The 104,243-nt window shown below is 48.4% G+C and overlaps 3 protein-coding genes and 2 non-coding genes across 13 annotated transcripts; 1 reads left to right on the forward strand and 4 right to left on the reverse strand.

Moving 5' to 3' along the window:
* Positions 1–5,490: 5,490 nt before the first annotated feature.
* Positions 5,491–29,055, reverse strand: GLE1 (GLE1 RNA export mediator). Of its 2 annotated transcripts, XM_045563283.1 has the most exons (17): positions 28,843–29,055; positions 25,966–26,187; positions 24,698–24,808; positions 23,157–23,305; positions 22,841–22,901; positions 22,341–22,595; positions 16,398–16,629; positions 15,715–15,827; positions 15,514–15,583; positions 11,817–11,959; positions 11,521–11,711; positions 11,348–11,431; positions 10,500–10,629; positions 9,171–9,275; positions 7,505–7,587; positions 6,552–6,615; positions 5,491–5,816 (listed from the first exon to the last, which is right to left on the reverse strand). In XM_045563283.1, exons 1-17 carry the CDS (start codon positions 28,939–28,941, stop codon positions 5,748–5,750), a joined length of 2,181 nt encoding a protein of 726 aa, XP_045419239.1. In that variant the 5' UTR covers positions 28,942–29,055; the 3' UTR covers positions 5,491–5,747. The 2 variants fall into 2 exon arrangements, with proteins under 2 accessions (XP_045419239.1, XP_045419241.1); XM_045563285.1 differs by lacking the exon at positions 11,348–11,431 and having other exon boundaries at positions 28,843–29,042.
* Positions 29,056–32,363: 3,308 nt separating this feature from the next.
* Positions 32,364–69,829, reverse strand: ODF2 (outer dense fiber of sperm tails 2). 8 transcript variants are annotated; one of them, XM_045563289.1, is made up of 22 exons: positions 69,583–69,670; positions 68,350–68,584; positions 66,546–66,636; positions 65,525–65,641; positions 65,126–65,251; positions 59,186–59,356; positions 57,805–57,965; positions 56,794–56,923; positions 56,008–56,139; positions 48,649–48,720; positions 47,479–47,550; positions 47,255–47,371; positions 46,451–46,636; positions 45,896–46,005; positions 43,465–43,600; positions 39,574–39,684; positions 39,304–39,408; positions 38,066–38,224; positions 36,652–36,752; positions 34,776–34,938; positions 34,223–34,348; positions 32,364–33,236 (listed from the first exon to the last, which is right to left on the reverse strand). In XM_045563289.1, the coding sequence occupies exons 2-22, from the start codon at positions 68,379–68,381 to the stop codon at positions 33,048–33,050; spliced, it is 2,607 nt and encodes an 868-aa protein (XP_045419245.1). In that variant the 5' UTR covers positions 68,382–68,584; positions 69,583–69,670; the 3' UTR covers positions 32,364–33,047. The 8 variants fall into 8 exon arrangements, with proteins under 8 accessions (XP_045419245.1, XP_045419243.1, XP_045419242.1 ...); XM_045563287.1 differs by lacking the exon at positions 68,350–68,584 and having other exon boundaries at positions 65,183–65,251; positions 69,583–69,775; XM_045563286.1 differs by lacking the exon at positions 68,350–68,584 and having other exon boundaries at positions 69,583–69,775.
* On the reverse strand, positions 61,749–61,855 carry LOC123646735. The gene has a single exon (XR_006737996.1). It is a non-coding gene; the product is annotated as a U6 spliceosomal RNA (small nuclear RNA).
* On the forward strand, positions 63,462–63,566 carry LOC123646728. The gene has a single exon (XR_006737989.1). It is a non-coding gene; the product is annotated as a U6 spliceosomal RNA (small nuclear RNA).
* A 9,074-nt stretch (positions 69,830–78,903) lies between the features above and the next one.
* On the reverse strand, positions 78,904–88,787 carry CERCAM (cerebral endothelial cell adhesion molecule). Its single transcript, XM_045563295.1, has 13 exons — positions 88,560–88,787; positions 87,030–87,140; positions 86,745–86,862; positions 86,060–86,194; positions 85,716–85,920; positions 83,797–83,916; positions 83,383–83,459; positions 83,194–83,300; positions 82,138–82,270; positions 80,716–80,843; positions 80,357–80,560; positions 79,698–79,944; positions 78,904–79,409 (listed from the first exon to the last, which is right to left on the reverse strand). Exons 1-12 carry the CDS (start codon positions 88,754–88,756, stop codon positions 79,698–79,700), a joined length of 1,782 nt encoding a protein of 593 aa, XP_045419251.1. The 5' UTR covers positions 88,757–88,787; the 3' UTR covers positions 78,904–79,409.
* Between the last annotated feature and the right edge of the window lie 15,456 nt (positions 88,788–104,243).

Raw genomic sequence — 104,243 nt, forward strand, 5'->3', positions numbered from 1 at the left:
AGAGGGGCCGGGGATGCTGCGCGCCCTGGCCGGAAAAAAGCCCAGTCCCAAAGGGTGAGATCACCCTCGTGCTTCTCTTCCTGCCCACTTTCCCGAGGAGGAGGCTGGCGCTGGGGACCCAAGTCATCCTACTCTGGTGGGGGCTGGGGTGCGGCAAGTGAGGATGATCTGGGGCCCTGGGTTAGAGGACATGGGAAGAGGAAAGGCTAAATCCGGATCAGAAAAAATAAAGTCAACTAATTTGGGACATAAGTCTGGCATCCCAGTATTTGGAGAGTTAATAATTTCTTATATTCTTGAAGCAAAAGCTTTCTCACAGGTCGCTAGTAATGAGATACATTAGTCATATTTTGTAAACAAGACATTAAGGTTCTTTCTGCCACAATTAATTGAGCTTTCTTCGTGTACTAGGCAATATGCTAAGCATTTCATGTGTTACCTTTAGTTTTTTTAATCTTTGCAATAATTTTATGAGGTAGACATTATTTCCCCGTTTTACAAATAAGCACCCTGACATACCGGTTAAGGTCTCTTGTTCCAGCCCAGGCAGCTACCAGTGGAAGAGCTAGGATTTGAATCTAAGCAGTCAGAACCTTCTCTTTGAAACTGTATATATTGCCTTCAAGTAGGAAAGGGAGGCATTTTGATGCAGGTGGATGCTAGGTCCTGAGAAGATTAAAAATAAGATTCCCCAAATCTCTGTTCCCTACAGTCCTCACAGCTTAAGCGTCTGGCTCTACACGCTGCAGCCAGAGCCCTTGGTTAGGAAGGCCTTTTCCTGTCCCCATTCTGGTGACAGCTGGGCCGCAGCCATTGGGAGTAACACCCAGATCATTCCTGTGCAGTCAGGCAGACCGAGAGAGCTCTGCAGCTCCGGAAGGCCGCAGCCTCCTGGTTACCAAGCACCCTCCTCTTTAAATAATTATAAAAGCATTGGCCACTGCACCAGAACTTTGGCCCAGGCCCAGCCCTGAGCTTCCTGGTCCTCTGCAGTTTGGCTGCTTCTCCTATGCCTGGGACCTGCAATCTGATTTCTAAGCCGCCCTGGCTGTAGCTATGATACTGAGGAAAAATATCCCTATTCCCTCACTGCATTGGAGTAGAGAGAAAAGAAAAGAAGTGGCCACACCCCAGTAGCTGCTTTATAGAATCCGGAGGAAAAATGTAGGAGCCTGAGAGGCATTTCCTGCAATCTTCTATGTAGAGAAAACAGGGCTGGGTAACTCCTCCCTGGGGTGTGCATTTCTGAGAACAGCTAATGGCAGCCATGGCCTCTTCTCCAGCCAGTAGCAGCAAAATGTTTAGTCAGACATTCAGCTCTTGGTACAGGATGGCTAACACAATCACAGCTCTCCAGAATTTCCCAGACCTTCTGCTCCAGCAAAGACTGCATCTCAGGGCCATGATCAGGAGCTATTAAAAAGGGAGGGTTTTTCTTTGAAATGACCCTGGCCCCATAGTGAAATGGCGGTTTTGGTGCTTTTGCTAGATGCAAAAGAAACTGGACATCTAAGAGAGAGCCCTGTATTGATACAGAAACTAAAATCTTATTTGTTGATCCTTTGATCTGAGACATGGCCAAGAAACAGTATCCCCAGCCCTTTCCACCTCCTACTCACTCACCCACCCTGTTCTGTACTTGGCACTGGAAATGAGCCATTTAAAAAGCCATTCTTCACATTTTCTATTGTCTGCCTACCTCACCTCCCACCAATCTCACCATATGCCTAAAACTCTACTAAATGTGGGGAGCAGGGGAAAAACAACAGAAAAGCACAGGATGGTGTAGTGGCTTTGTAACCAATCAACTCCATCTTCTTAGTCACACCTCTCCCGGCCTTCTGAAAAACAGAGGGTAGGACTGAATTCCAAACTCCTTTTTCTAGTTCCAGCAGACCTCTGAAGGTTTGATACGCCTTCCAAGTTGTTCAAAAGGTCAACTGTTGGGTAGCCAGGTCTGGTGGCTCACTCCTCCCCAGCTACTTGGAAGGATCCCTTGAGCCCAGGACTTTGAGACCAGCCTGGGCAACATAGCGAGACTGCAACTAAAAAAAAAATTTTTTTCCTAAAAAAAAAGGGTGGGAGGATTGCTTTTTTCCTAAAAAAGGTCAACTTTTGGGAAACATGAATTACAGTGTTGTTTTCACATGTTCCGGCCATGGAAAGTCACTTGCCCACTCTCCCTGAGAGAGATCCCTCTATCCCCCCATCTCTACCCCTTCCAAAGTTAACAGGCAAGCACTTCCACTACTCTTCCTCCCTATAAAGGAGCTGATTGAGAAGAGTCATGCTGATTCTGCAGTGTCAGAGTTGGCAAGAAATAGTGTAGATCTTCAAAACACAATGACTGAATGAACCTAAATGAAATAAGCCAGACACAGAAGGACAAATATTGTATGATTCCACTTATATGAGAGCCCTAGAATTGTCAGATTCATAGAGACAGAAAGTAGGGCAGTTGTTACCAGGGGCTAGGGGGAGGGGGGGATGATGGGGAGTTATTGTTTAATGGGTACAGTTTCCATCTGGAATGATGAAAAAGTTCTGGAAATGACTGGTGGTGATGGTTGCACAACATTGTGAATGTACTTAATGTCACAGAACTGTACACTTAAAAATAGTTAAACTACTTGGTGGCTCGGGCCTGTAATCCTAGCACTCTGGGAGGCAGAGGCCAGTGGATCGTTTGAGCTCAGGAGTTCGAGACCCCCATCTCTACTAAAAATAGAAAGAAATTAGCTGGACAATTAAAAATATATAGAAAAAATTAGCTGGGCATGGTGGCACATGCCTGTAGTCCCAGCTACTTGGGAGGCTGAGGCAGGAGGATTGCTTGAGCCCAGGAGTTTGAGGTTGCTGTGAGCTAGGCTGACGCCACAGCACTCTAGCCTGGGCAACAGGGTGAGACTCTTGTCTCAAAAAAAAAAAAAGTCTTCAAGATACAGCTACCCTCTGCTGGAAAATTGTCCTTTTAACTATGAAAATCGATGATACTAGGAGGTAAATTGTGCCTACCAGGGTTGTGCAGCTCACGTTTTACACAGCCATTAAGTGGGGCCCTAATGGAGTTCTAGGATCCTCTCTGTCACAGCATTTTTGCTTTATGTGCTATATCTCTTGGGGTTCCATGTAAGATTATGTATGAGAACATTCCTCTGTCAAAAATGAAATGTGGGCCTGGCACGGTAGCTCACACCCCTAATCCCAGCACTCTGGGAGGCCAAGGTGGTAGGATTATTTGAGGCCAGGAGTTCGAGACCAGCCTGGGCAATATAATGAGACGCTGTCTCTACAAAAATAAAAAAATAAGAACAAAACTAAAAAAAGCAAAATGAAATCATTAGGCAACAAAAGTCACTAGGCAACATGATCTTTAAGGAAAGTCGCTTCCACTTTGAATTCATACCACTCCATAGAAAATACCTCTTACAATATTTGAACATTCTTCCTCTAGGCATGGGTGGCTGTCTTGCCTGTGTTCTTTGATGCTGGTATTCCTAATGGATTCTCGATGGTAAACCAAGAAAGGCGAGCACTGGAGAGGCCAGGTTTTTGATACTCACAGGTGGAGATAATGACTGCTTGCCGAGAGATGCGGCTCTTGATCTCACGTAGCGTTGGATTCCTCACCGCAGATACTAAGGACTTCGTTCGGTTTCCAATTCCAGTGCTCGTCTGCTTGCTTCCTTTCAAGCTTGACCTCACTGCTCAAGCTAACTGCCCATATTTTTGTTACATCATTGTCCTATAGCATCTTAAAGCAAATTTGATGCTGAATTGAAAATTCCAGTGGGACAGAAACTCTACACACCCCTCGTATAGAAGAATGGAGTTCTGAGAATTTCCCACTCAGGTGCTGGGAGCTTTCCCCTCCTTCTCAAGCTTCCCATGATGACAGCAGTGACATAATTGTGGACATCTAGTTCAGTGCCAGTGCCAGCCTTGAAGACTTTTTGAAATCTGCATGAAGCCTCCGTGTTGACTGCCTATAGGGCTGAGCCCCATCCACTCAATACCCCCATCCTCAAGTTGGTGCTTTCCAAACTGTTCCCTGTCACGGTACATAGCAAATCATGCCATTTGTAACGCACAGGTAAAGAGAGGAAGTGCAATGGCAACTGGGTCTGGGGAGGGTGTCTGGCAGCCCCACAGGCTAAGGAGGCGAGCATACCAAGACATGCCAGCTGGGAAGCAGTGCCCTAAGGAACTGCCAAGCGAGCATAATTGGAAAACTACAGTGACAAGTCCAATTCTTTTGTTTTGCAGGTGGGGCTACTGAGGTTCAGAGAGGGTGAATGACCTATTTAAGGCCACAAAACCTAAAAGTGAATTGAGCCCAGAACTCCTGACTCCATCCCCAATGTTCACTCCACTGCCTAATTTAAAAAAATTTTAACATGTCCATATCTCTTGCTAGATAAAATAGGGTCAGTTAATGGTACATAATTCTAAATAAGGAGTAACAGAAAGAGAAGCAATTTTTCCAAGGTGAAGGTCAAAAAGAAAAAAAAAGGAAGATACACATACCACTTTATACCTAGACTGTGTACTATCATGCCCCTAAGGACGTACATAGTCAAGGTACAGCACATTGATCATAATGAACCAACTAGACATCAGCTTTGGGTTTTTTAAAAATTAATCTTTATTACTTATTTTTTAGCACCATAGTCAACAATTCATAGACTGGGTCACTTCAAGCCACTTAAGAGTACCAGTAAACGCTCCCCCACAAGACATTTGGCACAGAGGAACAGATGGATGGCTGCTGCCTCGGCAGTGTAGACAAGAACGAGTCCACAAAGCAGATCTCAACTCTTAATAGGCAAGCTCTGGATTTTGGCAGTGGCCTTAGGCAAATTTATCATCATTCATTACTCAGAACATATATAAAAAATTATAAAGCAGTTCTCAATTTCTTCCTAACATCTTTATTTAACCCCAACTAATTGGTTACGGATGCTCAGCTCATGTGTAATGTTGTAAGCGCCATCTCAGCCCAACTGAATTCAAACTGAAAATCAAAAAAAAGGCACCTGCCCCAGTCCATGCATCTCTAGCCATGCAGGGAACAAATTCCAAATTAAGACGACAAAGAGTGTGCCTTAGGCCAATGTTACGTGTGTTTCCAGTCCTAATCCCAGACACTAAGCTATCCCTGATGCCACCTGGAGCTTCACCTATGTGTTCGTGGCACATTTCCTTTGGATTTAGAATTTTCACAAGCTGAGAAAGACAAAACAACCATAATCCAGACTAGCATAAGGGTTTGGCCTCAACTACTAAAAGATACTTTAGAGGGGACATTATGAGTCTTTACTTTTTCTGGGAATTCATCTGAACAGGGGTGGGGTGGACAGGTGGTGAAAATGGTGAGCTCACTGTAGTTCAGAGAAAAATAGTTAAGGTGTTACCAATTTGCTGAGATACTAGAGCCACAAGAAATAAAGGATGAGACTTGGTGCTTGGTGTTAAACACCTTTTCTCATTACTTTTGCAAAAACAAGAAAGGCCAATTCCATTTACTCTATTATGTAGACCCCTTAAGGAGCTACCCAGTCTACTAAGGGACCCCTAAGACTTTATGGCTCATGAAAATCTCCTCTCCCAGTCACAAGGTATAAACATATAAAAATAAAGATTGGCAGATTTCTTAATCTGACATGACTTCTCCCATACACAGCCATCTTCAGTTGCTTTATTACTGACTCTGCAACACGATGGCGATGGTGGGTGATGGAGTGACATCAGGAGCGCCAGAAGGAGGATGTCAGAAAGCCCTTGGGGACAGGAATCTCCTTGCGTTGCAAACATTTCTGTTAGGGAAAAATGAAGAAAACAACAAGAGTTTCTGATAACAGTGCTTCCATCACTTAGTGGTTAAAAGAAACTTTAAGTCCTATGGAATGGTGCCCAAAAAGGGAAAAGACAGAGCGATGGTTCTATAAAAGACGACCGCTTCTGCATAAATACTGCAGAGAACAAGTAAATGGCTGTGATTATGCCTGGCCCACCCTGTCTCCCTACAGCCGGGCCTCACCTTTCACCAATGCTATTTTCCCAACTGAGCTCATGGAAGCTGAACGTCAGTAGGCTACCTTGGCACACCTACCATGGAGTTCTAAATTATTTGTCAAAATTAACCTCTTAACATTTCTTGGCACTTGGAAATAAGGAAGAGTCCAACTGAAAGTGCGGTTTACTTTAATGGAGGAAAGCGACCACAATTACCAGTAGCCTGGACCTGAGACTGAGAAAAGAAATTTGGCCAAAATGCAAAAAATGTATTGGTGAGAGAAGATTCATTGAATATAGTTTATTTGTCTCTTAGGATTGCTTCCTCACAGGCAGTATGGAGAGTGATATGTAGGAAGAAGATGAAAGGGCAGCCCTTACGCCAAAGGTTAAAGGGGAATTAGGAACAAAAAGCAGGGTTTGGAAAAATTAAGAGGAAGAGACCCAATTAGACCATCTGGAGGTCCAAGACTTGTCAGACACAGACATGTTCCAGGCCAACAACTATGGGATGTGCTAGTCTAAGAGCATCTTACCTCCAAGAACTGCTTGAGGCGTATGAAGGAACCCCTCTGTCCTGCGCTTGTGATGGCTTCAATTCTACATGGAGAGAAAGAACACACATGAATCACACCTGTGACACACATGTATCTTCTGAAGATGAGTTAGGTACGTTGTTGATCTGGAGTAAGGGGGTATACATCAAATGACTCACAGAGATGTCTTCTAGACTAAGGATGCTGTTGCTCTTCCAAGTGGTCCCAACCTTCTTTTCAAACAAGAGGATCAAGGAGGGGAGAGCACTATTCTTTCCAGGGTCTTTGTGATCAGGTGGGAGGGTTTTGCTAAGGCCTTCCCCCAACTTGAAATGCCAATGTGTTGAGAGGAAGGAGAAGGGTTCTTAGAGGTGAATGCCACATCAGAGTCAAGCGAAATGACTGATAAATTGGCTTCTCCAGCTGAGTTAATGAGAGGATTTGACTTCTTAGTTTAATTTATGACTACCTATAATCACCACCCCAGATTATCTGGGAGAGTTTGGGAAAGAATTGTTAAAAAATGCCAGATATCTTAAAAGACCTCTCTAATTTGTGTTTTTGTTTCACCAACAATACATAAGAAAGACTGTCATTAGAGTTTAAAAGCATTTACTCAAATATCAAAGAGGTGAAGGACAGGAGTAGGAAGACGTCATACTTAATACAAGTGTTTATTTTTATTTGTTTAAATTTACTTTTGTCGTATGTTTTTTAAATTTTTTGTAGTGACAGGGGTCTCACTATGGTCTCAAACTCACAGGCTCAAGCGATCCTCCTGCCTTGGCCTCCCAAGGTGCTGGGATTACAGGCATGAGCCACCGTGCCTGGCCAATACAGGTGTTTTTAACCTGAGTCAAAAACAGCATGTAATAGCACCAAGGGGTATCTGACACCTGGTTCATGAGTTTTACCTACTAAATCCCCTGTGGTCTGCTCAACAAGCCTGATACCTGGGGAAGTAGTCCTCTTTGATGAGAATTATCATTTTCCAAAACTGGCCCTGATACTGCTTCATGAGGGCATTCCCACACACCTAGAGGGAGAGACAGGCACTGTCAGAGCAGAGAATGAAGATTCACACTCACAGGAGAGATCCGTAAGCACCCAGCCCTTTGCCTTTCACTCCTATCAAAAATCTCAGCCACACTGCATTCCTGCTGCTTCATTTGACTAGCCTTAAATTTTAAAAAATAATAAAATAAAAATACTTCAGCCATGATCTACTGAACTAGCTAACAAGGGAATAAATGGAAAAATCCAACTTTCTTCTAAAGCATTTCTCTATATATGGCAATATCTCTATTTAACTGGACTGTCAGGTCTTAATGAACTACTCTTCTTTCACTCTCCCAAATAGAACCCTTCCTAAAGGTACAGCTTACCTCCCAAACTCAGTAAGCAGAGCATACAGAATACCACTTGTGTTTTTTTTTTTTTTTTTTTTTGAGACAGAGTCTCACTTTGTTGCCCGGGCTAGAGTGAGTGCCGTGGCATCAGCCTAGCTCACAGCAACCTCAGACTCCTGGGCTTAAGCGATCCTACTGCCTCAGCCTCCCGAGTAGCTGGGACTACAGGCATGAGCCACCATGCCCGGCTAATTTTTTTTGTATATATATTTTTAGTTGGCCAGATAATTTCTTTCTATTTTTAGTAGAGACGGGGTCTCACTCTTACTCAGGCTGGTCTTGAACTCCTGACCTCGAGCGATCCACCCGCCTCGGCCTCCCAGAGTGCTAGGATTACAGGCGTGAGCCACCGCGCCCGGCCTAGAATACCACTTGTGTTTTCAAATGATGCCGGATGATTGTTCATGTATTGTCACTTTAGCAGCTATTAAGGTGACTAGGAACTATTGGCATTATGGGCCAAATGGTCCCAGATTTGTTATGGAATATATCCCAAGCCTTTCTTCTTTAAGAAGTGTCTCCTTTCCATAGAAACTCTTATCCTCCTAGTATAATGGTGGTCCCTTATAGGGAGACAGAACTGTATAGAGCCTTCTAGATGGGGGATATACCTGACAGAAGGTGGCTAATCATATCTTCTCTCCTGGGAATTGGGAATCATAACAGTGGGATGCCAGTGCCACCTCACTAGGTGACTACTCTAAGGCTGAGTGACATAGCCCAGGATAGTTACCTTCTTCGCTGTGCACAGAGAAATAGGGAAATTTGGCCTATAGGGTAACAATGAGACAACGTGCAGGAAGAGCAGTTATAAAACCATGTGGCCCCACAGAGAGACTATCTTGGTGCCTGGTGACATTCCAGGTCCTGGTTCCAGGCCCTCCTGAGATTCAACTGCATATGCTACCCTTGCTTCTGGGAGTCATTTCTATATCCTTACAACAAATTCCTCTTTTCACTTATGATAGCGTGTATAATTTCCATTATATTTTATAATGAAAAAACATCTACACAGAGAAGGCAAGTACAGTAGAAAGAAAAAGTGAATGTTAGGTTTGTCTTATGGCTCGAGAAAATATTTATGACATTGGAATCTAATGCTGTTCACCGTCGGGCTCAATTTCTATATTGCTTCTCTGTTCATGTCACCCAGGGGCCCAAGGCTGCCTCAACCACTGGCTTTCTCTTATCTGATAACTAAGTTATGTACCTCCAAGAAGTCAAAGAGGAGGGTGGCTGTAACATCTGACAGGGGCTCCATGTTTAAGATCTGTGCCAACCAGCGCCAGCCATGATTTAAGCCATGAGGATGAACCTGGGAGGAGAGAAACTTGGTCATCATTTGATCTAAACTCCCAGTGCACCATCCAGCCATCACCGAGTGGACACGAACCTCAGATCATCCAGACCAAGCACCTGCCGCAGGTCAGAAATAATACAAGCTAAACAAATTCTGCTTTTAAATGTTCCAATACATTGGTTCTTACATATTCTTTATAAGATCCCTTCAATACATGTGTGTCACCTTCAGTTTCAAGGATTCCATAGGCCAACAATTATTCTTATTGAGGTTTTATTTATTATTCCTTTTTTTTATTTTTTTGAGACAGAGTCTCGCTCTGTTGCCCGGGCTAGAGTGAGTGCTGTGGCATCAGCCTAGCTCACAGCAACCTCAAACTCCTGGGCTTAAGCGATCCTACTGCCTCAGCCTCCCAAGTAGCTGGGCCTACAGGCATGCGCCACCATGCCTGGCTAATTTTTTCTACATATATTTTTAGTTGGCCAGATAATTTCTTTCTATTTTTAGTAGAGACGAGGTCTCGCTCTTGCTCAGGCTGGTCTCGAACTCCTGAGCTCCAGCGATCCACCCGCCTCGGCCTCCCAGAGTGCTAGGATTACAGGAGTGAGCCACCGCGCCTGGCCTATTTATTATTCTTGATACCGTCCGCACAGAACCTGGGACAGAGCAGATGCACAATAAAAACTTCTCAGATTCAATCAACTTCTGTTTTTTCTCTTTAAGTCTCCAAGTCCATTAACTTTTCCATCCCTCTAATCTGTATTCCTTGAGAAAAGAAGTGGGCTGGTGGGTCAAAGCCCTGAACCCCAGCTATGGCTCTGTCACTGACAGGCGTCTGTCACTCTAGCTTTCTGAACTCCATCTGTCAAGTAAGGTATATAATCTGCACGGCTTCTAAGGCCCCAAGTAGGCCTAAAATAACAATTTCTTGCTGACTCCTTTTCTAACCTTAATGACTAATTTATAACAGACTCTCCTTTGGTAGACTCTATTATAAAACCAGTTTTTTAAAGCCCCAGCTGAGTCAGCCATTAAACAAATGGCTCTGACAATCTAAAAAAATTTCCTAATAAACATCCACTTCTGCAAAGAATTACCTATGCAACTGCCATATACTCTACCTTTAGATTTAACTAGACGGACTCTCTGAAGGAAGGCCAGTACTTCCTGTGGATGGAATACACCACTGTGAGCTCTGGTCCAGCCTCTCATTACTGATGGTAAGCCTCTCCCACCTACCTCTTGTCGGTTTCCATATGGCCACCGGAGCTGGATGATGGCAGCATAGAGGCGGATCATCCCAGACATGCGTTTTAGAAAGTTGTCCTGTTGCTCCACTTTGGAATCCTTCACTTGGTAGCCAAGCAGCCTATGTAGGAAGAAAAAGTTCACTATGACAAGGCTAAAATGAGGGTGACAAATTAGAGATTACTTTTTATGGCTAAAGGTAATGATATAATATTATTACATTTAGCATATTTTTTATTTTATTATATTTATTTTACTTTTTATTTTTTTATTGAGACAGGGTCTTGCTTTGTTGCCCAGGTTAGAATGCAGTGGTGTCACCACAGCTCACAGCAAATTCAAACTGCTGGGCTACAGCAATCCTCCTGCCTCAGCCTCTTAAGAAGCTGGGACTACAGGCTAATTTGGCTAATTTTTTTTTTTTTTTTTTGGTAGAGGTGGCGTTTTGCTGTTGCCCAGGCTGGTCTCAATCTCCTGGCCTCAAGTGATCCTCTCACCTCAGCCTCCCAAAGTGCTGGGATTACATGCACGAACCAACGTGCCTGGCCTAGCGTTACTATTAATACATTACTTCATATTATAAAATCTATAGAATACTTTGTTTACAAAGCACTCACATTGATTCTCAAACGTGTGCTTCTTATAAGCCCAGTGAGGCAAACTCGCAGGAGTTAATGGATATCATTACCCCCATTTACAAGTAAGGAAAATGATGCTCAAAGAGGTTAAATGATTTATACATTTTTGCAGAGCTATTTGACAAAGTAGGGATAAACTTCCAAGACCCTTGGATTCTACAGTCAATGTTCTTTCCACTAAACTATGTTGATTATTGGTACCTAAACCCACAAGTCCCAAAGGCTGTCCAGTTTGCACGAAAGACATTATATTTCTGATGGAACATCCAAGGTACATAAGAGGAGCTGTGAGAAGGAGGGAAAACAAATTTCAGTTGTATTTATATTTCATTCATCACCCTAGGGACAGTGAGTAAGGAGAAAAACAACTTAACCTCTGATAGTCTTCCAAAGCCATTCCCTCCTTGAAAGCTGGATAGAAAGGAACAGAGTAAGGACACTTCTTGTGCAGATGAGCAAGAATGAGGTCCCCAACTCTGGGGTGGAGCTCCCAGATCCCAGACGCCACAACCGCGATGGGGAACGCTGCTTCGTGATGAGAGGCTACCTCCTCCTCGCCTTGTTTCTGGGAACACAGAGAGGGGTACGATTTTAAATTAATTCCCGAGAAAGGCTGAAATCTTGTGTACCAGCCTCTTCTTCCCACACCTCTGGCAACAAGGTATCTCACCACAAATTTCTCTGCCAGTTTGTACTGGACAAAGTCCAGCCCCTGTGGGGTAAGTGTGACAGATACAGCGCGCCCACCAGAGTGAACAGGTTTTCCAGAGAGCAGGCTGTGGATCTTGTCAAATATCTCCTTCAGCTTTGAACCTAGGCATGATAGACAGAAAGTTAATTAAAAGATACAACCGCAGATCAATCTCTTTTTCACCATTATAATAACAAAGCACCTATAACAATCCAGCTCTATAGCCCTGAAGAAGTTCCGAGCCTAAAAACTAAAACACTGATGCAGAAGAATAAACAATAATCAAACACAAGCATGTTGTAGCGGATGCCAAAGTATGCAAGCCATGGTACTATTCCAAAGGAATTCCTTATTTGGAAATGAACTAATTCTGAAACTGACAATAAAACAGAGAGATAAATAGTATAGAAAGATCTGTTAAATTGTGTTACAGATCCCACGGGCTGCGGCTGATATCCCTAGAGAAGTCAGTTGTATCTCTAGGAAAAACCTTCTAAAGGATATTCCAACCTTATGATTTTCCTTCTTTCTCTGGGACCTGCCCTCCTCTGTCCCCAAGGACACAGAAGTGGGTTCCTAACAGTTATAGCTATATGAAAGATCCTGTGTGCCACACCCCACACCAGCTACTACTAGATTAGAGGTAGTCAAGCTGAGCCGGTCAGTCCACTAAGAGTCAATTCCTTGAAGAGACCAGCCCTGCAACATAGTCAAGAACAGTGGTCCCTTGCGACTGCCGTGTGGACCAAAGAACAGCAATCCACAAAATAAGGATGAAGATGTACAGAGGGAAGATGAGATAAGAGAGGAAAAGAGAACTAAAGTTTCTAGCTCCCAAGTCCTTGCCCCATTCCTGCCACTGGGCTCTGTAAAATTCTCCTTTATCTTTAGGATTAATGTCTTTGTGTGTGTGTGTGTTTTTGTGCTTTTTGTTTTTTGCTTAAGTAGATCTGAATTACTTTCCCTTACCTACAATCAAAGTTTTAATTAACACAGCATCTCCAGTTAATAAATAACCTGCCAAGTTCCTAATCATTTCAAGAAACATCACAAAAGTCTCAGAAATATCCTCCCCAACAGTGACTCTGTTCCAGGGAGGAAAAAAAAAGCCAACCATATTTCTCAGGAAGAAAAGCAGGAGGGAACCAAGAATCAAATACTGAGACACCATAGAAAGCATAGGCCTAATAACCCCCAAACTTACCGTACATTTCCATACAAATTTACTCAGCTCATATTCCTGCTAAGTCACACTCTACTGCTACTTTACTGACAGTTTCTAAGGAACCCACTGGCTGAGTCCCCCACTCAGCCCCTCTCCCAAGTACTAACGAGGCCCAACCCTGCTTAGCTTCCGAGATCAGACGAGATCAGGTACGTTCAGGGTGGTATGGCTGTAGACCACCCAGCCCCTCTCCACACCTCTCTAGTTAGCTCCTATCCCTGTGCCTGCTGTGGCCTCCTATAAGCCACATCAGCACCACATCCTTATTGAAATTGTCCTCTAAACCTTACTGTTCATGGACAGCCATCTTTCTTAAAGAGACAGGAGTTAGGTCATCTTTCTCTCTCATTCGTTCGGGATTTACTGAGCATGAACTCTAGAGCTGCTCTGTGTCTGGCTGGACTATAAGCTCTTAAAGGTTCACAGCCGTGATGGAGATGCAGGCACAAAGTCAAGGAAGATGTAGAAAATAGAAAAACAGCAAAACTGGACAGGAATCAGATGTGGAGAATGAAAAAGAGGAAACAGTGATGAAGAGGACTCCCAGGTTTCCAGCTAAGGTGACTGAGTAGATAACAGTGATACTAATTACTTACAGGAAAAACAGGAGAAAAAAGAGGCCGAAGGCAGACGATGAGTTCAGATTTGTACATACTGAACTTAAGGTAGCTGAGACACATCTAGGCAGAAATGTCCCTCAGGTAGCTGGAGCTACAGAATCTGAAGTTCAGAGGAAAGGAATGATCCAAAGAGAGATTCAGGAGTCACAGGCACACAGGCGATGTCTGAAGCCGTGGGGGACACAGAATGAGAACTGAGGGGAGGAGCAGATCCCTAGGAAACACCTCTGGAGGCCGGGTAGGAAATTGAGGAAGGCATAATGGAGAGACAGAAAGAGAGGCAGGAGGAGAACCCGGACAGTAACGCTGCCATGGAAGCCAAAGGAGTAGTTTTCCAGAGGAGGGGCTCGTCAACACTGCCAAATGGAAACGTGAGGAAGATCAGAAAACACTTAGAAGTGTTTAAAGGCCGAGGGAAAGGAGCCTGTAAAAGGGAAAGGGAGTAATCTCGGAAACAGGAAAGGAAGGGGACAATGAGACAAAGCTGGGCAGGAGCCAGAGTGGGCAGGGGCAGGGCAGAGGTGAAGGGTAAGCCCAGCAGGAAGGATGCCTCCTCCCAGGACACAGGAGGCGAGGTAAACGCAGCTGTGGCACAGTGGAAGGGGCAGCATCTAGGAGGCCATGCTGGATGTCCCCATTTTCTGACGAAGGAAGAAGCGAAGCTGTCTGCACTCACCTGGGGGAAAGGGCTGAGGGTAAGCTGGAGACCAACCACTGACGGGTAGGGTGGCTGTCCAGTCCACCTCTTCCCCTTGCTGTTGCTATCGATGGACACGGCACTTTCAATTCCACAAAGTGACACGTTTATTTATTTATACCTGGCCGTGTTCCAGCTAGAATTTCATGCAGCAAACTGCTATGTAAGTTTTGTCATATTGCCTCTTAAGGGCAGGAACTGCAACATTTAGGCAATGACAAGTGAACCAGGAGAATGGGACCAATGATGAGTCAGAGGAACTTTCCAGTTGTACACACTCCCCAGCCACTTGGCAGCTCAGTCTATAATCTGGAGGCTTCCACATCTGGAGCTCTATAGAAATGAACCTTTAGCTGGGCGTGGTGGCTCACACCTATAATCCTAGCACTCTGGGGGGCTGAGGTGGGAGGATTGCTTGAGGTCAGGAGTTCGAAACCAGCCTGAGCAAGAGTGAGACCCCGTCTCTACTAAAAATAGAAAGAAATTAGCCAGACAACTAAAAATAGAAAAAATTAGCCAGGCGTGCTGGCACACACCTGTAGTTCCAGCTACTTAGGAGGCTGAGTCAGAAGGAGTGCTTAAGCCCAGGAGTTTGAGGTTGCTGTGAGCTAGGCTAACGCCACAGCACTCTAGCCCAGGCAACAGAGCAAGACTCTGTCTCAAAAAAAAAAAAAAAAAAAGAAAGAAAGAAATGAACCTCTGGTTGTAAAGAAGGGTTTTTTCCCTGTCTAGGTCTCATTGTCCAAATTTCAGTCTCCGGTGAGAAAAGAACAAGTCCTTAAGTATTAACAAGGCAAGATTAGAGTTTGGAAAAGCTAATGCAGTAAGACAAAAGCAAAGTTTGCTAGTCACTGCCTAGATTCCCTTAGTGATACTCTCAGTTAAGAACCATCCTCAATAATTTGCCATTAATGAGTCAACAAACATATGATGATTACTTTCCATGTGTTGAAGAGGAAACAGGAGAGAATATATATATATATATATAACTTATATATACCTGATCCAGTGTCAACATCTCTTTGAGCATACTCTTTTTATAGGAATCTTACACAGGAACTGTACAGATAAATAGATTTGGAGTCAAATAATACAATGACGTGAAAGGCCACATTCTTAACTCCTCTGACCAACCTGCAATGGTGGAGATTTGGCTCACTGGGATAGTGGCAGCCTTCTGGAGGTCCATCTTTATCTTTTTGGCCTGCCAGAGAAGAACAGTGAGAAGGCAGACAGTGTTTTGAAGAGCTCAGTAGATGCTGCGTGGGCCATGAGGCTGTCATTCTCTGAGCACCATCAGGCCCAGAGAATCCCCACCATACACCCTGCCCATACCTGACTGTCTTTGCTGTTGGTGAGGCCCTCAAAGGCCAACACACACTGCGTGGCAGCATCCTGCAGCTGCTGGTACCACTGCATTGTACTGTCTTGTACCTTCACCTGGAGGTCTGAGGAATAAAAGAGAGGCTTTAATAATAACTAGTATTTACTTAACATGTAATATGAGCCAGGTACTCTTCTAATCACTTTATTTATATATTAACTGCTTTAATTGTCATAATAACTATGAAGTAGATACTATTATTATCTCCATTTTATACATAAGGAAAAAGGCACGGAAAATTAAGTGATTTGCTATGGTCACATTGCTATTAAGCAGAAAAACTAGATTCCCACTGATCTGCCTCCAGGGCTGGCATTCTCAAACACTTTGCTATGATTTTCATATGTACTAAAATATGTATGTAATATTAAACAAACATCTATCTGTATATATTTATTTAAAATGCTCAGCAGCAGCAATACTTGCAATATATTTACTATAATTCTGGAGGCTTTCCCGTCCTCATGCAAAGTGTTAGAACCTGAAATCAGGCTCCAACATCAGTCAAAAATGAATGTATAAGTTCGGGCTAACTGTCCTATAGCTTAACACAATAGTCAGAACACACTCTTGTTTCTTTACACATTCAGAAACTTACGCCCAGTTAAAGGACCATATCTACACCGAAACCTACCTTCATTCTGTTTCCCTCCTGGGCCCTGGCTGGGAGCTGGGGACTCTTTGCGAGCCTCTGGTCCCTGCTGCATCTGTGACTCTTGCAGCTTTACCTGGGCCTCCTCTTCATCCTGCCGCTTCTTGTCTTCACAGGCTCTGGCAATCTCCTGCCTCAAGTTTGTAAGAAGGTCCCGCATTTCTTGCAGAGCTCGCTCAGCCTCAGCTTGGTTCTCTGCTGTAGGATAGCCACTCTGTTGGAGTGACAGAGACGGTGCTTAGTGGTGATACCAAAGGTACCCTTGTAGGGCTAAATCATACCCCACACAAGTCCATAAATGTCTAGAATTGGAACTGTTGCAAAAAAGGAGTACCCACATTGAACATGTTGATACTGCTCTCCCGTTCTCTAAAAGGTAATACCAATTCACTACCATATTCCCAGTTCCTAAGTATAAATTTTTATGCCCTCACCAATGGCCAGAGTAATTTTTTAAAGTTTGTGACAATATGCGAGATGAAAATGATACTGTTTTAATTTGCACTGCATACACTTATGGTGATTTTGAACTTATTTTCATATTTATTGGATAATTGTATTTCTGCTTTTTTAAGCTGCTTGTCCTGTCCTCTGCTCATTTTTTCCATTAGTGGGATGGAGGGAGAAAGTGAGAGTGATTCATTTATCTTTTTTCTTTTCTTTTTGAGACAGGGTCTCATTCTGTTACCCGGGCTAGAGTACAGTGGCATTATCATAGCCCACAGCAACCTCAAAACTCCTGGGCTCAAGCGATCCTTCTGCTGAGACTACAGGTGTATGCCATGACGCCCGGCTAATTTTTCTGGTTTTTGTAGAGATGGGGTCTCGCTCTTGCTCAGGCTGGTCTTGAACTCCTGAGCTCAAGCAATCCTCCCACATTGCCCTTTATTTATCTGTTTTCCTGTAAATTACAAGAGCTCTTATTTGTATGAAAGACATTAAAATTTGGTCTGCTGTATATATTACAAACACGTTGTCTCATTTGTAATGTGCCTTTAACCTGTGTGTACTCATATCTACCCATCTTTTCCTTGATGACTTCTGCTATTACTGGTATGCCAACACAGGGCTGCCATACCTTCATATAATGCAAATGTTTACTTATTTTTTTCCACTGAACTTAATGATCTCTACTATCTTTTTACATTTACATATCCAAGAAATATAGAAATGACAGTATGGTAAAAATGTCATCTTTATTTTTGTTGTTAGTTCTCTTTCTAAATAATCCATCTATTCCCCACTGATTTGAAATGATACCTTTATAATACATGAATTACCTATAAAAAATTTCTCTCTTCTGGGTTTGCTATTCTGTGTCACTAATCTGTCTGTTTCTATGCAAAAACAAATTGCTTTAACTGTAGTGTTGAGAAATGTTTTTATATTTGATGATGCAAGTCCTCCATCACTAGTCCTTTTATAAATGGTCCAACATATTTTATTAAAATTTTACTAAATTTATTGATTTGAGCAAATTTGACAGCTTACTTTATTGAGGTTTCAGGAACATGGTAAATTCTTCCAATTATTTAGTTAGTTAGTTAGTTGGTTTCTTTGTTTTTAGCCTGAGAAGTTTGAGCAATTTCCAATTATTTAAGTCTCATTCATAAATCCAACAGAGCTTTGCACTTTTTGTTGTGTAAACCATATCCATTTTGTGCTACTTTATTTCTAGGCATTTTATATTTCATTATATTTGTAGCACTTTTTGCCAGAATATTTTGAATTTTAGCCACATTATTAAAAAAACTCATTAACAGTCTCATTAAAAAATATAACAATTTCCAGCTTTTTCTCTTAGCTTTTGAGGTAAATAATTGTATTGTCATTGAATAACAGTAATTACATTTGTTCATTTAAATATTTAGAGTTCATTTGCTTTTCTTGACTTATATTGGCTACAATTTCTAAGAAAACATTGAACAGCAGCAATGTGGTATATTTTTCTTTCTTTCCCAACTTTCATGCCATACCTGAAATGTAGTCTTAGGTAGATACATATTTTTTATCATGTTAATGAAGAATACATTTTTATTCTTAGTTTACTATAAGTTTTTTCTTTTTATATCAGGATTGTGGAATTCTAACATATGTTTTTATAACATCTGATGAGATAAACTTATGATTTTGATCCCTGAACCTATTAGTGAAATGAATTTCATGAATAGATTTCCTAACACTTGAGCCAGCTTTACACTATTCTTACAATAACACCTCTTTGGTTATAGTGCATTATTCTTTTAAGGTATTGATAAATTTGTTTTCCTAATCTTTTATTTAGAACTTCTGCTCATAAATGAGATTGCATATAAGACTGACATACAAACTTCTTTTAGCGTGCTATTTTGTCAGAGTTTGATTACCAGGATTATAAAATGAACAAAGAAGCTCTGCATCATTTTCTATGCTCTCTCCTATAAACATGTTTGATAGCTTTGTCTGTTAAATCACTGAGGTACTACATTTTAAACCAACTTGTCCAAGGTAATGAAAGAATAAAGAAAAAGAAATCTCACTGAGAGGCCAAGGCAGGAGGATCATTTGAGGCTAGGAGTTTGAGACCAGACTGAGCAACATAGTGAGATCTCTTTGCTACAAAAAATTATTAATAGGCCAGGCACGGTGGCTCACGCCTGTAATCCTAGCCCTCTAGGAGGCTGAGGCAGGCGGATCGTTTGAGCTCAGTAGTTCAAGACCAGCCTGAGCAAGAGTGAGACCCCATCTCTACTAACAATAGAAAGAAATTAGCCAAACAACTAAAGATATATAGAAAAAAATTAGCTGGGCATGGTGTCACATGCCTGTAGTCCCAGATACTTGGGAGGCTGAGGCAGGAGGATCGCTTGAGCCCAGGAGCTTGAGGTTGCTGTGAGCTAGGCTGACGCCACAGCACTGTAGCCCGGGCAACAGAGTCAGACTCTGTCTCAGGAAAAAAAAAAAAAAAGTATTAATAGAAAAATTAGCTGGGCATGGTGGCACACATTTGTAGTTCCAGCTACTTGGGAGGCTGAGGCAGGAGAATCACTTAAACCCCTAAGTTTGAGGCTGTAGTGAGCTATGATGACATCCTTGAACTCTAGCCCAGGCAACACAGCAAGACCCTGTCATAAAAAAAAAAAAATAATAATAATAATAATACTTTGGGGAACTACCTATTGTTAATAGTTCATGATTAGCTTTCTCCTTTAATATTAAAATTATAAAGCTACATTAGTTAAAATAGGAATCATCCTGGTATAAGAATAAAAACACATTTACCCTTCCAATAGTACAAATTAAAAAAAAAATAAATAAAAACACAATCAAAGAAATGAAAGTGTACAGAGAATGAGCTTCTAGGATAGTATTTAGTGTGATAAAAGGTACATACAAATCACGAAGGACAAGCGGTGGCAAAACAGTATAAACATTTTTTAAAATAAAGATCTTTATCTCCCACCAAACATCAAATAAATTTCTGATGGATTAAATCAGGGCAAAACCCCCATAACTTCTTTCTTTTTTTTTTTTTTTTGAGACAGAGTCTTGCTCTGTTGCCCAGGCTAGCGTGCCGTGGCGTCAGCCTAGCTCACAGCAACCTCAAACTCCTGGGCTCAAGCGATCCTACTGCCTCAGCCTCCCGAGTAGCTGGGACTACAGGCATGCGCCACCATGCCCGGCTAATTTTTTCTATATATATTTTTAGCTGTCCATATAATTTCTTTCTATTTTTAGTAGAGACGGGGTCTCGCTCTTGCTCAGGCTGGTCTCAAACTCCTGAGCTCAAAGGATCCACCCGCCTCAGCCTCCCAGAGTGTTAGGATTACAGGTGTGAGCCACCTCGCCCAGCCAACTTCTTTACATTAAAAATGTCAGAAACCATAGTTGTACTATGTACATCATGCAGTTATATAAAGACATAAGGAAAACCTACACGTTGCTAAGCAGTGATCTCCAGGTTATACTGCCAAGTACAACAAAGCGAGGCACAGAACAGTGCATATGCTAAGCTATCTTTTATCTCAGGAGATATATATGCAGCCCCCCACACACAAATATTTGCTTTTGTTTTTAAAGAATCGACACAAGACCCAAAAGCTAACAGAAATAGTCCCTTACAGAAAGGACAAGAATACAGTGGAGACAAAAGAGAAGGAAGCTAGACTTCTCTAAATATACCTTGTTTTGTAGTTCTGACTTTAGAACCATGTAAATGTTTTATATAATTATAAAACAAAATTAAATCCATTTGAAAAAAATTCTTAAAAATCAAAAGGAAAATAAAACAAATGAATCCCACCATTTATCAAACTGGTAGTTTAACAAGAGAATTAATTCAAGTGAAATGAAATAGTAATTTTTTTTTTAAGAGACAGGGTCTTGTTCTGTTGCCCAGGCTGGAGTACAGTGGCACAATCACAGCTCACTGCAACTTTGACCTCCTGGGCTAAAGTGATCCTCCCGCTTTAGCATCCTGAGTAGCTGAGACTACGGCCAAGTGCCACCGATTCCAGCTAAAATATTTAAAAACACATAATCTCTAATAGAAATAGAAACTAAGAACAAGAACATACAATCCATGAAATAAATATAAAAGACTAGAAAACATAAAATTCAAGAAGTGCAAATTATAACAAAAAATTTACTGAATGAGCAAAGACAATAGGAATTTACAATATCCAATACTGTCAAGTATTCAGTGTAAATGGCAACAGACACTGCCAATAAAGGGTGAATTGGTACAACTTTTGGATGTGAACCAAGAACCTAAAAATTCTTTGATCCTGTTCATCAAATATTTAATGAATGCCTACTATATGTCAAGGCCATACAGTACTTACAGCTATCTTTTTTTTTTTTTTTTTTGAGATAGTCTCGCTCTGTTACCAGGGCTAGAATGCCATGGTGTCAACCTAGCTCACAACCACCTCAAACTCCTGGGCTCAAGGGATCCTCCTGCCTCAGGCTCCTGAGTAGCTGGGACTACAGGCATGCACCACCACACCCGGCTGTTTATTTTCTATTTTTAGTTGGCCAGCATTAATTTATTTCTATTTTTAGTAGAGATGGGGTCCCGCTCTTGCTCAGGCTGGTCTTGAACTCCTGACCTCAAGCGATCCTCCCACGTCGGCCTCCCAGAGTGCTAGGATTATATGCATGAGCCACTGCACCCAGCCTAGTACTTAACAGCTACTAAAACTGTGTTAAAAACATGAAAACGTCTTTAATAATTATAGTAATTACATGTTCAAAATACAATGTTGGGGCTGGGTATAGTGGCTGATGTCTATAATCCTAGCACTCTAGGAAGCCAAGGTGAGAGGATTGCTTGAGCTCAAGAGTTTGAGACCTGCTTGAGAAAGAGCAAGACCCCATCTCTACTAAAAATAAGTCAGTCAGTCGGGCGTTGTAGCGCGCATCTGTAGTCCCAGCTATTCAGGAGGCTGAGGCAGGAAGATCGCTTGAGCCCAGAAGTTTGAGGCTGCAGTGAGCTACGATCGTGCCACTGCACCCTATCCTGGGTGACAAAGTGAGACCCCCTCACCTCTAAAAAAAATAAAATGAAAAGAATTTTGCAATCATAATAAGTACATATTTTTTTTAACCTAAGATATAAAATGCTGTATCTACACAAGTGCAATTTGGGATGGGAACAACACATACAGACAGACACCCCCCATCAATACCCTGTAAGAAAAGAAACATGCTAAAATGGTAACAGTGGTTACCTCTAGGTACGGAGATGACAAGTAATGTTTGGTATTTCCTCCAACAAGCAGGCATTACTTTTATTTTTCCTTTTTCTTCCTCCTCGGGCTTTATTGGGATTCCATTATTCATGGAAGAGGGGGCAGGCATTACTTATAAATCAGAAAACAATTTTGCTCTTAAGGTTCTCCACTTCAAAAACAGAAAACAGAGTCATTCAGAAGCCCCCCTCACCTCCGAAGTGGCCCGAATGATCCCCGAGATGAGGCTGCACAGCTGGTTGCCTCGGGTGCGAGAGGCCGCCAGGTCGATCTGCAGCAGGTCCCTGTGCTGCTCAGAGGCGTCCAGCTGCTGGCTGAGCTGCAGCACCTCCTCCTGCAGGGCGTAGAGGGTGCGCAGGCGGCCCTGGCCTTCTTCCCGCCGCAGCCGCTCCTGCTCTGCTTGCTTCAGGCGCTGCTGCTCGGCCTCCCGCAGCTTCAGGTTGAGAATCTACAGAAAGTGAGTTCGAGTCACCTCTCCCTAAGGGGTCCTGGGCTTTCTACAATCCTCAAGTCCTAGATGGGCTACTTATTTTCACAGATGGGCTTTGAGCAGGAAAAGGACTTCCCAAGGTCAGTTACACAGAGGCAGGGTGGGGGCCAGGTGCTCCATGGTGATGGTTTGCCAGAACCTGACCCTTCAGGCAGGTTACAGACAGACACCAAACCCCCACGCTGATTCTCCCACGCTCTGACCTTTGCTCGGTGACGATGCTCAGCTTTTAGCTTCTCTTGGTGCCCCAATGCTTCTCTGGAGCTGAATGAAAAATGGCAGGGAGGAACAGTGAGGGATGCTTCCTGTCTTACCTCTCCCAAAAGCCTCCCTCTTTGTGTTACTTTGGTCATCTTTCCAAGGTTGATCCTTTTTTCCAGGTTATAAGCCTATCTGCCTATTTTATTTTCATATTTACGGACTCAGAAGAAGTTCAACATTTTCCCCTTGGGATTCCTCTTGGGAAAGAGTGCCAGTTGACCACACTGACAGTCCCAATCATAATTCAGGGAGACTCACCTCTTCTCCATCACCTCCCGCAGGTCCTGGAATTCTTTATGCTGTTTCAGTTCCTTCCGTTCATCAAACCGCTTCAGCTGTTCAGATGCCATCTCGGAGAGGGACCGCACCTTCCTCTCCTGTTCCTCCTGCCATTGCCGCAGACCGTCCTGGAAACAATCAACACTGCTCTCAGCAGCACCATCACCATCGACATTTTGCTCCTTTACCCCCGGAGGATACCCTCCCGTTGGTCCTTTGTACCATCAGAGACACTCCAGGGCATGGAATCATCTGTTTACTTCTCAGAACCTTCGCAGAAGTGCCCTCTGTCCTTTGGGTTCATCTTTAAACTCAGCTCTTTTAGAAAGCTCTTCCAATTTGCCCCACATGGTTTATGTCACACCAGGGACGCAGGAACATATTATCCAACAGCCATGCCCTTTTAAGCTTCTATCCTGTGTATTCTTTTTTTTGTTTGTTTGTTTTTGAGACAGAGTCTCACTCTGTTGCCCAGGCTAGAGTGCCGTGGCGTCAGCCTAGCTCACAGCAACCTCAAACACCTGGGCTCGAGGGATCTTCTTGCCTCAGCCTCCCAAGTAGCAGGGACTACAGGTGTGTGCCACCATGCCTGGTTAATTTTCTCTGGTTTTAGTTGTTTGGCTAATTTCTTTTATATTTTTAGTAGAGACGGGGTCTTGCTCTTGCTCAGGCTGGTCTCGAACTCCTGACCTCGAGCAATCCTCCCGCCTCAGCCTCCCAGAGTGCTAGGATTACAGGCATGAGCCACCGCACCCGGCCCTGTTATTTTATTTTAAAACTTATTTTAAAGTTTCCAGTATAAGGCCACTGAGATATTCAGAATTTATCCATCTCTCACCATCTCCATTGCTACCACCCTCATCTAAGCAACCACCATCATCACCCAGATTACAACAGTCTAACTATATTTTACTTATTTCTCTTGTTTACTTATGTCTCTCCCCACCAGAATATAAGATATATGAGAGCATGGGTTCATGTCTGCTTTGTTCACTGTTTTATCTAGACCTAGACCAGCATCTGGCACATAGGTACTCAATAAATATTTGCTGACTCAATTATTAAATGAATGAATAAAGATACCAGAAGACTTTTGTTTTATAAATTCCTATATGCTAAAAAGAATTTTTATAAAATCATGCATTACTTTCTAATTAACAAAGAAATGAAGTCAAATAAATTAATTAAAATAGTGCTTTCTTTCCCCCAAGAGGCTGTTAAGGTCCCATCTTCTCAGTATAAGCTTATTTGACAACCCCAGACCACTTTCAAATTTTGGAGAAGTAAATGGAAGCCAGGAAAGCCTAAGTGATTTTCCTAAAATCACATGTAAAATAGAAGAGCCAGGATTTGAAAGCAGATTTGACTTCACCCTTGACCTCTACATTATACTTCCTCCCCAAATGAACAGTGAGTGGGAAGGAAGGGTGGTGTACAGAGGTCGTTGCTAAGCCCTGGGGAATTGCAGTTCAGTGTGGCTGCCTAGGGTAAAACCTGCCTCATTTCACAGTTTCACCTACCATTCCTTTCATTCTGTGTACCAGTTCATACATTCGGATGCAGCCTTCCACTTTGATCCCCCGGGAAGACTGAAGTACCATAGATTCTGTATGTGGGGACTCTTGTTTGTCCTACATGGACAGAAGATGAAAAAGGAATTAAGCTTTTAACATGGTAAAGTTGGTGTTAACTCTTCTAGACAAAGATTGCATTGCAACTTATGAACAACCACCAATGACAATAAAACATTAAAAAAAAAAAAAAAAAAAAGAAGAAGCTAAGCCAGAAACAGGGCATTTTGGGGTGGCCTCTGTCCCCTTTGATTCCCATTTGTTTGATAAGCCTGACATTTTGTGTTGAAAATTCTCTATATTGTCTGTGTTTGTTATTTGTGAGTTTTGTTACAACATTAAAAAAGTTCCATCTAAAAAGTCCCTTGGAAAAAATTCTGGCTGAATGGTCAACTTATAGCTGTGAACCTATGTCTAAGAAAAATGGTTTTATTGTAATTCAATATACGTGCTAGAGGGTGAGAAAAAGTGGCTGTTAAAAAAACTTTACATTATTAAAAAAAAAAGTAGAGCTAGGAATAAAAACTCATACAGAACCAATGATAAGATATGTAAACTTTAAGAGCAGGTATACATTTTACTCTAAGCCTTTTTCCAGCAGCCAGCACAAAAAGGGAGACCTTATCAGTTAAACAGAAGCAATATTCACCAGGAAAAACAATCCAATTGCTCATAAAATTAATTATGTTATTATTATTTTTTTTGAGACAGAATCTCGCTCTGTTGCCTGGGCTAGAGTGCCGTGGCGTCAGCCTAGCTCACAGCAACCTCAAACTCCTGGGCTCAAGCAGTCCTTCTGTCTCAGCTACCGAGTAGCTAGGACTACAGGCATGTGCCACAATACCCGGCTAATTTTTTCTATATATATTTTTAATTGTCCAGATAATTTCTTTCTATTTTTAGTAGAGACGGGGTCTCACTCTTGCTCAGGCTGGTCTTGAACTCCTGACCTCGAGCGATCCTCCCGTCTCGGCCTCCCAAAGTGCTAGGATTACAGGCGTGAGCCACCACGCCCGGCCTATATTATTCTTGGTATTAAGAATAGAAGGGAATTTCTCCTTCTGGGTCTTCGTCAAGAGAACACTGAACGATGCAGTAAACAACTGCAATAAGAAGCAATCATTATTTTCTCCAGCGTATGGTCACTGTCACACAATACTAAACACTTCAACTTTGCAGCAACCATAGCTTTTATCTTGAACTGATTAAAACCTTACCTTGGTTCCATCCGGTGTTGCAGGGGAGGCTGGTGGGAAGGCAGAGTTTCTGACAGGAGATTTGGGAACACATGAGGGTTCGTCTAGGGCTGAAGTGTACCTCGGGGATGGTGAGGTCTCAGAGGGTGCTGGGTTCTCCTGTGTATGGGGTAGGACGTGATCTACCACCCATCCAGAGTAAGAAGATAGCTTGGGAAGAGTCATACATTCTTCTAAAACATCCTAGAGAAAAGAAAAGGGTTAAACCCAACTTGCATATCAACTGATCTAAGCATAATCTACCACATGCCTTACTGAACATCTAATAAGGCCTAAATAATAAATACCAAAGACCCAATAGCAAAGTAATCATGTTAATATTAACAGTCAGAGATGAAAACAAAGTACAGTGCTTTCTTGATAATGACCCTGTTTTCCTTCTAAAGAAAATCAGACTAAATAACCCTAATTACAGAAAAAGGAACAATACACAAAGATTGTCATTAAAACATATTTGAAAGCAACCTAAAACACTGGAATAAATTAGAATACAAGAGGAATTTCAAAGGAAACGATCATATACACAATCAGTGGATTAGTCATTTAAAAATACAGTCATCCCTCATTTGACAACAGGCATAAGTTCTGAGAAATGCATTGTTAGGCAATTTCACCACTGTGCAAACATTATAGAATGTACTTTAATAACCCTAGATGACATATGTATTTTTATTTATATATTTTTTCCATATGGAAAACGGAATGTCCTAGCACCATTATTGAATATCAATCATTTCCCCGACTTGACCTGTAATGCCACTATCAAGTGCCACATATCAAGTTTCTACATATGCTCTATTATCTTACGGGACCACTGTGGTATATGTGGTCCTATATACATTGTTGACTGACCAAAATGTCATTTGGTGGCTTATGACTGCACTGATTGTGAATCCTATGTAATAACATAATTGACATTCAATTTTTAGTGAAAAACCTAGAGTATAAATACGATTACAAGTATGTAAAATAAAAACAAATGCCACTACACTAGAAAACATGAAGGAAATATATCAGAAGTTATGCTTGAGTAATAAGTGGCATATTTCTCCTTCTTCTAATTTTCTGCATTTCTTAGTTTAATGGACATATAATTTTTAAAATGAAAATATGACACATATATTTTTAAAAAGCATAGAAAGTGGTAACTGATGTAAAAGCCAATGGCTTGAATGAGATTTATAATACAAAGACTATAAAACAGGCCGGGCGCGGTGGCTCACGCCTGTAATCCTAGCACCCTGGGAGGCCGAGACGGGTGGATCGCTCAAGGTCAGGAGTTCGAGACCAGCCTGAGCAAGAGTGAGACCCCGTCTCTACCAAAAAAAAATAGAAAGAAATGATTTGGACAGCTAGAAATCTATACAGAAAAAATTAGCCGGGCATGGTGGCGCATGCCTGTAGTCCCAGCTACTCGGGAGGCTGAGGCAGTAGGATTGCTTAAGCCCAGGAGTTTGAGGTTGCTGTGAGCTAGGCTGATGCCACGGCACTCACTCTAGCCCGGGCAACAAAGTGAGACTCTGTCTCAAAAAAAAAAAAGACTATAAAACAAATTCAAGACACTCTCTAGTCTATGTGTGGACAACTTTATACCAGTTAACTATTATTTCTATATGGTTAGCATACACTGCTTTAAACCAGAGCTTATACCATTTAACTGTAAAGTACATGGCAAATTTTGGCTAGGAGCTTTACTCAATGTCAGGAAATATTACCAGGAAATATGGAGAAACAGTTTAATCATGATTAAGAGCACTGAGTTTAGAATCAGCCTTTCTAGGTTTTAATTCCATCTCTGAATTCCACTTATCTGTATTACTTTTGGCAAGTTACCTAACCTATCAGGCCTCAGCTTCATCAGTTTTTAATTTTTTTTTTTATTAGAGACAGGCTTTCATTCTGTCACTCAAGCATGACCATAGCTCACTGCAGCCTCAAACTCCTGGGCTCAAGTGATACTCCTGCCTCAGCCTCCCGAGTAGCTGGGACTACAGGCATGTGCCACCATGCCCAGCTAATTTTTTCTATATATATTTTTAGTTGGCCAGATAATTTCTTTCTATTTTTAGAAGAGATGAGGGGGTCTCGCTCTTGCTCAGGCTGGTCTCGAACTCCTGACCTCGAGCGATCCACCCGCCTCGGCCTCCCAGAGTGCTAGGATTACAGGCGTGAGCCATCGCGCCCGGCCAGGTCTGTATATTTTAAAACTGTCAACGATATAAAAGACGAGGAAATACTTTAGAATTGTTTCCCACGCCAAGTCTGAAGTGACAGGACAACGTCCTGCCTGAAGCTAACTACCAGCAACTCAGGGATAGGAGCTCTGCTTTAAACTGTCTCCACATCATCCCACCTCCAGTACAGGGCTTTGCAAATACTAGCTACAGTGACCACGTCTCCATTTACTTTCCAGGTCAGTCAAATGTCATCTAAAACTTGATCACTTCACTGGCAGCAATGGGTTAGGTCGTATTAATCGTGTCCTGCTAAATCTGGAGCTCCTAGCACATGAGACGCAGTAAATTAACTGACCCTGAAAGGCCAGGATTGCTTTGACAACATAAGAGGACGCGCAGAATTCTGGCCGGGGGTAGCAATGAAGCCTTCAGAAAGCAGAGCACCTCTGAAGTAAGGGGAGATCTCCGAACGGCTAGAACACGTTGGAGAGGCCAGAAACTCTAGGACAGGCAGACACACAAACAGGAGTCAACAAATAAATGCAAGGTGTTAGAAAGCACGGGATCCCGGGCGCAGGGCGTGCCAAGGGCTAAACTAAGCAAGAGCAAGGTCCCGTGCCGAGGGGCCAGAGGGCCTGGCCCCTCCAGGGCCACCGCTCACCTCGCCCCGCAGCAGCCAGTCGCGGTGGTAGCAAAGGCGACCTTTGTTGGAACTGCGCAGAGCCTGCAGGGTCTCCCAGCAGCGACCCTCGGACGGCATGGTCCGCCCTCTCGCACCTTCTCAGAGGCGCCGCCTGTGACAAAACAAACCATCGAATCGGCCGCCGGCAAAGGGGCGCTGCCTTCCGCTTCCGGGGCACGCGCGCAGCGCAGCGCAGCCCCTCCCCCAACGGCGCCACGCCCCACCGCCGGCGGCGAGGCTGCTGGTCGGCGACCCGGTGTGGAGGGCTGGGCTGGTGGGACTCGCTGTGCAGAGGGGAACGCCAGCCGGGAGCTCTCTCGGTTGCGGAAAATCAGCCGTGCGTTGAGGATTCGGGCAAACGGGAACCCTCAGACACTGTTCATGGGCTTGTAAAATGGGGCAGCTGCTGCCGAAGACCGTCTGGCAGTCCCCCACGGCTACGCAGACTTGTACACACATGGAGGTTCACAGCAGCGTTATTCATAATAGCCAAAAAGTGAAAGCAACCCGTGTGTCCATCAAGTGGGGAATGAATAAAATATGGCACTATATGTAGGGTTCCTTCACTTTCTGTGTCGTGACCGAGTATCACAGACTGCCTTGAGGGCTCTGTGACTCAGCCAGCTGCAGGTGTTTCCCAGCAGGCTTGCAGCCAAACCCGGGCCTTGAAACAATAAAGGTATCTAAGTTTTTGCCCAGACCACTGAAAGAAACTAGCCCTGGTCCTGAGACAAATTCCTCAAACTCTCATACAAACTCCATACCTTGATCCCCCATCACTCTGGACGTACCTGGGTAGAACACCCTGCTCTCCCTGTCAGCCTGGAGAATGGCTGCCGCACTCTGTATGTAGATTCCCCTGGTAAGCGCTTTGGACTGATCGCCCTGGCCCTTAGTGCTTTCCTTGGAATCCCAGTCACCCCATCTCCACAGGGTTTGGGGCATTCCCTTGTGGGGAATTCCTCTGCGGCAGGTTTTGGGGCAATTCCAGCCGTGGGTGGCCAGGAGAGAAAACATTCTATATCCATACACTGGAATATTATTCAGCAATAAAAATATAATGGACTGAAAACATGCTACAGTGGGAATCTGGAAACATTATGCTAAGTGAAGAAGCCACGTATTGGACAATTCCATTTACGTGAAGTGTCTAGAACAGGCAAATCCACAGAGCCAGAGAGACTATTTGTGGTTGGCAGCTGGAGGATGGGAATGGGGAATGACTGCTTATGGGTTAAGTTTCCTCTCAGGGGTGATGAAAATGGTCTAGAATTAGCTAATGGTGATAGTTGCACAACTTGCTGAATATGCTAAAAACCACTGAATTATATATAAACTTTAAAAGGGTGAATTTTATAGTATGTTAATAATATCTCAATAAAAATAAATAGAATGAATCACAATTGCTGAGAGACAGCTGTAACAGGGAACTTTTTTTTTTTGCTTTTCTCCCTTCATCCAATTTTTTAATTATTATGGGTACATAATAGTTATATATCTTTATAGGGTACATGTGGTGTTTTGATACAGGCATACAATGTGAATTAATCAAATTAAGGTAATTGGGGTATCCAACACCTCAGGAATTTATCATTTGTTAGTTAGAAATATTCCAATTCCACTCTTTATTTTAAAGCATACCCTAACTTATTAATTATAATCACTTTGTTGTGCTATCAAATATTGTTCATTGTATCTAACTATATTTTTGCACCCATTAACCATCGCCACTTTATTCCCCACTCCCTGCTACCCTTCCCAACCTCTGGTAACCACCATTCTACCCTTCTATCCTCATTGTTCTATGAGATCTCAGTGTGAGGTAGGAAGGATTCTCTTTGGAGTATGAACAATATGAACATTTTTCATTTTCTGAATTTTTACAAACTCCCTGGACTTTTTGTGATAGAATATTTTACAAAGAAAAATAGAACACTGTTGGAAGAGTCCCAGCATTGCACTCCAAGAGAGGTGTTTCTGACACCAGAGTTACATAGCAGTGCCCTGCACTGAGAGGGTTTTCTCTAGTTTGTAAAAATAATGAGTTGTACAGATATATATGCATGTTGGCGTAAATTTGCTAATTGTCCTTTCTTGGAAAGGTCCTTCCAGTATTATAAATTCAAGTCCATTTCCATTAAGGGTATGAAATTGGGCTTGGTTTTGTGGCAATGGTAGCTAGTAGGGTTTTAATGATCTTCCTTAGAAAGAGTGAAAGCTGGAAACTACAAATGTCCTCAAAATGGGGTGGGAGGAGATTTCTGGTCTTTGAAATCCAGACGACTGGGTGGGGCCCACTGCTTAAGGACACAGAGTAATTCTCCAAAGTTTTGGTCTTAGATTAGAGTGGCTGAGAAATGACAAGACTGGATTACCCAGAAGGCCAAGAATAGCTGGAATGGGAAGGGTAGCAGTCAGCACACTACTAATTTGTTCTCTTCTCTAAAGAATTTCTTCATTCTTTCTTTTTAGATACAGGAAAATGTGAATAAAAATGGCCTATGTTCTTATCATTCATGAACTGATTAACATTTTAAAAATATACTGTATACCATCCCATCCTCTTCCTAACTGCTAACATAGTCCACCCCCAAACGCTGAGCAATGCCTTATTAAAGTCTGTGGGCCGGGTACAGTGGCTCACGCCTGTAATCCTAGCACTCTGGGAGGCCGAGGCGGGAGGATCACTCGAGGTCAGGAGTTCGAGACTAGCCTGAGCAAGAGCAAGACCCCGGCTCTACTAAAATTATAAAAGAAATTAGCCAAACAACTAAAAACAGAAAAAATTAGCCAGGCATGGTGGCACATGCCTGTAGTCCCAGCTACTTGGGAAGCTGAGGCAGAAGGATCGCTTAAGCCCAGGAGTTTGAGGTTGCTGTGAACTAGGCTAACACCACGGCACTCTAGCCCAGGCAACAGAGTGAGACTCTGTCTCCAAAAAAAAAAAAAAAGTCTGTCCTGCACACATCTCACAGATTATAATGTGAAAATGTACAAAGGAGAAAGAACCAACCTTAGCTAAAATGAAATGAAAAACAAATCTTACATGTACTGAGTAATTAAAAAAAACAGGCCGGGCGCGGTGGCTCACGCCTGTAATCCTAGCTCTGGGAGGCCGAGGCGGGTGGATCGCTCGAGGTCAGGAGTTCGAGACCAGCCTGAGCAAGAGTGAGACCCCGTCTCTACTAAAAATAGAAAGAAATTATCTGGCCAACTAAAAAATATATATACAAAAAAATTAGCCGGGCATGGTGGCTCATGCCTGTAGTCCCAGCTACTAGGGAGGCTGAGGCAGTAGGATCGCTTAAGCCCAGGAGTCTGAGGTTGCTGTGAGCTAGGCTGATGCCACGGCACTCACTCTAGCCCGGGCAACAAAGTGACACTCTGTCTCAAAAAAAAAAAAAAAAAACATTTCCCGGCTCTCCTGCAGCATTTTAATCATTTTTAGAAGAGGGATGGGGGGTGGGTGGATAAAGAAAATCATCCAATGGAGACTTAAGTAACTGATTATAAAAGCTTTTTATAAAACCACACAAATATTTCAAGAATAAATGAATTCCACAGATACAAATCAGGCAAAGAGAAACAAAAATCAATGAGACTGGGATTACACTTGTAAAAGGCCAAATGGACACAAGCCCTCAAGGGTCTGCTGTGAAATGCTTGGGGGCCAGTGGCCTCAAGAGAACTCAGGCGTGAGAAGTTTGCACTGAGCTTGGGAAACACCACACCCGTGAAATCAAAAAAAAAGCAAGTGAAGGTGCTCACAGCCCGGGAGGAGCTCCTGCTGGTTCAGGTAAGAAAATCCAAGAGAGTTCCCTAAAAAGATGAGGGCTGTAAGGGGACTGGTGGAAAAAGTCCAGTCTATTCTCTTGGGAAAGGAAGGAGCAAAGTCATGGTAAGTTAAAATCTGGTACCCGAATGTAGTAGTTAATTTAAGGGCTGGCAAGGTAATTAAGAAATCTTCAATTAGGCAACTATATCAGGAAGGAGACACCCAAGTGCTTCCTACTTCATCCCTGCTGCTTTACGGACTGTCCTGGAGCTAGTAGCTAAGGACAAGACCCTGAACACATTTCATCACTACGAGTTAGAGGAAAACCCACAGGCTTTCCAGCTATGGCTTGGCAACTGCTTAGTTCCCACAGCATCAGTCAGGGCTCTTAGGCCCTAGACAGCTGGCCTCAGGCAGGAGGAGATCGGGAGCGGATGGGGGAGCTGGTCAGGTAGGTAGCATAGGGACTGTCCCCAAACACATTGGCGTATGATGACTTGAGGAACTGGACATAGTTCTGCATGCTGCGGTTGGTGCTCTCTGACTGCTCCAGGCGATCTTTCAGGTCTTGTAGCCGGCTCTGGTAGCGGCGGTCCACCTAAGAGGAGAAACAGAGCATGGGCAGAGTGTGCGACATGTCCAGAATAGGCAAATCCACAGAAACACAGGGACGTAGTTAGGGGTTGCCAGGGGCTGAGGGGGAGGGGATTGGGGAGTGACTGCTAATGAGTATGGGGTTTCTTTTTGAAAATATTCTAAACTTAGATTGTAGTGATGATTGCACAACTCTGAATATACTAAAAACCATTGAGTTGTACAATTTAAATGAGTGAATTTTATAGAATTTAAATGATATCTTAATAAAGCTGGGGATTTTTTTGAGACAGAGTCTCACTCTGTCACCCAGGCTAGAGTGCAATGGTGTCATCATAGTTCACTGCAACCTTAAACTCCTGTGCTGAAGGGATGCTCCTGCCTGAGCCTCCCGAGTAGCTGTGCACCACTGTGCCTGGCTAACCTGGCTAATTTTTTTTATTTTTAGTAGAGACAGGGTCTTGCTCTTGCTCAGGCTGGCTTCAAACACCTGAGCTCAAGTGATCCTCCCATCTCCCAGAGTGCAAGCATTACAGGCATGAGCCACTGTGCCTGGACAATAAAGCTGCTTTAGAAAGGGGATCTGGCTGGTCAAGGTGGCTAATGCTTATGATTCCAGCACTTTGGGAGGCCAAGGCAGGAGGATGGCTTCAGCTCAAGAGTTTGAGACCCCGCTGGCAACACAGTGAGACACTGTCTCTACAAAAAATTAAAAAAAAAAAAAATTAGCTGGGTGTGGTGGTGCGTGCCTGCAGTCCCAGCTACTTGAAACGCTGAGATGACAGGATCACCAAAAAAAAAAAAAAAAATGATCTATCTACCTAGGATATCTGCAAGGGATGGGAAAGTGATTGGAGAAAAAGAAAACAATGTCATATTCATACAAGCAACAACAAAACATCTTGCCCTACAAATGCCAGGGAAGCTACAATCTCCATCTGCCACCCTCCCCCCGCCCCACCCCCGTCCTAGGCCCTCAGCCCGACGCACATCATCACGGCTCCGCCGCAGCTGGCTGAGTTCAGTTTTGGTTCTACTCAGCTGGGTCTCAAGGTCCAGGATTTTGTTCTGGGCTGCTCGCTCCTTGGAGAGCGCATGTTCCTTGGTTTGTTCCACCTGCACAGAAGGCACAGAGGTGGGGCTGGTGCCCTTGACACGGGAAACACCTGGCAAAGAGAAGCCTGGGCCCCTCCCACTATCTGGTCTCACAGACGGCACTTACACAAGTGCTGGACAGAGTTCTCTGCAGCCTCTGGGCAGGAGCTGACTATGGAGACTGGTCCGCAACCCCGCTTTGCCTGCCCTCTCCCCGTGCTCCATGACTGCCACCTGAGTCCCAAGAGGGCAGCAATTAAATGAGCAGTCATCATCTGTAAAGTGCCGTGTCCTCTACAACAAAGAGTTACTCATTCGATCCTTACGACAAATTCATGAGGCAGGTACTACTATGTATGTCCATTTTTCAGAGGAGGAAATAGGCTAAGAGAGGTTAGGCGATTTTCCTAAAGTCACAGAGCTAGTGAATAATGGAATTAAGACTGACCTGCCTCCTGGCATCTTCAATGGCGCCCTCCAACTGCCTTGCCAGGCTCCCGCATTCCCGTGTTTTCTCCTCCAGCCGCAGCTGTGACTGGTGGATTGCCTCCTCCCTCTTGGCAATCACCTGTAGGAACTCGATATTCTGGGCACTGGTCGCCTCCAGTTTCCTAGGTGAAAGCAATCAGTCAGATCCTGCACATACCCCCACCTGTCTTGCTCCACCCCTGGACTGGTGGTCTCATCATGCCAAGTATCTCCAAGGAGCCACAGGAATAAAGCAAAGAGAACTGCAGATCAGCAAGGCGGCCAAGGAACGGTGCAACTGGAGCGGCTGGTTAGAGAACAGCGTGAAGAGTGGGAAAAAGCAAGCACAGACTGCCCGTGGCTGTGTTAAGTGTGCCTGTCACCACATGGGACACAGCAGCTTGCAGCTCAGGAAGGTGGGTACCATTATTATCCCCACTTCAGAGATGAAGAAACTGAGTCTCAAAAAGGGCAAGTCATTGGCCCGAGGTCAGCACAGCTGGCAGGTGAGTCTGTCACCAAAACCCATGCCCTCAACTTCTACTATTCACTGCTGCCCCGCTCAGCAAAAGGACCTCAGCTGGGGCACTCACCATCTCATGTGACCAGCCATGGGGCAGCCATGGCCATCCCAATGTACACACACTATCTCTACTGCACTTCCTGGATGCCTTCCAATTTAAGGAGCTCTGCAAGTCCTGTGGAATCTGGCTGCATTTTCAAGGCCAGCAGGGCAGAGCAGAGGCGGAGCCTAAAAGTGCAGGTTGCATCAGCCACCTGGGGCACTTAGAGTCTCTGAGCCCTCAGGCCCCTCACCTCTGAGCCCCCGGCTGCACCAGGGCCTTTCATAGATGCTGACTCAAGCTCTGAAGGAAGATAGGCAGGGGTCAAACTCCCAGCTTTGCCAGGTACCAGCAGTGCAACCTTGGGTGAGTCACTTAACTTTTCTCCAGCTCAGTCTCTTCCTGTTTAAAATTGGGGTAACACCAGCTAACCAATAATGTATGCTAGACTATGTTGAACATTTCCCTGTGCTAGGTAATGTGCCAAGCCCTCTACCAGGATTATCTCACTGAAAGCTCGCAGTAACACCATAGGCTGAATATCATCCCTAGCATGATCCTTTTCTCATCTTCAAGATGAGGAAATTGTTGTTAAAGGATACAAAATTATAGCTGGATAGGAGGAGTAAGTTCTAGTGTTCTATGCCACTGTAGGCTCACTGTAAACAATAATATATAGTTTCAATAGCTAGAAGGATATTCAGTGTGCCCCCAACACAAATGATAAATGTTTGAGATGATGGATATGCTAATTCCCCTGACCTGATCACCACATATTATTATGTATTGAAACATCACTATGTACCCCATACATATGCACAACTATTTGTCAATTTAAAAAACCAAATTAATTTTTTTTTAAATGAAGAAACTGAGGTTCAAAGGAGTTAAATGATTTGCTCAAGATCACCATGCAGGTTAAGTGGCAGAGCTGGGCCCCAAGGCCATGGTTTCTGATTCCAAAAACTGTTCTCTTCACCTCCAACTGCCTGGAGGCCCGTAAGCAACAGAGAAGAATCAGATCAGAAAGGTACTTGGGAAGGACGCTTGGGAACAAACGACAGAAAGAGGGGGAAATGCCCCCAACGGCGGTGAACTGGCTGCTCCATTCAAACCTTCTTCCCCATGATGCTTACCACTGAAATGGAAGCAGCTTTTCCTCTGAGGTCTGCCTAGCACCTTCCAGGGCCTTGAGTCCCTCAAACACTTCCGCACACTAAGCACAAAGCAGCTAAGTGGCTGAAAGTCTCAGGTCCTAGGAAGAGGACAGAGATGGGACCAAGTGCCTCTAACCTCTCCAGTTCATCCACCTTCAGACTCAGCTGTTTATTTTCCTTCTGGGAAGCCTGATGTTTCTCTCTCGCCATCTCCAGCTTGTCCCCCTGATGTTCGATCTAAAATGACAGGAACACAGACTGGTTTGCGAAAGAATTTCCAGGCATCTCCCTCCATCTTCCCTGTGACCTGTCTTCCACACCAGGGAAAGGTGCCTGCTGCCCTCGGCAGGCGTCCAAGTCTCAACGCACAACCTGGAGGAGAGAGAACAGCAGGGACAGGTTAGGCCCAACTCCAAAGACAGAGGCTTCCCCACACCGGAGGAAGCCAAGTTTTTGATGCTGAAGAACCGCAACGACGTTTTCTTCATCAGGGAAGCCACTCCGGCCCAGCCGGGATCCTGCGCAGACACGAGAAGACAGAGCAGATTGCAGACCTGATTGGCGCATGTGACAGACCGTGGCGCTGGGACCATTGATTTCATCCTCCCCTTAACTGGGGACACGTGCAGGCAAGGCAAAGGAAATCTACCAATTCTTTCAGGCTGGCATGTTTGAGAAGTTACCCAGATGGCTGCTTTACATAGAAGCCTCAGACATCAGGGCTCAAACGGCCTTGAGAATGCTCGGGTTCAACAGAGAAGGCAGGCAATTTACTGCGAACATGGGTTTGGGAAGCAGACAGAGCTGGCTGGGTTCCAACCCTATTTACTAAGTGTGAGCCCTGGGACGGCAGGGAAATACTTATCCCCTCTGTGCCGTGGCTGCTTTCTGTGAAATGGGGAAATAATGCATACACCGCACAAAGTTCCCAGGGGATGCTGGAGCACAGAGTAGGTGCTCAGAAATGGTAGCTCCTTTTATGATCATTACAAAGAAGCAAGTCCAGAGAGGGGAAGGACCTTCCTTGCCAAAGGTCATACTGCATGAGTGTCACATAATTTCACAGATACCGCAGGCAATAGGCAGGTTGCTTCTGGGGGAAGGGACTGCTTGCTTCTGTCTTTCAGGACAGAATCTCAGGCAATGGATCTGTTGAGAGTCAGGAGAGAAAGCTAAAACGAGAGAATGATGGAAAAAAAGAAATTCTATAGCTTGGCAACTGCTGGCATCTCACATCTGCGGGTGGGGGGCTGAGGACAGCAGCGCAGGTGCCGAGGCAGGAGGAGACAGCACTCCTGGGGTGGGGCAACAGCAGGAGGGCCCAGTGGCTCCAGGCGAATGACGGCTCCTATAACTACAATCACTTTGTGCAAACACGAGGCATTTGGCACACCAGACTTTTATTTCACAGCACTGATGATAGCTCACTCCTTTCAGAGAGCAGCAACCAAGAAAAACGTAGTGGTCCTCCCTCGGGGCCGTGCAGCTCATCTTGGTAAGCGGGCCCCTGCTCGGGCCAGTTCGTGGGACCCTTTCTGCCAGTCCCTTACCCGGCTGCGCAGGTCTGATATGATGGCTGTGAGATCGATGTTCTTCCTCTCGTAGCCCTGCAGCTGGTCTTGGCACTCTGCCAGCTTTGCCTCTGTGATCTTAAGGATGTCAGGCAGCTGCTGCAAGTCAGCCAGCTGGGACTGGAACTGTCGACGTGCCTGGAGTGGGGAAGAAAGGCCCGCCATTGGGAAGGGCCCCACTGCTGGCGGGGCCACTCCTTTGTAGTCAGGGCAGGGCTGTCCTAAGTCCCCAGAAGAGGATCTTGCAAGAGATCCTCCTCACAGGCCACCGAGCAGGTGTCCAGCTGCTGTCTGAGGGGACACACTTGGGCCTAACTTGCCACTTGAGCTTGCCATTCAGTCATCCATTAACAATGACAACCACATAGTAAAACACCAGGACCCAGGCCTTGTGCAAAGTGCTCTCTGCGGTTGCTCATTTCATTCAGACAACAACTGTAAAATAGGTGCTGTTGTCCCCATGAAGGGACACTAAGGATCAAGGGACTTAAGTTATTTGTCCAAGGTCATTCAGCTAAAAACTGATAAAGCCAAGATTAAAGTCTAGTCTAACTCCCAAGCCCCTAAGAAGGCAATCACAATGCTACAGGCCAGAGAGAAAGGTAAGAAGTACCTGGTCTTAGTCCGTCCTTGTACTTAGCAAGGAGACTGAGGACTAGAGAGGGGCTGGACTTGCCCAAGGTTATGAAACAAGTTAGTGGCTGAGGCTGGACTCAACCTGCCTCCAAAGTGACCATTAAGATGAACCCTATGCTCTGTTCCACCAAATCATCTCTAGAAAAATAAGGCTCTTCAGGACGTAGATGAGAGGCATACTTTTGGTTAGCACAAAATAAAGACACCACACAGAATGAAACAGGCATGCCAAAGACCTAACATACCTGTGGATTTGTGTCCACCTGGATGCTCCAAGCAGGAGGGATTTTTGTTTTTTTAGGAAATTGAAGAGGTGAAAGAAGAAAACCAGAAGGGGAAAAGAGGACAAAGCAGCAGCATGAGAGAAAAGAGAGAGGAAGAAAGAAAGAAAGGAAAGAGATGCACATGGCAGAGTGGACTGGTCCACCTCCAAGAAAGTTAGCTCATCTTTCTTGTTCAAATAAGGTAGGGTCATTTAGTCCTCCAGGTAGGGTCAAAGGCAAGCAGGGGAACAGACTCACAGTCACCGAGTTAGATATTTGAATGGGGTAGGGGAAAGTGGCGAGGAAGGGGAGCAGTACCGCCTCAATCTCTTTGTTCATCTCATCTTTAAGGATCTTGTTCTCTTTGTCGCAGCGTTCTAGCTGGGCAGCCACTTCATCAGCCTCCAATCTGGTCTTCATCACCTAGGGACCAAGAACACAATGGGCCACCTTGGACAGAGCCGTGTTTTGGTGAAAACCACCTTCCACCCTCAAACCCTTCCTGGAAAGGCCTGGTAGCGACCACCCCCACCTGACGGGGGCAGGGTGGTTGCTGCTCAGAAGAGCCAGGGCACCTGAGAGGCCTACCTGACTCTTATAGTTGTCGATCATTCCCTCATAGTTCTTCACCGACGCCTTCAGCTGCTGGACTTCTTGTTGTGCCTGGTTGAGCTTGTCCTCCATCGGGGCAAAGCTCGCCTAGAAGAGGTGGCTCGTGAGTAACCAAGAGAAAAGTTCTGGATCAGGTGACCCTCCCACCTTCATTTCCATCCAAGAAACCAGCAAAGGAAAGGATCCTACCCTAAACCACACAGCAGTTTTCCTGAGAGAGGCAAAGGGGGTGAAGGTGCGGGGTGAGACTCCTAATGTGACCAACTCAAGTGAATAGAGATGCAAATAAAATGACTTCTGTTTTCTTATTCCAAAGGCAATACATAATCATTAAAGAAAACAGAGTCAAAACTAAGACATACTAATCATGCTTAATAACTTGGGATATGGGCCAGGCGCAGTGGCTCACATCTATAATCCTAGGACTTTGAGAGGCCAAGGCGGGAGGATCGCTTGAGCCCAGGAATTCAAGACCAGCCTGGGCAACATACCAAGACCCCCATCTCTACTAAAAATAGAAAAAAATTAACTGGGCTTGGTGGCATGTGCCTGTAGTCCCAGCTACTTGGGAGGCTGAGGCATGAGGATCGCTTAAGCCCAGGAGTTTGAAGTTGCAGTGAGCTATGATGATGGCACCACTGCACTCTAGCCCATGCAACAAAACAAGACCCTGTCTCAAAAAGAAAAACAAACAAAAAAACTTGGGATATGACTATATATCTGTAGTTGTGTAGCTCTTTTATTTTTGTCTACAAGAATGAGATTATACTACACTTACTGCTTTGCAACATAGTTTTAAAATGAACAATATGTTGTGCACTTCTTCTCAAATCAATAAATGTGCTCCTGTAACCCAAATACTCATCTTAGATGGGACGATATAAATCATGGTATTTTTTTTTTTTTTTTTTTTTGAGACAGAGTCTCGCTTTGTTGACTGGGCTAGAGTGAGTGCCATGGCGTCAGCCTTGCTTACAGCAAACTGAAACTCCTGGGCTTAAGCGATTCTACTGCCTCAGCCTCCTGAGTAGCTGGGACTACAGGCATGCGCCACCACGCCTGGCTAATTTTTTCTATATATATTTTAGTTGGCCAGATAATTTCTTTCTATTTTTAGTAGAGACGGGGTCTCGCTCTTGCTCAGGCTGGTCTTGAACTCCTGACGTCGAGCGATCCACCCACCTCGGCCTCCCAGAGTGCTAGGATTACAGGCGTGAGCCACCGCGCCCGGCCCAACCATGGTATTTTAATAGAATAAAATGAGAGGTAGCTGCTTAAAAAGAAATAAAGCTCAAAAAACTGACCTGAAAAGACATTCATGAAATGTGGTTAAATGAGAAAAGCAAGCCATAGAATAATGGATGGATGTGTGTGATTAACTATCTATGTTAGTATTGGGGGAAAAAAAAACAAAACCTGGAAAAATACATGTGCGCACACCTAACAGACCTTGATTTTTTTTTTAAGAAAAAGGGTCTCTCTCCCTGTTTCCCAGGCTGGAGTACAGTGGCATGATCATAGCTCACTGCAGCCTCCAACTCCTGGGCTCAAATAATCCTCCTGTCTCAACCTCCCGAGCAGCTGGGAGTACAGGTATGTGCCACTGGGCCCAGCTAAGAGATCTTCACTTCTATATCACATTTCTGTAATGTTTTAAACTTTTACTGTGTTTAAACCTTTATATTATCTAAGTAAGTACACTTCTACAAACATCATTTTGAATGGTCACACTGTATTACACTACACAGATGTATCATACTTGAATGAATTCCCTAAATAATTGTTAAGACTTGGAGATTGTTTTTAATTTTTTTTTTTTTTTTTTTTGAGACAGAGTCTCACTTTGTTGCCCAGGCTAGAGTGAGTGCCGTGGCGTCAGCCTAGCTCACAGCAACCTCAAACTCCTGGGCTTAAGCAATCCTCCTGCCTCAGTCTCCCGAGTAGCTGGGACTACAGGCATGCGCCACCATGCCCAGCTAATTTTTTCTATATATATTTTTAGTTGTCCAGATAATTTTTTTATTTCTCTTTTTAGTAGAGACGGGGTCTTGCTCAGGTGGTCTCGAACTCCTGATCTCGAGCGATCCACCTGCCTCGGCCTCCCAGAGGGCTAGGATTACAGGCATGAGCCACCGCGCCCGGCCGATTGTTTTTAATTTATCCAACAACTACAATATAACAAATGAGATACGACTACATTCCCACCAGAGTGGCTAAAATCAAGACCAATGATATGAAATGTTGCTGCGGAGACAGGAGCAACTGTTAACTCTCACATACCACTGACAGGAGCATAAATCCATACAGCTACTTTACTGTTTGGGAGATCTACCAAGGCTACACTTATGTATACTACTTGATAATCTGGCAATTTTACTTCAAGGTATATAACCAATAAAAATGCATCAAATAAGTACAGCAAAAGATATATAAAGATGTTCACAGCAGCACTATATAAACAACCCAAATGTCCATTGACAGTAGAATATAAAAATATATTGTGGTGTATTCGTACAAGGACAAACCCTATACCACTGAGAATGAATAAACTATTATATCCAACAGGGATGGCTCTCACAGCATATGCTGCATAAAAGCCAGGCACAAGAATATTTAGACACTAGATATGAACTATAACCTATATACTACATATATATACACACAGTGTATATACTAAATAACCATAAACTATATAAACTATATATTATACACTCATTAAATAACTATAAACTATATAAACTATATGTAATATATAGCTACAAACTATACTATATACTATATCTACTATGTAACCACAAACTATACAAAGTATATATAGTATATATAAACTACACAAATCTATCTATAAAGTTCAGAAACAGGCAAACTAATCTGTGATGACAGAAGTCAGGATAGCAGTTACCTCTGCAGGGGTGTGAGTAACCAAGAGATGTCACTAGGGTGTTGGTAAGGTTTGATCAGAATGATTGACAGACAAAGTGTGTTCACTTTATTAAAATGCTGTATCTTTGTACTTTTCCATATGTTATTCTTCCTTAAAAATCAACGTTACTTAACAGTAAAAAGCAAAATCAGCAAAAAAACAAAACAAAAACAAAAAACCTAGATGTTATTACCCAGATCAATAAAAAAACCAAGCTCAAACCTCTCTGGAATGCAAGCCTGTTCAGGTGCTTCTTGCCCCTGGCATGCTGGAAGTGGGTACGCAATAGTTTAAGAGTTAAGGCTCCAGGATAAGACTCAGGTTCAAATCCCAACTCCAACACTTCCTAGGCAAACAAAACCTTGACCTTTCTCTAAGCCTCAGTTTTTGTTTTTCTTTTCTTTTTTTTTGAGATAGAATTTCATTCTATCATCCAGGCTGGCCATGAACTCCTGGCCTGAAGCAATCCTCTCTCCACAGCCTACCAAGGTGTAGCTAGGATTAAAGGTGTGGGCCACTGTCCCTGGCTCCATATTCATATCTCAAATGGAGATAATCATCACTTCATTGGGAGGTTGGGACAGTTAAGTGAGAATTAATGCATGGGAAGGGGCCTGGCAGTGCCCCAGGAGTCCTATCTCACGTGCGCGGGCTGAGTGCACCGTGTCCAGCACTTCACACGCGTTACCACATTCTCCCAGGACCACGTTTCCTCTCACTAAGGAAACAGCAGCAATAGAAGATGAAATAAAATGTCTTGCCTAATAAGAGGCAGAGCCAGGACTTGAACCCAGGCCTTTCTGACTCAAGAGCACTCCCTCTTAATGGTGCCTCTGCCCCCGGGCACTCTGAAGACCTTGCTCATCTCTGTGCCCAAACAGGCATGCCCTGGCATCGGCCTGCTGTCCCACCCAATTGCCTGGTCCCCAGCTCTCACTACGGACCTTCAGCCTCTCGTTCTCCAGCTTGAAGGCAGAGTACTCGGCAGTCTGACGGTGTAGTCTCTCCACCAGGCTGTCCCGGTCTTCCCGCATTTTCTCCTCTAAAGTTTGTTGTTGGTTTACAAGATCTGTCACCCGGCTAGAAGATTGCAAAGCAAAAACAGACAGAGAGAATCAATTCCACAGATTCCAAGGTTCCATGGAGTAGGGCCAAGTGTTCCTACCCAGGCCACGTCACACTCTGGACACACTGCCTGCCTGCTCCTAATCTCTATGCTGGGACGCAGAGCCCTGCCTTGGCACTGCTGCTGTGGCAGTCCCATGCCTGTTTCCCACCTCCTAATGACATCTTTTAAGATTTGTCTCCCCTACCACCCCCTCCGAGAAGCCCTCTACAGTTCAACAATAAGTGACGACTTATTAACAGAAGTTGTCCATTCTGATCCTCCCAAGAGGCCAAGACACTCCCTGAGGACAATGACCAGAAATATGATCCCCTCCCAGCTCCCCACGGCACCTCCCAGGATCTCAGCCCATTGGATCTTGATGTAAGGACAGATTCTTCTGGACTCCCAGGACTCCCAGGCTGGAAGTCAGGGGTTATTGCCCGGACATTCCTCTCCAGCAGGCACTGAGCACACTGGGCCTTTGCATTCTCAGTGGAGGACCGGCACCAAGCTTGGCTTATTCACGCAGGGACTCTACCTAGCATAGGCGGGAACTGCAATGCGTGTGTGTGGAAAGAAGGTGTGAGTGGAGAGAAAGAAGCCAACTCCGGAACTGGCTGCCCACCCTTTCCTTGCCCCCTCTGTCCCCTCAGTCACTCAGCAAGACTGTCATCAATCAAAAAGCAGAGGCTGTGGCCTCAGAGGAGCCCTGGGCTCACAGATGCCCACTCATTTATCTTGACCACAGACCCATCACAAACCCTTGGCACAGTATGACTCTCAGCATTGCCCAATTACAGTCCACCATTCAGCAAATACTTACTGATCACTGGCTAGGCCCAAGCAAACACATCAAGTTGTTTTAACTGGAAAACTCCTATTCACCCTTAAAAACCCAGTTCAAAACAAAAACAAAAACAACAAAACCCAAAAAAACCCCCAAAAACCCAGTTCAGACTTCCCCTCTTCAGGATGTCTTGTCCCTAATCCCTCTTACCTGTACCATGTATCCTTCTATCTGAATTTTCTCCTATTTCCTCCTACTAGACAGAGAACTCTCTGAGGACAGCACCTGGCATGGGGCCTAGCACACAGCAGGTTCTCAGAACATGTTTGCTAAGTTGAGTTGAATATAACAAAAGACTCTTCCTCAGGGAACACTCTCCTGACCTAGGAGACTAAGTTAGCTCCCCCTGTGACCTGTTCCTACCCTACAGAGTACGTGTCTCTTGTAGCTGTGTCTCTTCTGCCAGGATACAGGGCAGGGAATGCATTTGTCTTCTTAGTGCTGTAACCTAAAGGCCATCACATGGCCTGGCTGGTATGTGTTATGTGCTCAATATTTTTTGAGACAGGGTCTCACTCTGTCACCCGGGCTAGAGTGCAGTGGCATCATCACAGCTCACTGCAACCCCAAACTCCTGGACTCAAGTCATCCTTCTACCTCATGTCACGAGACCCAGCTAATTTTTCTATTTTTTGTAGAGACAGGATTTCCCTCTTACTCAGGCTGGTCTCAAACTCCTGACCTCAAGCAATCCTCCCGCCTCAGCCTCCCAGAGAGCTAGGATTACAGGTGTGAGCCACTGGGCCCAGCCTTCAGTACATAGTTGTTTTTTTTTGGTTTTTTTTTTGAGACAGAGTTTTACTCTGTTGTCTCAGCGAGAGTGCTGTGGTGAATACGTAGTTTTTTGAATGAAGGAAGTAACAAATGAGAAGGATCAAATGGTCACAGTTCACCAGTGGCAAGAAAGGTATGAGTTCAGTCACTTGCAACTTGGGGCCACTTTTCTCCCTACTCCCATGCCACGCCACTGACCTACTGACTGGCAGGCACTAACAAAACAGCTGCTGTCCCTGGGAAGACAACAGAGAGAAGACACAGGGGTCACCAGCTGCCCTATCTCCCAAGAACAGGAATGAAGATCCCACTGTGCCCATTTCCCATGCTGGGTAGATCGGGGCCAGGCTTGGGCCCAGGTGCTGGAATCAGACCCAGGCCTTTGTGACCAGAGAGGCAGGACCCCTCCCTGGTGCCTGCTGGTAAGGTAGGACTCCAGGACCAGGGCTAGAGCCTTTGCCCCAGTTCTAACCAGAAAGCCTGGCCCAGGGCTGTCCATATCCCAGGCCTCTGCAGCACCTGGCCTGGGGAGACCAAACTATAGCTTCGTGAGCCACGTGACCTGCCCTGAGTCACTAGACTCCTTCCACCTGCACACCCAAGTCCCTCAACCGGCCCTCGCTCCCTCTCCCTCTCCAAGACATACTCGTTCAGGACGATAATTTCCAGCTCAAGGTCTCCCTTGTCTTTTACAACTTGGTTGTAGCGGCTCCTCCATGATTCCAGAGTGGATAAAGCTTCAGCGACATAAAGATCCTGGGAACACAGGATAGTAGGACCTGTCAGCCTAGTGTCAGCACCGAGGCTGAAGGAGCTGGGGGCTGGGCTCATCCTAAATGGTCTCACCCTGAGAACCCAAACCTCACTCTGCAATTCACCCTCCTAGAGAGCACCAGGAGAGACAGTGGGAGCCCAGCCATTGCTGTTACATTTCCAGCAATCAGACGCGTCCTGCCTGGCAAGTCCTTCCTTAGCCCCCATTCTCCCCCACAACACTGAGGTAGCTAAACTGTCCTACAAACCCTTCCATCATCTTTGGCCAGCTACCCATCCATCTACCTGCCACCCATCTGATCCCCTGAACTCCCTCTCCCTCTACCCAGCCATCATCCTGCCAGACCACTACCATCATCCTCTACTCATCCGCCCATCCGCTACCCACTGTGCACCACCCCTCCCCCACCCCATCCAAGCCGGCCACCTTGTCGGCAAGTTGCACATGCAGCTGCTCAGCGTACTCCTCGCTCTTCTCGGCTCGCTCCTTCTGGGCTCGGATGGCCTTCTTCAAGTTCTCCTTGTCTCGGTCTCCCTTTTGCTTCAACTCCTTCAACTGCTCCATGATGGCCTCCACTTCCGCCTTGTGCTGGTTCCCACTGCGCTCCAGGTTCTGGGAGGGGGAAAGGAGAGAGGAAGAGGAAAGAATGAGACAAGAAAGGCAGAGGGTAAAGGGGAGAGAGGGAGGAAAGGGCACAAGCGCAAAGAGGGAATGAGAGAGACAGAAAACAGGTCATCAGCTGTGTGCGAACTCAAGGCTCCCCTAACTTGGACCAGAGACACAGCCCCTTCCAGTTCCCCATGGCGCCTCCCTGGAGCTCTCAGCCCTGGTCTTGATATTAGGACAACTCCTCTGGAATCCTTCCCTGAACTCCCAGCCTTGTGGTGAGAGATATTTCCTTAGTCACTCCGGAGAGCTGTGACCTCAGAGGACCCCTGGGCTCACAGATGTAAGGAACATGTGAGACCATCCCTTCCCCGTGGGTAGTTAGGTGAACTGAGGGCGCCCAACCCCATCATTGTAGGGATCAAGACCCAACACCTCCAAGCTCTCTGTCCACTGCCCTTGCTACTGTCCCCAGTGTCTCTCTGAGGCCTGAGTATTTTGGCAGCAGCTACCCCATAAACCTTCAGGGCACAGACCCTGAGTGTGTTACCCTGGGCCAAGCCACCAAATTTGGATTGTCAGGCCCCTGCCTCCTCCTTCTCCACTTGTGGGGCCAGCAGGTACCTTGATCTGCATGCACAGGCGACTGTTCTCGGCCTCTTTGCATCGAAGTTGTGCCTGCAAATGCCCACGCATGGATTCCATGGACTTAGAAAGCTCAGATGCTGTCTTTGCTTGAGCCTTTGGAAAGACAGAGAAAGTGACAGAGTCAGGATTTGAACCCAGTTCTCTGCTTACCCAATATGCTCTACTGGCTCATTAAAAGGCACAATTTCTGGGGACAGTACCTTCTCACATTGTATTTCCTGGAGAAGCTCTTCCACCTCCTTGTCCTTGTCTTGCAGCAGCAACAGCAGGCGCTGAGAGAAAACACACTGTCATCCACCCCTGGGAAGGGCAGAGACCCGGCCCAGGGAGGAGAGAGACTTGGGAGTGCCTGGCCCCTGGGACCCAAGATGACAAATACATTGGGCCATGTTACAGAGACCCTGGTGGGAAGCACCTAACATATGTATTAAAATTTTTTTAAAAACAATGAAGATGTATTTATTTTGTAATTTTTAAAAAAATAATGTTAATTGAAGAGGACATTAAAGAACATACACAGAAACTCTAAAAAGCTTCATAACCCCCCACCTAGAAATAACCACTGTTAATACACATTAAAAGCCATATGCATGTTTTGTCCCACAACCTATAATCTCATGTTTACCACATTGTGATTAGATCTTCTACTTCTTTTAAAACAGCTGCTTAATATTTCAATTTACTGATGTATCATAATTTAACAAGGCCTCTTGAGCGGGGAATGCAGGTTTAGGCATTATCACCATTATTGCCAAATCTTCACCCCTTCCTCAGGTGGGCATTTTCCCCAGCAACGTTTGGCCAGGAACCAAAGGCCAAACCTTGGGAAACTGGGCCTCCACCTTCTTTTCCTGTCTTATAAGGGCATTAGTCCATCAAAGGCTCCAAAAAGTCTAGCAGTTAAGTGAAACTTTTTGTTTAGGCCAGCCAATAGTTTCCCAAATTCATTTGCCCATGGAACACCACCCCCTCCCCCTCCTGTTTCTTGTACCCATTAACATCATGAGGAACTTGGGGTTCCATGCAGTAGACTTTGGAACATTTTGCTTTGGGAGGTTCCTAGAATTAGAATTGTTGAGTCAAAAGGTGTGTGCTTTTTGATGGCTTTGAATCCATAATACAAATAAGGAAATACAGATCTAACAGGCCCTGATGATTATAAATTCATCATCATCACCGTCCCTCATGGTGGTGACCAGCTTTGAGCCTCAAGCTCTCAAATGATCAACTAGACAAGCCTACTGAAACCAGCAAGACAGCGACATCCATCCGTTTTACAGATCATGAACCTAAGACTCAGAGAAATGTTCCAGCCCTCCTGCCCCGATGCTGCCTGTACCCCCTAAAGCAGGCAGGGGTGCTTTGGTTACCGCTTTCTCTGAGTCTGCCTCCGCCAGCCGTTTCAGTAATACTCCTTGTTGCTCCATTAGTCTTTCAGAATCCTTCAAGGGAAGCAAAGGTAAAGCAAGTCATTAAGCAATAAATCCAGATGTCTATATCCTATTCCTTCTTTTTCCTTTCCAAAATCTCTATTTCTGTTCGAGACCAGCCTGAGCAACAGCGAGACCCCGTCTCTACTAAAAATAGAAAGAAATTATATGGCCAACTAAAAATCTATATAGAAAAAATTAACTGGGCATAGTGGCGCATGCCTGTAGTCCCAGCTACTCGGGAGGCTGAGGCAGTAGGATCGCTTAAGCCCAGGAGTTTGAGGTTGCTGTGAGCTAGGCTGACGCCACGGCACTCATTCTAGCCTGGGCAACAAAGCGAGACTCTGTCTCAAAAAAAAAAAAAAAAAAAAAAATCTCTATTTCTAATTTTAGAAGTAATAATGGAATACATTCTCATTATAAAATAGTGAATACCAACAAGGCTAAAACCCCTCTTGCACCTACCTCCAAACTTGACCCTACTGATATTAGTTTGGTAAGTGTCCTTCTCATCCTTTTTCTGTACATTTATAATATACCTAGAGAAATATCATCATTCTTTGGGGTGCGGGGAGTGAGAAGGGATTAATGCATAATTTTACAAAAATGGCATCATACTATATTTATGTATTACTTGATTTTTTTAAAAATAGCTTTATTGAGATATAAATTCAGATACCATACAATTCTCCCATTTAAAATATGTAGCTTAAGGCCAGGCATGGTGGATCACATCTGTAATCCCAGCACTTTGGGAGGCCAAGCCAAAAGGATTACTTGAGCGCAGGAGTTTGAGACCAGCCTGGGCAACACAGTGAAACTTCATCTCTAAAAGAAATTTTTTTTTTTTTTTTTTTTTTTTTGAGACAGAGCCTTGCTCTGTTGCCTGGGCTAGAGGGCCATGGCATCAGCCTAGCTCACAGCAACCTCAAGCTCCTGGGCTCAAGTGATCCTCCTGCCTCAGCCTACCAAGTAGCTGGGACTACAGGCATGCGCCACCATGCCTGGCTAATTTTTTTCTATATATATTTTTAGTTGTCCAGATAATTTCTTTCTAATTTTAGTAACGACGGGGTCTCACTCTTGCTCAGGCTGGTATCGAACTCCTGAGTTCAAGCGATCCTCCCGCCTTGGCCTCCCAGAGTGCTAGGATTACAGGCGTGAGCCACCGCGCCCAGCCAGAAATTTTTTTTTTAAATTAGCCAGTGTGGTGATGCATGCCTCTCATCCTAGCTGCTCTGGATGTGAGGCAGGAAGATCACTTGAGCCCAGGAGTTCGAGGCTGCAGTGAGCTATGATGGCACCACTGCACTCCAGCTTGGGTGACAGACCAAGACATTGTCTCAAAAAAAAAAAACAAAGTGGATGCCACGGTGACTATAGTTAATGAGATATATTATTATATACATGAAATTTGCTAAGAGATTTTTTTTTTTGAGACACAGGGTCTTGCTCTATCACCTAGGCTAGAGTGTAGTGCCATCATCATAGCTCACTGCAACATTAAACTCAGATCTCAAGCCATCCTCCTGCCTCAGCCTCCCAAGTAGTTGAGAATATAGACATGCACCACCACGCCCAGCTAATTTTTTTAATTTTTGTAGAAACAGGATCTCATTGTTTCTCAGGCTGGTCTCGAACACCTGGCCTCAAGCAATCCTCCCACCTTGGCTTCCAAAAGTGGATTATAAGCACGAGCTATCATGCCCTGCCTGCTAAGAGATCTTTTTTTCTTTTTCTTTTCTTATTTTTTGAGACAGGGTCTCACTCTGTTGCCCAGGCTAGAGTACAGTGGCATCACCGTATCTCACTGCAACCTCAAACTCCTGGGCTCAAGCGATCCTCCTACCTCAACCTCACCAGTAGCTGGGACTATAGGTGCACACCAGTGTGCCTGGCTAAGTTTTCTATTTTCAGTAGAGATGGGGTCTCACTCTTGCTCGGGCTGATCTTGAACCCCAAGCTCAAGTGATCATCCCTCCTCAGCCTCCCAGAGTGCTAGGATTATAGGCATGAGCCACCATGCCCTCGGCCCTGCTAAGAGATCTTTAAGTGTTCTCACCATAAAAAAAAAGATAACTGTATAAGGTGACAGATATGTTAATTAGCTTGTGGTAATCACTTAACAATGTATATCTAATCCTCACATTCAATGCCTTAGAATTATACCTCAATAAAGCTGGAAAAATAAATTATATAATTAAATGGCTTTTTCTATATTCTTAATTTTTAAAAATTGTGGTAAAACTTGCCATTTTAACTATTTTTCAGTGTAAAGTTCAGTGGCACCCTCACCCCCCCTCCCTTGCCCCCCTCAGTCCCACAGGCCCCCTTCACAAGCCCAGAGAAAAGGGCTCCCTAGTTCCCAAAGCTCCCTGGGGACCTAGAAACTGGCAGAAGACAGCACTGTGGTTTCTCCAGCAACAAGAGGCAATGAACATGGGGACAGAAAGGCTTGGCCAGGGGCCCAGACACCAAAGCTGCTCTCACTGCCCTCCAGGCCTCCGGTAGGCGCTAAAACTGTTGCTAACTCTTCTGCCAACCTGTGTGTGCAAACTCACCCAACACCCCTCCTCGAAAAGCTGTGCCATCACCACCCCTATTTTACAGATAAGGAAAGGGAGGCTGGGAGACGTGGAGGCAAACTGGCTGAGGTCACACAGCCAGAAATGGCAGGGCTGGGCCCCGAAGCTGACTCGGACTCCAGAGCCAGAGCAGTTCTCCACCACACTGGGTGCTCCCCAGTGAGCACTGAGGTGCGGGTGCAGCCCTGAGCGCCAGACAGGCCCCGCGATGAGCCTGGACTGAGCAGGAAACACCCGTACTGGGTGGGAATTCTAATTAGCTAACCTTCATCTCCAACTGGAGATGGGGTTCCAGGGTGATAGAAACTAAGACACAAAAAAGGAGAAACACTGGGTAGACTAAGAGGTTTTCCGAAGGCACCAGTTCCAGCATAAACAGCAGCAGCGCCCACTATTTTCCAAGCACCTAATATGTGCCAGGCAGCATGCGAGCCCCTTGTCTATATATCATCTCTAATTCTCATACAATTTCATGTGCAAGATGCTATTCCCATTTTACAGCTGGGAAAACTGAAGCCCTGAGAGGTAAAAACTACCTCCCCGAGATCTCCCAGCCAGAAATCAAAGAGGTATAACTATTTTAGAGAATAATTTGGCGATAACTATTAAAATTGATAGAAATATATTCTAGAAACTCTTAAGTACACCAGGATAGTGTCCACGAATGCTTAAAGTAACATTGCTTATGATAATAAACAACTAAAAATATATGTGTCCATCAACAGAAGAATAAATAGTGGCATAGTGTAAAATGGAACATAGCAATGAAAATTCATTACCTTAGGCCTTAAAGATAAAAATGATCTCATAAAAATATTGTTGAGTGAATAAAGCAAACTCAGAAGAACATATATGGAAAAATACCATTTACGTAAAGTTTAAAAATATGTTGAACAATATGTATGTTGCTTACGGATATATATACACACACATAAGTGATTAAAAACTATCAAATTCCCATTTACAGATTCCTTTGTTCCTTCTCCACTCCGACTGCTTCACTTGACCAGGAATAAAAACAAAAAAAACCTATCAAATTCAAGATAAGGGTTCCCTCTCAGGAGAGGTAGATAAGATTATCATAAAAGGAGACACAAAAGAGATTTAACTACGTGGACAAAGTTTATTTTACTTTTTAATTTTTTCTTCTTTTTTTAGAGAAACGTTTTTTTTCTTTTTAAAAGTTTTTTTTTTTTTTTTTTTTTTTTTTTAGACAGAATCTGACTCTATCACCCTGGGTAGAGTGCCATGGCATTAGCCTAGCTCACAGCAACCTCTAACTCCTGGGCTCAAGCAATCCTCCTGCCTCAGCCTCCCAAGTAGCTGGGACTACAAGCACGTGCCACCACACCTAGCTAATTTTTTCTATTTTTAATAGAGATGGGGTTTTGCTCTTGCTCAGGCCTGGGCTGGAACTCTTGAGCTCAAGCGATCCTCCTGCCTTAGCCTCCCAGAGTGCTAGGATTGTAGGTGTGAGCCACCACGCCCAGCTGAGAAACTTTTAAGTTTCAGGCAAGGTTTTATTTTGAAAGCTGGGCAGTGATTATACCACTTTATATTATTTATTTTATATATTAATGTTTAAAAATAAAAACAGGAAAAGTTGACCATGTTAAAAAAAAAGAATGCTAAACTAAGAACAATGTCATCATTTCATCAGCACTGGCATTTGGAGACCGGTAGTATTGCTTTGCTTTGAGCAGGAAGACAAATGTTTATACTGTCAGTCTTCTCTGAAATATTTGCTAACACACCGCTATTCACAATAGCCAAGATATGGAATCAACCTAAGTGTCCATCAACAGATAAATGGATAAAGAAAATGTAGTATATGTACACAATAGAATGCTCTTCAGCCTTTAAAATTAAGAAATCCCATCACTTGTGACAACATGGATAAACCTGGAGGACATTATATTAAGTGAAATAAGCCAGGCACAGAAAGACAAATACCACGTGATCGCATTTACACGTGGACTCTAAAGAAGTTGAACTCATAGAAACAGAGAGTAGAATAGTGGTTGCCAGGGGCTAGCAGGGAGAGTGGGGGCAAAGGAGGGGACTGGGGAGATGTCCGTGGTCAAAGCATATAAAATGTCAGTTACACAGGAGGAATAAGTTCAAAAGATCTATTGCTCAACATGATGACTACAATTAATGTATTCTACATTTGAAAATTGCTAAGAAAGATTTTAAGTGTTCCTACCACAAATACATAACTATGTGAGGTAATGAATATGTTACCTTGATTGATATGTTACCTTGAATTAGCTTGATTTAGCCATTCTATAACATACAATATTTCAAAACATCTTGTTGGGCCTGGTGAGGTAGCTCATGCCTGTGATCCTAGCACTTTGGGAGGCCGAGGTGGGAGGATCCCTTGAGGCCAGGAGTTTGAGACCAGCCTGGGAAACATGGCAAGACCCCATCTCTAAAAAAAATTAGCCAGGTACGGTGGTATGCACCTGTACTCCTACCTACTAGGGAGGCTGAGGCAAGAGGATCTCCTGAGCCCAGGAGTTCAAGGTTACAGTGAGCTATGATTGTATCACTATACTCTAGCCTAGGTGACACTGTGGGACCCTGGATCGTTTTTTCCTTTGAGACAGTCTTTCTCTCTCTCTGTCACCTGGGTTAGAGTACAGTGGCATCATCAGAGCTCACTGCAACCTCAAACTACTGGTCTCGAGCAAGCCTCCTGCCTCAGCTTCCTGAGTAGCTAGGACTACAGACACACACCACCCATGCCTGGCCAATTTTTCCATTGTTTAGTAGAGACGGTGTGGTGTTCTTGCTTGCTCAAGCTTGTCTCAAACTCCTGACCTCAAGTGATCCTCCCATCTTGGCCTCCCAAAGTGCTAGGATTACAGGCATGAGCCACTGTGCCTAGCCAAAACTCTGACTCTTACCAAAAAAAAAAAAAAAGTTGTACCATAAATATATACAATTTTTTAAAAATTCAAAAAGAAAAAAAAATACAGTTGCCCTTGATATCGTAGGTGCTTGGTTCCAAGACCTTCTGCATATACTAAAATTCATAGATGACAGATGCTTAAATCCCTGATATAAAATGGTGTAATATTTGCATATATCCTCTCATGTACTTTTTGTTTGTTTTTTGGGGTTTTTTTGAGCTAAGGTCTTACTCTGTTGCCCAGGCTAGAGTGCAATACTGTCATAGCTCACTGCAACCTCAAATTCCTGGGCTCGAGTGATCCTCCTGCCTCAGCCTCCTGAGTACCTGGGACTATAGGCATGTGCCACCACGAAGGGCTAACTTTTTAAAAAAAATTTTTTGTAGAGATAAGGTCTCACTATGTTGCCCAGGCTGGTCTTGAACTCCTGGGGTCAAGTGATCCTCCTGCCTCAGCCTCCCAAAGTGCTAGGATTACAAGCATAGGCCACTATGCCCAGCTTTCTCACATATTTTAAATCATCTCTAGATTATTTATAATACCTAATATAATGTATATGTTATATAGTTATTATATTGTATTGTTTAAGGAATAATATTAATATCAAGAAAAAAAATCCATACATGTTCAGTACAGATACAATTATTTTTCCAAATATTTTCAATCCACAGTTGGTTCAATTCATGAATGCAGAACCCACAGATATAGAGAGCCAACTGTATCTGCTAACACATGTTTCAAAGAATATCTTTTTTTTTTTTTTTTGAGACAGAGTCTCACTTTGTTGCCCGGGCTAGAGTGAGTGTCGTGGCGTCAGCCTAGCTCACAGCAACCTCAAACTCCCAGGCCCAAGCGATCCTACTGCCTCAGCCTCCCAGGTATCTGGGACTACAGGCATGTGCCACCATGCCCGGCTAATTTTTTTTTTCTATATATACTTTTAGTTGTCCAGATAATTTATTTCTATTTTTAGTAGAGACGGGGTCTCGCTCAGGCTGGTCTCAAACTCCTGACCTCAAGCAATCCACCCGCCTCGGCCTCCCAGAGGGCTAGGATTACAGGCGTGAGCCACTGCGCCCAGCCTCAAAGAATATCTTTTAAGAAAATAAAGTGATACCATACAATTTGTGTCCACCAGCCATTAGTCATTCTTATATCTAACAGAAAACTCAGGTGTGGGCTGGGCGTGGTGGCTCACACCTATAATCCTAGCACTCTGGGAAGCTGAGGCAGGAGGATCGCTTGCGCTCAGGAGTTGGACACCAGCCTGAGCAAGTCCGAGACCCCGTCTCTACTAAAAATACAAAGAAATTATCTGGACAACTAAAAATATACATAGAAAAAAATTAGCTGGGCATGGTGGCGCATGCCTGTAGTCCCAGCTACTCCGGAGGCTGAGGCAGGAGGATCGCTTGAGCCCAGGAGGTTGAGGTTGCTGTGAGCTAGGCTGACTCCACAGCACTCTAGAGTAAGACTCTGTCTTAAAAAAAAAAAACAAACTCAGGTCTAGTACCCGCCCTTCTTTGCCCGACACCCCTGCAATGGGCTGAATCCTCCCCGACTCCCCACGGCCCTTCTGACTTTCAAGGTCTTTCCTGTGTTGCCTGGCCCAGCTTCTACAACAAATAAGACGGTGCCCTTTATGTGAATGCTTTCACTAAATCTCTCTAAGTCAGGTACCAATAAGTACTTTTTCCTTCAGAGAAAGAGACTGAGGCTTGGAGAAGACACACACAGTGCTAGAGGAGTGGAGCTGAGTCTGGGAGCCCACGGGTGCTGCCGGGCCAGGAGCTCACCTCTTTACAGTGCTGTTCCCTCAGCAGGTCTCGGAGGGTGCGGTTGGTCTCCTCAAATGTGCTCAGCTTCTGCAGGAGAAGTTCCTTCTGCCTCGTTAGGGTGTTGATGTCCGTGCAGGTCATTTGTTTCTCCTGGAAGACAAGCAGGCAGTCTTACAAAATGCAGGGGGTCAGGGCAATGGGGGGGGTATGGGCAATATATATAACCTGAACTTTTGTAGCCCCATAATGAGCTGGAAAAAAAAAAATGCAGGGGGAGAAGGGAAGGGGCAGGCGCCATGTGGGACCCAAGAGGTGCTGGTGCCAGGAAGCCCAGGCAAGAAGAGCCAGGCTTTTCCAGGGCCATGGTGGTCAGGGGCAGGCTTCCTGGAGGAGGTGGGTCTGGAAGGCAGGGCAGGAGCTGAGCCTGCCAAGGTCAAGAGGCAGAGAAAGGAGCGGGCAGACTCACCCGCGTGAGTGCAGTTAGGCTTCCTGGAAGGAGGCAAGAGAGGATGAGGACACCTGGTGGTTGATACTTGCAGAAATCAACCACATGCCTTGACTCACTGTGATCCCAGGCCACCCATGATGTGGTCTCCTCAGAGGCCCTGGCCACCAGAGGTCAGCTTCAAGGGTCAAGTACCAAGAAGTGAGAGTAGGTGGGGGCCTAGGAGGTCAACGTGCCCTCCCCCAGCCTAGAGATGTCATAAAGTCTGCCTGATGACTGCGTAAAGACCCCACCCGAGCCTGCAGCTGCCTGCTCTCTGAGCCCAGTCCCGGGGCTGGGTGGTTCTGCCTGCCACCTACTGTTTTCAGCTTCCCGATGGTATCCTTCAAGGCCATGACTTGCTTGGCAGCAGCAGCTCCATCCATTTCAGCCTCTACCAGCTTGGACATGAGGCACTCCTTCTCCTGCTGTAGGTGTTTCTTCTGAAGGCTGGGGCCAGAATGATAGGGCTCTGTGAGCCCTGCCAGGCCCCTGGCATGCCCAGAGCTCCGAGGCTTGCCTCATAATGCCCTGCAAGGCTCACCTCTTGGCAGGGAACAGTGGGGGAGGGGGCAGAAATGGCCCTTCTGGCCCAAGTGGCCTTCTGGAAGGACCGGGGCCAGAAGTCACATTGTCTCGGCACCAGACCAGGGCCTCCACACCAGGTGACATTATGCCACCTATGGCCCTGCTTGTCTCTCCAACAACCACCATTGTCACCTCTGCCTCTCCCCCACTGCCACAGCTTCCTAACCACCCTTTTGAGATCCGCTTTTGAGCCCTTCCATCTGCTCTCCACACTGGAGCCGAGTCTGGTCACGTCACTCCCCTGCTTTTACAACCTCTCCATGGCTCCCCAGTGCCCTCAGTGCAAATGCCTCAAAGTGGCTGCTGAGAGCTGGCCCCCCGCCAGCCTCCCTGCAGGCTTCCTTCTGCCCACCTGCTCCGGCCTGCTTTCCATTTGTCAGGTGCCCTCGCTGCCCCACCTCGGGGCCTTCCCAGAGATGTTCCCACCAGGTAGCGCCTTTCTTTCCCAACACCCACCTGCCCAACTCTTAGCCAGCCTGCAGAACTCCCCTTAAATGTCACTTCTTCCAGTAGTTCCCTGAATACAGCCCCCGCACGCCACCCCCCCCACCCTGTCGCACTCCGTGGGGTCCTTCTTTTCCCTCACAGTAGGAATCATGAGTGCAGTCAGGTAATTAACTGTGAGTGTCATGAACAGGCTCCAGGACAACGGGCCAGTGCCCGTGCCTGCTGCCTCTGGGCTTGGGGCTTGGGGCGGTGGGGCAGGAAGGAACTCGGTGGGGGCAGGGTGGGCGCCGCCTTACATGGTGAAGTCCTTCTCCTCCTTGATGCGCTCAATGTTGTGCCTCAGCACTGTGTTCTCATGCTCGGTCTCGGCCAGTTCCTGGGCCACCTCCTCCAGCTCCTCCTTCCGCTCCTCCAGGAACTTTTTGGCCATCTGGCGCTCACCCTTCTGCATCTTAACCTGCGCAAAGGCACACAGACAGGGGCCACTAGGGGAGGTGCTTCCTCTATGCCACATTGCTGGGCCCAGTGCTGTGGACAAACGTAAGGGCCCCTCCAACTGAGAGCTACACAGGCCCGGTGTCGGGTCCTTACGGGCTTAATCGTCACAAAGGAGGCGCTGTTTCTCTCCTCATTTTGTGGATGAGGAAACTGAGTACAGAGAGCCTGCATGACTTGCTGGCTGGGGGTGGACCAGGTTGCACGCCATGGTTCGGCTGGCACACCTAGGAGAAGAGCTATCCCTGCACTGTGGGCTATGGGGACGGAGGGCTTGTTGCCAGGCAGCCAGCCCTGGGTTCTCCAGGAGGGTCCCCAGACCCTGAGTACAGGGTGGAGGATTAAAGACACACATCATGTTAGCAGTCAAGACCTGGATTTTAAAGCCAGCTCTGCCAACTTCCTCATTGGGGACCTTGAACTTCCAGATTCTGTTTCCAATTTCATTGCCACATCTCACCCTAAGACACAGCTCAGCAACTGAGGACAAACTTACTTTTTTTTTTTTTTTTTTTTCAGACAAAGTTTCACTCTGTCGCCCTGCCTAGAATACAGTGGCATCATCATAGCTCACTGCAGCCTCAGACTCCTGGGCTGAAGTGATCCTCCTACCTCAGCCTTCCAAGTAGCTGGGACTACAGGCACAAGCCACAACACCTGGTCAACTTTTCTATTTTTAGCAGAGATGAGGTCTCACTCTTGCTCAGGTTGGTCTAGAACTCCCGAGCCCAAGCAATCCTCCTGTCTGAGCCTCCCAGAGTGCTAGGATTGCAGGTGTGAGCCACCGCACTCAGCTCTGAGGGCAAACTTACTTTGTGTCTTTGGGGCTTTGTTTCTGTCAAACTTTTTTATAAAATGGAAAGCACAGGCCCAAGTTTCCCAGTTACTTCATTCATATGATGGAGACAACAATACCACCAGATTCATCTGCTACAGTAAAAAGCCAAATCAGGCCCTCTATGCAGAACACCAGGACAGTTGAGTGCTTGATAGCGAGGGCCCTTGTCAGTGTGGTGGTCCCAGGCTACCCCAGCTACCTCCCCTGGCGGGGGCATCTGAAGTCCTGGGGAACCTTGCTGAGGAGGGCGGAGGCCTACAGAGAGGTAGGCAGAGGGACCAGACAGAGGATCCTCCCGGGCGCTCCCACCCAGCCTGGGTTACCAGCTGTCCCAGTCCCCTCACCTCCGACTTGAGACAACCAACTGCGTTCATTAGACTGTCAATCTTCTTATCATAACGGTTCATTTTGCAGTGACCCGAGTCATCATCTTCTGTAGAGAGGTCACTTAACCGCATCACTGAGACCAGCTTTTCTGAAGATGGTGGCGTGATCTCCAGGCAATGAGGTGGATTCTGATGGAGGGAAGAGGAAACACATGTACTCATAAGGCAAAACCCCAAGTGTGAGGTCGGCCACCGTGGCTCGTCCACTGGAGGTTGAGTTACTGATTAGGCAGGAAAAGCTAACCCAGCTAACCACAGGAACCCCGGGAAGAACAACACTCTGAACCCCCCAGTGGAACATTACCTACCCCATGTTTAAATAATATTTTTGAAGAATCCTAGCATTGAAATAAAAAGCTTGAGTTATAATGTTAAGTTTAAAATAAAGAATATAACAAACTGGCACAAATAGTAATACCCAAAGTTGGCACAAATTTAGGGAATAGATGTTCTTATATACCTACCATAGAAATGAAACATGTCAAAAGTCTTTTAAATGAACATGAATGCATGATAGTGGATTAGTTACAAGGGTAGATGAATCTGCTGAAAAAGGTACTATAGGCTTTTCGGAGGGCAGCAGCAGAGACTACAGACGCCACCCCAGGAGTGGGAGCTGTCCTATCCCCTCCTCTTATATTTCTTGTTACAACCAATAAAGGCCATTCTACAGTAAAAAAAAAAAAAAAAAGGTATTATAGGAACAAGTGGGTAAATTTTTGAAAATTGACCAGACCAGATATATGATATTAAGAAATGAAGTTCTTAAGATTAATCATTGTTATTTTGATTACACAGAAAATACTAGAAATACATATGGTGTGATGTCTGCAAAATACTTTTTAAAATATATCAGTATAAAAAATACATTTTTAGGCCGGGCATGGTGGCTCACGCCTGTAATCCTAGCACTCTGGGAGGCTGAGCCGGAAGGATCGCTCGAGGTCAGGAGTTCAAGACCAGCCTGAGCAAGAGCGAGACCCTGTCTCTACTAAAAATAGAAAGAAATGATCTGGACAGCTAAAAATATATATAGAAAAAAATTAGCCGGGCATGGTGGCACACGCCTATAGTCCCAGCTACTAGGGAGGCTGAGGCAGAAGGATTACTTGAGCCCAGGAGTTTGAGGTTGCTGTGAGCTAGGCCAACACCGTGGCACTCTAGCCCGGGCAATAGAGCGAGACTCTGTCTCAAAAAAAAAAAAAAAGGCAAAAAAAAATTTTTTTAAATGCATGTATGCCTCAGAAAAGTTTATGCAAAGCTGTATAACACTTTGCTTAAAGACCCCAGAAAGATATAATCTGGGGGCCAGGTTTTCCATGGGTTTTTGATATTCTATAGGTTTATTCTGATACAGTAATTGTTATTTCTTATAACTTATACAGTTCCTTGCTTTTCTTAAATGGAGGTGGCTAAGATTCTGTGCCAATTTCCAGGGGAAGGTGATGGCCACCAGGAATAAAAAGAAGTGTTCACTAAGGACGTGAATGATACACTGAACAAGCAGGACTCAGAGGGTCCAATTAAGAAAAGGCATGGTCTTTGTTTTTTTTTTTTTTTTGAGGTAGAGTCTTGCTTTGTTGCCTGGGCTAGAGTGAGTGCCATGGCATCAGCCTAGCTCACAGCAACCTCAAACTCCTGGGCTCAAGCAATCCTACTGCCTCAGCCTCCCGAGTAGCTGGGACTACAGGCATGCGCCACCATGCCCGGCTAATTTTTTCTATATATATTTTAGTTGGCCAGATAATTTCTTTCTATTTTTAGTAGAGACGGGGTCTCACTCTTGCTCAGGCTAGTCTCGAACTCCTGACCTCAGGCGATCCACCCGCCTCGGCCTCCCAGAGTGCTAGGATTACAGGCGTGAGCCACCGCGCCCAGCCAAGGCATGGTCTTTGTCCCAGCAATTCTACTTCTGGAGATTTATTAAGCATATCTAAGTACATGAATCAATACTTAAATCCAAGGCAAGCATATAGCTAAATGTATGACAAGATAGTACTGGTTGAATACATAAGGTACAAATGTATATGCCATGGAATACTTCCTTAAGAAAATAATGTGCAATGTAAATATAGTCAAAATATGTTAAACAAAAGAGTGTTATGAGATGATAAACAAAATAGATCCCATTCTTACTGAAACAAAAAGAATGAGTCTATTCATAAGAAAAGATCAGGAACTAAAACAAAACCAAACAAACAAAAAGATCAGGAAGGCTTCCCACCTAGAATTTCCATGGGTCTTCTCAAGGGGGCAGGATCAGAGGTGTTTTTTTACTTTTTTCCTTGTGCTGATTTGGATTTTCTAATTTTTCACAATGACTATATCTTGCTTTTATTTTTAAAAAGTTATTTTTAATATTTAAAAGGAAGAAAATAGGAAAATATATAGACAGTACGATTACAATTACAGTCACATACCACATAACGATGTTTTGGTTAACAATGGACCACGTACACAACAGTGGTCCCATAAGATTGTAATACTGTATTTTTCCTGTACCTTCTCCATGTCTTTTTTTTTAAATATGGAACACTTCATGAATTTGTGTGTAATTCTTGCCCAGGAGCCATGCTAATCTTCTCTGTACTGTTCCAACATTAGTATATGTGCTGTTGAAGCGAGCACTTTTTTCATGTTTGGGTATGTTTAGATACACACTTACCATTGTGTTACAGCTGCCTACAGTATTCAGGACAGTAACATGCTGTATCGGTTTGTAGCCTAGGAGTGACACACGACACCATATAGTCTAGGTGTGTAGGAGGATATACCACCCAGGTGTGTGTAAGTATACTCTATGATATTTGCACAAAGATGAATCGCCTAATGACACATTTCTCAAAACATATCCCCATCATTAAGCGAGTATGACTGTATATTTAAAAAAAAAAAAAAAAAAAACATGCACAGGAGAAAGTGTGACCATAAATGTACCAGGACACTGGTTACTCCCTGTGACAAGGAGGCAGTGACAGGAACAGGCCAGAGGGCAGCTTCCAGGTAGCTGAGTGATGGTTACACAGGTGCACTCAGCTTGTAAAAACTCATCAAGCAATACACTTCTGATGTGCGTACTTCCCTGTAGTTTTCAACAAAAAGTTTTTTGTCTTTTGTTTAATAGAGATGAAGTCTCAGTGTGCTGCCCAGGCTGGAGAGCAATGGCAATTCACAGGCATGAACATGGTGTACTACAGCCCAGAACCGGACTCAAGCTGTCTTTGCACCATAGCCTCCCAGGGAGCTGGGACTATAGGCATGCACCACTGTGCCCAGCTCAACGGGAAGTTTTTAAAACTTCATAGCAGCCAGATTTGTGTAATAGAATAACAAGGGATTACTTATTTTTCAGTATTTTAAAATTTCTGTAATAAAAATAGATCACTTTTAATAATAGAGGAAAGAAAAAACCTAGACCTTTCTCCCAAAGATGATCTTACTTATCAGAAAGAGTTTTAAGAAATCAAATGAGAATCCCACATGCACACAGCAGCTTCTAGTCTCCATTTCCAGATCCACCCCTAACTGCCACCTCCTGGGGCCTTTCTCCTTTTGTCTATAATGGACAGGGTCAGGCTAGGGCCACCCAGGTATACAGGAAGACACTGAGAAGTGGAAAGGGGCAGCTCCAAGAGAGAGGGCAGGAAAAGACAGCTACTGCTTGAGCTGCTGAGAGAGCATGGACAAGTCACCCCTCTGGTCCCTCCATCTCTAGGATTCCGTGGCCACAGGACTGGAGGCAGGCATTGAGCTTTCCAGAGGGGATCATCACTCCTAGGAACCATGTCAACAGGAAGTCAATTTGCATAGCAGCATCTCTTTGATGTATACTTTTAAAACTACCAGGGCTTTTCACTTTTTTAAAAAGTGTTTTTAATTATAAAATACATTATGTTTGTTGTAAAGAAATTCAAACACGCCATAGAAAACATTAAAGCCTGCCACACCCTGGAGGTAATCACTGCTTACCACTGCTTGCATGCCCTCCCAGAAAATAGTATGCTTATAGAAACATATGCATACACACAGACACAGACATCCCTTTTCTGCAGAAATAGGGCCAAACTGCACATGTTGTGCATCTCTGTGCTTCACTATCATATATAAATATCTACCTCAATCTTTGTATGGCTGCATGGTATTCCATTGTATGGATATATTATAATTTAACCAATACCCTCCTGATAGACATTTAGGTTGCTTCCAATTTTTCTGTTATAAACAGTGCTATAGAGTGCTCGCTTCGGCAGCACATATTACTAAAATTGGAACGATACAGAGATTAGCATGGCCCCTGCGCAAGAATGACACGCAAATTCGTGAAGCGTTCCACTTTTTTATAAAAAATAAAAAAAAATAAAAAAACAGTGCTATAGCAAAAAATCCATAAACATATCTCTATACTCTTATGTGACTTTTTTAGGATAAATTCCTAGACGTAAAAACTACAGAATCAATGTTTAGATAGGTGTTGCCAAACTGCCTCCAGAACAGTTGAATCAGTTTCACAGTCCTATCGAAAATGTTTAAAAAGGTTGATTGATAGCCTGTATGCTTGCTGGCATGAGATATTTGTAATCTTTTAAACTTTTTTCCATTTAATAAAAATGATAGCTCATTGGTCTTTTTAAAAATATTAATATATATTATTGCTTTTAATTTATATTTCACAGATTGTTAGTATACATACTAGTAGGTATACATACTAAAAAACGTAAGACAGCATTTTAATTCTAATCCTTCTTGCAGTTTCTTATAGTGGTCAGAACACTTTCCATTTATTCCCAAGGACACCCCCCCATATACTTTCTTTTGTCTCTTAGGGATAAATTGGTAAATTGGGGAGCTGAAACTATCAGGTATGATTATCAACTTCAGAGAATTACTTTTGTTTTTGATTTCTAATTTTTTTTTGAGATGGGGTTGGTCTTGATGTTGCCCAGGCTGGCCTCAAACTCCTGGGTTCGAGCAATCCTCCAATTTCAGCCTCCTGAGTAGCTGGGACTATAGGCGTGCACCACTGTACCCAGCCTGATCTCTAATTTTAAAAGTAATAAACTATAAGAAAAAGACTAAATCTTCAAATAGGTCAGGCATCATTCCCTTAAAGTAGTCCCAAGTTCTTTACTTGTCCTAATAATGGGATCTTATCTAAAACATGGCCAAAAGACTTTTCGCCTTGTCTTATCATTGAGCTTTTTCATTGTGATTGACCAGAATGGAAGCATAAGGAGGGCACATCTGTCTGTTTTGCAGCTGTAACAATGTCCAGTAGTGCCTGATGCAACTCTCAATAAATGTATGCTGCATAAATCATTGCACGGGTGGATGGATGGATGGATGGATGGATAGGCGGATAAGCAAAACATGTTGAGAGGTGGCTAAAAAAAGACACCAGTTCTCCTGGCCACTAATACTGAAGGCAAGAGGTTGTTCCAAAAAGTAGTTTTGATGGTTTCTATGGAATACGTGTATAGTCTGTTATGGGGACAACCTTAAAACAGGTGATGCTTTCTTGGATATGTATATTCTGGTATGTATTTTTTAAATTATGCTTCAGATACTATAACAGTTACATAGGAAAATATATGTGGCTCCCCATACGAAAAGCAGAGAGGCTACGAGTACAGCCTCTAGAATGAGTGCTAACTCCAGCTCTGCTACCTTCTCTGATCCTTGGTTTCCTCATCTCTACATTGGAACAGCAGGACCTACTACATAGCAGTGTTGTAAGGACTCAAGAAGAGACACATACTTTCCGGGTTTAGCAAGGTGCTCAGTAAACAGGGCCTGTTTGGATGTCCCAATAGCTACAGCTGACTCTGAATCATACCGAACTTGAGGCCTGCTAGAATCTGACCAGTCCGAGAAGAAAAGCCTGAACAAGAATGAGCCTACCTCCCACTTGCATCCCACATGCCGGGCAGATGATTTTCCAGGGGGCATCCAAGGTACCTTGGTTTTCACCCGGACACTCCGCCGCACATTCACGGTGTCCCCTTTCATTCCTCGCTTATGAGATTTCTGTGGAAAGGGACAAACTCAGGGTCACTTTTACATCCAGCTAGCCACGGTGTCACTCTGGTGGCATCTACCTCCAACTCTGCAAGGGAGCCTCTGCTAAAGTTACTCTGCCGCTTCTAGATGACAGGCCTGCCTACCTTTCAACCAGGTAACTGACCTCTGAAAGAGAGTGTTTGTGTCCCAAACCTCTGGAGTCAGAAGCTCGAGGAGGCTGGGTTGAAAAGTATCACTCTGGTCCACAGCTGTTACCTCGCCCCACTGGCGTGCTCCTACCTGGCTGTTGGTCGCTGATGGTTTCGGGAATTTTTTTATATGGACGTGGACAGGGGTGTTCTCATCCACGTGAACATGTAAGGGGGGAGTTGAAGAGCGGTCCCTCATGGTTCGCTTCTGGCAGGCAGGGGAGGACAACAGAAAAATGGTTGATCTGTGAATGAGTAAACTCGGCATAAAAATAGAGCTCACAGCCTCTGGGGGCCACCAAAAGCCTAGCCACCAAGCGAGCAGGACAGCTACTAACTACTGGCATGCAGGAAGGCACCAAGGCAGGAGTATCATTCAGCAGGCTCCGCAGAGATCCCAGCTGAAGACCACCAGGGAGACCCAGGGCCACTCATGAGAGGGGTCTGCGAGACCCACCAGTTCTACAAGAGAGTCCACACCCAGACCCCAGGGGCCTCAAAACTGAATCTCCTTCTGAGCCTGCTGGAATGCATAGCTCCTCCTTGGGTTTAGTGTAGCACAGCTGGAAAGCAGGTGGATCCTTCTACCCAGTAATCTCAACAGGACATGCAGATTAGCATGGGAAACACACAAAATGGGTAGGATGCAGAAGAAACCAGACAGCAGGCAGGTGAAAGACTGTGGAAACAGAAAGCTGGAGGAAATGCCAAGGGTGAGAAGGCTGTATAGATTCTAAAGAAAACACAGGCAGGGCAAAACCCTAGCTACATATCCCTCACCCACTACCAGGTCCCATCCATCCCCCATTCTTTTAAATGTTTTTCTCTTCTTTTTCTTTTCCTTTATTTTATCTATGTATTTATTTGAAAATCTGTTTTAAAGATTTTAGGATTTGCCTGGAAGGATAAGGTCAAGACAATCTCCTCACACTTGGCAGCCTTACCACAGACCAAAAAAAGAAGAAATCAGCAGTATGTGCATAACAGCAGCTAGCAGAGCAACTAGGCCACAGTGGTGCCCGGCAGGTAAGGCAGCTCCTAGAAAAGGTGTGCAGAAGCTTTTTTGGCAGGGTCATAGACCAGAGAGGGCTGCTCTATGAGCAGTCACCTACCGTCACAGTTACACTGGGTGCGCCACAAGGTGTTCTCAAGACTTTTTTCTGCGTGAGACTCGTTACTCCGTTCTTCCCACACGATGGAAACCTGCACCCGGGCACAAGAACCAGATTATAAGCAAAACACTAGGGCTCTCTTATTTCTTAGATCTCCCAAAATTACACCCTGCATATGGTAGCTAACAAGTTCACGGCTGGGAGAACCAGCCTGGAATTCCTTGGCTCCCTTTAGACGAGAACCAGACACGCATGGTGTGCCCAGCAGTGGGATGGAAACAGGTTGATGAGCACTCACATGCTGGCCTTTTAACCTGCCACCGCATCACACATATTGTGACCTTCACTGAAAAGCCTAGCTGTCATCCTGTCAGGTGATAGAAAGCAGGCAGCACGTGAGGGAGCAACCAAGGTGCTAGTCTGGCCGAGGGTGGAAGTGCCCAGGACAGTGCCTGGGGCAGAGACGACCCTGGAGAAATGCTCAGTGAATGACTGACATAAAAAGACAGAGCATTAGGCTCAGGAACAAGTCACTATGACTCAACCTCTCCAAATTAAGGTTCAAATATTCACCTAACAGGATGAAAAAGTATCTATTTTCCAAAACAGTCCACTTGCTACCCTTTGAACTCCTAAGCAGCAGATTTGGTTTAATGCCATGTGCAATTTACCTTGCTTACACATATACCGTACAGCCCCTTCAGCAGATTTGCAAAGACAATAAAAGTTTAATCTGCTCTAAAATCTGGCAGCAGTATATCCCAGAATTCCAAGATGGGAAGGCACTGGAATAATCATTTGATCCATCCCTTTGCCTCCTGACAGCCCCAGATTATCACCATACTCTCCCCACAAATGCTTGGGGAGGTAAAAACACATGAGCACTTCAGTATGCATTTTGCTATTTCTATATCACACCTTGATTTAAAAAAAAAAATAAAAAATATATATTTATTGAGCCCTGCCAATCATTTAACCAAGAAATACAGAAACTAAGAAGACAGGTTTCTTTCCCCTCCTAGTTTAGAACACTGTTGTTCACTTAAAGCCAATAGCTTTGGCAAATCTCTTCCTCAGTGTGCTTCCTGTCAAACCACCTGGATTCCATCAACACCTCCTAACTGCCACAACCACCTTCTACATGACCGTGATTTATTTACACCAGTCCTTTCAAAAAGGCTCTGGGGCCGGGCGCGGTGGCTCACGCCTGTAATCCTAGCACTCTGGGAGGCCGAGGCGGGTGGATCGCTCGAGGTCAGGAGTTCGAGACCAGCAAGAGGGAGACCCCGTCTCTACTAAAAATAGAAAGAAATTATCTGGCCAACTAAAATATATATAGAAAAAAAAGTTAGCCGGGCATGGTGGCACATGCCTGTAGTCCCAGCTACTCGGGAGGCTGAGACAGTAGGATTGCTTGAGCCCAGGAGTCTGAGGTTGCTGTGAGCTAGGCTGACGCCACGGCACTCACTCTAGCCCGGGCAACCGAGCGAGACTCTGTCTCAAAAAAAAAAAAAAAAAAGGCTCTGAACCTAGTACTCCACTGACGACAACAAGGGTGACCTTGTTTGCTAGCAAGAAGCTGGGGCACCTGGACAGGGAAAGAGTGAAGGAGGCAACGATGGGATATTGTGTGTGATTTCTTTCCTCCTTCCCTATAGAAATGATTTTAAAATGTTTTAGTCCACACTTTCAATACACAAAACAAGGAAGCTGAAAAAGAGAGCCTTCAGCGAGCCTGGTCTGGGGACCCCTGACCACCTTTCCCTGCCCTACAGCGGAGGTGCCCCCCCCACGTCGGTAGTACCTGGGGGAGCCGCCTGAGGACGAGGCAGACATGGCTAGGCATCAAAGCCGCAAAGGTGGGCAATTGGGTCAGCAGGCTCTGCTCAGGGGGACCCAGAGGGGCTTGTCAATGAGAATCTCAGGGACCCGGCATCAAACGTCCTCTCTGAGGGGAGGAGGGTGGAAGCTTTGGGGGTGGCAGTTGGATGAAAACTTGGGAGGCGATCCTCTACTGTCCAAGTCGCACAGCAACTGTCCTGCCAAAGTGGGGGGAGATAGGAGAGGCTGAGCGACCTGCGGGTGGTGGGGGCGGCAGGAGCTCCCCTCCCGGGGGAGGGAGGGGGGTGGAACTACAAACAAAGAAAGGGACTTCCATGCCTGGACCCCACCACCCGGGAAGGAGGGTGGGTGGCTACCAGGGGAAAACCTGAGGTGCTGGCCAGGGTCCGTGGAGAGAACCGCTAGGCCCCAAATGGGCCCTAAGGGGCCAGAACCCGCAAAGGGAGCTGGAAGGGTATTCCGGGCGGGGCCAGGGCAACTGTCTCCTAGGAGAGGGGGCGTTCCCGGCAGAATAGGTATCGGAGAGGACCAATAGTATTTGAAGGAGGGAGGAGCAGAGACTACAAGGGGACAAGGGCGCCCCGCCGCGAGCCCGGTACCCCCGACTGCAGGGGGAAAGCCCTCCCCAGCGCAGCTGGGGCTGAACATCCGAGCTAGGGAGGGTCAGACACCAGGCTGGGCGGGCAGCGGGCAGGACCCAGGTGAGGTCCCAGGCGGCCTGGAGGCGGTGCCCGGAGGAAAGCGCTGCCTGCGAGGACCGGGCGAATAACTGCTGTGCGGAGCCCGAAGGGAGGAAGAGGCGGACCAGACGATGCCCGCCGGCGGGCAGGAGGACGAAGGGCCAGCCTCCGTCGGTGGAGAGAAGGGACCGCCACCCACCAGCGAGTAGGAGGGGACCAGTTTCTGCCCATAGAGAGAAGGGCGAAGCCCTGCCTGAGGGCGGCAGAGGAGGGGGCAGAGCCCTGCCGGCGGCCAGGAGAGGAGGGAGGCGGCCGGCCCGCCCGTTAGCGGGAGGAGAAGCCCCGCGCCGGTGGGCGGGGCGGGGGCCAGATTCTGACAAGAGAGGGACGAGCGAGCGCGCCAGGGGGCTGGAGGCGGGCGCCACCCGGACGAACCCGGCTGGGCCGACCGCGCCGGGGGTGCAGGAGCGGGGCGATCGCCCCCGCGGGGACCGGGCCCAGCGGCGGCCTCTCACCAGGAGCGACACGGCTGCGCCCAGAAACGCCTCCTTATGAAGTCGTTGAAGTCGGAGGCCAGGGCCGTGCCATGGAGACGCCGCGGCGGATGCAGTCCGGCTCTGGCGGCGGCTCCTCCCCGCTTCCGCCTCCTTTTCCGACACCCGGTCGGCAGCTCGCCCATTGGCCAGTTCAAACCCCCCCGTGAGCCGCTCGGGTTTCGCCATTTAGGCCCAGCCCCTGGCGTCACAGATGCCCCGCCCCGCCGGGAGCCCCGCCCACTTCCGGGCCACGCGGCTTGTCTCCATGGAGGCGCGACGCCTCCAGCGGGCCTTGCGGGGTGTTGCCCGGCCGTTCAAGTACAGGCTTCCCCGTGCGCCATGTTTGCCGCTCACTCCCATACCTCACGGGAGCACTGTCGCTCTGCCGCGCTCCCTTTGAGCCATACTGGGACACTAGGCCCAGAGAGGGCTCACAGAGGCTGGAGCTGCGCACGGCTCCTGGAAATCCAGCCCTGTCCCTAGTCCACTGTTAATGCAGTGACTCTTTCCCCTTCCCACTTAGCCTCTTTGTCCAAGCGAAGGAAACATCGGCATTCCCTTTGCTCTTCCCCGCCCTCCTGCACACTGTATGCGGCGCTGTGTACAGACCTACTCTGATGAGGTTCTCGCTGGGCCGCCATCTTCTCAAATATGCTTCCCTGTCAACCAATCCTGGGGGGCTGTCACGTGGCTTATGGTGCCGCCCTGGATTCTGGGAGACTTTGCCAACCTCTGGGCCAACCAGGCCTCAGTTCCTTGACCTCCTTATCTCCAGTGACCCTCAGCTGTGCACCCGGGGTGCCACACAACTGTTCGATCTGAACTCCTGCAGCCCAGCTCTCCCCTTCCCAAGCAGAACCTGTTTTTCTGCCTTCATTCTCACAGTCTAATGCAGGACATATTTGTTCTTCAGTGTTAGGCAGTCCTCTGCTCCCTTGATCCATTCACCCTGAAAATGAATTGAGGAATCCCCAATCCCTATTGGAACCCAACCATCTGAGGCTCTGCAAAGACCAAATCCACAAATCATTGCCTCCACCCTCAGCTGAGCCCCAGACACTGTCCAGGAATTGTTCTATTTGTACCTAGACCCTCCCAACGTGGCTTTTCCAAACCTTTGTCCCTTCCCCATTCTATACTCCCAGTTCTCCTTTTTCAGAGAGAAAAATAAAGTCATCAAGTGGAATTCCTTCAAACTTCTCCCCACCCTCTCTCATCTTGAACATCCTTCACCCTTAAGTCCCCCTTCCAGAGCAGAGATGTGCCTCTTGCTGCCTAAGATAAGCTTCTTGCTTCAAGGCCTAGGTCAAACATCCCTGTCAAATACCCTTGTTACACCCAAGACAGAATTGTTGATTACTTCCCAGTGCTCTTACATTCATTAAACCAATATTTATTAAATCTCTACTATGTACCAAACCCAGTTTGAGGTGCACTAAGACCAACATATCCCATCCAGTCTCCAAAGTGCCTGCTGCCAACCATTCTAATGTAACCAGACGAAATGATTAAAGCTTCTCCCCCTCCACTAAAGGGATTTGCATGTGTAGTTTTATTCTCTCCCCACCATCTGACGAGGGTCTTTCCCTGCCAGTGCAGTTCTTTGGGCTTTTGGGATGGATGATCTGAGAATGGGCAGCATTAAGGGGCCACTCGTGCTCCCAACACACACACACACACACACACACACACACACACACACACACACACACAAGCTGGGTGAGAAGAAGGAGGAAAAGCTCCTTAGAAGACAGGGAACAAGGAGGTAGTGGAGAAGTAGTGGTGAAGACAGAGGTTCAGGTACACCTGTAGTATGTGAAGGACATGGGATGAGGAAGAAAAGGGAAATTTTACGAAGTATAGCTGTGGTCTGTCCCTTTTGTGGTGTTTGAGAAATACAAATAAAGAACTTGAGTTATTCTGATATTACTTTGGATTGCTGGACCATGTTTTCTAGTTGTAAACTAGACCTAGTTTGCCAGGGCTGCCACAACAAAGTACCCCAAACATTTGATCAACAGAATTGTATTGTCTCACAGTTCTGGAGACTGGAAGCACAAGATCAAGGTGTCTGCAGGGCCATGCTCCCTCTGAAAGCACCAGGGAAGGGTTCGTTCCTGACTCTGTCCTGACTTCTGGTAGTTCCTTGGCAGCGTAACCCCAGTCCGCATATGGCTTTCTCCCAGGGTGTGCCTGTGTCCAAACTCCCCGTTTCCTTAAGGACACCAGATACATTGGATTAGGGGCCTAGCCTACTTCAGTAGGGTCCCATCTTAACCGATTACATCTACAATGACCCTGTTTCCAAATAAGGTCACATTCTGAGGTATTAGGGGTTAAGTCTTCCACATATGAATTTGGAGAGGACACAATTCAACCCACAACGTAATGTATATGTTCAGTTTAAAGATGTGTAGTAAGGATGGGCGCGGTGGCTCACACCTGTAACCCTAGCACTCTGGGAGGCCAAGGCAAGTGGATTGTTTGAGCTCAGCAGTTCAAGACCAGCCTGAGCAAGAGCGAGACCCCGTCTCTACTAAAAATAGAAAGAAATTATATGGACAGCTAAAAATATATATAGAAAAAATTAGCCGGGCATGGTGACACATGCCTGTAATCCCAGCTACTCAGGAGGCTGAGGCAGGAGGATCGCTTGAGCCCAGGAGTTTGAGGTTGCTGTGAGCTAGGCTGATGCCACAGCACTTCAGCCTGGGCAACAGAGTGAGACTCTGTCTCAAAAAATAAATAAATAAATAAATAAAATAAAGATGTGTAGTAAATACTAATGGAGCCACCACCCTGCTTAAGAAAGGAAAGTGATTAAATAATTATTTCAAACCAGAAGGCACTATCTCAAAATGTTAACACTGGCGACTCTGTTTTCCTAGTTTTATTTTTCCAAATTTCTACAATGAACGTGGGCTTCTCTCTTTAGAGATAATCAGGGGTGAAGGAGGTGCTGCCAGCCTCAGCACTGGGCCCCGACCCTGCAGGGCTCTGCAGGGCCTGATGACGAGCTGTTTCCATCCAGGAACACCTCCTCCGGGGCCCTGCCACAACTGCCACAGCACTGCCCTGGGAAGAAAGAATCTGTGCTTCAAAGTGGGTCTGGCTTTTTTTTTTCAGGTGACTTGAGCGATTTCAGATCTTGGGTAGAGGAGCTGGGAGAGAACATTCTCCCAGGCCCTTTCAAGGCGTGGCTGTCTTGGCCTCTGAGGTCAGATGGACACTGGGCTCAGCTGAGAGTCCTGGTTCTACATCTGCCCCAACCAGTGGTTCTAAAAGCATGGCTCCCAGACCACAGCATCAGCATCACCAGGGAACTTGTTAGAATGCAAATTCTCAGCCTGGTACAGTAGCTCATGCCTATAATCCCAGCACTTTGGGAAGCCAAGTGACCTCAAGGATCACTTGAGGCCAAGAGTTTCAGACCACTCTGAGAAATTTAGCAAAACCCCATCTCTACAAAAAAATTGTAAATTAGCTAGGCATGGTGGCACGAGTCTGTAGTCCTTGCTACTCAGGAGACAGACAGGAGGATTGTGCCACTGCACTCCAGCCTGGGTAACAGAGCAAGACCCTGTCTCTAAAAAAAAAAGAAAAATGAAATTCTGATTCTCTGACCCCATCCCAGACTTACTCTGGGAGTGGAGCCCAGCAATCTGTGTTCTCCAGGGGATTCAGATGCATGCTCAAGTTTAGGAACCACTTTCCAGACCATGGGGAGGGATCTGGGAGAACAAAACTAGCCATGCCACTTCAATTTTTTTTTTTTAAGAGATAGGGTCTCACTATGTTGCCCAGGCTGGCTTCAAACTCCTGGGCTCAGTGATCTTCTCACCTCAGCCTTCCAAGTACTGGGAATACAGGCAAGTGTCACTGCCCCCCCCCAGATCCTCTTCATTTCTCCAAAAGGGGAAACTGAGGCTAGAGGAAGAAGAGAAGGGCCTGGCCCAAGGTCACACAAAATTGTCAGAAGTAAACTGAAGTTAGACCAAATGTTTCCAGTGTTCCCCTCTCTTTCTTCTGACTCAGGCAGACCTCCCAAGTCCATCCCAAATCACTGTGTCATTGTCTGGAGGGCCACCCTCGTGCCTGTGACCATCAGTGAAGTTCTCCCTCTGTGCCAGGCACTGAGCTTACCTGCACTAGCTTGATGAATCCTCACAACATCCTGTGAGGTTGGCATGTGTGCTCACTCCATTTTACAGAACAGAAAACTGAGGCTAGGGAAAGGTCAAGTCACTTGCCCAAGGTCACAGAGCCAGAACTCAAACCAGCTTTCTCTGACCGTGGGGCCTGTGCCGTGGCTAGCAGGACCACACCAGGGTTTTCAGGGACTGCCCCTGTCTGGGGAGGGCTCTTCTCCAGCATCTACAATTCAGTGGAGAAACCACAAGGGAGACAAAAACTTCCCAGAGCAGGCAAAACAGATGGCAAATGGCCAAGAGACAAAAGCAGCTGCTGTGCACTCATCAGAAAGCCCCTGTGTCTTGGCTTGTACACAACTGTACTGACCTTGGAGGGGGCAGAACAAATTAGAAGCAGTCAGCCAGGAGGAGGAGGAGTGGGTGGGGTTCTCACCCAGACCCTCATTCCTACCCTCTCACTTCTCCTCCTCACTTTGTTTCAGTTGTCCGGGACTCCCGCAGGCAAAGTGTGTGCCCTGGGACAAGGCTTCCCAACCTCCTCACAGCAGGCACAGAGAAAACAAAAACATTTGCACAGCATCTGGGGAGTCTGGAGAGGGGTCAAGGCACGTGGGAGACTTGAAAATTTACACTTTCTTCATAACATATATTGTGATTGGAAACTATAACATAAAGTATTAGAGAAGACAATAAGGCTCAATTTTGTATAAAACCTCCAAATAAAACATTTTCAGGCTGGCAAGGTGGCTCACACCTATAATCCTAGCACTTTGGGAGGCCAAGGCTGGAGGACTGCTTGAGCTCAGGAGAGTTTGAGACCAGCCTGAGCAAGGCCAAGATCCCAACTCTACTAAAAAAACAGAAAAATTAGCCTGGTGTCGTGGCGCACCTGTAGTCCCAGCTACTCGGAGGCCGAGGCAGGAGGATCGCTTGGGCCCAGGAGTTTGAGGTTGCAGTGAGCTATGATGACACGACTGCACTCTACCCAAGGTGACAGAGTGAGACTCTGTGGGAAAAAAAATTTTCAAATTCTTAAACATGAAACGTGAGCTTGCTTCCATGAAAATAACTTTTTATATCAGGTTTCATGTTTGAAATGGCTACACACAATTCTCAAAAATAACTTTTTTGCAGGGGAACAAAGGCTTTGTAATGGTGGTCTCTTCAAAATTTCTTAATGAGGCCGGGCGCGGTGGCTCACGCCTGTAATCCTAGTCCTCTGGGAGGCCGCGGCAGGTGGATCGCTTGAGGTCAGGAGTTCCAGACCAGCCTGAGCGAGACCCTGTCTCTACTAAAAATAGAAATAAAAATTATCTGGACAACTAAAAATATATATAGAAAAAATTAGCCGGGCATGGTGGCGCATGCCTGTAGTCCCAGCTACTCGGGAGGCTGAGGCAGTAGGATCGCTTGAGCCCAGGAGTTTGAGGTTGCTGTGAGCTAGGCTGACGCCATGGCACTCACTCTAGCCCGGGCAACAAAGTGAGACTCTGTCTCAAAAAAAAAAAAAAAAAATTCTTAATGGTCAATAATAGTGAGAAACTTTGTTCACAAAAGCAGGTGATATAAAATTTGGACCATTTTTAACCATTCAAAGTTTCCTAATAGTTGAATTGCATTTAAAGACTTGAACAATGCCTCCCTTTATTTATTGACAAATGGAATGTTGAAATTCCCATGGAATTGTAAATAGATTTTGAATCCAATGGCAAGTTTTCCATGTCAAGTGTCTCAGAATAAGGTTAAGCTCTAATTTGCAGAACACATGCATGCATCCTTAAAGCTGTCACAGATGCCTATAAAAGGACAGGTCAGCTGCAAGCAGACAGGGGCATTGAACTTTGTGAAGATGGAGCTGGGAAACACCACTGGGAGCTGTGCACACCAGCGTTCTCTTCCCTGGACCAGCTGCACCTGGGCTGCAGGCTCTTCATCTTGGGCACATGGGACAAAACTCTTCTAGCAATAGGTCCATGGGCCCCCTGTCCAGGATAGGCAGTGGTGCCCTCTGCAGCTGGCTGCTCAAGCAGACGTGCAGGGTGTAGAAAACCACGTTGGCCATGCTAGCTTGTTAGAACATGCTCACTGTTCGCAGAAACTGTGGACATGACACAGGACCCTGCCCACACAGGCCACCAGGGGCCCTACCCAGCTGCCCTGAAGCTGGTGGTGATCAACATCATTAGTTCACTTGCCACAGCTGCCCCGGCACACAGCTGCAGAGGAGGCTGACCCCAGCCTGGCTCTGAGGATGAGTCTGGTTGGTCTGAGGGTAGTACCACTCCCTTGTCAGTGATTGTCAACACTTGGTTCGGAAATGGGCATGTGACTCAATTTGGGCTCAGGTGGGGAGTCTGGCTGGGGTTCTTTCTGGGAGAACATCTAGAAGTGATCCTCTTCTTTCCACCAGATGTGGTTCTGGTCCAGGGCATGATATTGGAATGGCAGCAGACTGAGAATGAAGCCAGCACACGGGCCCAAGTGACCCTTGAGGAAGGAGAGAGCAGGTCAACCCTGCAGCCCACTTCACCTTTGGACTCTGCACTGTGTCAGCCGCTACTTGTCCTTATTGTTCAAGCCAGTTTGATCTGTGCTTTTTGGTTCCTTGAAGCAGAAAGCGCTCTCACTCCTGGCTCTGAACAAGAGCAGATGATCAAATAGCACTCACTATGCATCACCTGTACGCCACAAGGCAGTGTTGTCTCCAATTGCAGATGGAGAAATGAAGGTTTAGAGAGGCTAAGAAACATGCCCAAGGTCACATAGCTCCCATGAGATGTCAAGACCACAACACATGTGGACCCCACTCCACAGTCTGTGGTCTTTCTCTTGGCAACGTGACAGTGAGGGAGGAAGCAAATAACTTTAAAAAGAGACCAAGGAGCTCAGGAAAGTCAGCAGCTTGGCGTCGCTTAGCAAAGGGGTGGACAGCCCATTCCCTGCAGCAGCTGGGGAGCCCAGACGCAATTACAATTCAAGTTTACAAGAGAAGGTACTACTTGCTATTTAAAAAAAATCAGGGAGCAGATTTTTAGAAAAGCCATCAGCTAAACAGGGTTTAAAATATTTCCAAGTGGCTTGGCAAAGTCTTATAAACTTACACTTATCTCTTGGCCCAACCATTTCTCTCCTAGGTTGAAGAAATGAAAACACGTTCACACAAAGACTTGTGCCCAGATATTTACAGGAGCTCTATTCATAACAGCCCCAAACTGGAAAAACCCAAATGTCTACCAATGATCCACGGATACATACATTGTGGAAGAGCCATATACAATAGACTACTCAGCCGTAAAAAGGACTGTAATAGCGAAACATGCAAAAAGAACCTCAAAAGCATTATGCTCCCCCAGACTGGTGCCATGAACCCCAGACTTGTGCATCCAACTACTACTTGACATGCTCCCTGGATCTCAAATTTAAGCATCTGAACTTTTGATCTGCCTCAAATCAGCCCTACCCATACTCTTCCCATTTCAGTTAATGACAGTTTAGTAATTTCAGCCAGAAACCCTAACATCATCCTCAATTCCTTGCCTCCTCTGGAAGTTCTGTTGGCTGGACCTTCTCACCACCCCTCTGCTACCCTGCCCTGAGGCACCAAGTCTCGCTTGAGTTATCACAGTGGGTTCCTAACCCATCTCCCTGTTTCTTCCCTAGACCCACTTATAGTTCATTTTCAGCACAGTAGCCATGGTGATCATGTAAAAATATAAGTTAGATCATGTTACTTCTCTGTCCCCAACTCTCTAGTGGCTTCATCTCAGAGTGGCCGTCAAGGCCCTTCCTGCTCTGGCCCTGACCTTGTCTATATCATCTCCAGACATGGGCTCCTCCTGGCTCACTCTGCTCCAGCCACAGTGGCTCTTCCTGTCTTTCCAAACTGCCAGTCCTACTCCTGCCTCAGGACCTTTGCTTATGCTGCCCCCTTGGTCTGGAATGCTCTTCCTTCAGATCTCCCAAAGGCTTGCCCCCTCACCTCCTTCAAGTCTTTGTTCAGGTGTTAACTTCTGAGATCTTCCTTGCTGTCCCCCTTCCTCATTTTTCTCTATAGCAATTAACACGCTCAATATTTCCTTACTTGTTTCTGTCTGTCTCCCTCACTAGAATGTCAGCTTAATGAGCTCAGCGATGTTTTTGTCGGTTTTCTTCACAGATCTATAGGAGGTGCTCAATAAACGCTAACTGAATGAAAGAAGGGGACACCTGAAGCCTGAAGAGAAGTGACTTGCTGGAGGTCACAGCCATCTGGAAGGAACAAAGCCCCGAGTCCTTCTCAAAGTCACGCCAGGCCCTAGCCCTCACCCCCAGGACAGAGCCGAGGGACAGCCCAGCCTCAGGGGGTGCCTGTGGGACTCTGCCAGGACTGGGGTGCTCCCGCGAGGAAGTCGAGGGGCTGCCCTGGAAGAGGGATGGCAAAGGGGCTCCTCTGAGGAGGCCTAGAGATACCAGCGCCACAGTCCTGCCCTGCTGGCAGCCGCGGCCAAAGCACATCTCCCCCGCCCTCCGGCCGCAGGGCGCAGGCGTCGGAACCGCTGCTGGGCCCAGAAGCTCGGCCCTGTGGGGAGCGGCAGAACGCGGCGTTGCTGCGGGTCGCCCAGCCTCAGCGCGGCGACATCCTCCTGCTCCCCTCCCGTTGTTGGCCCCGAACCAGCAGAGGGCGCCCTGTCCCAGGTCCAGGCTCGGTCACCGCGCCCTCTGGCGGCCACACTGGTTAGGGCCAGAGGGGAACCCTGGATCTCCCCAGGGGAGGGGCCCGTCCTGGCCCCCTCCCTGAAGCCAGGGCTCCAGACGCACAAGTGAAGATCCAGAGGGCCAAGAAGGGCACCAGCAGCCTGGGTGGCCTGGGCCCACCTGACCAGCAAGGTGAGGCCGCCAGTGAGGCCCACATCAGCCCCACCAGCTGAGCACTCACCGTGGACCAGGCTCTGGCCAGGCCACTTTATACACACCCAGCCCCAATTACCCACGAGTAGACCAAGGCACAGGGCAGGGGCAGCAGCCACCCAAGATTGCCCAGCAAGGAGGTGATGCCAGTGGCCTGACGCCTCCTCCGGCTGCCCTCCCCTCTCTGTCTCTCCAACTGCTCACCCACAGACAGGGAAGCCTCCTCCCGGCTGGTTGAGATGCAGAGTTAAAAAGTATAAAGTGCAAGTATCAGCTGGCTTTTATTGCTGTGCTGGGCACCAGGTGTGTAAGGTCCACCTCCCGGCACCTCCCTGCACCTCCCACTGGCCAGGAAGAGGGTGCTGGTGAGACCTGAAGGTGGAGCTGGGGATTAGGCTGAGGTGGAGGTAGAAGGGGGCAGAGGGGCCCCAGGGGCTGAGTCCTGGGGAGGGCCGGACTCCTGAGGTCTGCCCAGCTTGACCCGGAAGGCTGGGGAGCCACCTCCTTCCCTCTACCCCAGGCCCTGAGTCAGCCCGGGCAGGGCCAGGGGCCTGCAAGTCCTGCCCCTTTGCTGTGTGGCCTTTGGGGAAGGGGATCCGTCTCTGAGTGGTTTCTCCCGACGAAAGATGGGTTGGCAGGGCAGAGGGGCCGTGCCTAAGGTGGCAGCCAGGTCTCTCCGGGTCTGTGGCTCCTGCCAGAAACCTCTTCCTCTGCTCCCTGGGAGCTGTGGCCTGCTCCTGACAGCTTCTTTGGAGTCACCATCTGGACCTGGTCAGACAGGAGGGGCAGGAAGAGAGAAACAGAACTAGAGTTACTTACACAGAATCAGAGAGACCAGACGCCGACAGATACAGGGAAACAGCCAGAGATAGAGAGAAAGAGCTAGAGAGAGAGGCGGAGATAGCCAAAGGCACAGCTAGAGACAGAGACAAAGCCAGAGACAGAGAGGGGAGAGAGAAGAAAGCTGAGAAGGGGACAACAGAGACCAAGACAGTCACACCATAGAAGGGGAGAGAAAGCCAAGGCCCGGGGGCTAGAGGCCTCTGCCAGCCTCACCTAGAGCTCATCCCGGGGGTGGAGGCTGTGCCCGCTGCTGCCAGCCAGGTCCAGGCGGGGCCCGCGCAGGGTCTTCTGTGAGCCACTCCAGCTGAAGATACGGCCGCTGTCGTCATCCCAGGGGGAGGATGTCTCCGTGTCACTGAGCCACCCGGCGTCCCCTGCGTAGTGGGTGGGGGCAGCAAGCAGGGGCCGGGCAGAGAAGGTGCGCAGGTCCCTCGGCCAGAAGTGCGCCTTGTACTGCTCGCTGCGAGGTGGGAGGACAGCTCAGGGGGGCCGAGGCGGGCCCCTCCGCCCAGACCACACGCCAGCGCAGAACTGGCACCTCACCTGCCCAAAGCACCGCACTGCCCTCCCATCTAGTCCTCACAACAGCCCTGAGAAGTGGGATTTTTATTATCCCCATTTTCCAGATGGGTAAACTGAGGCTGAGAACAGGAAAGTCATTTGATTAAAAGCCACACAGGCTGCCAGAATTCACACCTAGCTTGGTCTAGACTCCAGGGCTAGGCTGGGCTACTCCTTGGTGACGTGGGGCAAGTGACTTGGCCTTGCCAGCCTCAATCTCGCCAGCTGCCCAGGGAGGGGACTTACCACTTGCTAAGGTGGGCTCCTGGATGGGACGCCCCTGCCCCGCCCCGCCCCCATCCGAGCCTCACTTGGGGTGCTGGTCAAACATGATGGGCAGGAACTCATCCACAGGCAGCATGCGACGCAGAGGCTGGGAGGCCAACAGCTTGCGGGCGCCCGCCAGGCTCAGGGCGTATGCCAGTGTCCAGTAGGAGTACCCGGCCACCACCAGGCCTGGTAGCCCCTCCACAGCTGCCTCCTCCTCAGGGTTCACCTGCTTCCGGCCAAGGTAGCTGCAAGTGACACCAAGGATCCCAGGAGTCACTGAGTCCTGGGGTGTCAGGGGCCCTTCCCTCGGCCCCTCCCGTGGGGCCAGCCAGGATTCCAGGCAGGAAGAGGCAATCCCCGAGGCCCCCGGCTCCCTGGCCCCGGGGCGCAGGCTGCCTACATCAGGTCCCACGGCAGTTTCTCTGCCTCCACCGCCTCCATCAGCCGCTCCAGCCGCCCCTTGAAGTTGCTTTCAAAGCGCACGTCGTCCTCAAACACCAGGACCTGGGCCAGGCCCCTGGCAGCCACCTGTGGTACACAATAGGGTGGGAGACGGCTCTTCAGAATCACTACCTGCTTCCCTCCTGGCTACAGCCCACAGACTCTGCCTGGCCCGTCGCATCCCAAATGCTCGGCCCTGGCCACGTCGCACAGCTGCTTCAAAGCCTACTGGGGCTCCCACTGCCTAGGGGCTGACATTCTAACCTCGCTCTGGCATTCAAGGCCCTCCAAGCTCCCAATCAAGCTGTCCAAATAGAATCATGATGGTAGACATGACCGTTGGTACATTCATTGAGGACTATGATATCCCAGGGGCTCTTGGGGGCAGAAAACATCCCCCTGTTGCAGGAGGGAGGCAGGCACACAAGGAGGGGACATCGCTTGTCCAAGGACACACAGGCAGGAAGTGGAAGAACTGGGATCTGAACCTGCTTCTGCTGGACTCCAGGGCCCAGCCTGTCACCTTGGCCTCAGCTTTCCTAAAGGAAGCTGGGGTGGGCAGGGGTAGGGGAGACTCCAGCCCCCAACGTCCCAAAGAAAATATACCTCTTGTAACTTTGGAAATGTGAAAAGAACAGGAAATCAGCTCAGTAAACAGTGAACTATATCATCCTTCAATTTGTTCAGAGAGGATAAAAAACCAACATGAATATCACTATAAGCTCACATACACATACACGTGTATATTTTGGCTACGGTAGAAAATAAGGAATCTGTGCCCATCACCTGGAGGTGGTACCCTTGGAGGGCCCAGTTCCCCTGCTTTTACTCTCAGTGACCAGCGACCTCTCCACTGCACTCATGCCCCAGCCCCTGGGCTGAGGCCTGGCCAAGCGCTGGGCACGTGCCAGGCCCTAGGCCTCCTTCCCTCTGCCCCTAAACACCTTCCTGCCTCAAGGCCTTCACCCCATGGTTTTCCTCTGCCTAGAAGGCTCTTCTCCCACCCTCCCATGGTGAGGCCCACCCTGACCCCCACACCAGGAGTTGGGGCCAGTTCACACTCTCAGAATAGCCCAGACCTCTCCCCTCCACTGCAAGGCTGGCTCTTTCAGATTTCTGTCCCCTCCTCTGGTCCCTGAGCCCCAGGAGGATTCCTCTATCACAGGAAGGAGGGGACATGCATGTTCCTCGTTCCCCTCTGTGTTCTCAGAGCAGAAAATCTCCTAGCACACAGTAGGTGCTCAAGAGAGACTGCAGAACGAATAGGGCACCGCTCAGGGGGGCCCGGTCCGGGGCTGAGTGCAGAGGAGGTTCAAAGCTGCTGGCCGGGTCTCTGTTACGTATTCATTCACTGGCGTGTCCACTGAGCGGACGTCCTCACCTCCTCCCAGATGGAGTGGTGGCTGAGGAAGCAGCCCACCTCGCCCTTGGTCAGCGTGCGGCCCGAGTAGGGGTCCTGGTAGCCGGGAAGCAGGTCCACGCCGAGGTTCCTGATGACACTGCTGTTGAGCATCCTGAGGGACACAGGAGTATCGCAGTGAGACCCCCTCCAGAGGGGCCTGGCCTGTGCATGTTGGGGACAGTCACACTGCGGTCTGGTTGGAAGGAGATTTCAGCCACGTAACTCCTTTGTGTGGCCTGAAGCTGTCAGTGACTAGACCTGGGGAACCGTGGCCACCTTGGGAGTTATGATAGGACAAGACTGTTAGGACAGGTCCCCATCTGATAGGACAGGGGTGACCCTTGGGGACAGGGGGGCAGGAGGCTGCCTGAGCGGGAAGCACCCCCGGATGAATGTGGGAACATGAGAGATGCTTCCTGGGCAGAGGCCCAAGCGAAGGATGGACATCCTATGGTCAAACGAGCTGAGGGCTTGAAGCAAACAGAGCGGGCACATGGGGCCATGTGACCTCTGGTGTCCACAGGAGCCTGGCCTCTGGATTCCCCTGGGGAACGTGGCCGGCCTGCCCTGACCCCCACCCCTCAGGCACCCAACTTCAGGATGGAGACTAATGATTCCAAAGACACCTAACCCTTTGGAATACTTACCATGTGTCGGGCCCTGGCTAACTCCTCCTGAACTCTTAGCAAACCCTGAGAGCAAGGCACAATTATTTGCTATTTACATGACAGGGCTGGGGGCCGGGGGTAACCTGCCAGAGAGCACACACCTGGTAGGTAAGTGGCAGAGCTGGGCCCCAGGCCCTGCAACCTTAACCACTGTCCTCTGCTCCCTCTGGCGGGCTGAGGGAGGCATCTTGCACTGTGTGCGCCTGCCCTGAACTCCCTGAGACAGTATTACTCAGGCCCTACTTGAATACCTCCTGGAACAGGAAACTCATTCAACTTGGCTGCGTTGCCCACTCCCAGGGAGCTCAGAGACGGACCACACTGCCCACCAGCAAGTGCCCAGGGCCCCATCCCCAGGAAGTCTCACCGGCCGTCCACAGCGTCCACCACCCGCCCAGAGATCTCCATCTCCCAGAGTGAGCTCAGCATGCGCTCACGGCGTTCGGGCCTGCGGGCCAGGCTGATGACAAAGACCTAGGGGGGAGATGAGTGCAGGGGTGGGGAGGGGAGAGCCCATCCACCTCCAGCCCCCGGTCCTGAAGGTTGGGGGACTTACCTCATCAAACCCCATCTTGCTGGGCCTCTTTGGGGGCCGAGACACATGAGCTGAGGCCTGCATGGGGGGCCCATCAACTGCAAAGGGAAGCAGGTCCCAACCGTGAGTCCCTCCTGGCTCCCGTTAGCAGCCACCTGAAGTTCTAACCCCCAGCCTCGCTCCAGCCCTCTTCAGCAGAAGGCCCAGCAGGAGGGGCCCCCTGAGATCACAGGATCTACCTGGCCCCACACTGTAGAACTGGGGAGACTGAGGGCCAATAAGGAAAGGGACTTGCTCAGAGTTATGGAACAAGTTACGGGCAAGGCCAGAACCCCAAGCCCAGTGCCCACCCAGGTCAGGGGCCCAGGAAAAGGGGTGCCGTGGGGAGGCAGGGAGCCCCAGCAGCAGGGGGTGGAGAGAGGCCCCAGCCCTCACCTAGAGCTTCCAAGATCAGGTGGATGAAGTTGACTCTCTCATCCTCCAGGCCCTGGTGGGATTTCACGGGCACATTCGTGTATCCGTAACGATGCTCATTGCACACATGGACTGAGACCCCTGCAGGGACAGGCTGAGTGAGTGCTGGCGGGGCGGGGGGTAGGCCCTCAGAACCCACCCAGAGGTCCTAGGCCCGGCACTGCCAGTGACCCAAAGTGAGAGTCTTCTCTGGGACTCAGCTTCCCTACCTGTGGGACCAGAGGGAGAAAGGGCTTGATTCACAATATCTAAGGGGTCTTCCTGCTGAGATGGTTTATTCATTCAACAGACCTGTCTAAGGCACCTACTGGGCACCAGGGCTACGGTGGTGAGTGGTGATGAGCAAGACACACAGTCCCTGCATCAGGGGGTCAAGGTGAGGAAGGAGCAGGCCAATTCCCACTGCTGACAGCCCCAGGATGCAGTGGGCCCTGTGGCTCCACCCCTAAATCCTCCTCTCTCTCCCCATCCCCACCGCCCTACCCTGAGCCAAGAACTATCACCTGTGCCCAGAGCCCTCCACTTCTCTCCGTGTTGTCTTCCACCTGACACCCAGAGTGGCCTTTCCCCCTTCAATATTTGTCCCCTTTATTATAATTACCCTCAGGGCAGACACGTGGTGTCCGTGCCCAGCACTGAGCACACAGCCTGCCCCAGAGCAGGGACGCAGCAGCCGGATGGCCTTCCCAGCACTGGCCAATTAACAACGGCTGTCCCTTGAAGTAGTGGTAGTGATGAAAAAACAAGGGAGTGTTTTTGTTTCCTCTTTTTTCCCCTCCATTTATTTGTTTTGCCTTCACTTGCTTTTTGCACTTGATGAGACTGTTTGCTTCTTGTATGCCTGTACACTGCAGACTTCCCCAGCACCTGGTGCACAAGACAGACTCACAGCACCCTCCACGCTGGCCACAACCGACACGCCGCTTGCTCAGGTGTAAGTCGCCACCTCTAGTTCACCCTGACCACCAGTGAAGTTCTTCTCCACCCACCAGACTGTCTACATCTTGAATAACGCGTTCTCTGCCACCTTCTCAGGAACTTTAGCCCAACATCGGTGTCTCTGTCTCCCATCTTCTGACGCTTCCTCAGGACTGGATTTATTCCATCCACACCCAAACACTTTCTAGGAACTTTCATCTTAAAAATAACTACCAACACCAGAGTGATCTTTTCAGTGTGCAAATCTGATCACACACAACACCTCTGATGGCTGCCGACACGCTCAGGCTAAAGATCAGGTGCTTGCCTGTCGGTCCTTAGAGTCTGGCCCCTGCCTCCCTTTCCTGCCACAGCCTGCACTGTGTCCCTGTGCTCGCTGCACTCCAGCCACATCCTTCTTATGTTCCCTGCTACCACAGGGCCTTTGCATCTGCTGGTCCTTCTGCCTGAAATGCTCTTTCCTGCTCTGTTTGCCTTGTCAATGCTTGCCCATACTTTAAATCTCAGCTCAAAAGTTCACTCCCTCCAGGAAGCCTTCCCTGACCAGGTTAACTCTAGTCTAAGCTCCTAGAGCACATACAATCAAGAAGTTCTCCTTCTGTCACCATTGTGATTGGACATCGATTTTTGTGGTCTTTTGATTGACTGGACTGGAGGCTCCAGGAGGGCAGGGGCTACCTGATTTTACTCCCCACTGTCTTCCCAGTGCCTGGTACACGGCAGGTGCTCTAGAAATATTCAACTAGTGAAGGAATACATAGAAGTGCCAAGATGGGGACAGCCAGAAAGGCATCTAACCCACTGGGGTGGTGGTTACAAGAAAGGCTGTGAGAATTAACAGGATGAAATGCAGAGTGGTCAAGGATGTGCTAAGCAGAGGAAACAGCATGTGCAAAGGCCCAGGGACCTCCAAGAAATGCTCAAGGAGGGCTGGTCCTCACCAGCAGCCTGGCAGGCGTAGGCGAAGACGATGATGTCGTCGAAGGGCCAAGTGTAGTTGGGATGAGGCGGATAGAAGGCGAGCTGGGCGGCTCCTTCAGCCCGCAGGGATATCAAGAAGGTGGAGTGGACCATGGGGACACGGAAGCAGCCCCGGCGCTGGCGGTTCTTGGTGGGGAAGTACTCGGCTGTGCGGCGGTAGTAGCCCTGGGGAAGCGACATGCTCTGGGCTGTGAAGGGGCTCCCCCTGCCACTGCCCACAGACCCCACAGCCTTCAGGCTCTCTGCCCTCCATATCCCTCCTCCCAGGACCTCAAGCCTCCTGAGGCCCCATACCTGGCCTCACCTGGGGGGTGATCCCACACCAGAAGTTGGAGTAGTAGGTCTGGGAGTCCAGCATTGGGGCCACCACTGGAAGTCCCTGCTCCACCAGAAGTCGCAGTGTCTGGTTGTTGGTCAGAATGTTGTCTGTGTCTGCAAACTTTGGGGAGGAGGATGTCACAGGCCCCAGCCCTGTCTGGGCTGCAGAGTTCACTGATCCCTCCAGATTGCCAGAGACCTAGAGTGGCTCCTAGGATCCAATGGGAGTTCCCTTAGAGACATCTAACCAACAAACCCAGTAGATCTGTTTCTGGACTAGGGAATCTAGTCTGGGGCACTGGCTCAGCTCAGGGATTGGGTCCAAAGATTACATCCGAGTTACTGATCTAAGGACCTTATCTGACGGCTTAGGGAATGGATCCAAACACCTACTCTGAACTCCAGTCTGGGGATCTAGGCTCAGTTTATACTCTGGGCTTTAACCCAGGAAACTAGGCTCGGTATATATGTTGGGATCCATCTCAGGAATCCAGGCTTAGTACCTAGTCTGAGCTCAAACATAGGGATCCAGGCTCAACTTCTGGTCTGGGTTCTGTCCTAGGTAGCCTGCTGATGGATCCAGCCTTCAGGTCGTTCAGTCATAGCAAGATTTCTGTTAGGGACTGATACTGCCACCTTTCAGAAGCCCAATCTTAGGCGAGGCTTCTTACCAAGATATAGTCAGCCCCCCAGCCCCTGGCAAAGGTGAGGGCTTCCTGCTTCAACTCCATCAGAAACTGGTGCCTCTCTTTGGTCCAGTGCTTGGGACCCTCTTCATCTGGGTAGGACCTGAGGGGAGAAAGAGATGAGATGTTCCCAGGGGGTAAGTGCTTCTCTCTCCCTGCAGAACAGTGGCCAGAGCCCTGGCCTGGAGCCTGTGGCCCTGGGCTGCCCCTTCCTCTCTGGGTCGCAGCCATTCTCTCCCTTCCCCTGCACACCTCCCCTCACATCACCACCTGGGCTCCCCCTTGGGCCTCCAGATCACAGCTGCATAGTCCTCCCCCACAGCTGCCAGCCACTCCTGTAGCATCTCCGTGGTGTTGTCCACGTTGTGGTCTGTGGCACACCTGGGGAACAGAAGAAAAAGGGTGAGGGGTTCAGCCACCACAGGACCGAACCCCAAGGCAGCCTAGATGCCAAAGCACCAACACCTTTGAGGCTGGCCTCTCCTGGGAGCAGTGGAGGCTAGGTATGGAGGCAGGACAGCCAGGTCCTAATCACAGTTCTGTGACCTGCTGTGTGACCTCAGGCAAGTCCCGTCATTCTCGGCTTCACTTCCTCCCTCAACTTTAAGCTGTCCTGCCTATGTCACGGGCCAAGAGAAGAGAAGGCGAATGCATTCTGAAAGATGAAAGGTACCTCAGCTTTAAGGATCACACTTGCCATACTCCCTGGTTACCTTCCTTCCTTGCTGTGTGACCACAGGCCAGCCCCTTTCCCTCTCTGAATCAGGGCTAGACAGAAGAGCTGCTGTTTTCCTCCACCCACAAGTTTTAATAAGAACCAAACCATGCTCTGAGCATCCCTGAGAAGGCTGATGGGCCTGAGCTCTGCTGCCATGGAGCAAAGCCCCCCTCTCCTGGGGAGCAGCTCTCATAAGGAGGTGGGGGCTTAGGCAGGAGCCCAGGGTTTAGGTGATGCTGCGCCTTTAAGCCAATTCCCCACAAGTGAAGACTAACTACGTGTCAGCTTTTATAGGGCTGGGAGCTAACTAACTCCCAAACTGTGGTAATTGTGGGCGGCCTCCCCAGGCCACAGCTCCACCCCCAGCCCAACTTTTGGTGTGTTGTGAGGGGTGGTTTGTCATTTCTCTCAGTTTATCCCCCACCTTAACCCCGGGACGCCTCTCTGCTCCCACTATAGGCTGGAGATTGTGGTCTCTGATCCCACTACCCTATGGGAGCCACAGGGTGACTCCAGGGAGGGGGGCTACCCTTGGCTGACAAGACCCAGCCCCTCTGCTAATAGGAGCTGGCACCAGCCAAGCTGCAGGGGAGCCAGTCTGACACCCCTGTGCACACGAGCCCAGGGTGACGGCACTCCCGCCTGCTCCTCAGGACCCTCCTGTCCGGCCCATCCCTGCCACGGTCCCTGCCACGTGGTGCCCGGAGGACTCCCGAGGTTCCTGTCTGCTCCTCTCCAACTCAAGCCAACCACAGGTCCCACTGGGGGTTGCGTTTGGGCTCTGGGGGCTAGGCAAGACAGAGTGGGCCCAACTTACACCCAGGGGAGGCCCCAAGAGAAATAGGGGGCCAGAGGAGAGGTGAGTGTCCCCGGGTCGACCTATGGCCTCAGAGGTCTGCCCTTGCCCGCCAGGGGCATGGGGTCCTGTCTGGGGCTCGGGGTTGTGGAGGGCCTGCCTGTGAGGGTAGGGGCCTGTCTGCGTGGTGTCTGGGCAGGGAGCTGATGGGGCCGCCTGGGACGGGGGCCCTCTGCGAGGCTGGGGAGTAGATGCCAGTGGGTGCCAATGCCCGGGTCTCTCTCACCAGAGGGCCAGCCTGGCCCGGGGGTAGTCCAGCCGCTCCAGCGCGCCCAGGTAGTGGGGCAGTGAGTGCTCGGCATTGCGGGCCAGGATGGCAAGGACCACCGCGGGCAGCGGCGGCTCTGAGACGCCCGCAGCCTGGAGCCGCGGCCCCAGCAGGAGCAGCAGCTGGAGCAGCGGGGCGGCGGGGGCAGCGCGCATGGCGGGCGCTCGGGCGGCGGCAGCGCCCCCCCGGCTCCCGGCCGGGCCACGGGGAGTGGGCGGGGCGTCCTGGCGGGGCGGGGCCTGGGGCCCGGGCGGCGCCGAGGCGGACCCGGAGCGGGGATGGGGAGCATAACCCCCGAGAGAGGGCTCCCACTCTCCGCCACGGGGCGTGGATTCTCGAGTGTCCTCTCCTCGGCCCGGGGCGCGGGAGCCAGGCCGGAGACCCGCCCCAGACACCACCTAGGAACAGCCCCGCCCGGCTGGACTCCGGAGGGGTGAAGGGGGGTGGGGGGCGAGTCTTGGGTGCCGGCATCTGAGCCGGCCGGGCGTCTGATAACCCTCGACGCCTCGGATCCCTAAGTGTTCAGCCCCTGGAATCCGGATTCCCGGGTCCATCCATCCGACTTCGGACCTTAGCCGCAGACCCCGCGGCCTTGCCGGGGTTCCCCGGCGCGCGCCCACGCCTCCGCCCGGGGCGCCCTCTGGCGGGCCCAGACGGGAACTGCGCAGGCCAGCGGGGCGATGCGTGGGCGGGAGAGGACGGCCAGAGTTAGGGGGCGGGGACCGGGTCTCCCTGACCTGGGCTCGCCGTGCCGCGGCGGTCCGCGTCTGGCGATCCCCGCGCGTCACCATCCTCGCCTCGGTCGCCAGCACCAGCATTGCTCCGGCCCTTTCAGAGAGAAAAGCCCACTCTTAAGTCTGAGTGCAGAACTAGGGGCGCCACAGAGCCCCTCGCAGCCCCCCAGCCCCCCTCTAAAACAGCGGATACAGCCTCCCTGGGGCCGAGCCGGGGTCCTTGGGAGCCTGCTGGGATGGAAAGGAGTCTCCCCCCTCTCTTGGGAGAGGAACAGAAAAGGGGAGGGGCGTGGAGGCAGCAGAAGTGGGTTCTAGCTGGGCACCTGCCACCGACCTCAGGTCACTTTTCCTAGGCTGGTAACACCACCTGTCTGGGAGGGTTTGCAGAGATTCCTTCAGAGAATGAATACACTTAAACTTTTCTCTGCATGGAGGCTGACATACAGGAAGGGCTCTGCTCAGGGGGTTGGAAGGAGAGAAGAGTTTCCCCTTCATCCTCCCTCCCACCACCTGGAAGGTCTACTTTCCTGTGGGCACCTTTGGGTCGTCCTTCAGCCCCTTCTCAGGGTCAGGGAACGGTGGAAGGGTAGGGTGAGGGCCCAGCAAGGAAGGGACTTACCTAGCGATGGGGCAGCATGTAGGGGCACTGCACCTGCAGTCCTGTCTCCAGCCTGGCTCCAAAGCCTCCACCAGATGCCAGATACAGCTTCCAGCAGGGCCACTTCCAGGCCAGTGGTCCTGCAATAAGAAGGCCCCAAAGTCCAATGGCAGCATCTTGGGGAGATACAAGAGACCCCTCCCTTGCATGGTGGCCTCTGGCAGGAAGCCACCCCCAGGTGCAGAATGGAGATTCCCTTCTGAAGTGAAGCAGTGTCCCCTAACTCACCCATCCCAGAGCCTCTGCCTGGCCTATTGGTCATGAGGAGGCCATGGTCTGGATATTTGTGACCCCAAAATTCATGTGTTGAAACCTAGTCACCAATGTCTTGGTAGGTGGGAGCTTTGAGAGGTGGTTAGGTCATGAGGGCTCCACCCTTATGAATGGGATTACTGCCCTTATGAAAGAGGCCTGTGGGAGATTGTCTGACCTTTCTGCCGCAAGAGGACATGGCTAGAAGGCCTTGTCTGTAAGGAATGAGTCCTCACCAGATACCGAATCTGCTGGTGCCTTGATCTTGGACTTCTCAACCCCCAGAACTGTGTGAGTAATAAATTTCTGTTGTTTATAAATTACTCAGTCTAAGGTATTTTGTATAGCAGCCCAAATGGACTAAGAGAGAGGGGGCTTCCAGATTCTTCCCTGGCCTTAAGTCCTCCTCCTCCTCCCACTAGTCCTCCCATCTCCACTCCGTCCCTCCCTAGTCCACCAGTGGTCCAGCCTGTCACTAACTCCCGTGCCCCAGGGTTTGCCCCTGCCTAGAAGAACCCTGTAGCCATCTTGCTTTGGCACAGGTTAGGGCTACTGCAGACTCATGAGCGCCACCCCCAGGTGAGCTCTCACCCAGCCCCAACACTCCTGTTTCCCTGTGCTCCCTGCCCCCTCTCCTCAGTGGCATTTCAAATGCACCCAGTATTCTCCAGCCCTGATTCCACACCCTCTCTCCCCCAGCAAGGATCTCCCTGCTACTTTTGAGAGAAAATAAAAGCTGTCATCTGGGAACTCTCATTTCCAGCCTCCAAACCTTCCCCCCCTTGCCCTCAAGCCAGCCTCTTGCTCTTCCCTCCTCTCACAGTGGAAGAGGTGCCCCCTCCTCACAACAGAACCACCCTTGGTCTCCATACTGTCCCCTTGCCTTTCCTGTATCCCCAACCTCCCTCTTTTCTGGTTCTTTCTTACACATGCCAAAGGACCTGAATCTCCCCCAACTTAAAATAAGAAAACACCAACCAAGGTGACTGTGCAGCCTCTAGCTGTGGCCCTAACTCACTCTCTCCCTCCAAACCTGTTGGTGGAGAATCTGCACTTTGCTCACTTCCTCGCTTCCTTCTGTTCCTGCTTGACATGTGCCAAGGCTGCTGCAGCCAAGCTGCTCCTGCTGAGACCGGAGTCCTCTGGCCACTCCCCTGAGTGGACACTTCCTCCTCATCCCTCATCCAAGAGGGCTCAGCCCCCCTTCAGCAGCTGACTGCATGGACCACTCCCTCTTTCTGGAAACCTGACATCTCAGCCATCCACCCAGACACAAACTCCACTTGTCCCAAACAGAACCCCAATCTTTTCCCCAAACCTGCTCTCCCTCCAGGGCTCCCCCCATTCTAGGGACTGGCACCTCAGCCCACCCTGTCCCTCGGGCTGGAGACCTAGGTGTCATTGATGACAAATCCCTCTGTCTTTGTCACCAATTCCATCCTCTCACGTGGCCAGGCCACCTCCACAACATCTCCTGCACACAGCCGTTTCTTTCCTTCTGCTCTGCCATTTGCCTGGCTCAGGGCATCAGTGTCACCCACCTGCACCACTGCACCTCCCAGCCTGTTACCCCCCCACACACACCACTGGGCTTCCCCCCTGGAAACCATTCTGCACTCAGCAGCCCTTTCTAAAATGCCTCACACCCTTCACAGGTTGCCCATTGCCCTTGGCATAGAGCTCAAAACCCTCAGGGGGCAGCAAGGCCCTGCATTGCCTGCCTGCGGCTTTTCCAACTCCTCTGATCTCCACGCCCTTCCACCTTCTGCTCCAGCCAAATTGCATGATTTACAGTTTCCAAAACACTCCATGCTTTTGGAGTTTTTTCCTTTGGTCCCTCTGCCTGGACTGGTCTTTCACTTCCTGGACAACTCCTATCCTAGAGGCCCTGCAGTCTCAGCTTAAACTTCCTTCCTCTGCAAAGCCTTCCCTGATGTCATGTCTGGGGGACACACCCCTACATGGTATTCTACACGATCCCATTCATTCAGCAAATACATATTAAGCACATGTGCTGGCAGTGCTCTAAGTACTGGAGACACAAAGGTGCACGAGACACAGTCTCTGCTCCTAGGGTCCTTATGTTCTGGTGAGCAGACACAGACGGGAAACAAGCAAACCTGTAAGTGAATAGATAATTTCAAGGAATGGTAAATGCTATGAGTAAACTAAAACAAGTGATCAAGAAAACTAAGAGTAGCTGGGAGTGGGGCAACACTCAAATAGAGGGGTCAGAGAAGACATTTTGGTGCAAAAGGAAAAGCCAATCAAGGGACGATCTGGGGGAAAAGGGTTCCAGGTAGAGGGAACAAGTAAGGCACAGGCCCTGGGGCGGGAACAAACAAGGGGCTTGGAGTAAGGTGAGCAACAGGTGTGCTAAGGGGTGGGGTAGGATAGGTGGGCATGCCTGGGTCACCCAGGGCCTTGAAGCCATGGTAGGATTTTGGTTTTTTTTTTAAAGTACAACAGATAGAAAGACATTGAGGAATAAGCAGAGGAATAATGTGATTTGTCTCAAAGAAGTTGCCCTGGCTGCATCTTAGAGGGCATAGAAAGACATTGAGGAATAAGCAGAGGAATAATGTGATTTGTCTCAAAGAAGTTGCCCTGGCTGCATCTTAGAGGGCCGACACAGGGGCAAGGATGGCAGCTGGGAGACCCTGGTACAGGGAGAGATGATTCTGGAAGGCAGAGGTGAGAGGTATGATGCAGGCAGAGCCCACAGGCCTTGTGGGAGTGGATGTGTGAGACAGAATGTGGAATCGGGACGAAGTTAGCAGGTGGTTGGACGGGGTGGGCTGGTTGCTGAATGGGAGCACTGGAGCAGGAGCAGGTGGAATGCGCAAATCAGCTGCAGTTTGGGATCTCACTCTGAGCTGCCTTTTAGACCTCCAGGTGAGAGATACCATGGGAAACCTGGCTGGCTCTGAGTTCTGAGGCAGGGACCTGTCCTCTGCAGTCACCATCCTTTCCCCAGTCCTAGAGCAGGGCTGGTGAGCATTGGCCAGGGGGAGGGGGAGGGCAGGGGTGGGAGCTCCCAACAGAAATAGGATAGGGTCACTGGCTGAGGTGGACTGATCCTGCACTTGTACTCCGCTTACACTCATTTTTTGCCCCAAAATAAAAGACACACCCTGCAAAGGTAATGCTGGCCAAATTCACAGAAATTCTGAAGCTGTGGTACTCAAAGTGTGGTCCCTGGACCAGCTGCATCAGCCTCACCTGGAGGCCTTCTAAGAGTTGAGAGATGCACACTCTTAGGCCCTCCCCCTACCTACCGAATCCAAAACTCAGAGTAGTAACAAGCCTTCCAGGTAATTTTGCTGCAGGCTAAACTCTGAAACTGCTGTTCTGTGGGGCTAAGGCCTCAGTAACCAGTTCATATAGGGTACACACCTGGGGAAAAAAATGACCGTTTGGGCCTATGTGGCTGAGTAGTAATCAGCCCAGATGGACCAACACCTGCTCGGGCTCAGGGTTTCTCCCGGCAGCTTCCTCACTGTCCACAGCCATTGTAGTTCTGGCCAAAGCCAAGTGGTGGCGCCAGCACCCCGGGCTTCACTCTGGCTTCCTAAAGTAGAGACCCTGCAAGACCTGTCCCCTTTCCCAGTACCTTCTTCCCCCTGGGAGCCGCAGTTCCAAGGCCTACCGCCTGACAAAGGCTTTGTAGCATGGCCTTCACTGGCGAGAGGGACATTGAGGCTGGCACACCCAAATTGGGGGCCAAGCCCCTACTCCTGGGGATTAGGGAGAGGGGCTAGAGGAGCCCCTTTGGGTCTAAGAGAAATTCGCAGTGTCAGACCTCTGGGGCCTGGGGGTCAGTAACCCAGGTAGGCCGCTCTGGTCCAGTGGACTCTGGCCACACCCCATTAACCCTTTGCTGACCCTGCCCAAACTCATTCGAGGTCCAAGGTGCTGCTTCCCTGCCAATGGTAAGGGCACCTTAGAGGTGCCCCAGTCCCAAACAGGGCCCCCCAGGTTGGGGGTCCTCATGGCCTGGCAGCCAAGCAAGCTGGGAATGGGGACCCAAAGCAGGGGGGATGCTTGGATGGAGCTCTTACCAGCTGCCAGCTTCACGTCTCCTGAGTTGGGGGCTCTCTGGGCCCCTGTCCTGCTTTGTGGCCAAGGCAGCCCAGGATCCTGGCCCAGGACGGGCCCGCGCCCCAGTCCCGGTTCTGGGTGCAGCTCGGCAGATGGGAACCCAGGAGGCCAGCCTGGGCGCCCTCCCCATCTCCCCACCTCCAAGCCCATTTCCAAGAGGACCCAGGGCTGAGCAGGGGCTCGTCCCCATATGCTCCCCTTCCCCTCATCTTTCCTGTTCAATGGAAGACTGAGACCCCTAACGCCCAGCTGGAGGCACCCCTGCCCATTCTGCTTAGACTTAGCATAACCTGGCCTCTGCTCTAGGAATCTGCCCACGCCCCCCCATCCCCAGGGTTCCCCCAACACCCACACACACTCCGAAGGACCACCCTCTCTCCCCTTCTTGGCCATGCTCTCCTCTCCTAGGATCCCAGATGTGCAGCTGTCCTCCTCTGAGGCTCTGCCTCTCTTCTTAGGAGGCTGGGAACAGGCCAGCTGTTTTCTCCAGGCAGCCAGCTGTTTTGCCCATCAGGAAGCAGCTCTGGCTCCTCTGCTAAAATTGTTCCTACCGCTGCTGCAGCGTGGCAGCCCTGCTGGGCCAAGGCCTGGGAGCTGTTAACTCCTCTGGGCCCAGGCAGCCCCTTCCCCCTCCCAGCCCGGGATCCCTTTTGCTTCCCCCCGAGCTGCAGCAGTAGCCTTGCAGAGACCCCAAGAAGACCAAGTATTACTATCCTTACCCCCTCAACGACTGCTAACCTGTCCTCTTAGACAAAGCCTTGTCCTCAGATGAACCCAGGTGAGCCCGTAGGCTCAGAAGGATAAATGTCAGCCCTATTCAGAATAATAATAATAGCTATCATTAACTGTTGGCTGTGTGCCAGGCATCTGGTAAGTGCTTTAAATGTATTATCTAACTTAGTTTTCACAACAACCCTATGAAGTCGGGAATATTTTTATTTTACAGAAAAGGCAACAAGGAAACTGAGGTGTGGAGAGTCTAAATTACTTGCCTGAGCTCACACAGACTGGGGGTTTGAAACCAGGTCTGCCTCTCCGGCCAGCCCTGTTGGCTCTGGAATTGCTATTGGTGTTGCTATTAAAGTTTCCCCATGCTTTTTGCCTCAGGCTTCCTTTCCCCAGTCTGGGCCTCAGTCTTCCCATCTGTGAAACGGGGAAGCTGATGGATGGAGTTAACAACACCGGCTCCCAGATGCCTAGTCTGGAGCCGCACCAGGCTCTGCGCTCAATACTGTCCAAATATTTATTAGCGGATTACTCCTCCTGGTGGCTGCGGTCCGCCCGGGCTAGAATCCCAGCTTTGCTGCCTACTGGCTGCCTGGCTTTAGGCAAGTGACTACCTCTCAAAGTATCAGCCTCCAAAGCTGAAAAATCAAGATGAGAGCAATACCTCCTGCATCCTGGATTTTGTTGTGGAAAAGATGAGATAATTCAGGTAAAGTGGTGAGCCCAGGACCCAACATGGAAGAAGTGGGTGGGAAATGCGACCTCTTACTATTATGACTATTAACCGCAATCTGGAAGGATCTGAGTGGCCTATCCAGCACAGTGTGCCCCCATGCTCAGAGCTGGTACATGGGAAGTTTCTGTCATTTGTCATGAATGAATGAACCCTGCTCCAGCAGTCCCCACGTAAGGAAAGCAGGCTAGGAGAGGGCCCCAAGGTACCCAAGATTGGACAGTTACCGGGCAAAGCTGGGATTCGGCCCATCCCTGGGCCTGCCAGGACCCTGCTCTAACTCCTGTAGCCCTTCAGCCTTCTCTCCTGAGGCCAGAACCTGGACTGGAGAGGGGAAGGGAACAGGGACAATCCCAGGGCTAAGACGGCCCAGAAGGTGACTTGGCTATGGCTGGGTGAGATCTCAGGGTCTGGGAACGACCCCTCAGGATGCAGTGACCCGTGCTCTCCCCCTTTGTCCCCTCCTCCCTGCCCACCATGGGTCAGTTCCCTGGTCCCAGCCTAGACATCTGGAACTGGGGCAGACAAAGGGCTGCGGGAAGGGACAATAACCTTCTGTCCATTTTCAGATGTCGGGCCGGGCCTGGCCAGGGCTGGGGGCCGGAGCCCCTGCGAGGCGGTGCCAGGCCCCCCACGGGCAGCGGACAATGTTGGCAGTGATGGAGAGGAGGCATTTCAAAGCGTTTTGTTCCCGCTGACCCCCTCCCCCCTACATCTCGCCCCAGCTCGGGGTGAGGCCCCAGCCCCACCCCCAGCCACCCAGGCCCCTGCTCCAGGCGGCTTGGGGACCAGCCACATTCTTGACCTCAGGGGAAAAGTTTAGACTCTTTGGACCCTGGGCAACAATAACAGTGTCACAGAACTGATTTAGGAGCAGCACTTACCATCACAAAGCGGCAGACAAAGAGCTGGGGCTGAGAACGCACCAGGCTGCGACTACTCCACCAACCACTGCTCACTTCTCTCTGGGCTCTGCCAGGCAGGACTGGGTGTCAGGTCCCTGCACCCTGGGCACACCAGGGGAGGACTTGAGGTGGGCAGGGGTCAAGAAGAGATAGGCGGATCCAACTGGAAACCAGGAGGGCTGAGAGCTGCTTCCTGCTCCACCACCAATTGCTATGTGCCCCTGAGCAAGTCCTTCTCCACTCTGGGCCTCAGTTTCCCTATTTGTAATAAGGAAGCTAAACTGCAAGGCCAAAAGCAGGAGGCTCTGATCTTGCAGGCAGAAGGGTTTCATAAAGGTGATGATGGTGATGATGGTAAGAAGTACTTACCACTTGGTCCTGGGCACTTCGTAGGTGCCAGGCACTATGCTTACTGAGCTTTTTCTGGTTTTCATCCCCTTTTCTCATTTAAACCTTATGAACCTCACAAAGCGGGTATATAATTAGTCCCACTTTACAGTTGATAAACTGAGGCTCAGAGAAGTTGAGTCACTTGTCCAACCCCACACAGCTTGGAGGTTGTGGAGCCAAGTCTCAAGGTGAGGCTGCCTGTCTCCCAATTATGCTGCAGTCGGCGGGGAGAAAGCAGCAGCCAGACAGCTAGACCCTGGTGAGTTCTGGGTGGGAGGGCCTTCCCCCAGCCAGAAGTTTATCAATACAGAACTGTCTGATTACCTCCAGGGGGAATTCTACCCCTGGAGCAGGTGCCTTTGAAAACCAGATTGATTTCTGTGTATGAGCAGGGGTGGGCCTGGGTGGACACCCAGTGCAGGGCATTGGATGCGATGACTCCCCGTGGAGGCCTCCTAGGGACTAGGGGCAGTACAAAAGAACATTTAAGGGCTTGGGCTCTGGAGCCAGGCCATGGGTTTGAATCCCAGCTCTTTTTCGGGCAGTGTGTTCATGGGTAAGTTACTTCAGCTCTCTGTGCCCCAGTTTTCCAATCTGTAAAACTGAACCACATTGCAGGAGTGTGGTGACCATTCAGTGAGGTACGTGGAAGGCCTTACCTCAGAGCCTGACTCAGCAAGGGCTGTCTGTTTCTACTCAGCAAGGTCCTCCCAAGCCAGGTCTCATGGGCCAGGATACCTCAAACTGGGCACCTCTGGGTGCTGTAGCCTGCAGTAGCTGTTGACCTTGCTTTCCTATGGTTAGACACCAAGAGCAAAGGGGTCCCCTTTCTCTGGGATCTTTAAGACAAAAGCCAACCACGGCTTCCTAGGGATAGTCAGAGGAGACTGTGGCTTCTCTGAGGCCCAGGCAGGGGTTGCTCCTACTGCCAGGCTGGGCACTGGGCATGGAGCATGGAGAAAGGACAGGACGGGAAGAAGGCCTGGAGGTGCTGTGCAGTCTCCTCCCTCCTCCCTGGGCCTTTTTTTTTTTTTTTTTTTTTTTTGAGACAGAGTCTCACTCTGTTGCCCGGGCTAGAGTACCCTGGCATCAGCCTAGCTCACAGCAACCTCAAACTCTTGGGCTCAAGTGACCCTCCTGCCTCAGCCTCCCGAGTAGCTGGGACTATAGGCATGCGCCACCATGCCTGGCTAATTTTTTCTGTATATATTTTTAGTTGTCCAGCTAATTTCTTTCTATTTTTTTAGTAGAGACGGGGTCTCGCTCTTGCTCAGGCTGGTCTGGAACTCCTGACCTTGAGCGATCCACCCGCCTCGGCCTCCCAGAGTGCTAGGATTACAGGCGTGAGCCACTGCGCCCGGCCATCCTGGGCCTCTTAAATCCAGAGGGACCAAACCGCACAGGTGGATAGAGAAGGGTGGCCAAGGGTGGTGTCCGTAACACAGACAGTCCTGCCCATGGCAGTATAAGGGGGGTCAGTAGGTTGAGCACCAGCTCCACCAATTTGCTGCGTCACCCTGGATGAGTTGCTACCCTTTTCTGAGCTCATTCCCAAAGTCTTTTAGAATCTAAAACGTTAAAAAGAAACCATCACAGGAGCCTTTGTGATTCCACAAGTCTAATGAAAAAGTCTGCTGGGGATGCAGGAGTCCTCCACCCCAGACTCTAGCTCCTCCTGCCTCCCCTCATTCCCAGACTTCACCTCCAGCCTCTCCAACCATCCCTTCAGCTCACCTCTCCAAGCCACTAGTGACACACGGGCCCCAGACAGAGCTCGAGACAGTCCAAACAGAAAAGCCACAGAATCTTGGGGACTCATGGAGCATGTGGGGGTCTCAGGAGGCCCAAAAAGGACAACCTCTACCTCCCCTGCTGCCTGGCTGTGGGGCCAGAGGAGCACTCACCCGGGCAGAGCATCTTGGGGTCCCCTCAGCCCAGGAGGTGGATGGCACTGCTGGGGGCTGGGACGTCTCTGGCAAAGTGACTCCCCACCCAGCTCCTGCTGCTGAAAGGACTGGTCAGGCGGACTCTCAGGTGCCACACGGCCCTTCCCAGGCCCAGATTTTCCTGGCATCTGCTGGGCAGGAAGGGCATTGGTTGGGGGCAGGGCAGAGGGGCAGGGAAAGATTTGAGCAAAGGTGTTTCCCGTAGGGCTTGTCCCCAAACCCTAACCCCACTCTCCTTCTAGACACTGTAGGCAAGGGTGCAGGAAGCCAGGGACCCTCAGGAGTGGGGAGAGGGCGTATGGGGAGGCCGAGAGGAGCCCGGGCCCCTGCCCCTCCCTCCTTCCCCCAGCAGGCCAGCGTGGCCCACACCGAGGTGTTTGCTTTTCCTGTCTCCACACTGACTCCATTCAGAGCGGCCATCCCCACCCCCGGCAGCGCAGCGCAGCGGCCAGTGGCCAGGGCACCAGGGAGCAAGATCACTGCCCCCACCCTCCCCGCTTCACAACCCCTTCCTGCTGCCCTCACTGCGGGGACACCTCAGCCACAAGGGCTTCCGAGTGGCAGAGTTGCATGGGGGACTGGGGTAGAGGGGGCCACCCCAAGAGGACAGAGAAAGAGGGAAGGCAGTGGAGAAGAGGGTGGTGGGAAGAAGGAAGCCGGCGTGAAAGGGAAGGGCCTCAGAAGGGACTGGCAGAGCAGGGCTCCTGGTGGAGGAGGCCCAGGCAGAGGTGGGGCGGGAGGGACAGGACGGGGAGCTGCGGAGTGGAGGGCTGGGCTGGGAGGCGGGGAGGGCCTTGGCACACTGCACCAGTCAGAGTCAGCAGGCCCTGAGGTGGACACTGAGGCTGGTGCTCCTGTCGCCCACCTGCAAACCAGCCTCCTCCTCATCCCTGGAACAGGGGCCTGGGCAGAGCTGTGACCTGGTCTGGGGCCAGGGGAAGGAGGAGGGTGAAAAGTTTCCCCAAGTCAGAAGGCCATGGGGGAGGCATCTCGGGGGGTCTTGCTCTTTGCTCTCTCTGACTGTCACGTTGGTACATAAAGGGGGTAGAAAGGTCAGATGTGGCCTTTCAGGCCCGTGGGAAAAACCCTGCCTATTTCCCTAATCCATATTTATTGGTGTGAGACACTGGGGTGGGAGGAAGCCCCCCGCCCCCATCCACCGCCCCGGCCAGGCCAGGTTAGCACTAAGAACAGGCTCCATGTCACCCAAATCCTAGTCTTTGTCTCCAGATTGGCTCCAGAGTCCTCCCCCTTCCCTCCTCCCCTCTGCTCCCCCCCACCCAGCCCCCCTTGGGGTTGCCAAGCAACTGTGGAAGGGTAGCTGAGATATTTTCTTTATTACAAGGAAAAGCAAGACAGCATCATGGCCCCAGGAGGGGAGGAGGGTAGGGGCTGGGGTTGAGGGCATCCTGTGCTCTGGGGGGACCATGCTACCTCTGTCTGCTCTGGGCACGGACAGTGAAGAGACAGGGCTCCAGAACCCGAGGGCAGGTGGAAGGTGGAGCAGAGTGGTGGTGGGAAGCAGGTGCCTGGGGTACACACACATTGATCAGCCCACAATGTTAAAAGAGGTGGTGCCAAGAGACCCAGGCCCCAGTCTTTCACTTGTCACCCAACAGCTGTGCCATCTGTACCAAGTCATTTCCCTTCTCTGGGTCTAAGTTTCCTCCTTGATAAAATGGGAATAATAACATGTATTATCTCATTTAATCCTCACATAAGTTCCAGGAGACATTTATTTTTCCCATTTTACTGGTTAGGAAACTGAAGCTCAGAGGCATGAAGTCACGTGCCCAGCAGGTAAGTGGCAGGGTGGTGTTCCTGAGCCCCAACTCTTTTTTTATAACAGCTTTACTGAGATGTAATTCACATAACACATAATTTGCCCTCTTGAGGTGTCTGATTCAATGGTTAATAGTATGTTCAAAGAGTTGTGCAACCATCACCACAATCGATTTGACAACATTTTCTTTTTTTTTTTTTTTTTTTTTTTTTTGAGACAGAGTGTCACTTTGTTGCCCGGGCTAGAGTGAGTGCCGTGGCATCAGCCTAGCTCACAGCAACCTCAGACTCCTGGGCTTAAGCGATCCTACTGCCTCAGCCTCCCTAGTAGCTGGGACTACAGGCATGAGCCACCATGCCCGGCTAATTTTTTTGTATATATATTTTTAGTTGGCCAGATAATTTCTTTCTATTTTTAGTAGAGACGGGGTCTCACTCTTGCTCAGGCTGGTCTCGAACTCCTGACCTCGAGCGATCCACCTGCCTCGGCCTCCCAGAGCTAGGATTACAGGCGTGAGCCACCGCGCCCGGCCGATTTGACAACATTTTCTATAGAGAAATATTTTTCTTTTTCTTGAGTCAGGGTGTTGCTCTGTCACCCAGGCTGGAGAGCAGTGGTGCCATCATAGCTCACTGCAACTTCCAACTCCTGGGCTCAAGCAATCCTCCTGCCTCAGCCTCCTCAGTAGCTGGGACTACAGGTGTGTGCCACCACATCTGACTAATTTTTTAAACATTAAAAAAAAATTTTTTGTAGAGACAGGGGTCTCACTATATTGCTCAGGCTGATCTCCAACTCCTGGGCTCAAGCAATCCTTCCACCTCAGCCTCTCCAAGTGCTGGGATTACAGGCATGAGCTGCTGCGCCCACCGGACAACATTTTCATTACTGTAAAAAGAAACCCCATACCCCTTAGCCATCACTCCCTATTTTCCCCCAACTTTCCCTCCCCCAGCCCTAGGCAACTACTAATCTGCTTTTTGTCTCTAAATATTTGCCTATTCTGGATATGGGACTCAGACTTCATATAAATGGAGTCATACAATGTCTGGGTCCCAACTCTCAGCTCCCAATGGCACCTATATCACTGGGTGCCCGGTACTAGAGTAAGGGAGGACTCTTACTCCACCGGGGTGGTGGCATAGTTACCAACGTGCGCTTTGCAGGTAGACTTGGCAGACTTGGGTCTAAAACCCAGTTCTGTCACTCAGCAGCTCTGTGCCTGGGGAAGCTGCTTCCTCTCTCTCTGGGGCTCAGGTTCCTGGTAGGTAAAATGGGGAGAGCAATAAGAGTTTCTCTCAAGGGCTGCAGGGATGCATGGAAAGTGCTTAACCTGGTGCCCAGTGCTCGGTATCTGGCAGCTGCTACCAGGTGACAATAATCCATGCACATGCCTGTTGATTTATTCCTTAACCAGGCATTTGATAAAACTTAGCACGTTTTAGGGGGCAGGCATTGTTCTAGGCGCAGAGGATATAGTAATGAACAGGATGTGATCCCTGTCCTCAGAGGGCTTCCATTCTAGTGGAGAGACAAGACAGCTGGTAAATATGACGCCTGCGCAAAGATTCGTTCAAGGAAGACAACAGCACAGCACAGTGGGAGGAAGCTCGCCAGGCAGGTGGAGGTGGCTACTGTAGCCTGGAAGGCTTCCCCGCCTGCCTCCACCTACCCCGTAGAAGGAACAGCATTTGTAAACTGAAAAACGATAAGGGTGAAGGGGTTCTTAGTATCCCCACTGAGTGGGGACAGGTGGCCTGGCTTGGCCATCTTCTGGAGTGTGGACTGCTTGGCCAGTCACCACGTGAGAGCACTGGCCACTCTCAAAGAACTCTCTTTGTGCAAATGGGGTGGCTGGAGCCCAGAGCGGGCAAGTGGTGGCCTGGGGAGGCACACAGAATAGGGGCAGGTCTTTCCTCTATCCCAGGCTGCCGAGCCAGCTCACAGTGAAACCTGGATTGACAGGACTCCAGGGTGGAAAATACCCAGCACAGAGGTGGAGCCTGCCCAGCCTGTTGCCACAGCTGGGCACCTGTCTACACACTCGGGGTCCTGAGCCTGCCTTCAAAGCACAGACTGGAGGCCCCAGAGTGACGGAAGCCCCTCCTAGCCCCCATCAAGGAGCCCACCCCTGCAATGCCGCCAGTTCCACACCTAGAACCTCAGCCTGCAGGCTACAAACACCCATGCATCCACTTTCAATTCTTTATTTATTTCATCTTTCACTCAATTGTTCCAAAGTCTGTTTTTTTCATCCATCTATCTGTCCATCTACCCATTCATTTAATCATTACTTCAATAAAGCATTCATTCATTTATTCATCCATCATTCATTCAACAGATGTTTACTGAGCACTGCACATGTCCTTTGTGCTGGAAACAATGTTTGGTCATATTCTTGGTAAAATGCCAGTCCTGGTGGGAAGGAAGAGCATGCTTAACTGGTGGTGAGGACGACTCTGCCACCTTCTTCCTGAGAGTTGGTTTTGTGTGTGTGTGTGTGTGTGTGAGAGAGAGAGAGAGAGAGAGAGAGAGAGAGAGATGGTGGAAGACAATTAATACTTACTACAAGCAAATGCAAAGTGTATTAGGATGCTCCGAACACCACAACCATCTCCAGGGAGGCAGGCCAGGCATAATGACCCCATTTCACACAGGCCATAACTAAGTTTCCTGTATTAGAATTCACCTGCTGTGGAAGCCTAAGGCAATGCTGCCTCTTGCAGAAATTTTCCCGCAGCCTCCCTGTTGGGATGAATCTCCGTCTTCTATAATCCCAGAGAATTTTGCTACTTCTTCAGCTGAAGTGTTTCCCATGGCTCTGCTCCTTTCATTGGGGTTGGCTAGGTACTTCTGGAGTTGCAACAACATTGTTCATCTCTTTCCTATCCCCAGCAGCCTGGGACAGAGGAAAGACCTGCCCCTGTTCAGTGTGTCTCCCCAGGGGCCAGCCTCCAGGACAGTACCTTGCACACATTAGGCACCAAGGGTTGGTCACTCAAGAACACAGTTCCAGAGCCTGGTCTGTCACCACCAGCCCTCACCTGCAAACTAGCAATAGCCTAATTGGTCTCCAGTCCCTCCCTCCCTGTTCTCCCTCCCACTACTCGCCACACTCCAGCCCCAGCAAACCTTTAAAAATGTAAATCTGAACTTGTCAGACCTTTCAGGATCCCCACCGCAGGCGTTCGGGATAAAATCACAAATCCTCCCAGTCGCCTATAGGTTCCAGCAAGGTCGACCTCAGCTTTATCTGGAACTTCCCCTTCCTCTGTGCTCCAGCCACACCAAATTTCGTTCCTTCTGAGAACTCGCCAAACACTGTTTTGCTTGCTAGCTTTAGAGCATGCTATTCCCTCCGCCGGGGACAGTGCCTGCCTTCACCTGACCCCCAACTCCTCCTTCTCTCCTATT

The sequence above is a fragment of the Lemur catta genome, chromosome 10, assembly GCF_020740605.2.
Source record: "Lemur catta isolate mLemCat1 chromosome 10, mLemCat1.pri, whole genome shotgun sequence".
NCBI lineage: Eukaryota > Metazoa > Chordata > Mammalia > Primates > Lemuridae > Lemur > Lemur catta.

What these genes read in the sequence shown, in the direction of transcription:
- GLE1 (XM_045563283.1), bottom strand. Translation starts at nt 28,941, where the DNA reads ATGCCGTCCGAGGGTCGCTGCTGGGAGACCCTGCAGGCTCTGCGCAGT. An exon ending in TCATTCGGGCCACTTCGGAG is followed by an intron (nt 16,630 to 22,340) that starts GTGAGGGGGGCT and finishes TCACTCCAACAG; the next exon opens with AGTGGCTATCCTACAGCAGA. An exon ending in CCAAATCTCCACCATTGCAG is followed by an intron (nt 11,960 to 15,513) that starts GTTGGTCAGAGG and finishes TATCATGCCTAG; the next exon opens with GTTCAAAGCTGAAGGAGATA.
- ODF2 (XM_045563286.1), bottom strand. Translation starts at nt 69,746, where the DNA reads ATGGGCGAGCTGCCGACCGGGTGTCGGAAAAGGAGGCGGAAGCGGGGA. An exon ending in GCGCAGCCGTGTCGCTCCTG is followed by an intron (nt 66,637 to 69,582) that starts GTGAGAGGCCGC and finishes GCCCGGGTGCAG; the next exon opens with GTTTCCATCGTGTGGGAAGA. An exon ending in AAGGTGGATGAACTGGAGAG is followed by an intron (nt 34,939 to 36,651) that starts GTTAGAGGCACT and finishes GCTTTCACCTAG; the next exon opens with GAAACTGGAGGCGACCAGTG.
- CERCAM (XM_045563295.1), bottom strand. Translation starts at nt 88,756, where the DNA reads ATGCGCGCTGCCCCCGCCGCCCCGCTGCTCCAGCTGCTGCTCCTGCTG. An exon ending in AGGCCCAAGGGGGAGCCCAG is followed by an intron (nt 86,863 to 87,029) that starts GTGGTGATGTGA and finishes TTCTCCCCTCAG; the next exon opens with GTCCTACCCAGATGAAGAGG. An exon ending in AAACTGCCGTGGGACCTGAT is followed by an intron (nt 80,561 to 80,715) that starts GTAGGCAGCCTG and finishes TGTCACTTGCAG; the next exon opens with CTACCTTGGCCGGAAGCAGG.